Source organism: Coenobita brevimanus, chromosome 94 (genome assembly GCF_032717465.1).
Source record: "Coenobita brevimanus isolate Jiangsu-jjx chromosome 94, ASM3271746v2, whole genome shotgun sequence".
Classification (NCBI taxonomy): Eukaryota; Metazoa; Arthropoda; class Malacostraca; order Decapoda; family Coenobitidae; genus Coenobita; species Coenobita brevimanus.
The window spans coordinates 23,080,741-23,195,918 of record NC_137047.1 but is presented as its reverse complement, the minus strand read 5'-3'; the positions used below and the strand labels follow the sequence as shown (position 1 = coordinate 23,195,918).

Genomic DNA, 115,178 nt, shown 5'->3' with positions numbered 1-115,178 from the left:
AACATGATACTTTCAACAACGGAGGTCAGTAGTACAAAGGTAAAGTATGCTAATTGCAGCTAAAGGGTGGTGGTACTGATAGACAATACCAGCTGGAACATCCTTGCCCGCGTTTATTCAAAATTAACTCGAATCGCAAACGCGACATTCCGCCGTTATGTCCTTTTTGGCGAGCGTCGCAAACGTGACAACCCGCGCTTCAGGGGTTAAGGCATCTGGTGACTCAAACCCAGTATTGTTAGCCAGTGTGAACATCTTCATAATCCTCTTATGCCAGTATTGAAGCAATGTTTAACCAAATAAACGAAATGCAGTTTGATATACTATCACAAAAGTTTGACTTATCACACAACAACCTTCTGATTTGCAATTGCTGGTACATGACTGGTACATATTCATGTAATAAAGCAAAAACAAACAAATAACTATTACAGAGAAATGGAAATATTTCAGTTTCAGATTTTCTTATATTTTTGTATAACTACAAATTAATAACTTTCCTACTTGAGTTTCATAATATTATAGTCAGATTATTATATTAAGTAATACAGTGCTCTATGTTTCCATGTAATGAACATGTACACAACTATAGAAATGACGACATATATTGTACTGTACTCTGTTGGTCATGAGTTAAGATTAGTAAGCTTAAAAGAGGAAAATCAGAAGAATTTCATGAAATGCGTGAACCTTACTATACAATCTACAGTATGGATGTGTCTTAATCTTGTGGGGTATCTCTGTACTGATTAAATTGCTGGGGGTAGCTGGAACATATTGTTTCATGCAAAATAATTGAAATATTATTTACTATCACATAAAGTTATGTAAGTGTACTGGCAATTAAAATGATTGTAAGGATTTTGTTGTACGGCTCATAGATAATTAAGACATTTTGCGTAAGTCACTGGCTGGGAAACCATCACATTATTACAAAAGGGTCATCTCATTCTAGAATTAGATGTCCAATCCCATATACAGTTAGTTCATTTGTAATCCTTATTTTATTATTTTATGGTTGGTAGGGGCACTCACCATCCACTCACTTGATGTAGTGCTGCTCTCAGGTGTCTGCCCTTTCCTTTCCTCCATACTTCATTCCTTCCATCCTCCTCTGCCGTTCTTTCCTTCATTCTTTCCTCATCCTTCTGCCTACGGGTGATTTTACTCTCCCTATTTTGTCTTTCTTTCCTTCATTCTTTCCTCCTCCTTCTACCTGTGGGTGACTCTACAATGAGTGACAAACCAAATGGTTTCCTGTACACCAGGAAACCATTTACTACACTGGGTGGTAACCATATAACTAAGTTTTGGCACCTGGTGGTTAAGTGGGTAATTACTGCACTCCAGTCGGATTGAGCTGGTGAAGGTTTATATCCAAGGGGTGGTTGGGGTTTATTGCTCATATAATGACACTCAGGGATGCATGAGGCTGGTCACTCTTATCTTAAAAATCAGGACAAACTTGCCTAGCTCCAGGCTCTTATGCTCCTCATGGGGCAAGGTAGGATTGGCTGATGAATGAATGTATGAATTATTACTATTATTATCAAGCTCATGGCACCGTACAGTACAGGAGCGAAATGTGTGCAAGTTTCATTACTGCCCAAAGAGATGATTTTCCAGTTTTCACCAATTTACAGTAGCATTTGAGCTAAAAATAAGTGATATTTTGGAAGACATCCCAGACTTACAGAAAGACCCGCCTGTATTATGTTTGTTTCTTTTTTCATAGCAGTATAAGATTAGGTGGGTTCTCTGAGCAGTTCAGTATTACCACTTTTGAAAGTTGCAGTCAGCCAGTCATGAAGATAAGGGTCTTGTAAATGTTCTGTTGAGTGCTATGGAATATGTTTAGCATTTCTTAATGATATTATTATTCAGTAATGTAAATACAGTACAATAACAGGTTCATGTAGATATTATTATCATTATTGTTGTTGTTATTCTCAGTTGCATTTTACCCCATATTATCAAACTAGCAGGTATGCATGTTTCATAATTTTACATAATACTGAATCTGATCATAATATTCCACAATGCCTCTAAGTGTGAAAAGTGATATTAGAAAAGTCTTGTACAGGAATACATAACTATGCTTGAGATAAATATCCATATATATAATTTTTTTATCCTTACCTCAGTATAATTAACCATTATTAATATGGTTTGTTATTCATTGCATTATTTAAGAAAAAAAATAAAAAAGCTTAGAACTTGCATCTGCAGTGTTGCCATCCTTCATGGATAATACTGCATCAAGTGAAGGCTTAATATACTTTTAGATAAGTTAAATTTATAAGTACTGAAATTCCTTCTGTAACCCATAACTGCCATGATTATAGAGCTGCAGTAGCAGCAGTTGAACACTGTAATAGTTTAGTTTTATGTACTGTTTGATATATAAACACTGTATGTGCCAAATGTGAAGGAGAAATATATATATACAGGTAAGCCCTTAATTCACGCGAGGGTTACGTTCCCAGACCCTTCGCGTATGTGGTAAATTCGCGTATACATTCTGCCCTTGTGTGCACATAATTACGCATGTCTACTAAGTATATTACATCTGAATAATACTGTTTATGCACTACATACACCTTATAAACTAGCATAAAGTATGAAAAACAACAAAAATGTAAGAAATTTAACACTGAAACCTGACAAGCACAAGCGTAGGTGGAGACACTTCAGCAGTCTGGTGAACAAACCCTCACTGCCTCCCATATGCCACATTCTGCCTTCTTTATTGTCCAAACAGTTGATTCATTCACACCAAACATACGGTTCCAAGCCAGTTCACAGGCGTAGGTGGAGACACTTTAGCACAGTCTGGTGCACTAACCCTCACTGACTCCCGTATGCTACGTTCTGCCTTCTTTATTGTAAGAACAGTTGACTCACCCCAAACACACGGTTCAGAGACAATTCACCATGAAATCAATTCACCATCAAAACATGGACGATTCCCTGTCATTCTATAATTATACTTATTATTGATTAATTAATACTTTAATAACTTATTTTCATGGAGATTTTGTAACTCATATAAGTAAAAAACTAGTGTACTGTACTTGCTAAATAAACTGGTATGTAAATAAATGACGGAGAATCGTCCTGACGGAGAATTGTCGCTGACATTCCTCCCTTAAGTTTGTCCAACACTTTAACTTTCTCTGTCAGCAACATCACTTTACGAGTCCGTTTTGGTGTGTTTCCACATGCATCACTAGCATGTTGGCAGACAAGGCAAGCAATCACTGGAAGGCAGAAAAATAAGCCACAAATAACGATTCGCGAGTCATGCATGGTTCGACCGTCGGATTCAAACTGACTGTGTGATGCGTGGTAGATTGACCTCACACACACACACACACACACACACACACACACATACATATATGTATGCAGACGGGCAGCAGGTAGGCATTTTTATATTTTATTTATTTCTCTTGTATATTAAATTTATTTATTTGAATACTATAATTTTGTTTTAATTATTGTACGAAAAATTCATGGATAACCGAAATTGCGTGAAAAAAGTTCGCGTGAATTAAGGGCTTACCTGTATATATATATATATTCCAGTATATATATGTATCAGGATATTTTGTTTACCAGTTAAAAGCTGTCAGATGTACCATGAGGCTGCTTTTTATAAATTTAAAAATATTTAAGTATGCTTATATGTAGCCCTAATACCATTTAAGCACTTCATCAAGAATCTGTACTTAATTTACAATATTGTAATTTATTCAGAATTAAGTATTGTTGTTATTTCTCTTTATTATCTTCAGCACAGCAGCCTCTTGGATACTTGGATTGATAAATACAGAAATGCACAGCCAAAGTGCATTATTGGGTTGTTACAGCATCTTGCCTCATATTTGTGAGTTGATACTGAAGTTCTTTGTAATTTACTTTAATACCTTGAGTACAAGATGCACCTCCTAAGCTGGAATAAAGTTGTATGTTAATAACCAAATAGTGTATGAAAATATCATCTCGTACTCAAAGGGTTATGGTAAAGCATTGTACTTGGTGTACAGTGAACTTTATGCTGTCATTCTTATGACAGCCCCATCATAACAGCACTTGTCAAAACAGGTGAGTTAAGCCCTTTGTAACTGATGCTTCAGTTGCTAGCTGAGGTTACAAATTGTAACCAAGTGTATCAACAAACTACAGTACTGGACTGTACTCTACTGACATCTGCATACAGTACTGTAAACTGTGTGCATATTTATATATTGTAACAGCATTGGATGTACGTTGTAATTTTTAAGCTACTTAGATCTGAATAAGCACACTTCCTTATTCATACTTATAATGCAGTCATGTCTAACACATTAATCCCCAGAATCTGGGTAACATCTGTTTTTGTCCATTTTTGCTGCTGCCAGTTATATTCACCGGGGGAAGGCCTTATGTACTGAAGGGGTATATAAAGGCAGTATCTAATCCTTCCAGAAGAATCCATCCTGAGATGAATAAAATTGTCAGAAGATGGCAAGACCATAACAAGGAAACATATCCCAGACTCAGTAGGTTAAACTTGAGATCACAAAAGTAAAGGCAGATGCCCAGTTGTGAAGTCATTGCCAAAACACATGATAGAAAGCGACATGCTTGCATGCGCCAGCCTTGGTCACCTAATGGCGGCTGTCCATGCTGCTCGATCTCTGGCAGCCTCCCTTTTCAGCCCCTTATCCCTGAGGTCACACTCTATAACTTTGTCCCAGGTCTTTTTTGATTTGCCAATCACAGCCCTACCCCCATTGTTCACACTTGTCACTTTTAGCACCCAGTTGTCATCCCATATCCTCTCCACGTGCCCAAAGCACCTCAATTTACCTCTCCTCACCAAAACACTAATACATTCCAGTCCCATCCTTCCTCTTAATTCTTTCATTGTAAACCAAGCCCTCCTCCCCCCCAGGCCTCGCATTCAAGGAGACATTGCACATCCACCTAATCACTGTCATTTCTGTACATTTGAGTCTGTGAATATCCTCTTCCTTTACTGCCAAGGTCTCACTACCGTACAGTATTACACTCCTAACACATGCCACATACAAAGATCCCTTAGCATGGAGGGAGAGCCCTCTCAATATCAGGAGAGGCAACAGCTCCCTGAACTTCCAACCACTCCTCACTCTAGCCACAGAGCTAGCTCCAGCCCCACCTCCAACTAATAACATGTCTCCCAGGTAACAAAACTTCCACAGTCAAGAGACTCATCAGCTTGATCAATCCTTTCATGCCTGATAGTCTCCACATCTCTCCCTGACACACCCCACAGATGAAATCAGCATTATCTCGCAGGCTACCTCAAATACCACTGCATCTCTTATGCACCTCCATGTCACAAACACGGCACAAGATGGAATCGTTTCCTTCACCCTTGTGCCAGAAACATATGAGAAAGATTATGTTCCTACCTCACTGATTATTGTTACACAGAATGGAGCACAATCTATTTCCTATCCTCTTAGGTATTTTTAAAAATGACATTCACAAATTTGGGGTGTGTCAGCACCTGTGTATACTCAGTCTTAAGTAATAGAAGCCCCCACAAACTGGAAAAAGATGCCACCACTCGCCAGATTACTTAAAGTGCAAAAATGGGGTCAACTTGAATTACCCTGTTATACAGTTTTTGTGTTAACTGAAAATAGGATATTTATTGATTTATCTGCATATAATACTGGAGAAAAAATGGCTTCATTTTCAAAATATAATAGAAACGGCAGGTTGCGTCCATCTCAGTTTAGGGACAGTCTACATGTGAGTATTATGTTGCCTGAGTATTGATCACTGTCATGTTTTTAGGTGGTGAATGTACATCTTCAAGGAAAAAATGGTAAATGAATATAACGATACTGTATCTTACATAACAAATGAGGAAATATGGTACTTAAACAATTGAAGATCGTATGAACTCACTGAGGTCATAATTATGGAGGCGTGTAGTTTGTGTGCCTGCCGCCAGGGGCCTAAGGCGGCGCTGATGATATGTATACACCACTCCTGACGCCTGCGCCTTTTGAAATCAGCCGATAAATCCGGAAAATATAGTGTCATGGTCGATTGTGCAGCTAAAATTTATGTGGAAAAATAGACTGTAGCAGAACTGAGGCATTTTCTCAAAGCAAGAGGAATACTGTGCCTTTTAAAACTCGGGTCGCTGATCTTGGCCTCGTAAGATTTTGGCTGTACAATTCTTACTACAGTACAATCCCAGTTAACCGGGTGGCTTGGGGAATTTACCTTCCCGGTTACAGATTTTTCCCGTATTTCTGATTTTCAAGTCAAATCTATACAAAGGCTATCACAGCAGTAAATACAGTTCAGGTACTCACCAGTCACATTAGGGGTTACACTAAGAGATTCCGCCTGAAAAACTGCCTTGTAAACACACACCATGGTCATAACGCACGTGTGCAATGTCTAGCAATTTGCAGTACTGCAAATTGCACCAGTCCATTGTTTACCGAATTACTGTATTCATTATATGTACTGTACTCATAAAAATTGAAAAATAAAATAAAAAAATAAAAGCTTGAACATTTATTAGTGAACTGATGATGTGTTAAGACTGCACTGTAGAATTGTCACGACACCTGTTCCCCCATGTGAGTTTGTTTACGTTTCTGACTGTTCTCCTTCTTCCCCACTTGACCTCCATCACTCCACCCCTCACCCGCCACTCAGCTGTTTTGCAGAAAATAAAATAAATGATGTATGTATGAAATGCAGGCATATTATTTATTTATTTTTCTTCCAACAAAGTAAACTTTCATTCTTATTAACATTTATGTTCAGCCATTAGTGTTTTATAATGTTCGCCTTTTTCAAGTCCGTAGCATATGTCCAGCTTCTGTTTCAAGGTAAGCACGATACGCTTACGTTTAGTTTGCACTTTAGGCATTTTGGAGTGTACAAATTACCGTCTATCAGTGGAACACAATAGCAAGCGAGCTTGTTTACTGTTTGGTGGCAAAACGCAGACTGGTGATTTTTGGAGGGTGTGGAGGATGACTGAATTCAAGTAGGGGAAAGAGGGGGAGAGGAGGGGTGGTTAAGAGGATTTGCTAGGGATTTACATTAGCCGGAAATGCTTTCACCTCGCTTTGTCTGACTTCACCCAGCCTCGCGTGACACGATCAAACGGTGGTTTGGCGGTCCATTCAAACTGGTGCACAGTTATAACTTACTGACATTTTTACCAGCCCTTGAATTTTCCCGTTGTTCTGAGTATCCTGTTTGTCTGGATACCGGATAGCTGGGATTGTACTGTATTAAGTGTATAATGGATAGAATCATGTCAGGATTTGCCAAATGAAAGATTACGGTCTTTGGAAACTGTATGATAAATTTTTCAAACATCTGAGATTCATAACACGGTAAAAATGTGCGGAATGCGATAACACACAATAAGCTTTCATGGCTTTTAATAAACTCTATGGAGAACTTTTTGGCATAAATCTCATTTAGAGCATCAGTAAAATATCTAAGACGATTATAATACTGGTATAATGCTTTATGCATGAGTAATAATCCCGATAGGAATTTTTTAAAGGAAGGTACGCCAACTCTGAGCGGGTAGTGACCCCACGCTGTTTAGTGATCCGGCGAACACTGGCAACCTTCAAGAGTTTTTTGGGGGGCTCTAATTAATCTACTTCTGTTTTCATGTTCTCCAAGAGTGAATGGAGGAAACATAGAATTTGATTTAGCCCAGTTCATAAAATTACATCAGTAGTAAATCTGCTTATCCGGTATGTACTTGTTAACCCCTTCAGCCCAAGTATGTCACTGATTACAGTCTTCCTATTGTATCTCCAAATTATTGTCAGAGAGATCAATATGGTTTAGATATAGCCTTCATTAACCCCATCATTATGTGGTCTTTTGTAAGTCATCAGGAGGCAGTATGAATAAAATGTCATCAGAGTTAAGTAGTTAAAATAAGAGAAGACCCAGAACCTATATTGTCTGAGTAAATCTCACCTGATGAGAATATGCTGAAATTCAATACTGTTATACTGTTTATAAAGCTTCATGGTAGATTTACATTTTCTACCAAAAACTCAAAAATTTCAATCTGAAAGCAACAAATGTGTACATTCCGAAAAACCATGCTGGTATTTTTAATATTCTTCATCACCATAATGACAGCAGTTTTAAAATTAAAGGCAAAAGTCATTCACAAGATTGGAATTACTGAACAGGATAATTTATGCAGTTAATATGACTTAATTTTGCATTTCTTTAATTTTGGAAAATACTTTTTTCTTCATCCAGAAGAAAGAAAGGCTAACTGCATCACACTTAAATTATTGATCTATAAAACTATTTCTGTAAGCAATACTTTTTCAGTAAATAAAAAAAAAAAAAAATATTTTGTACTTGTCCTTAGTGTCTTCTCGAAGTATGTGTGAAGTAGATTGTAGTTTAAATTGCTATATTGTATTATACTTTCACTGAATTATGCACTGATAGGTTTTTATGCTCTTGGGAGGTGTTAGGTTTGCTGGTAGTAAACCCAAGAGTGTGGCTGCTAGCAAGTGGGGCCAGAGTTTTCATACTGTTGCTAGAGATCTGAAGTTTTGTAACCTTTCACTTTTATACTGTAAATATAACTAATAAAGAAAAACATGATGGCTGTTGGGAAGTCCTTGCAGTGTAACTGTAGCAGAGATATATATATTTATATTTTTTTACAATTAAGAAATCAGGCACTGTCAGCAGCATTAACTCTTATAAGTAAGATCTTTACATGTGCCTATTTCTTTGTTTAAATAATTAGGAATCTAGCTTCAATTCTATGAAGTAAAAATCATAATACTGTACATGCCCTTGCATTAACTGAAACTGAATTATTTATTGTAATTTAAAATGAAAGTAGAGTAAGCATTTTCTGGTCAAATATCCAAGTCCAGTGAAGTTAATTGTGTTCACTGAAAAGCATACCATTACTACATAACTAGCAATATTTAGATAATGTACATTTTACACAATGCATTCCTGTAAAATGTACCATGCATTTCATTTTTGTAAAAATATAGCAAAAATAAAAGTTGTTGATACTGTGAAGTGTATTTTTACCCCTACTAGTAACTTAATTTTAAAATAATAGTACTATTATTCCATTAAATTTAGCTGCCTACTGTTAATACTACTACTGCTGCTATTACTTATATAGAAATCAGTTTCCTTGTGGATTAAAAAATAACATGGTAATTGTCTTTCTTTAATCAAACTACTCAGCTGGCTGCATTATCTCCTCCATCTGAAACAAATACAAATAAATGAGTATACCGATTGCTTTCTCTAATGTTAACAACATGGTTATTACTGTACAGTATAATGCATTATAAACATCAGTACACCCAATTCATCTACATTTGACCAAGCAACTCCTCTGTATCAGGTTGGCCATAAACCTTTTAAACTACTGCATCACATCAACACATCTCACTCTCACACACCTCCCCCAAATTTCTTTACATACCCTTCCTAGTTACCTGTAATTAGAACTAGATTATCATCATCATCATTATCTAATCCTGTGTTGCCCCATGAGGAGCGTAGGAAACTGGGGCTAGGCAATTGGTCCCGACATTTAAGATGAGAGTGGCCAGCCTCACTCATCCCTGAGTGGCATCACGTAAGCAATAAGCCCCAACCAGCCCTTGGATATAAACCTGCACAGGCTCATAATCCGATAGGCGCACCTTAACCCTTGGACCACGCAGTTACCTTTTCTAATCCCACTCTATGGTGTGCAAATTTTTTTTTTTTTTTTTAATTATAAAATTGAAGATAAACATCCAGGGCATCATCTGGTGAAAAACTCTCTCTCTCTCCGTCTTTGCTTAGTGCCATGTGATTTTGATTAGGGGTGTAATGAAAAAAAAATATATATATATTTTTCTTTATTATAAACTTGAAGATAAACATCCAGGGCATCATCTCGTGAAAAAAAAATACTCTCTCTTCCTATCCGTCTTTGCCTAGCGCCATGCGTAAGTTTGCATTGGGATGGAGTAGTTAGCGGAGATGCAGGGCAACTGGAAGGTTAGCACAGCCTGAGCTGTGGCTCGCAATGCGATGCTTCCCAGCCAGAGCTGTGGCTCGCAACCCAACGCTTCCCAGCCTGAGCTGTAGCTCGCAATGCAATGCTTCCCAGCCTGAGCTGTGGCTCGCAATCCACAGGTTAATACCCACTAAACCACCAGGTGCCATAATTTGGTTACAGTATATGGTTACCAACCAGCATAGTAAATGGTTTCCTGATGTACAGGAAACCATCTGGCTTGTTAGTCAGTGTAGAGTCACCCATAGACAGAAAGAAGAGAAAAGAATGATGGAAGGAAAGAAGGAAGGAAGAGAGGAAGGGGCAGTCAACCACGGCATCACTACATCGAGTGAGTGGGTGGTGAGTACCCCCACCTACCACCAAACTAGATTAAGCATACAGTAAATTCCATGACAACCCTGTTCTAAAATCTCATCGCAGTGCGTGAAGTATAGTAATAAACAGGAAGCTAAAGAACGTAAATTTCTCACTCAACACACCCACTTCAACACAGGTTTTTGAGCTAAATACATTTTTTTCCACACAAACCAGTCACTCATGAATTACAATACAGATGTACCGATGTACTGGCATCGGTGGTATCAGCCCATTTTTTGAGTATCAGTATCGGAATCAGTATTGGCTGATTTTCTGCCGATACTACTGACACATAAAAGGAATTTAATGCGTAGCATATCACTCACTGGAAGTTATTTTGTAAAATAAAATTTGGATGTTTTATAGGGATGAAAAATAAATTAATGGTAATATCCAATTATTTAGTATCATTATTTTCGGTATATGGTGTGTAGTAAAACTGTACAGTACATTCTTTGGTAATGAGCCACATCTGCCACCATGGACATGTACGAGACAGGTTGGTAGCCTCGCATCAGCGGCTCAGGGCCCTGCCACAGCCCTCAGATAGCAGGCACCACCCTCCCTCACTATCCACAGTCTTCTGATACGTCCACTGGTATCGGTATCGATATCGGTCCAATTTTGTGGTATCGGTATTGGTATTGGTATCAGTCAAAATTTAGGCATCGGTACATCTCTAAATTACAAGCCTTCCTATTGTGCATTCTAACACCTTTTGGAGAACCTATAAAAAGTACAGAATACAGTATTAAAATCCCAAACTGTGATTAGAATGTGTCAATAGTAGTAAGGAGAGGTAAAAAGTGCAGATATAGCTGGTTACATACCGACAAGAGAGATGCTGCCATAATGCAGAGAAATTAGGTAATAAACACTAGTATAAATGAGATCCCAATAGCCATCTTTGGCTTGGAGCAAGTACAGTATAGACCTGGATACAGCAAAGAACAACACTCTGTAGCTAGAAATAACGGCTATGAAATGAATTATGAAGAACAAAGGAGAGGTAAATGGAAGTTAGGGGAAATTCTGAAAGAAAACTATACATATTCTGTATACTTGTGGTAGGTGGGGGCGCTCACCATCCACTCACTTAATGTAGTGCTGCTTTTGGGTGTCTGCCCTTTCCTCTCCTCCATCATTCTTTCCTTCCATTCTCTTCTGTCTTTCTTTCCTTCATTTTTCCTTGTCCTTCAGCCTACGGATGACTTTACATTCCCTCTTCTGTGTTTTTTTCCTTCATTCTTTCCTCTTCCTTCTGTCTGTGGGTGACTACACTGAATAACAAGCCAAATGGTTTCCTGTACACCAGGAAACCATTTACTATGCTACATGATAACCATATAACCAAATTTTGGCACCTGGTGGTTCAGTGGGTAATTATTGCACTCCAATCGGAATGAGCTGGTGAAGGTTGGGGTTGACTGCTCATGTAATGCCACTCAGGGATGAGTGAGGCTGGTCATTCTCATCTTAAATGCTGGGACCAACTGCCTAGCCCCGGGCTCCTACGCTCCTCATGGGGCAATGTAGGATTGGATGACGGATGGATGGTAAATATACTCTGTACCGTATGTACAGTATATATATATATACATATTAATATTAATAATTTCCTCCACAAACTAGAGTATGGTGGCAAATCACTGTCATTTCGTTTATAAAGGCTCCAACATGCTTGCATGCATCAGCCTTGGTCACCTAATGGCACCTCTCCATGCTGGTCAGTCTCTGGCAGCTTCCCTGTTCAGTGCTGTATCCCTGAGGTCACACTGTATAACCTCATCCCAGGTATTTTTTGGTTTGCCTCTCACAACCCTACCCCCAATATTCACACTTCTCACTTTTTGCACCCAAATACCAGCCCCCATCCTCGCCATATGCCCAAACCATCTCAATCTACCTCTCTTCATCACAACACCACTACACTCTATATTCCATTTCACCAAGTTTGGCACCATCAATGTTGTCCTCAATCCCTGTGGTGTTGATGTAAATCCTCTGCACTAGGTAAACCTCTATTTATTACCTTGAGAACCAATATAAAAAGGCAATACAAATAGGTATATCCAGTAATGAGGACCTTTATCGGTGCTACAGGTGTTAAGGACATCACTGTGGTGCCAGACTCGGTGAAATGGAGTATAGTCCCACCCTTCCTCTTAACTATTCCACTAAAATCCTAGTCGCTCCAGGCCTCACATTTGAGGATGCACCGCACATCCATCTAATCATTGTCGTTGCTGGACTTTTAAGCTTTCAAATATCCTCTTCCTTTACTAGCCACATCTCACTACCATACAGCATTACACCCGTAACACATGCCACATACAAAGATCCCTTAGAATAGAAGGAGTGCCCTTTCAATGTCAGGTGAGGCAACAGCTCCCTGAACTTCTTCCAACCACTCCTCATTCTAGCCACAGAGCTAGTACCAGCCCTACCTCCAGCACATAACATGTCTCCCAAGTAAATGAACTCTTCCACACACTCAAGAGACTTGCCAGCAAGATCAATCCTATCACGCCTGCCAATTTCCACATGCTCTCCCCGACACACCGCATACATGAAATCATTACCTTGCAGTCTACCTCTAGTACTGCTACATCTCTTATGCACTCACTTATAGCAAACACTGCACAAGATGGAATTAATTCCCACGCTCTTGTGGCATGCCATACATCGACACTTTCCCTCTTCTTTGACAGTACTGCCACCAGCCCTAGATACCATCACTTTTGCTTTATCTGCATTTACTCTCAAGCTCTTGTACCCCATACCATCTCTCCACTTTCTAAATCTTTGCTCTGCCTCCCTTTCATTCTCTGCAATCAACATCAAATCATCAGTGTACAACATCTCCCATGGGAATCCATTTCTGAAGTCATGTGAGAAGGTTTTAAGCACCATGGTAGACAATAAGGAACTCAAGACCGATCCCTGATGCACACCAATATTCACGTAATATTCATCGCTCATATCTCCATTCACTCTCACCTGGGTGCAAGCACCCACAAACATACAGTAGCTATAACCACCCTAACCAGCCACTCCTTGATCCCATGTTTTCTCACTGCCAACTTCACCATCTCCCTAATGTCAAATGCCTTCTCCAAATCAACAAAAACAAAGTACAGATCCCTTTTCTTTCCTATATATTTTTCTTGAAGCTGTCGAACAATGAATATGGCATCAGAGGTCCCTTTGTCTTGCATAAAATCAATCTTCATCACATCAATATTCACCCTTCTCTAATCATAGCTTCTAGAGCTCTCTCCATTACCTTCATTATCTGGTCCAAAAGTTTTATGCCTCTATTATTTCCACTTTCCTGGGCATCACCCTTCATCTTGTACACACTTACAATCATATTCTTTAGCCAATCATCTGGAACAACACATTCATATATAATCATATATATCAAATCAGTAATTAACCCCAATCCTGTATCTCCTGAGGTCTTCAGTATTTCAGCGGTCAACCCAGACACACCTGTCACCTTCCCCACCTGCATCCTACCTATTGCCCTCCTCACAACACCAGCATCAATCAAAGGCCAAGGGCCAAACACTGGATCCACTGAATCCAAACTTTCCTTGTTCCAGTCAAACTCCTCATTCAGCAAGTGGTTATAATGCTCTCTCCAGGAATCTTTAATATCCCCACTGTTCACCACTACCTTTCCTTCATTTTTCATCATACACTGCTCAACTTTAATATCCCCGTTTTCCCTCTTTATCTGATTTATCACCTTAAATATCACATTTTTCCCCTCAACATTATTTAGGCTATCCAGTGAAGTCTTGGAGACTCAGATTTTGCCCTGTATACCTCTTTTCTAGCTCTATGCTTGGTGGCCAAGTATTTCTTTTTGTTACCACCCCTTTCCCATTTCCAGAAGAGCTTTCTTTTCTCCTTAACTGCACCCTCATCCCACCATCATGTTACTTTATGTCTTGGGAAGGCAACTTGTCCATCCACACACTGAATCAGTAACTCTCAGGAGATTGTTCTTGTGAGCCCTGTTCTGTTCATTAACACTTTCGAAAACAGCTCCCTCTTCTGCCACTACTCTACTCATCTCACTATAGAAGGCATCCCTTACTAGTTGGTTTTTCACTGAGTAAGAGGGGGGTGGATATGGGATGTGTACAAGAAGTCTGGTACAGGGGTGGATCAGCCATAAAGATTGCTGGGAGGGATTGTTATTGTAAGTTGTTTTGGCAGGGTAGGACAGCCAGATATGGTGGTGTTGGTGTGTTGGTTAGGGAGAAATGAGTGGAATATGTCATGAATGTTATAAGAGTAAGTGATAGGTTAATAGTAGTGAAAAAATTTTTCAGTGGGAAAATCATTGCATTTAATTGGAATATGCTCCACAGGCAAGTCTGGATGAGGTGGAGAAGAATAAATTTTGGGAAGACTTAATATGTGTAGTAAGTGGTGTGGGGGATGGTAAGATTGTGGTTTGGGGGACTTAATGATCATGTAGAAGCAGCTCAAGGATATGAAGGAGTACAAGGGGGATGTGCATATGGTACAAGAAATGATGGAAGGGGAAAGGATACTCCAGTTTGGAGAGGCAATGAACATGATTGTGTGTAACACACATTTTAGGAAGAGAGTGAATAGGTTGATCACATACGAGTCAGGGGGAAATAGCAGCCAGATAGTCTAATTCCTGGTCAGGCAGACTGGCAGGAAGCTGGTGAGAGATGCTAAAGTTATACGGAGCGAGGAGTGTGCGCAGCAACACAAGTTATTGATATGTGATAAGGTGCTGAAGGAGAAGGTGATGAAAAAGAGGACCTATGCATCTTTGAGGGAATTATGGAAGATGAAAAACCAAGCAGTAATGGATGCCTTCTATAGCGAGATGAGGAGAGGGGTGGCAGAACAAGATGTTGACAGAAGTGTTAATGAACTGTAGAGAAACCTCAAGTGCAACAAGAGGCTCACCACGACATAAAGTAACTTGGTGGTGGGATGAAGGTGTAGAAGCTGCAGTTAAGGAGTACACAAGGCTTTTCTGGGAATGGAAGAAGGGTGGTACCAGAGAGGAATACTTGGCTGCCAAGTGTAGGGCTAGAAAAGAGGTTTACAGGGCGAAGCCTGAGTCACAAAGACTTTTACTTGATAACCAAAATCATGTGGAAAGGAAGAATACATTTAAGGTGGCAAATCAGATGGAAAGGGAGAATAGGGATATCATAGGTAAGCATTGTGTGAAGAATGCTGAAGGATGGGTAGTGGTGAACAGCGATGATACTAACCCCCGCTGCGCTAATTATCACCCCAATTACTTTCCCTGGGTCATTTTTTTGGACTTTTTAATATTAAACTGACTTTTTTAGTCATCAGACCAAATGTTTTTGTGCTCGAACTCTTCACCACCCTCATGGCGAAGCCTGAGTCACAAAGACTTTTACTTGATAACCAAAATTGTGTGGAAAAGAGGAATATGATATTTAAGGTGGCAAATCAGATGGAGAAGGAGAATAGTGATATCACAGGTGAGCAGTGTGTGAAGAATATTGAAGAAAGGGTAGTAGTGAACAGCAAGGATATTAACCCCCACTGCCCTAATTCTTATCAACCCAATTACTTTCCCTGGGTCATTTTTTTGGCCTTTTTAATATTAAATTGACTTTTTTTGGCATCAGACCAAGTGTTTTTGTGCTCGAACTCTTCATCACCCTCATCTTTTTGTAATTTATGCCTCTTGGATGGGTGTGAGGGCAGCAAATAAGGTGGCAGCACCGTGGGAGGTAGACGGGTGTGAATTTGCCACTCCTAAGCTACAAACGAAAATTGAATTACTAAATAAGCAGTATTTGGCAACTGCCAGATGGCAGGGTTTGGCAACAGCTCTGACAACTGACGCTTCCTCGTGCTTGAAATTATGGTGTGGAGATTCATCGCTTCACATGAGGTGAGCAGCGTGGCCAAGGAAGGCCTACATATTTCAGCTGCTAAATATGCAATTTCTGGCAACTGCAGTGTGGCAGGGTTTGGCAACAACTCTGATGGTGTAGAGTGAAACTCAACACTCCCATGGAAAACACTGACGCTTCCTCATGCTTGAAATTGTGACACCGAGACCCATCACTTCATATAAGGTGATCAGCACGGCCAGAGGTGGCCTCCATATCGCCTCATGTGAGGCGATGAACGCGGTGGGGGTTAGAGACGCATGGAGAGAGCATTACAGCTAGCTGTTGAATGAGGAGTTTGACTGGGACAGGGAAGGTTTGGGGCCTGCAGATCCAGTGTCTGGCCCTTGGCCTTTGATTGACACTGCTACTGTAAGCGAGGCAATAGGATGCAGGATGCAGGTGGGGAAGGCAGCAGGTGTATCTGTGGTAACTTACTCCTGAAATGTTGAAAGACTCAGGAGATATGAGAATGAGGTTAGTCACCGACCTGACAAATATGAACATAAATGAGTGTGTTGTCCCAGACGACTGGCTGAAAAGTGTAATTGTAAATGTGTACAAGGGAAAGGGTGATGCCCTGGAAAGAGGAAATTATAGAGGCATATAACTTTTAAGCCAGATAATGAAGCTAAAGGAGAGAGTTCTGGAAGGTATGATCATAGAAAGAGTGAATACTGATGAGATGCAGTTTGGGTTTATGCCAGGCAAAGGGACCAATGACGCCATATTCACTGTTCGACAGCTTCAGGAAAAACATATAGGAAAGAAAAGGGAACTGAACTTTATTTCTGTCGATTTGGAGAAGGCCTTTGACAAAGTCCCTAGAAAGGTGGTGAAGTAGACAATGAGAAAGTTTGGGATCAAGGAGTAGCTGGTTAGGGTGGTTATGGCCATGTATGTGGGTGCTCGCACCCAGGTATGGGTGAAGGGAGATTTGAGTGATGAGTTTTTCATGAAAGCTGGTGTGTACCAGGGGTCGGTTCTGAGCCCCTTGTTATCATGGCACTTAAAGCCCTCTCATGTGACTTTAGAACTGGACTCCCATGGGAGATGTTGTATGCTGATGATTTGGTGTTGACTGCATGGAATGAAAGGGAGGCGGAGGAAAGATTTAGGAAGCGGAGAGATGGTATGGAGGAAAAGGGCTTAAAAGTAAATCCAGACAAAACAAAAGTGATGGTATCTAGGGCTGGTGGAGGTACTGTCAAGAAGAGGGAAAGTGGCCATGTGCGATTTGCCACAAGGGTGTGGGAAGTAAATCCATCTTGTGCAGTGTCTGTGATAAGTGGGTGCATATGAGATGCAGTGGTATTAGCGGTAGACTGCGAGAAAATGCTGATTTCACAAGTCCATGTGCTGGGGAGAGCAGGTGGAGATTTTCAGGCGTGAACTGAACTTGTTGGTGAGTCTCTTGAGTGTGGAGAAGAGTTCATTTACTTGGGAGACATGTTATGTGCTAAAGGTGGGGCTGGAGCTCTGTGGCTACAACCAAGAGTGGTTGGAAGAAGTTCAAGGAGCTGTTTTGCCTCTCCTGACATAGAGAGGGCTCTCTCTCCATGCTCAGAGATCTTTGTATGCAGCATGTGTTAGGAGTATAATGCAGTATGGTAGTGATACCTGGGCAGTAAAGGAAGGATATTCACAGGCTCAAATGTACAGAAATGACAATGATTTGGTGGATGTGCACTGCATCTGAGTGTGGGGTCTTGGGGGCTAGGTTTACAATGGAAGGGTTGAGGGCTAGGATGGGACTGGAGTGTAGAGAATTGATGATGTGATGAGTAAAGGTAGACTGAGATGGTTTGGGCATGTGGAGAGGATGGGGGATGATAATTCTGTGCAGAAAGTGAGAAGTGCTAATGTTGGGGGTAGGGTTGTGGAAGGCAGACCGAAAAAGATCTGAGATGAGGTCACTGAGTGTGACCTCAGGGATAAGGGACTGAACAGGGGAGCAGCATGGACAGCTGCCATTAGGCGACCAAGGCCAACGCATGGACATGTGTTGGAGCCTTCAAAAACAAAACAAAACGATATTTCCTCCTAGGTGCATAGGTCCTCTTCTTCACCACCTGCTCCTTAAGTACCTGCAAATTCCTCAACCAGCAGACACTGATTTTCACTTTAAATTAAGGCCAAGAACTTACAGCTTGATTATCTTGTCCTTGCCGCCACTAACGACCCTCTGCCCATCTGGTGACCAGTCCACTGCATATACCTCATCTGCATGACCAGGCAAATCTACCTCCATCTTCTTGGTTGACATGTCCCAGACTGGTTCAAGGATTTTATAATATAGATAATATATACTGTACAATATATAGGTATGTAATAAATCTAACTTCACTTACCAGTATGTTAAAAACAACTTTTTTTTTTTTTTTGACATGAAAATCCAGACATACACAAAACTTAATATCCTAACACCAATTCCTTTAAATGAAGATCATTAATACTGACTTAGGTGCTTAACAAATCAGACACATCAGATGCAAAACAATGATGCTGATGTCTCAGACCCTCCCCTGATAATTATCAGTATGGCACTTGCTACAGAATATGTACGGTATGTATGAATATATAGTATATATACTGTATGTATATACTGTGTGTGTATATATATATATATATATATATATATATATATATATATATATATATATATATATATATATATATCCTAACCCATGGAGATGAGGTAAGGACCAGATGGAAAGAATATTTTGAAAGCCTGATGAATGGGAATAAAGAGAGCAGAGCGCCTGTAAACATGACTGGTTTTGGGGGTGTGCAGAGAAAGAATGCAGTGCCTGGAGACATGACACTCGCACAAGTGAAGAGTACTGTGGAACGGCTGAAAAATGGGAAAGCAGCTGAGGCTGATGAAGTGTATGCAGAGACGCTTAAGTGTAGTGGAGAGAGTGGAATGAAGTGCTTGTTGGAGATATGTAAGAAGGCATGGATGAGTGAAACTGTGCCTGAAGAGTGAAAAAAGGCTGTGATTGTACCCCTGTACAAAAATAAAGGTGAGTGAAGTGAGTGCAAGAATTATTGTGGCATAAGTTTATTGAGTGAGGTAGGGAAGGTATATGGAAGAATTATTATAGAGAAAGTAAGAGAGATATCAGAAGTCCTAGTGAGTGATGAACAGGGTGGCTTTAAGAGTGGCAGAGGATGTGTGGATCAAGTATTTGCAGTGAGACAGGTAGCAGAGAAGGCTTGTGAGAAGGACGATAAGGTGTTTATGGCATTCATGGATCTGGAAAAGGCATACGAGAAAGTGGACAGAGAGGGATTGTGGAAAGTTTTGCGCATGTATGGTGCAGATGGTAAGCTGTTAGGTGCTGTCAAGAGTTTTTACGATGGTAGCGAAGCATGTGTTAGGGTTTAAGGGCATCTAAGTGAGTGGTTCACGTTCAGTGTGGGCATGCGACAAGGTTGTGTGATGTCCCCATGGTTGTTCAATATATATATGGATGGGGTGATGAGAGAAGTAAAAACACAAGTAATGGAGAGAGGGATGGTGCTGAAAATGATTGGTGATGGAGATGGAATATTGCAAGTTTGTTGTATGCTGATGATGCAGTACTGCTTGCAAGTACCGGATAGTGCAGAGTTTTGCTGATGTCTGTGAGCACCGTGCCTTAGTAAAGTGATGGTTACTGAGAGAGAAGGTGACTCCCAGTGTGATGTCACAGTGAATGGAGAGAGACTGGAAATGGTGAGAGAGTTCAAATACCTGGGTACAGTCATAGAAAAGAGAGGAAAATGTGCAAAAGAAGTTGAAAGTAGAGTGACACAAGGAAGAAAAGTGGCTGGTGCAATGAAGGCCTTGATAAGAAACAGAGGCTTGAGTGTTGCGGCTGCACGAGGCTTACACGAGGGAGTGTTAATGCGAACTCTAACATATGGGTGTGAGATTATGGTGTGGTATGACAATGAAAAGTCAAGAGTAAAAGCAGTGGAGATGGGACTGCTGAGGAATGTATGTGGAGTACAGAGGGTGGATAGGATACGAAATAATGTGATTCATGAAAGGTGTGGAGTAAGGAAGTCGGTGGACACCAGAATCGAAGAGAGTGTCCTGGGATGGTATAGTCATGTGGAAAGAATGGATAACAATAGAGTGGTAAAAAAGGTATACCTGAGCGAATTTGAAGCAGGGAGGAGGCAAGGTAGCCCTAAGAGAAGGTGGAAAGATATGGTGGAGGAGTGTGTGAGGAAGAGAGGTTTGGAAGTCGGTGAGGCTAGGGAACTGACAAGAGATCAAGCTGGATGGATGAATTTTGTGAGGAGTGCGTGATCAGCGATTTTGGCACCCCTTGTGAGCATGGCAGCATCCAGATTGACTCAATCGGATACGCTGTGTGAAGCTGCAGAATGTGGTGAATGTTTTTGGCGTATCTGGTGGAGCAAGGAGTCCGGGGGCTTGAATGATGAGTGAATGGAAGCGTGGCCTATTTGGACTGGGCAAGTTTGTGCTGTCTGGACACTGCTACTCCTCACCCTGCCCTTGGGTGGGAAAGGAGGTCCGGATGATGACGAATGATATATATATATATATATATATATATATATATATATATATATATATATATATATATATATATATATATATATATATATATATACATATATATATATATATACAGTATATATACCAGGTATAATTATATACAAGTGCTCTTCGGCCCTTCAGGCCTATCGCACTTGCTCCTGCGGAGGGTTCTCGCATTTATGTGCTGTTCTAGTGTAACGCTGTCACTTGGATTTTTTGCAGCTAACCAATTGATCGTGTTATCTGCAGCTTCGTGAATGGAACCTAAGTTGTCCGAAAGTAAGTCCGAAATACTTTACTGTAGTTCTACATCTGGGCAAAAAATTCTACGGAGATCCAATGCAGGGCGCCAGGAGCGGCATTTTTTGGTCAAAATGTGATCACTCATTAAATACAGTAAAAGATTTTCAATCATGATGGGACCAAGTTTTTTCACATCAGCGATTTTTTTGCGATTTCCGTGCCAATTTTGGTGTGATTTGAATGTGTAGTTTCGGCTGCCCAAAATACACACACACACACACAGACACATGGCTACTGCTATAGTATATTATATATATATACTGTATATATATCTTCCGATGGGGGATATGAACGGAAGAGTAGGCACTGATCCTGAGGATGACATAATGGGTTGCTATGGAGTACCAGGAGAAAATGATAATGGGAAGAGACTGAAGGATGTGTGTCGGGAGAGGAGGTTGTGCATTTGTAACTCGTATTTCAAACACAGAGAGCCACATAAATAAACATGGTACAGAGGGAACGGGGATCGTGTTGAAAGAAGCCTGATTAATTACCTGCTTGTAGAGAGGTCGATGATGGGAATGGTTGCTGATACGAGGGCTGTGAGAGGATGATGTGGAGGTCTGTCAGATCATATGACTCTGATATGCAAGATTAAGCTGAGAGGAGTGCAGTGGATCAGGAGAGAGAGGAGCAGTCAGGGAAAAAGACTGAAAGTTGAGAAGCTGAAGATCAAAGAAATGGCAGATGAATACAGGACCAAAGTAGAGGACGAGTTAGAATTACTGAATTGGAATGAAATGGATCTGGACAGACTGTGGAATGCATATAGGGATTGCTTAGTTAGGAATGCTAAAGCGGTGTGTGGTGTGGCAAGAGTAACAACAAAGAAGAAAGGTACGGCATGGTGGGATGAGGAGGTAAAGAGAGCTGTGGAGGAAAAGAGGAAGAAGTGGCTAAAGTGGTTACAAGATAGGGGTTCAGTTGAAATAAGAACTGAATGTGTTGAGAGCAAGAAGCATATAAAGAGACTAGTGAAGAGGAAAATGGAGGAGGTAAATGAGGATCTAGGAAGAAAAATGAATGTGAAGTACTCTGGAAATAGAAAGTTATTCTGGAAAGAGGTGCAGAAATGTAGAAGTGAAGGCAGAAAGAAATGGGATGGTGAGAAGGATGCAGGTGGTAAATTATTAACCCATGGAGATGAAGTAAGGACCAGATAGAAAGAATATTTTGAAACCCTGATGAACTGGGATAGAGAAAGTAGAGCAGCTGTAAACATGATTGGTTTTGGGGGTGTGCAGAGAAGGAATGCAGTGCCAGGAGACGTGACACTCGCACAGGTGAAGAGTGCTGTGCAGCGGCTGAAAAATGGGAAAGCTGCTGGGGCTGATGAAGTGTATGCAGAGACGCTTAAATGTAGTGGAGAGAATTGAATGAAGTGCTTGTTGGAGATATGTAAGAAGGCATGGATGAGTGAAACTGTGCCTGAAGAGTGGAAAAAGGCTGTGATTGTACCCCGGTACAAGAATAAAGGTGAGCGAAGTGAGTGCAAGAATTATCGTGGCATAAGTTTATTGAGTGTGGTAGGGAAGGTATATGGAAGAATTATTATAAAGTAAGAGAGATATCAGAAATCCTAGTGAGTGATGAACAGGGTGGCTTTAAGAGTGGCAGAGGATGTGTGGACAAAATATTTGCAGTGAGACAGATAGTATAGAAGGCTTGTGAGAAGGACCATAAGGTGTTTATGGCATTCATGGATCTGGAAAAAGCATATGACAAAGTGGACAGAGAAGGATTGCGCATGTACGGTGTAGAAGGTAAGCTGCTAGGTGCCGTCAAGAGTTTTCATGATGGTAGTGAAGCATGTGTCAGGGTTAATGGGCATCTAAGTGAATGGTTTACGATCAGTGTGGGCGTGTGACAAGGTTGTATGATGTCCCCATGGTTGTTCAATGTATATATGGATGGGGTAATGTGAGAAGTGAAAACACGAGTAATGGAGAGAGGGATGGCATTGGTAATGAATGGTGATGGATGGAATATCTCAAATTTGTTGTATGCTGATGATGCAGTACTGCTTGCAAGTACCGGACAAGCACTTGGTAGGCTAGTGCAGAGTTTTGCTGATGTCTGTAAGTGTCGTTCCTTGAGAGTAAATGTAGAAAAGAGTAAAGTGATGGTTATTGAGAGAGAAAGTGGCTCCCAGTGCAATGTAACAGCGAATGGAGAGAGACTGGAACTGGTGAGAGAGTTCAAATACAGTGATAGAAAAGAGAGGAAAATGTGCAAAAGAAGTTGAAAGTAGAGTGACACAAGGAAGAAAAGTAGCTGGTGCAATGAAGGCCTTGGTAAGAAACAGAGGCTCGAGTGTTGCAGCTGCACGAGGCTTACATGAAGGAGTGTTAGTGCCGACTTTAACATACGGATGTAAGACTATGGTGTGGCATGAAAATGAAAAGTCAAGAGTAAGAGCAGTGGAGATGGGACTGCTGAGGAATGTATGTGGAGTACAGAGGGTGGATAGGATACGAAATAATGTGATTCATGAAAGATGCGGAGTGAGGAAGTCGGTGGACACCAGAATTGAAGAGAGTGTACTGAGATGGTATGGTCATGTGGAGAGAATGGATAACAATAGAGTGGTGAAGAAGGTATATCTGAGCGAATTCGAAGGAGAGAGGAGGCGAGGTATGCCAAGGAGAAAGTGGAGAGATATGGTGGATGAATGTGTGAGGAAGAGAGGTTTGGAAGTCAGAGAGGCTAGGGAACTGACAGGAGATCAAGCTGGCTGGATGAATTTTGTGAGGAGAAGTGCATGATCAGGGATTTTTGGCACCCCTTTTTGTGGCAGCGTCTGGATTGACTCTGTCGGATATGATTATGTGAAGCTACAGAACGTGGTGAATGTTTTTGGTGTATCCGATAGATCTAGGATTCCGGGGGCTTGAATGAAGAGTGAATGGAAGCGTGGCCCATTGGACTGGGCAAGTTTGTGCTGTCTGGACATTGCTACTCCTCACCCTGCCCTTGGGTGGGAAAGGAGGTCCGTATGATAATGATGATGATGAATATATATATATATATATATACTGTATATATATATACACATATGGAGCCTCTGTGGTACAGTGGTAAAGTGTGCGTGTTCGTACACTGAAGAACGAGGGTTCACGCCCCGCCAGGGTAATAAACTTTGGGAGCGTTCTTCTGGCCACGTACTGCATTGGCGGACACAAAGGGTGCTGTGGCTGAACCAGTGTCGCATACTATAAAGTATGCTTGCACCCAGTCAGCTTGCGCGGGCCGATTACACTTGGTTCACAGATTACACACACATCCAAAGCCACTCCAACACTACAATTACACTTACAAGCACTTCTCACCCTACATACGATCTCTACTAGACAGCCTAAGCCACTTGGTAGAGATATATTGGCTGTATCGTCCCCACTTCGGTAGGGATAGGCCGGTCCTACAGTGGACACTCAATTGGCTGATGAGATGAGATGAGATATATGTATGTATGTGTATATATATATATATATATATATATACAGTATATATGTGTGTACATATTTACACACACACACACACACACACACACACACACATCATCATCCTCTGGACCTCCTTTCCCACCCTACGGCTGGGTGAGGAGTAGCAACGTCCAGACAGCCCAAATTTGCCCAATCCAATGGGCCACACTTCCATTCGCTCACCATTCCAGCCCCTGGAATCCTGGCTCTATCTGATACGCCAAAAACATTCACCACATTCTGTAGCTTCACATAAACGTATCTGATAGAGTCAATCCGGGCGCTGTCATGTTAAAAATGGGTGCCAAATCCCTGATCATGAGTTCTCACAATATTCATCCAGCCACCTCAATCTCTTGTCAGTCCCCTAGCTTCATTGGCTTCCGAACCTCTCTTCCTCACACACTCATCCACCATAACCCTCCACCTTCTCCTGGCCTACCTCGCCTCCTCCCTCCTTCAGATTCACTCAGATATACCTTTTTCACAGCTCCATTATTATTCATTCTCTCCCCATGACCATACAATCTCAGGACACTCGCTTCGATTCTGGTGTTCACAGACTTCCTCATTCCACATCTTTCATGAATCACATTACAGTATTATATGTCCACTCTCTGTACTCCACATACATTCCTCAGCAGTCCCATGTCCTCTGCTCTCACGCTTGACTTTTCATTTTCATGCCACACCATAGACTCACATCCATATGTTAAAGCTGGCACTAACACTCCTTCATGTATGCCTCGTGCAGCTGCAACAATCAAGCCTCCGTTTCTTATCAAGGCCTTCTTTGCACCAGCTACTTTCCAACCTAGTGTTACTCTACTTTCCACTTCTTTTACACATTTTCCTTTCTTTTCTATCACTTTACCCAGATATTTGAACTCTCTCACCAATTCCAGTCACTCTCCATTCACTGTAACATCACACTGGGAGTCACCTTCTCTCTCAATAAACATCACTTTACTCTTTTCTACATATACTCTCAAGGCACAATGCTCACAGACATCAGCAAAACTCTGCACTAGTCTACCAAGTTCTTGTCCAGTAGTTGCAAGTACAGTAGTACCATACTGCATCATCAGCATACAACAAATCTAAGAAACTCCATCCATCGCCAATCATTTCCAACGTCATTCCTCTCTCCATTACTCGTGTTTTTACTTCCCTCATCACCCCATTCATATATACTGTATATTGAACAACCATGGGGACATCACACAACCTTGCTGTGCGCCCATGCTGATTGAGAACCATTCACTTAGATGTCCATTTAATCTTACACATGCATTGCTACCACCATAAAAACTCTTGACGGCACTTAGCAGCTTACCATCTACACTGTACATGAGCAAAACCTTCCACAATCCTTCTCTGTCTACTTTGTCATATGCTTTTTCCAGATCCATGAATGCCATAAACATCTTACAGTCCTTCTCACAAGCCTTCTCCACTATCCATCTCACTGTAAATATTTGATACATCCTCTGGCATTCTGAAAGCCACCCTGTTCATCACTCACTAGGACTTCTGATATCTCTCTTACTTTACAATAATTCTTCCATGTACCTGTGTATATAGTGTGTGTGTGTGTGTGTGTGTGTGTGTGTAATATATACGAGGTGTGACAATACAGAAACGAGACTGTGGCAGCCATGCCTATGAGTGTGTGTGTGTATGTGTATAATCGTTTCGTTCGTTCGTTTTTAAAGGCTCCAACATGCTTGCATGTGTCGGCCTTGGTCACCTAATGGCGGCTCTCCATGCTGCACGATCCATTGCAGCCTCCCTGTTCAGTCCCTTAACCTTAAGGTCACACTTAATGACCTCGTCCCATGTCTTTCTCGGTCTACCCTCATAACCCCACCCCCATTATTAACACTTCTCACCTTCCTCACCCAAATATCATCCCCCATCCTCTCCACATGTCCAAACCACCTCAATCTACCTCTCCTCATCACAACACCAATACACTCCAGTCCCATCCTACCTCTCAACTCTTCCATTGTAAACCCAGCCCCTCCAGGCCTTGGACGCAGGGACGCACTGCACATCCACCTAATCATTGTCATTTCTGTACGTCTGAGCCGGCGAATGTCTTCCTCCTTCACTGCCCAGGTCTCACTGCCATACAGCATTACACTCCTAACACACGCTGCATACAAAGACCCCTTAGCACGTAGGGAGAGCCCCCTCAATGTCAGGAGAGGCAAGAGCTCCCTGAACTTCTTCCAACCACTTCTCACCCTAGCCACAGAGCTAGCTCCAGCCCCACCTCCAGCACACAACATGTCTCCTAAATAACAAAACTCTTCCACACACTCAAGAGATTCACCAGCAAGTTCAATTCTTTCACGTCTGACGATCTCCACCTGCTCACCCCGGCACGCCGTACACATAAAATCAGCATTATCTCGCAGTCTACCTCTGATACCACTACATCTCTTATGCACCCATTTATCACACACACCGCACAAGATGGAATTACTTCCCACGCCCTTGTGGCAAACTGCACATGGCCACTCTCCCTCGTCTTTGACAGTAAAAGTCCATTAATCCAAATGGCAGTGGATCGAGAATCAATTGGATTATCAGATTTTTTGGATTTTTGGGTGGGACCCCTAAGACACTTAATTTCATGTTTAAACTGAAATTCTACCGAATGGATCACTTTTCATTCATTCATAATACAATATGCCACATATTCATTCATTCATTCATTCATTGCCAGACGCCATGTATCCCAAATGGGGTGGCCAAGGGCTTAGAGTTAATTGTTTTACAGGGAGGGGCACTAATCCTCCACCAACCCCACTTGACACGTAGGGATGCCAACAGCATCTGGTGTTCCCAGGCGGTCACCCATCCAAGTACTAACCAGACCCAACGTTGCTTAACTTCGCTGATTGGACGGGAAGCGGTGTACTTAACGTGGTATGGCCATTTACACAAATTTTTTACTTAACAATGTGCTAAGGCTGCAGTGTGTGTGGATGGTGAACTAAGTGAATTTATCTCTTTGGAGGTTGGGTTGAAACAGGGATGTGTCATGTCTCCATGGTTGTTCAATCTGTTCATGGATGGGGTAATAAAAGAGGTACAAGGTAGGGTAGTGGATGTTGGAGTGGCCCTGGTGAGAGAGGATAATGTTTGGAAACTCCCTGTACTGTTGTTTGCAGATGACACTGTGTTGTTGAGTGAAGACGAAGGGGAGCTGCAAGGCTTGGTGGATGAGTTTGGGAGAGTGTGTAAGAAACAGAATCTACAGGTGAATGTAGGGAAGAGTAAAGTGATGGTCTTTGAGACAGCTGAAGTCAGTGAATGTACAGCGAGGTTGGATGGTGAGGAATTGGAAAATGTGAGTACGTTTAAGTACTTGGGTAGTGAGATGAGTAAGGATGGAGGTTTGGAGGGTGAAGTGCTTGAAAGGGTACAGCAGGGAAGAAAGCTTGCTGGTTCTTTGAAAGCAGTGATAAGAAACAGGGAAGTGAGCATGGAAGTGAAAAAGTTACTACATGACAGTATTGTGATACCAACTCTAACGTATGGAAGTGAAGCTTGGACGTTGTTGGAAGGACACAAGTCAAGAGTGAGAGCAGTGGAAATGAGTTATTTAAAAGGAGCCTGTGGAGTCACATGGAGAGACAGGCTGATGAATGAGGATATAAAGGAGTGTTGTGGTGTGGATGTGATAGGAAGAGTTATGAGGAACACGCTAAGGTGGTTTGGCCATGTGGAGAGGATGGAGGGTGAAAGACTGACAAAGAGAGTGTATGTGAGTGAGGTGGAGGGGGGAAGAGGGAGGGGGAGGCCGAGGATGAGATGGAGGGTTGGGGTGGAGAGGTATATGCGAGAGGGGGGTTTGAGTTGGGAGCAGGGCAGTGAAATGGCGGGGGACAGGACAACGTGGAGGCAATTTGTTTGTGGCCACCCCAATCGGGATTGAGGTGTCTGGCAATAGATAGATAGATAGATAGTATTACTGAAGACACGAACTGTAACTGGTAAATTAAGAGATGTTATGGGCTATTTAATTGGTTCCGAGACAATTTGCCGTCAAAATATGGACGATTCCCCGTCAGGACAAATCCCCGTCATTTATTTACATATCAGTAACTAGTGGTAGGTGGTGGCGACCATCATCCACTCACTTGATGTAGTGCTGCCTACTTCTTCTTTAGCCTTTATCATTCTTTCTGTGCCCACCCTCCTCTCTTCCTATTTCTCCCATCTTTCCTGTCACTTCTTATTGCTTTTGTTTCCTTTACAGGTGGCTTTACATTGAGTGACAAGTCAAATGGTTTCCTGTAAGCCAAGAAACCATTTACAACGCTGGGTGGTAACCATATAACCAAACCATACGTGCTCCCTATGTGTCAACAAGTGGGCTGGTGAAGGGTTAGTGTTCCTCCCCGTAAAACAAATAACTCAAAGTCAAATGGCCACCCTTTGCGGGATTATGGCGTCTGGCAATAGATAGACAGATAGGATGTTTATTTAGTAAGTACTCTAGTTTTTAAACACTGTAACTGTACCTCTTCAAAGTCATTTTAAAATATACCCAGGATGTTGCTGTACCAATGGAAATTAAATAAGACAGCTATGAGTGATGCTAGAATATAATTCAAAGTAACTACAGCAAGGTAAAAACAGTTAATTATTGTCTAAAGGTGCAACTTACAAATGATATCCAAAGCCTATGCTACTGAATGAACACAGACTTTGATGGATCCCCCTGAAAATTAGTCATTAAAGTATCAATTACTCAATAATAAGTAAATTAACAGAATGACGGGGAATCACCCAGAGTGCAAATTGTCCTGACAGCGAATTGTCTTGTTATTGTTGTGAGGGTGAATTGACTTGATGGTGAATTGTCCCAAAACAGTTTAACTCACCAGTAATGTGTAGTGTTGAAAACTGCAGTTGTAGGCAGGTAAATCCAGTTAGAGAGAGTCAGTCCAGGGTTAATAATAATATGCACGTATTGTAAAAGGTCAAAAACTTCGAGTGTATTACTGTGGAAAATTCCTTAAACCTACAGTACAGATCCAAAAGTGGTCGGTTGTTTACGAGGAGTTGCCAATCCATGCATTATCTGATCCATGACCACACTGCTCAGCACTTTGGTGCATTTGTCACCCAGTTTGAATTTTTTTATTTTTTATTTTTTTTTTACTTTTGGAGTTTTTGTCAGCCTTCTTCAAAAATTCAGATTATTGGGATTTTCGGATTAACAGTGTTCCGATTATTGGACTTTTACAGTATATACATATATATATATATATATATATATATATATATATATATATGTACCGTATGTACTATATGTACACACACACACACACACACACACACACATTTCTGTTCACCTGATGAAAAGCTTTTAGGCTTTAAAGTTCATGAAAGCAATAGAGAACGTTTATCATTTATCATTTTTAATTATTATTTATTCTTGCTATAACAATAAGTTTATAATTTTTTTTCTTTAATAGAGTGGGCCTACAATATTTCTGAAGTGAGATATGAAAGACTCTATGAAAAGACTACAATCTATGGATTAATTAGTACTGACAAGAAATGATATGAAATTTAATTATGAGGTCATCTTGTCTTTTTCAAAACCCAAACCTTACCTTTTAAAGTTGAGTCCTTACTGCCACTGACCAAGAGCCTTGAATCAGCAGACCATGCTATCTGGTACACACCATTCACATGGCCCCGTAGCACAGCAATAAACCTTGAAGAGGATTATATAAAAACACATCAGGGAACAGGGTAAAACTATTTCATATATACTTATCCCTAGATATGAATGTCTTACAGCTTACTTCAAATAGGACTTCCAAGTACCTGTATCATGTTTACCATCATTATATTTACAAGAAAGAATATCCACAATATCCCTTCAGGAAATATACATATCAAAGTATCCACAAACATTCTAGCAACCAGCTCTTAAAATCACCAGGCATTCTGTTCTCCATAATACTTCCTCTGCAACATTAAGCAAACTTACTCCCAGATAATTTCTGCACTCATTTCAGTCACCTTTACTTTTACAAGGGTACATTCACAGCTTTTTTTCCATTCCCCACATCTAACTCCATTCACTTACACTTTCTCCCATACTTCCCATAGGCAATTCATTGCATTCTCTCACTTACAGTATGTCATCACATTCTTTGGTATATTCCAACTTTTCTGCCATTAACATATTTTTCGGCACTGCAATTCTTCCTTGTGGACTACCAAACCCCAATACTGTATGTTAACCAAGACTGGATTTATATCATAAACATCCTGATCCTTTTTTCCCACTCAAAGATGGAGTGAGGAAGGATCCAGAAAGAAGGGATGAGAGTATGGAAATGAAAGAACTATCAACAGCATGCTCAATGATATGCCCACACATTCATTCACACATCATTCAAGCCCTGGGAATCAAGGGTGGCTTTATCTAAATATCCAGCCCCAGGGACAGGGGACAAAAAATACTCCTCCCATATTCCCTGTGTACTGAATAGGAAAAATGGAAGGTGGCAAAGACTTGGAATCCCACACCCTCAACAGCTATTCCCCTCAAAAACATCTAAATGTAAACTGGAATCCCTAAATTTTTACTGGAACTACATATCAAAAATAATAAACCACCTTACTTTCCATTCAGTCCACTCCAAAGTCTGATGCTCTTGTCAAATGAGGCTGAGGCAATGATGCGAGTATCTGGTGAAAACTTGACATCATTGACCAACTGCTGGTGACCTGTCATACGCTCTGATGACAAAAAGAATCTCTCATTGACACGAATGTGATAAAGATCATAACCATCATAATTTTAGGTTTGGATGACAGGCCAAATTATAAAACTAAGATTAGTAAAGTGACTCACTGAGAACTAAGTTACTGTGCCTTCACCTTTAAATGAATGTGCCCTTTCTATTATAAATATTAAGTACAACAGCAAATGTTGTTTGCTAGACTTCCAGAGGGAACTCACTGCCTCTGTGGATGTCAGTGAAATGACTGATGAACCTTCAGTGAAGCAGTATGAAGTTCCAAATCAGCAAAATATATAAGATAATACTTAAAACTGAAACTTAACACACCTATAGGTTTCCTGTCCCTTGAAGGCTCCCACAAAAAAATAGTGAAATCATCCGATCCTGATGCCAGCCGCTCAACACCACCCGCCAATGCAAGTGCCGTCTTATATCGCTTCTCAGCAGCACTCTGCCTCTTCCCACCTGCAAGCATTAAGCAGGAATTCTTCTTATGGTCATTACATGAACTGGGTAGATTCAAAACTAGAAAATGAAAATGGAATAGCAATAAAAATGCCACTCATATGGGTCACACATCCATTTACTTTGTTCAGGCTTCTGAAATTCCCAGCACCATTCCGTAAGATACCACCACAGCTTTTGTTTCATGAACAGCTTATGAGACAAAGCCATCCCTGAGAAACACAAGAAGCACTAATTAATCCTCTGCTGAATGAATGAATGAATGAACTACGGTGCACAAATAATATCAGTATTATACTAACCTAATTTCATATGATCAAATAGGGTGGGAATATCTTGAGTAAGGTAATTAGATCCCCTTAGTGATACTAGAAATCAGAGGAGAAAAAATTTTTTGTAATAATCTCCACCACTAGTACCGTACTGTGTTTTTGGAGGTACAAGACTGCTTGTAACTGATGTGAAGGGCAGTGGGGCCACCTCATCCCCATACCAATATAAAGAGGGAAAGTTTGCAGTCCATACCTCTCATCCATTTTTAATTACCACCACTATTAAATAACTCAACTTACTTTCTGTTACTATTGGTCTGGACTGCATCAGATCCTCCGGCTCAAAAGCACCAGTTCTTAGCACATAGTCTGTGTTGAGAGCCAGTGTGTTGACCCAGTGGCCGTGGCCTTGCAGTGTCCGGCACATCACACCCTGCAACAGTACAGTGTTAAGCACATAATACTATCAACACCATAACCCGTATTTCAGATAAAGTGTAATAACATTTTCTTCTATCTATCTATCTATTGCCTGATGCCTCAATCCAGTACGGGTTGGCCACAAACAACTTGCCTCCATGTCGCCCTATCCATTGCCACTTCGATGTCTTGCTCCAAGCTCACACGCCCCTCTCTCCTGTACCTCTCCACTCCATCCCTACATCTTACCCTCAGCCTTTCCCTCCCTCTCCTCCCCTCCCCTTCAATCACTTACACTCTTCTCGTTAGTCTCTTGCTCTCCATACTCCCCACGTGGCCAAACCACCTCAATGTATTTCTCCTAACTCTTTCTGTCACATCCACATCCATGCCACAGCACTCCTTCACTTCCTCATTTGTCAGTCTGTCTCTCCACGTAACTCCACATGCTCCTCTCAAATAACTCATTTCCACTGCTCTCACTCTTGACTTGTGTCCTTCCAACAAGGTCCGAGCTCCACTTCCATACGTTAGAGTTGGTATCACAATACTGTCATGCAATGACTTATTAATTTCCATGCTCACATCCCTGTTACTTATCACTGCTTTCAAAGAACCAGCAACATTTCTTCCCTACTGTACCCTTTTAAGCACTTCAACCCGTAAACTTCCATCCTTACTCACCACACTACCCAAATACTTAATCACATTCACATTCTTCATTTCCTACTCATCCAACCTCAATGTACATTTAATGACTTCAATTCTCTCAAAGACAATAACTTTACTCTTCCCTACATTCACCTTTAGATTCCACTTCTTACACACACTCCCAGACTAATTCACCAAGCCTTGCAGTCCCCTTTCATCTTTATTAACAATACAGTACCATGTGCAAACAACAGTACAGGGAGTTTCCAAACACTGCCCTCTCTTATTAAGGTAGCTCCAAAATCCACTGCCCTACCTTGTACCTCTCTTATAACCCCATCCATATACAGACTGTACAGCCATCGGGACATGACACATCCCTGTTTCAATCCAAAATTCAGGCAGAAAAATTCACTCAGATCACTATCTACACACACTGCAGCCTTAGCACCCTCATGCATACTCTTCATGGCATTCAGCAATGTCCCATTTACTCCAAGTATCCTTAATACAGTACAGTAAAACCTCAATATAATGGACTTCAATAGACCGGAATACATTTTTATCGGACTCGAGGAGCTACCGGACTTAATTCCTATATATTGGAAACGGTCCGATAAAGCCAGAAGCAGTCTGGGCTGCCTGACTACTTCAGGTACGTTCACCACGATAGGGTAAATAAAAGCAATGTTTGTCGGTGTACAGTACAGTATTATTATATATAATATACCATTTGATGACTGTAGTGAAGTTATAACACAGTACAGTACCGCAATGGTAGTCAAAACAGTTTAAAAACCGTTCATGCGATCCGGACTAATGTCTGATATATCGGAAATAGTCTGGATTACCAGGGGGAAGTCAGGATGTCATTTTTATCGGAATTTCATGTTTTTCGGAATGATCGGCCCCAATTCCCACCGTCACTAACTCAAGAGTTGCCACTGATCGCCGGCTAGTTCAATATGGAAGTCGGGCTACTGATGCAGAGACCACATAAGTCGAATATCTTTAAAAATCTCTCCCGTGATAGTTATTGATATACTGTACGTAAGCTCTTCATGATATTATTCTTTAGTTGTTATATTGATTTCCTTGATATGCTTCAATGCAATAAATGCAGGAAAACGTTACTACAGAACCCATGAAAGCAAACCTGGTGTGACAGCATTCATCACATATTTACAAGTCTCTAGCTGCACCTTTTGTTTGAACCTATATAATTTAGTTTTCTAGAAGAACAATGCTTCATCTCCAAAATGCTGAAGAAAATCTACAAAGTTTTTCATATGAAAATCATACCATGTTTAAGGCCTTAAACGTGCAGAGACGTGACCGCCAAAATACCGTACAAAAAGTCAAAACATCATGCTGGTGGTGTACCCTGAACAGGGTATTCCTCTAGACTTCAGGAAAAACTTCAGTCTAGGCACTGTCCATTATTCTGTGCAACGGTTTTCCATGATCTTTGTACAGCAGGTCCACCAGGGCCGTAGACACACGTGAGTTTGTTATTGTTTGTGATCGTAACATACGATCTTCAACCGTGTCGAGCTAATAATTCTTAACGGAAAATCGTTACATGTTTCTCAGAACATATTTATTTTTGTTTTGATGGACAAATACATGAAACGGATGCGAAATAAAGCTCATTGATATTTAAGGAAGGAAAAAATAGTAACTGTCCCAAAACCGAGATGGTAACTCAGCCCACCAATTTTTAAATCTATTTGACTATATTACAGCCTCTCTTCCCTGTAGCAGTGAGTAAAATAATGTTATAATTTCTCCCTTCCTTTTCTTGTCACAGAGGGCACACAAAATGAACGGAGTTTAGTTGAACGACTTTGATGTCGAAAATTAAACAAGCTCATGAAGAGTGGCAGCTTTTCCTTGGTTAGTGACATCGGGAATTAGTCCGTTATAGTGAGGTCTTACTGTACTTTCCACATTCCATGTCTATCCACCTTGTCATACGCCTTCTCCAAGTCCATGAAGGCCGCATACAACTTCTTTCCCTTCTCTAGAAACTTTTCCACTAGAGACCTAAGAATGAATATCTGATCTACACAACCTCTTCCCTTCCTGAAACCTCCCTGTTCTTCTCCAACCAATTCCTCCCTTATTTTCCTAACTCGGTCAATAAGTATGCTACCATATGCTTTTACTATTACACTAAGAAGGCAAATGCCCCTGTGATTACCACACACTTCTTTTTCCCCTTTTCCTCTGTACAGGGGAATAATTATACCTGACTTCTAATCCTCCAGCACTCTACCTTCCTCCCAGGGCAATCTGCATACCTTCCATATCCATTCTACTACAGTGCTATCTCTCCCCCCCCCCCATCCATCAATTCCCGGGGCTTTCCCCATTTTGACTTTCTTCATTGTTTCCACTACTTCCATCCAACTGATTCCCTCCTCTCTTCTCACCTCCCTCCTCCTCCTAGCCATTTCCCAGCCATTTATACTTGCATTACTTTCATTCTCTATCTTCAACAATTCCTTAAAGTGTTCTTTCCATCTGCTCACTTTTTCTTCCATCTCCACTAGCAATATACCATTTTTATCTTCCACTCTCCAACTAACTCTCTTTACCTTTTCCCAGAAAATTTTCTTACATTCCCTCCACTTTACACTCAAATTTCTTCCAAACTCCTCATCCACTCTCTTCTTACTCTCTCTTACTAATCTTTTCACCTCTCTCTTCCTCTCTACATATAACTCTCTTCTGTCTCTGAACTTCCTCCATGCCCCTGTTTCTCATCCACTCACTATATGCTTTCTTCTTTTGCGCCACAGCCTGTCTCACCTCTTCACTCAACCATGCTATTCCTTGCACTCCCTGTAGTCTTCTCTTCACCCCATACACTACCTCACATGCTGTGCAGATTTCTTCTGTGAATATCTTGCACACACTTTCCACCTCCCTCATTTGCTCGAAACCATATTCACCCAATCGTTCCTCCACTTCTCTTTTATAGTCTGCCTTTTTTCCATTCTCTTGCAACCTTTCTACCCTCCTTGTATGGACTACATCCTCCTGTCCTTCCCTTCTCCATTTCATTTAAACCTTGACTCTTGCCACCACCAAGTGGTGGTCAGAAAGACCACTCCCCCAAACGCAGTATGCTCTTGCACCCATTACACACCTTCTCATTCAATCATCCACACACACATAATCAATCGCTGCCTTCCATTCTTTCTGTTCACCACCCTCCCTTCTCATCACTTGCCACGTATACCTGTGGATCATTTTGTGTCTAAACAGGGTATTGGCTATCACCAACCCCCTCTCTTACAAATGTCCACTAGAACACTGCCATTCTCATCCACTTCTGCAGGCACACCCGACTCACCAACTACTCCATCTACTTTCACATTCCCCACTTTTCCATTCGCATCTCCAATCAAAAACACTCTCTCATTCCTTTCGAACACTTCCATGCACGCTTCCACATTTGTCCAGAACTCTTCTTTCACTCTACTTGCACGATCTTGCGTTGGCACATACACAGACAGAATCGCCCACATTAGCAGTCCCACTTTCAATCTTACCCACACAATCCTTCGGATGACGGATCCGTACACTCTTATGTTCCCCTTCCATCTACTGCACACAACAATACAAACTCCTTTTGTTCTCTCATTCTCACCTACTCCTGCACATATACCCCATCCATACTCCCATTCTCTCACAGTCTCACCTCGCCATTTTCTCTCAGTTATTCCACATACATCCACTTTTACATCCTCAAGCACCTGGACAGTCCCTCTCTCTTTCACTTCATCATTCGCACTCCTTGCATTCCATGTCACCATCCGTACCATGTCCTCTGCTTGGTTCTTAGTCGTCACCTGTTGGTCAGTCCTGGTCTGAGGCTTCTTGTTCGTATTTTTAGTTGGTTGTTTTCTGGGGAGGGGCACTAACCCTCCGCCAACCCACCTGCTGTCACGTAGGGAACATATGTTGGTTGGTTATAAGCGTATTATCCAGCGGTGTAAATGATCTCCTGGTTTACAGGAAATCATTAGGCTTGCCCCTCATTGTTGAGGTACCCTAAAATAAGAGTACCACAACATTCAGTGGGTGGATGATGGGCATCTCAACTTACCAGCAACATTTTTGTGACAGCATATATTTCTGAAAATAGTTCATTATCAGAAAAAAAAAAAAAAAAATTCTACCTTACTTCTAACAAACAATTCACTGTATTGACTACTTACGTCTGATGCTCTCCACACTTTGATGGTCCTGTCTTGTGATGCTGAATAGATAAGTCCCTCTCCCCCCCACCTGAGTGCAGTCACACTCTGCAGGTGGTTTGACAGCACCTGAGGAAAAACAAAAAAATCACCATGTTCCTACAATTATAACATAAAATAAACCATGGGGATGGGGAGAAAGAATGTGGTCCTCATATTTTTACACAACGACCTGAACATATTTGTACACAATAATATGCTGTATTTCTCATTTTGATCAGGCTATCACCAGACAATTTTGTTTAACTTAAAAGAGACCCATCATAGTCAAGGAGTTAATGAAGACTATATCCAATTCCTTCAGCCTTAAAAATCTCTTGAGTTGAATTAAAACATCTGAGGCCAGCAAGAACTGAATGAAAACTACATAATCAGTGAAGTAAATAATGATAAGAGGGGTCTATCTGAATTGGTCACATCTTTGGAACCATACTATACTACAACCAAATGGGCCTTTTGAAATTATTATTCCTCTAACAAAAGTCAGTAAATGCCAACTCTTAGTAAATCTGGAGAAATTTAAGTATGATAGTATGCATCTGACATGGAAGAACCTACCAGTGATGAAAAAGGATAAGGAATTAGGACAGAAAACTCACTCCTAACTTTCCAATTACTGTGCTAAGGATACTGTCAACTTTCTCCAACTGGAGTTGTAGGACTAAGTCTAACCCAAATTTCTGGTACACCAAGCCCTCGTTTTTCAACCAATCGTTATTCGATAATTCATTGTTTCAACATTTATAAATCTATACCCATTTTCGTTGTTTGGCATGGTTATCCCTGCCATTTTGACAATTCAAACCATGCGCAGCCAGATAGACTGGCCGAGCTGCTCAGTCTCCTGCTCTCTGCCCTGCTGATCAGTTGGCTCTTCATCCATCTGCACTTCTATTTGGCCTCATGGAATACTGCAGCACCACCATGGCTCCACCCAAGATCCCTACTACTGTATTACCCCTGTCAAGAGCAGTCATGTGCTCACCAACCTGAGTGAGTGTTTCGACATCGTATGGTCAGGTGACGATTGTGCCAATGATTAACGAATGCTATTAACGCACGATACTGTTTTGGTGCCAGTTTTACATGATGTACATCTTAGTTTGCACTAGGTTAAGAAGGTTATAATCACTGGGGGGTCCAGGGGCAAGTCCCCCTCTCTAGGTTTCAGTGCTTCCAGTTAGGCTTCTACTGCTATTTATGGTTTTAAACTGAATACATCTGAGTTTGTTTGGTGTGGTGACGTCATATCCAGTTGGCGGGATCAGAAATAAACATGCTATCAAAGGAGTTCAGGTGGCTTTCTTTTATATTGTTAAGTAGGTATACAGTACTGTATTTCGTTTGTTCTCCAATATTTTTTAAACTGAAAATCAAATGTCAATCATCTGAGATATATGTAGTACTAAAATAATTTTCCTTGAGAACGTAGGTCTATAAGAAAACAGTTCAAATCCCTGTGTCACTTTCGTTCATATTTACCAGTATTTTGTCCACCTTTATTGAACATTTTTTGAATGATGAAGGTGGTCAGGAACCTAACCCCCCTATTTCTTAACAATCTTATGGGAAAAATAGGTTCGTTATTCGACCAATTCGTTATTCAACCGCTTTTTATGGTACGCATTCCTCTTGAATAGTGGAGGAGAGTTGTTTAAGTATTTTCCGAATACTTTTGGTATACATATATTCATAGCTTCTACAATACAAGAATGAGATGATGAAACTGAAATTGCCTTCTCTTATAATTCATATTCTATGGGATATTCTCCACCTCAGGTGACAACAGGAGACAAGCGAGAGATGAGGAAGATGAATAATTCATTAAACCCTCAATGTACTCACAACTCTTCCTCATTCCATATTCAAATCAGTTCTGGAAGCAAGTTCTGGAAGCAATGACGAAAGTCAAAATGGGGAAAGCCCCAGGAATTGATGGAGTGTGTTGTCAAATGCTGAAGCATGGGGGAGAGATAGTAGTACAATGGATGTGGAAGATGTGCAGATTGGCCTGGGAGGAAGGTAGAGCCCCGGAGGATTGGAAGTCAGGTGTATTATTATTCCTCTGTACAAAGGAAAAGGGGAAAAAGATGTGCGTGGTAATCATAGGGAAATTTGTCTTCTTAGTGTAACAGGAAAAGTATATGGTACGATACTTACTGACAGAGTTAGGGAAATAACAGAAGAATTAGTTGGAGAAGAACAGGGAGGCTTTAGGAAGGGAAGAGGTTGTGTAGATCAGATATTCATTCTTAGATCTTTAGTGGAAACAAGTTGTATGTGGCCTTCACTGATTTGGAGAAAGCGTATGAAAGGGTGCAAAGACAAGGAAAATGGAAAGTATTAAGAATATTATGGAGTAGATGGGAAGTTGAATGCCATGAAGAGTATGTATGAAGGTGCTAAGGTTGCAGTCCATGTGGATAGTGAACTGAGTAAATTTCTCCACCTGAAGGTTGGATCAAAACAGAGATGTGTCACGTCTCTATGGTTGTTCAATCTGTACATGGATGGGGTTACAAAACAGATACAAGGTAGGGTAGTGGATGTTGGAGTGGCCCTAATGAGAGAGGGCAGTGTTTTGGAAACTTCCTGTACTGCTGTTTGCAGATGATACTGTGTTGTTAAGTGATGTTGAAGGGGAGCTGCAAGGCTTGGTGGATGAGTTTGGGAAAGTGTATAAGCAACGGAATCTGAAGGGAAATGTAGGGATGAGTAAAATTATGGTCTTTGAGAAAAATGAAGTCAGTGAAAGCACAGTGAGACTGGAAGAGGAGGAAATGGAGAAAGTGAATGCGTTTAAGTACTTGGGAAGTCTGATGGAAGTTTAGAGGGTGAAGTGCTCAAAAGAGTACAACAAAGAAGAAAGGTTGCTGGTTCCTTGAAAGCAGTGATGAAACAGAGAAGTGAGTATGGAAATGAAAAAGTCACCCTGTGACAGAATTATGATAACAACTTTAACCAAGAGAGGTGAAACTTGGATGCTGCTGGAGGGACAGAAGTCAAGAGTGAGAGCAGCGGAAATGAGCTATTTAACAGGAGCCTGTGAAGTCACATAGAGAGACAAACTGATAAATGAGGATGTGAAGGAGCGTTGTGGTGTGGATGTGGATGTGATAAGAAACGTTAGGAGAAACATATTGTGCTGGTTTGGCCATGTGGAGAGGATGGAGAGTGAGAGACTGATGAGGAGAGTGTATGTGAGTGAGGTGGAGCGGAGGAGAGGGAGGGGGAGGCCAAGGATGAGATGGAGGGATGAAGTGGGGAGGTATATAAGAGACGGGGGTTTGAGCTGGGAGCAGAGCAGTGAAATGGCAGGGGACAGGGCGACACGGAGGCGATTTGTTTGTGGCCACCCCTTATGGGATTAAGGCGTCTGGTAATACATAGATAGATATTCAAGCTAGCTACTGTTTTTGCTACAGTACTAGGTTTTTAGATAATTTCTTCATAGGCCTCCTTACTTATAAAGAATATGATATAAAAATAAAAATAACAGTAAAATTTAATACTTCAGAATTTTACCAGGTCTGCAACAGTTCTGGAAGGAAAAAGAGAGTTGCATCCAAATCACCAAACAAACCTTTTCACATGCCCCTGAACTTGTGTTCCATATTCTCACGTCTCCATCTTTTCCAGCTGAAGCCAGCCTCACACATTTACCATCTGGTGTCAAGTGCAACGGCTCCCAGCATAATGATGTGATCCACTGCTTGTGACCAGAATATGTTCGACCCATCTGAAATGTACAATCTCTCATGTGCTACTGCATTATACAGCATCAGTGTACTGAAGTGTAGTGTTCCAAACAAATCAAACATTTAAAAAAATCATCAGTTGTTTTGATACTGGATACAAGATTAGTATTAAATAACTTCTGAGTAATATAAATTAACTAACTTGCTTTCCTGTTCTAGGATCCCAAATCATTATCTCTCCAGCTTTACAGGCTGATGCAAGGCGCTCCCCATCTGTGGACCAGGCTGTGACCAATACCCAATGACGGTGACCTGAAAATCATAAACAGATTGTTCGAAAACTTCACATGAAACTCAGACATCATCATCACCATCATCATCATCACCACCATCATCACCTTCACCTTTTTTCTCACCTATGGACAGGGTAAGGTAGAATCCTGGTTCCATCTGAAAAACTTAACCATCTGCACAATTTTTTTTAGATCTACTTCAAATACATATCTCTTAGTCATTTCTTGCACTAATAAGTTTAAAAAGGATTCAAACCCTTGTCATGTGCTCTTCTGTAGCTACATACATCATATAAAATACATGCACAATTGTCAGACTGACTCAGTAACCAACCAATGCTCAAAGTCTAACCATTACAAGTGAAGTGAGGTGTCTCAGTGCTGACATCCCAGAAGCGAACTGTCGTGTCGCCAGAGCCAGAGGCCAGGCTGCGGCAGTCTGGGCTGAAGGAGGCTGAGAGAACTGCCTCAGCATGACCAGGCAAAGAAGACGTACACCTGACGAATTGATTTAGCTCTAGGTCAATTAGACTTTTCTAAGCACAAGACAAAAGTAGTTCAAAGATTAAACACAAAGTACAGGTATCTTACACAGTGCAAACTGGAAGCTAATAAACAGTATTAAATTATTCTGAATAGCTACGTGCCTGATCAATGTTATGCACTTTATGGACATTGAGTGACAAACATTAGTTACAATAAATACTGACACTTTACAGAAATTAACAGTAGTTTCACAATAGTTTCACAGTGCCACATAACTTATGGAATACTATATATAAATGGTTACATACAAAATTCATTTCAGAAGTGAATACTGAAAAACAAGTCTAATCCCTGCCTTGCCACAGCTCGCACTCTGAACACTGCCTGTGGTTGATAGAGGATGGTCATCACTTTCTCCTCACTGGTTGATGCATCCACCACTCCATTCAGGGACTTCGTTATCTCCTTTTCATTCACAAAGAAGCTGTATGGTGTTTCATTCTCCTGAAATTCAGGTCATAGAATGAAGTTATGAATTGTTAACATCTAGATTCCAGTGACAGTATTCTTAGGTTACTGTTGCCACTGCCAGACAATTTTACTCAGCTTTGCAAAAGTCCCCTTGTAAAAAAGGGATTACTGGTCGCATTATATAATCCCTCTGTACTGAAATGACTCTTAAGCCAATGAAAATAATTTGTACATAGTATGAATACAATAGGAAAAAATATCATCATGCTGAATGTGGTACTGTAAGGGTATCCCTTAATATACATATGATTGAGATCTGATCACAGTTCATCTGCATCACTTATTTATAAGGTACTTCCTTGATATTAATCGAGGTTGGGTACAAGAGAATGGAGAATGAAAGACTGACTAAGAGGGTGTATGTAGGTGAGGTGGAGGGAGGGAGAGGGAGGGGTAGACCGAGGATGAGGTGGAGGGATGGAGTTGAGAGGTATATGAGGGAGGGGGGGGGGTGAGTTGGGGGCAGGGTAGTCAAATGGTGGGTGACAGAGTGACTTGGAGGCATTTTGTCTGCAGCCACCCTTTGCGGGATTAGGGCGTCGGGCTATAGATAGATAGACAGATAGGGTACAAGAAACTGTTGCAAGTCTACTAAACCATAAATACTGCAGCTATCTCTTGCAGATATGCAATTTTTTCCCCTATGTTGAGAAAACTGTACATAAATCACCCCTAAGTCTTATTTTACAAACAATAACAAAGAAAGTAGACTCTATCTATCTATCTATCTATTGCCAGACGCCTCGATCCCATTTGGGGTGGCCACAAACAAATCGCCTCCAAGTCGCCCTGTCCCCTGCCATTTCACTCCCCTGCTCCCAACTCACACCCCCCTCTCTCATATACCTCTCCACCCCATCTCTCCATCTCATCCTCGGCCTCCCCCTCCCTCTTTCCCCCTCCACCTCACTCACATACACTCTCTTCGTCAGTCTTTCACCCTCCATCCTCTCCACATGGCCAAACCACCTCAGTGTATTCCTCATAACGCTTCCTATCACATCCACATCCACACCACAACGCTCCTTTATATCCTCATTCGTCAGCCTGTCTCTCCATGTGACTCCACAGGCTCCTCTTAAATAACTCATTTCCACTGCTCTCACTCTTGACTTGTGTCCTTCCAACAACGTCCAAGCTTCACTTCCGTACGTTAGAGTTGGTATCACAATACTATCATGTAGTAACTTTTTCACTTCCATGCTCACTTCCCTGTTTCTTATCACTGCTTTCAAAGAACCAGCAACCTTTCTTCCCTGCTGTACCCTCTCAAGCACTTCACCCTCCAAACCTCCATCCTTACTCACCACACTACCCAAGTACTTAAACGTACTCACATTTTCCAATTCCTCACCATCCAACCTCGCTGTACATTCACTGACTTCACCTCTCTCAAAGACCATCACTTTACTCTTCCCTACATTCACCTTTAGATTCCGTTTCTTACACACTCTCTCAAACTCATCCACCAAGCCTTGCAGCTCCCCTTCGTCTTCACTCGACAACACAGTATCATCTGCAAACAACAGTACTGGGAGTTTCCAAACACTATCCTCTCTCACCAGGGCCACTCCAACATCCACTACCCTACCTTGTACCTCTTTTATTACCCCATCCATGTACAGATTGAACAACCATGGAGACATGACACATCCCTGTTTCAACCCAACTTTCAAAGAGAAAAATTCACTTAGTTCACCATCCACACACACTGCAGCTTCACACCACCGTACATATTCTTCACAGCATTCAACAACTTCCCATCTACTCCATATATTCTTAACGCTTTCCATAATCCTAGTCTATCCACCCTGTTATATGCCTTCTCCAAATCCATGAAAGCCGCATACAACTTCTTTCCCTTCTCTAGAAACTTTTCCACTAAAGATCTGAGAATGAATATCTGATCTACACAACCTCTTCCCTTCCTAAAGCCTCCCTGTTCTTCTCCAACTAATTTCTCTGTTCTTTCTCTAACTCTGTCAATAAGTATCCTACCATACACTTTTCCTATTATACTAAGAAGACAAATGCCCCTATGATTACCACACACTTCTTTTTCCCCTTTTCCTTTGTCTATCTATCTATCTATAGCCCGACGCCCTAATCCCGCAAAGGGTGGCCGCAGACAAAACGCCTCCAAGTCACTCTGTCACCCACCATTTGACTCCCCTCCCCCCAACTCACCCCCCCCTCCCTCATATACCTCTCAACTCCATCCCTCCACCTCATCCTCGGTCTACCTCTCCCTCTCCCTCCCTCCACCTCACCTACATACACCCTCTTAGTCAGTCTTTCATTCTCCATTCTCTCCACATGTCCAAACCACCTCAGTGTATTTCTCCTAATCTTTTCAACCACATCCACATCTACCCCACAACGTTCCTTCACTTCTTCATTCGTCAACCTGTCCCTCCACGTCACTCCACATGCTCCTCTCAAGTAACTCATTTCCACTGCTCTCACTCTTGACTTGTTCCCCTCTTGCAAGGTCCACGCCTCGCTTCCATACGTCAGGGTAGGGATCACAATACCATCATGCAGTGACTTCTTAACTTCCATACTCACCTCCCTATTTCTCATCACTACAAGGGAATAATTATACCTGACTTCCAATCCTCCGGGACTCTACCTTCCTCCCAGGCCAATCTGCACATCTTCCACATCCATTCTACTACTATCTCTCCCCCATGCTTCAGCATTTCACCACACACTCCATCAATTTCTGGGGCTTTCCCTGATTTAACTTTCTTCATTGCTTCCACAACTTCTATCCTACTGATTTCTTCCTGTCTTCTCACCTCCCTTCTTCTCCCAGCCATTCCCCAGCCACTTATACTCGCATTACTTCCATCCTCCACGTTCAACAATTCCTTAAAGTGTTCTCTCCATCTGCTTACTTTTTCTCCCTTCTCCACTAGTAATCTACTATTTTTATCTTTCACTCCCCTGCTAACTTCACTTCCACCCTGTCTTACTCTCTTCACCTCTCTCCGGAACATTTTCTTACAGTCCTTCCACTTTACACTCAAATTCCTTCCAAATTCCTCATCCACTCTCTTCTTACTCTCTATTACTATTCTTTTCACCTCTCTCTTTCTTTCTACATATAACTCTCTCTTCCGCCTCTCAACCTCTTCCACGCCCCTATTTCTCATCCATTCATTGTATGCTTTCTTCTTTTGTGCCACAGCCTGTTTCACCTCTTCAGTCCACCAAGCTGTTCCTTGCACCCCCCTCCGTCTTCTCTTCCTTCCACACACCACATCACATGCTGCACATATTTCTTCTGTAAATATTCTACACACACCTTCCACGTCCCCCATCTGCTCCAATTCATATTTGCCCAATCGTTCCTCCACTTCTCTCTTATACTCTGCCTTTTTCTCATCCTCTTGTAACCTTTCCACTCTCCTTGCAACTACTCCTTCCTCTCGTCTTTCCTTTCTTCTATTCCTCCATCTTACTTCAACTTTAATTCTGGCCACCACCAAGTAGTGGTCAGAAAGTCCACTCCCCCAACCTCTATAAACTCTTGCATCCAATATACATCTTCGCATCCTTTCATCCACACACACATAATCAATCATTGCCTTCCTTTCATTCAGTTCACCACCCACCCTTCTCATCACTCGCCATGTATACCTGTGGATCATTTTATGCCTGAAGAGGGTATTGGACTATCACCAACCCCCTCCCAGCACAAATGTCCACTAACGCACTCCCATTCTCATCTATCTCAGCAGGCACACCCCACTCACCAACTATTCCATCCACCTTCACATTCCCAACTTTACCATTCATATCACCAATCAAAAGCACTCTCTCATTCCTTCCAAACTTTTCCATGCACACTTCTACATTTGTCCAGAACTCTTCTCTCACGCTTCTAGCACGATCTTGCGTTGGCGCATACACACACACAATCGCCCACATTTGTATTCCAACTTTCAACTTTACCCACACAATCCTTGATCCAACTGATCCATACTGTCTTATGCTAATTATCTTACATGTATTTTTTTTTTTTTTTTTTTTTTTTTAATAACAGAACGGAGGAAGGAAAAACAAATGGGGAAAAAAAAATAATCCATACACCAGATTACTGGTGTCCTCTGTTCATAAAATATCTGTAACAGTTAGACTTGAACAGTTGTAGGTTGAAATTTGGAGGAAAACAACTCTGGGGAAGCGAGTTCCTGAAATACAGATTAGAATACCTCCAGAGCAAGACATTAGACATAACAAACAAATGATGGCATAACATAACAAACAAATGAAACTGGAAGGCTCATTAAACTAATTCTGTCCATCAAAACTTATTACCTTTTTTCTCCTGGGAAGTCTAGGTGCATTAGGTAAATGATCAGGCAGTAACCAGCAATGATCATTATCCTGACCTTTGTTTCCCACCTAAGTATGGAGTGGGGTAGGTTCAAGAAAGGAAAGAGAATGCATGAAAGAGTGAGAGCTGACATGGTAATCAGTACAAAAATAACACTTCATCATTCCAGACAGGCAGTTCATAAAACTCAAGACAGGGTGTGAATGGGAATAGGAAAGCTGAGATATTCTTCATATCAAAGCAGCAAAAAACAGAAATCAAATAACAAAGAGTTGCTACATACCTGCTGCAGCAAAGCATTAAGAATCTGTTGAAGCTTGGCTCTTTCAAGAGCCAGAGGCAGTTCTATGGGCGGCCCAGCAATATCCCCTGACTCTGACTGGAACTGAGCTAATACATTCACCCTCCCCTCTACACTGGAAGGTAAAATACAATACAGTAAGTTTTTAATTTCCTGTAAACCAGGAAATCACTGACAACACTGGGTGGTAGCCTTATCACCAACCAACACTTCTTCCTTACATAACAACAAGTGGGTTGGCAGAAGGTTAGTGCCCCTCCCTGGAAAACCATCATCATCATCATCATCATCCAGACCTCCAATCCCACCTTAGGGCAGGGTGAGGAGTAGCAATGTTCAAACAGCCCAAATTTGCCCAATCCAATGGGCTACACTTCCATTCACTCACCATTCAAGCCCCTGGAATTCTGGCTCTATCTGATATGCCAAAAACATTCACCACACACTGTAACTTCACATAAATGTATCCGATAGCCAATTCAGGTGCTGTCACATTGAAAAGGGGTGCCAAATTCCTGATCATGCATTTCTCCTCAATATTCATCCAGCCAGCTTGATCTCTTCTCAGTCCCCTAGCCTCACCGATTTCCAAACCTCTCTTCCTCACATACTCATCCACCATATCCCTCCACCTTCTCCTTGGCCTACCTCGCCTCCTCCCTCCTTCAAATTCACTCAGATATACCTTTCTCACCATTCTGTTGTCATCCACTCTCTCCATATGACCATACAATATCAGTACGGTACACTCTTTTCAATTATGGTGTCCACAGACTTCCTCACTCCACATCACAAATCACATTATTTCGTATCCTATCCAGTCTCTGTACTCCACGTACATTCCTCAGCAGTCCCACCTCCACTGCTCTCACTCTGGACTTTTCATTTTCATGCCACACCATAATCTCACATCCATATGTTACAGTTGGCATTCACCCGAGGCATCCCATCGACGTATGGGTATGTCGCAACATTCTGTCACAGCTAGACCCGTCAATGTACTGGTATGTCATGCAATTGCAAGGTTCATAATTTGCACAATTTTCAATTTTCGAACGTGATTTTTGGTACGTATACATGGGACACCTTCCCCTATTCCTTTACAAGATGCCAGGCAGGGACAATGCCTTATCCGGCATGACCTCCCCCCCCCCCACGCCATTGTCTCGGCAATTCACCTGTTACCAGTGACCTGGCCAATAATGACATTCAGGGCCAGAGTGACTCCCCAATCGATGACAATGTGGAGGACAAAGTTTACATAGCATTAGAGGAAGAAACAGTCAGAAATGATGATCAGGTAATGTCATCAAAAAAGGTCAAGTATGTTGATGTGTTAGTGAGTGAAACAATGCTTTTACTTCCTATATTACTGTTTGAAAACCAATATACTCTCATATTACATATAAATTCGTACCAAATAGATAAATAAATACCGTTTATGAGTGGTGTGGAATAGTTACCCTCCCATAGAACTCATTTTCTTTGGAGCCAGCCTGATAGAAAACACAGTAAGGTAAGGAGGTACTGCTACCTGTATTGAGTATTTTAAACCTCAGGTAAGCGATTTTCTCTATGAGTTTTCGATGTTTCTCACCAAAAGCGGAGGTCTGAGCCAAAACATTTTTTTTTTTTTTCCAAAATTGGTCGGGACTGGGGAGAGTCAGTGGTGGAAAATCGATTGGGACGTGACAGGTTAACACTCCTTCATGTAAGCCTCATGCAGACACAACACTGAAGCCTCTGTTTCTTACCAAGAGCTTCGTTGCATCTGCTACTTTCCTTCCTTGTATCACTCTACTTTCCACTTCTTCGCACATTTTCCTCTCTTTTCTATCACTGTACCCAGATATTTGAACTCTTTCACCAAATCCAGTCTCTCCATTCACTGTAACATCACACTGAGAGTCACCTTCTCTCTCAATAACCATTACTTTACCCTTCTCCACATTTACTCTCAAGACACGATGCTCACAGACATCAGCAAAACTCTGCACTAGTCTACCAAGTTCTAGTCCGGTATTTGCAAGTGGCACAGCATCATTAGCATACAACAAATTTGCAAAATCCCATCCATCACTATTCATTACCAGCGCCATCCCCTTCGCCATTACTCGTGTTTTTACTTCTCTCATCACCCCATCCATATATATATTGAACAACCACAGGGACATCACACACCCTTGTCGAATGCCCACACCGATCATGAACCATTCACTTAGATGCCCATTTACCCTTACACATGCTTCACCATCTATCCATCCATCATCCAATCCAACATTGCCCCATGAGGTGCATAGGAGCCCAGGGCTTGGCATTGGTCTCGACATTTAAGATGAGAGTGACTTGCCTCACTCATCCCTGAGTGGCATTACATGAGCAATCAACCCCAACCACCCCTTGGATATAAACCTTCACCGGCTCATTACCATTATAAAATCTCTTGATAGCACCTAGCAATTTACCATCTACACAGTACATGCGCAAAACTTTCCACAACCCATCTCTGTCTACACTGTAATATGCTTTTTCCAGATCCATGAATACCATAAACACCTTATAGTCCTTCTCACAAGCTTTCTCCACTATCTGTCTCACTGCAAATATTTGATTCACACATCCTCTGCCACTCCTAAAGCCGTCCTGTTCGTCACTCACCAAGACTTCTGATCTCTCTCTTATTTTCTCTATAACAACAACTAACTAAAAATACGGACAAGAAGCCTCAGACCAGGACTGACCAACAGGTGATGACTAAGGACTGCACAAAGGACATGGTATGGGTTGTGACTTGGAATGTAAGGGGTGCAAATGATGAGGTGAAAAAGATTAAGATTGTCCAGGTGCTTGAGAGTGCAAAAGTGGATGTATGTGGAATAACCGAGACTAAATGGATAGGTGAGAGTGTGAGAATGGGAGTATGGATGGGGTACACGCGTGGGAGCAAGTGGGAATGAGAGGGCAAATGATGGAGTGTGTATTGTATGTATGAGATTGAAAAAGAATATACGAGAGTATGGATCAGTTGGCTCAAGGATTGTGTGGGTATGATCGAAAGTTGGACTACAAATGTGGGTAGTTGTGTGTATACAGTATATGCGCGTGCAAGTAGAGTGAAAGAAGAGTTCTGCACAAAGGTGGAAGTGTGCATGGAAAAGTTTGAAAGAAATGAGGGAGTTTTCGATTGGAGATATGAATGGAAAAGTAGGGAATGCGAAGGTGGATGGAGTAGCTGATGCATAGGGTGTCCCTGCAGAAGACGATGAGAATGGCAGTGCTCTACGGGACATTTGTGCAAGGAGGGAGTTGGTGATAGCCAATACCCTCTTAAGACACAAAATGATCCAAAGGTATACATGGCGTGAGATGAGAAGGGAGGGTGGTGAACTGAATGAATGGAAGACAATGAATAAGTGTGTGTGTGTGTGTGTGTGTGTAATTCACTGGGTCGGTCAGGATCACTTGATGGTCGTGATCGTCAGCTTTTTACCCTCCCGGAAGGGAGCTGAGAGCCCATATAGTCTGATCTAAGGGCAAGGCTGTGACCTTCACACATGCACACACCCGTCCCCTTGCTCCAGGGGGACAGTAACCACCCACTTCGTCAGTGAAACTTTTCGCAACCTGAGCGAGGCGCGAACTCCCGTCCACCAGTTGGCAAGCGAGAACGTTACCACTGCACCAGCGAGCGGTGTGTGTGTGTGTGTGTGTGTGTGTGTGTGTGTGTGTGTGTGTGTTAGAGTGAAAGGTTGGGAGCATGGATTTTCTGACCACCGCTTCGTGATGATGAATGTCAAGGCTCAAATGAAATGGAGGAAGTAGTTCATACAAGGCGGTTAGAAAGGTTGCAAGAGGATGGAAAAATGGCAGAATATATGAGAGAAGTGGAGAAGCAATTGGGTAAATATGATTTTGAGCAAATGGGGGAGGTGGAATATGTGCACAAGATATTCACAGAAGAAATCTGTGCAGCATGTGCAGTGGTGTGTGGAGTGAAGAGAAGATGAAATGGGATGCAAGGAACAGCATGGTGGAATGAAGTGGCGTGACAGGCTGTGGCACAAAAGAAGAAAGCACATAGTGAGTGGATGAGAAACAGGTGTGGAGGAAGTTGAGAAACTGAATAGAGAATTATATGTAGAGAGGGAGAGAGAGGTGAAAAGATTAGTAAGAGACCATAAGAAGAGAGTGGATGAGGAATTTGGAAGGAATTTGAGTGTAAAGTGGAGGGAATAAAAATGTTCTGGAGAGAGATAAGGAGAGTTAGACAGGGTGATAAAGAAGTTAGTCGGGGAGTGAAAGCTAAAAATGCTAGATTACTTGTGGAGATGGGAGAAAAAGTGAGCAGATGGAGAGAACACTTTATGGAATTGTTGAACTTAGGGAGTGAAAGTAATGAGACTATAGGTGGCTGGGGAATGGCTGGGAGAAGGAGGGATGTGAGACAAGAGGAAGAAATCAGTAGGATGGAAGTAGTGGAAGCAATGAAGATAGTCAAAATACGGAAAGCCCCAGAAATTGATGGAGTGTGTGGTGAAATGCTGAAGCATGGGGGAGAGATAACAGTAGAATGGATGTGGAAGATGTGCAGATTGGCCTGTGAGGAAGGTAGAGACCTACTGGACTGGAAGTCAGGTATAATCCTGTACGTAGAAAAAGGTGAAACAGAAGTGTGTCAAAATCACAGGGGCATTTGCCTTCTTAGTGTAAGAAGAAAAGTATATGGTAGGATTGTTATTGGCAGAGATAGGGAAATAACAGAGGAATTAGTTGGAGAAGAACAGGGACGTTTTAGGAAGGGAAGAGGTTGTGCAGATCAGATATTCATTCTTAGCTTTTTAGTGGAAGAGTTTCTAGAGAAGGGAATGAAATTGTATGTGGCCTTCACGGATTTGGAGAAAGCATATGAAAGAGTGCATAGACAAGGAATGTGGAAATTAATAAGAGTATATGGAGTAAATGGGAAACCGCTGAATGCCGTGAGGAGTATGTATGAGGGTGCTAAGATTGCAGTCCGTGTGGATAGTGAACTGGGTGAATTTTTCTATCTGATGCTTGGATTGATACAGGGATGTGTCATGTCTCCATGGCTGTTCAATCTGTATATGGATGCGGTTACAAAGGAGATACAAGGTAGGGGAGTGGATGCTGGAGCAGCCCTAATGAGAGAGGTCAGTGTTTGGAAACTACCTGTACTGTTGTTTGCAAGATGATACTGTGTTGTTAAATGAAGCTGAAGGGGAGCTGCAAGGCTTGGTGAATGAGTTTGGTAGAGTGTGTAAGAAACGGAATCGATGAGGAGGAAATGGAAAATGTGAATGCATTTAAGTAGCTGGGTACTGTGATAAGAGAGGATGGAAGTTTAGAGGGTGAAGTGTTTAAATGAGTACAACAAAGATGAAAGATTGCTGGTCCTTTGAAAGCAGTGATAAGAATCTGTGAAGTGAACAAAGAAGTAAAAAAGTTGCTGCATGACAGTATTGTGATACCAACTCTAGCGTATCGAAGTGAAACTTGGACCTTGTTCGCGGGGAACAAGTCAAGAGTGAGATCAGTGGAAATAGGTTATGTGAGACGAACATGTGGAGTCATATGGAGAGAGAGACTGACAAACGAGGAAGTAAAGGAGCATTGTGGTGAGGATGTGGATGTGACAGAATGCATTAGGAGAAATACAATGAGGTGGTTTGACCATATGGAGAGGATGGAGAGTGAGAGACTAATAAGGAGAGAGTATGTGAGTGAGGTGGAGGGGGGAGGGGGGAGGGGAAGGGGAAGGGGAAGGGGAAGGGGGAGGGGGAAGGGGAGAGGGAGGGGCAGGGGGAGGCCAAGGACGAGATGGAGGAATGGAGTGGAGAGGTGTATGTGTGAGGAGGGCATGAGCTGGGAGCAGGGCAGTGAAATGGCAGGGGACAGGACGACACGGAGGCGATTTGATTGTGACCACTCCTTATGGGATTAGGGTGTCTGGCAATAGACAGTTATAAGTTTTTGTTTTAAGTAACCTTTTTTGACATTTAGTTGCCAACAGAAGATAACAGTAAAATACCCTAATGACTGGAACTGAACCCACTCACTGACTGTCCTATCTACACTGCAACATGAAGTAAAGTATGGTAAGTCCTTGTTACATGTCACATCGTTGGACATTCATCTGTACTATTAACATCTTCATTTCAATGAAATTGTTCATTCCAAACAAACTACCACTAGATGCTACCATTCACTTACAGGAAATCTTATGTAGTGAAAATGCATATGAAGGTCTTATATAACTTCTCCAGTCTGATAAGTCTCTCTAAAGCTGAAAAAATTGTGTGGTGATGTGAAGAATGAAAAATCCTCCATAGGACCAAGAGAGTTGAGGAACCCCCATACTTGGACTGACAATGGTACAGATGATGGCTTTATATGGACCGGAAACTTAACCTCTTCGGCCTAAGGATGTGTAGTCTTAGTTTATTCTTCCTGCTACCAAACCATTTCATTCTGATTAGACTCTTAGGAGGACAACTTGTGGTGAAGGGGTTCATGGAAGCAAAATACCTAACCACCACATACAGGAAAGTACTAAGTTGAGGAGCAGTAATAAAAATAGATCAGCTGTCTGAATATGTGAACTAGGCATTAATATCAGTCAATCACTCCTCAACAGTGGCTGAAAATAGCCAGCAAAAAAGAAAACAAGAATGTATACCAGTAATAGGACTTGGGTATTTATTAGATTTGGTTTCAACAAGCAATGGTTCTATAGACAACAGTGTGGTATTGTATACCGATAACAAAACATCAATATGAATTCTGTTGAATTCTGGACACTTATGGCAAATGAACTCCATCACAGTACAATACAATCAGGGGCATACCTAGAGACTTGGAGGCCCCGGGGGCTAGGTTCTTTGCAAGGCCCCAAGAACCTACAGTAACCCCCCCATTCTCAAAACTTATCTAATACCTCAGCCAGGATTGTCAGGATGATAAATTTATATATTTTTAAATATTAATAAACAAGCTTATAAATTTTTAAGGCTTTAGGGGACCCCCCCCAATTGGGGGCCTGGGGGGCAGTTTTAAACAGCCCCCCCTGTCCCCCCCCTCAGGTACGCCACTGAATACAATATTCCCTTCTGACATAAAATTTAAAAAATCCATACCTCTTTTATTATATCAGTACCACTACTCTAAATACCGGTAATCAGTTTTGTTATTCTGATACTACCTGTCCACACTGTGTGGTGTTTTATCCACTTTCATGACTTTATCAGGTACACTGGAATCCTCATCTTCACAATCACGTTTAGCTCCTCCCCTGTAAAGAGTAAATAAATAAATTAATTAATTAATAAATACATAAATACACAAACAAATATAACAGAAATCCATCCATCATCCAATGCTATGTTGCCCATGAGGAGCGTAAGAGCCCGAGACTAGGCAAATTGGTCTTGACATTTAAGATGAGAGTGACCAGCCTCACTCATCCCTGAGTGGCATTATGTTAGCAATAAACCCAAACCACCCTCTGGATATAACCCTACATAGGCTCAATCCCATTGGAGCGCCTTCATTACCCACTAAACTAAAAGGTGCCATAATTTGGTTACATGGTAACTACCCAGCATAATAAATGGTTTTCTGGTGTACAGGAAACCATCTGGCTTGTCACTCAGTGTTCAGTCACCCATAGGCAGAAGGAAGAGGAAAGAATGAAGGAAAGAAAGACAAAAGAGGGAGAGCAAAGTCACCCATAGGCTGAAGGAAGAGGAAAGAACAAAGGAATGAAAGAAAGAAAAGGAAGAAAAGAAGAGAGGAAAGGGCAGACACCCAAAGCAGCACTACATCGAGTGAGTGGATGGTGAGCACCCCCACCTACCACCCTATAACAGAATCTATCTATCTATTGCCAGACGCCATAATCCTGTAAGGGGTGGCCATTTGACTCTGAGTTATTTGTTTTACGGGGAGGGACACTAACCCTCCAACAACCCACTTGCTGACATGTAGGGAGCACGTATGGTTTGGTTATATGGTTACCACCCAGCGTTGTAAATAGTTTCTTGGCTTACAGGAAACCATTTGGCTTGTCACTCAATGTAAAGGCACCTGTAAAGGAAAGAAAAGCAATAAGAAGTGAAAGGAAAGATGGGAGAAATAGAAAGAGGGGAAAGCAGGCACAGAAAAAGAATGATAAACGCTAAGGAAGAAGTAGGCAGCACTACATCAAGTGAGTAGATGATGGTTGCCACCACCTACCACTACTATAACAGAAATACTGGTAAATAAAAAGTTGTAGGAGGTATCACATGGCAGTATATCTGTGTTAACTATGCTTTTTTAAAAATATACTGTATATTAAAAACTATCTATCTACAGGTATAGCCAGATGCCATGTTAAGGTACCATACATAGCAGCACTACATTAAACTGTGCATACTACTACATGAAACAATGTAGAAATATATTATTCTAATGCAGTACAGTACTTGATTAAATCTAATTAGAATATGTAAGGATACTGAAGAGTACATCTAACGCTTGACAGCGATTTCTGTTGGAAACATTAAGCAAAACCATATAAATAAAAAAGGGAATGTCAACAAACTTCACCCTTACCACTGCCAATACTGTATGTGAGAACTAGACCTGGAGAAAATGAACAGCTAAAAAAAAAAAAAAAAAAAAAAAAAAAAAAGGTTAAATAGCTATCTCCCAACATCTCTGCCTACTGCATTCATTTCTAGGTGATAAATGGCAAAGAACTGAACAGACATCAATACAGCATGTAATTCCTATGCAGCCCTTTCTGAATACAGTAATAATACATCCAAGTACTAGCCTTCCTCTGATGAAACAGAGCCTGTGAGAAATGTAAATTATGGCTATACAGCTTCCACCACCAAAAACCAACCTACCATACAGACCAAGACAAATACAGTACAGCTAACAAAATTTTAAGTACGTACAACCATAGAATCATATGAATTTTGGACATGCAGATTGTAGCGTCTGGCTGTAGATATATAGATAGCTGACAGATTTCACTAGTTTGGGGAAAATTTCTTCAATACATTTCCACCATAATGAATTAGTAGAGTCTGTATTTAATATTTTATGGTAACAAGGGTCATTTAATCCAACTGTAACTTGCAGTGGTTAGGATTCAACCAAAGCGCATGGCACAAATGACTGAATGTACCCTAGGTGGGGTTTAGTTATGGTACCAGTACCAATATGCCACAAAACTGCAGCAGACTGAAATTTTATTTTTCAATGTACAGTACAGGTACTACAGATTGCTTCAACCTAAATCAACTGCAAGATACACGAGTATTGGATGGTGGGCCGTCGAATGTGATTTCCAGACATGAATGTTTTTTTTTTTTTTTTTTTTTTTTTTTTTTTCCTGTCATCAAAATTGTCACCATAACGGCTGTGGATGTATAGAAGCAGCAATTTAACAGTGACTATACAAAAAACAAAAAAAATGGACACCTGAATGAGGCATTTCAAAATAATGCATGGAGTAACTTTAGGCCTACACTTTGATATAAATGGATGTGAAATCATTAATTTTATGATAGGCAACAAGTGGGATGTAAGAGGGAATATCTAGAAAATGAAGTAAAAGGAATTTCTAGAAAATGCTACAGGGAAAATCCAAGACCAGTGGTGCTTAAACTGAATGGGTTACCTGAGTGGGTCACAATATTCTATAGGGGACATTGGCCTATCATCCACTGAGAAGGAGACAGACCTTGGTGTACTAAACACTATCTATCTATCTATCTACTGCCAGACGTCATAATCCCGTAAAAGGTGGCCATTTGACTTTGAGTTATTTGTTTTACGGAGAGGGGCACTAACCCTCCACCAACCCACTTGTTGACACGTAGGGAGCACATATGGTTTAGTTATATGGTTACCACCCAGCATTGTAAAGGGTTTCTTGGCTTACAGGAAACCATCTGGCTTGTCACCCAATGTAAAGCCACCTTTAAAGGAAAGAAAAGCAATAAGAAGTGACAGGAAAGATAGGAGAAATAGGAAGAGAGGAGGGCAGATACAGAAAAAGAATGATAAAGGCTAAGAAAGAAGCAGGCAGCACTACATCAAGTAAGTGGTGACACATCCAGTCTAAAACCAAGTGTACACATCACAAAAATTGCTGCAAAGGCAAACTCATTGCTGGGTATAATAAGAAACACATTTAGCTACATGGACCCAGAAATGTTCTTGGCACTGCAACGGGATTTAGTAAGGCCACTGATCGAGTACGCCATAGCATGGTCTCCACAGACCAAGAGACACTAACAAGCTGGAGAAGATGCAAATGGGCTAAGTAGCTGGTACAAGAGCTCAAAGACTTGCCCTATGTGAGAAGAATTTTCAGGCTGGGGCTCACAACCTTGGAAGAAACAGGGACAAAAGGAGATCTGACTGAAATTTTTAAGATCCTCATGGGTTTTGATGGCACCAACTTAAACCAATTTTTCCAGCTAGCTCCAAATAGATCACAAATGGATATGGGGCCACAGTTTCAAACTAGTCATACCAATGCACAGACTACCAAGCGCAACAATTTTTTTGATGCAAGAACTGTCAACAGATGGAATAGTTTGCCTGAACATGTAGGGCCATTTCCACAGTCGTCCCTAACCTTTTGGGCCCGAACGTGAGTCGGGCCTGAACCAAAAGCACCTTTGGATTTCGCAGTAGCTCTGAATGGTTTTTGGGAGCTTACTAACATGGGGACATCTGCCTGTGTTGATGCGGTAGGGCTGGTAGCTCTGGGTGGCGAAAGCACTTTCCACATGTAGAGAATATTTAGAAATTGGAATGTAATGAATATGATGAATAACATGGCTGGAACATCCACTTCACATAATTCTTACTAATATATTCAGGAGTGAAGATATTCGCAAGAATGCAGAAAAAATTATGAACAGGAAACATCATCGGATTGAAGAGCTAACTAATGGCAACCTCACCACACTCCTACTTGAAATCGGAATTAAGCTGAATGCTGATGAATGTTAAGTACTGTAATAAAGGGCTTAAGTAAAAATAACCATGAAATAACATGTATAACATCTAATGAGTGACGGTGTGGTTTATTAACGGATATACTATTAATACATGAACATTTTCTTTTCTAAACGGGGTGTTAGCTATATTAACTTTTACATCAGGCATCGGATATTTGAATTTTCATGAAGATATGCATTAGACAATGATTCTTGTATTTCTTTCAGGTCCGTTTGTTGTTGACCCTCCACCAGTCTGCGAAAGGCTAGTATTCAGATACATATGAGAAAGTCTCATAAAAATACACAAACATATATATATTTTTTCAGTACCGGGTGTGTTTTTTACCCCAGAAATATTACATTGGGTATATAATACTGAAATATTTATGAAAATATGTTACACGTAATTATTCTCTTACTTTATTACTTTCGGATCCATCTGTTGGGGAGGCTGCAGGCCCCCCAAGAATATTCCAGTAATATGTTTGGGCTGTCCTGAATGCCATCCCCAAGAGAGGCCTCAGAATGCTGGTTGGGGGTGACTGTGAAAATGAAAACGTGTGTTTCGAGGCGAGTAGGCTGTTGGGGAGTTGGGGACTGCATTGAGGACAACTGTGAAAATGGCCCGTAGTGAACAGCACGTGTTAATGTATTCAAGAATAGATATAACCATTACATGAAACCCTGAGAAGATGCAATTCCTATGAGTTATAGCTCCCTAGACTCTTGACCATCAATCACTAAGGTAAGCAATCACTATGATACCGGTATGCATAAAATGCATTTGCGACTATGCTCCATTACACTGAGTCTGGCACTATCAGTGATGTCCTCAACACCTGTAGCATTGATAATGGTCCTCAGAACTGGATATACCTTTTTGTATTGCTTCTCAAGGTAAAACACTCAGGTTTACCTAGAGCTGAGGACTTGCATCAACACTACAGGCATTGACATCAATGATTGTGCCAAACTTGGTGAAACGGAGTATAGATTATCTACTGAACCTCGGCTGAATCTGCCAGTGTTCACATAAACCAGTAACATAACGTATACTTACTCCATATTTTGACGACTGTTTCCCACTGACCAATATAAACTATTTTTTCTTATTCAATTTGCAACGACTCCACGTGCGTTGAACGTGTTTACATACATTTCTCATTTCATATGGCTTTCTATGAATGCTTACTGTATGAATACTGCCCAATAGGACATCACATGCTGCTAGCATTGCTCACTCGTCGCTATGGGTTTGGGAAAACATGTGTGGATGGCAATTTTTTACATTATCTTTGTGGAAGGGTACTGTTACCATTTAAGTTTCATTTTCTCTTCGAAAGATCGAAATGACGGAACATATTGATATGTTGAGGTAAAGGGTAGGTCCCACATTTTCGGTGAACGAGTGCGAAATACAAGTTCAGCGCGAAATAATAACGGATAACAATACCAACAAATAGTTGTACTGTTTTCTTTATGCAATAGCTGATTTTTTTTTTCTTTTTTACAAAGTCTAACGGAACGTGTCGATGTTGCACCCAAAGTATTTGATTGCACCGCCCTCCCTTTGCTCAGAGCAGCAGCAGCAGCAGAGATGTCCTATTGGGCAGGGTTATTTTGAAGAACTGGTCCGAAATTCTGAGTAGCCTACATGCCTCATTGCCTGGTGGAGTTTAGCAGGCCTGTGGTACCGCATGTGTGGGTTGTGAGTGTACAGTGACTGAGAGGGAAGAAAGTAGTGTTTACGCCAGTATGCTGTTATCAGAGAAAATAACGGCAGATGCGAGGTTGAAAACCCTAATAGACGACAGAGCGAAACTTAGACAGCGTGTATTGCTGGCCGTTTTAGGCGACAGTATTAAGGAACAGGTGCGAACAAGTTTTAACATTTAATAATAGAAGATTTGTCAGAGTTTTGAAAATACGGATACAAGTAAAAGAATTGGTATGTTGCAGTTCCAGGGCCATGCTTCTTGGTTAAGTTACAGTGGAGTAGGCTGTGTTGTTTTAGTGAAAAATTATCAGGGCTATGTTAAAAAGGGGAGGAGGGAACAGGTTTAAAACCCTGCAAACTTGTATGATAGTTACTTGACAGCACATCCTGTTGACACATTTCCACGTGTTCTTTTTCCTCTGTAGGTAATGATCATCCACCATTTGATCAGCAAGTCTCAGAGTGAGCGTCCATCGATTCTCTGGTGTCACAAGAGGGACTCGGAAGTTCCAAGGTAAGGATCGTTGTTTGGCAAACATTCAGGTTCAGCTAGGTTAATTGGTAATTATTCCAGAACAATTAATGTTCTATCTCTCTGTCTAATTTTAGCCAGATGCCTTACAGCTGAAAAGAGTGGCCACAAATAAATCTCCATGGTATCCTGTCTCCTGCCATTTTGCTATAGCCAGACACCTTAACTTTGTAAGGGATGGCCACAAACAAATTGCCTCCATGTTTCCCAGTCCCCTGCCATTTGCTTCCCTCCCTCCAGCTCACATCTTTCTATCATATATACCTCTCCACGTCATCCTTGATCTCTCTCACTCTCCACCTCACTTACATACACTTTTCTCGTTAGCCTCTTGCTTTCCATCCTCTCCACATGGCCAAACCACCTCAGTGTACGGTATTTTCCCTATTTCCCCTAATGCTTTTTATCACATCCACATCTTAATATTGGTCGTATATAAAACATGACATTTGTACTAATGAACATTAAAATTTTCAATGCTTTACGGTACTCTGTTGCACAAATGATGTTTGCTTGGGTAAAAAGGTATTTAAGGCACATTCTTGTAGTCGTGTCAGAATTGTGGTAGCGCTTTTTATTTCCCGTATTTATTAAGTGTTTGTGTACTTGATTAATCTCTCATAACTACTGGTGTATAACATTCATGATTTCTTTAAAAACATTGTGTAATAGAATACAGTACATGCATTGCCTGACTACCGTACCTGCTCTTTAGATGAGAACTGGAACTGGTTTTGCATGATGTAAGCTTAGTTAATCCAGGAAATTGATTTTTTTTTTTTTTGCAGGATTGTCAGCTGTGATTCACCTTATATGTCTCAAATGTCATCATGGTTTTGTTATTCTTCATGGGCAAGGGATTCCTTTTTATGATGTATTTGCTTTATAATCACAGATTCATAATTGTTACCTGTACACTTTGTGTACGGTACCTTATATGGTCGGTATAGCAGGTATAGTGATGTAAACTGATGAAATAAAAGTTGTGTGAAATATTATGTACAGTACCTGGTATTACTGCATGTTTGTTAACTATATGCTTGTTTCTTCTCCAGACAGAGTAGAAAGAACCTGAAGAAGTTTGAGAAAAAACTCAAGTCTGGGAAGTGTGATATTTCCAAAGAAAATGCTTTTGATGTGTTCTTATTGTCGACTGCCATAAAATACTGCTCCTTCACAGATTCACAGTCTGTTTTGGGAAGCACATACGGGATGTGTGTAATACAGGTACAGTATGGTGTTTTTATAGTTACCAGTGTAACTGCAGTAATTATTTTTCTGTAACTGACATGTCCAGAGACGATGAGCCACATTGCTTTTTGGTCATCATATTTGTGTAGAATCATTGTTAATTATATTTTTTATTTGATTTACTTATTATTTTTTAATGTAACTTTGAAGTAACGCTGCCTGATAACACAGCCCATACTTTCCAAAATCTGGTGTCGTCACCTTGTAACCCTTACCACATTCTTGCAGTAATTTGGGGGCATGGCAGCTCAGTAGTAGAGTGCCTGACTTGAGACCGAAGGGTTGTGAGTTCGCGCTGCACCCGGGTAAGCTGCCTTGTCATGAGAGGTAGCGCTCTCCTGTCACCTAGCTGCTTGTAGCAGCCATGACTCATTGAGTTAGTGCTCTGACAGAAGGGTCAGAGGTTCGAGTCCACCCAAGGGTCATTGGTAGACATCAGGAAGGGCATCCGGTCATAAAGTGCTACACGGTCCAAAACCAAAAGTCTTCTACCCAGGGGCAACTCCTTAGCCCATATATAAAAAACACGGGATAGAACTCAAAAAGAAGAAAAAAAGTGTAACCTAGTCATTTGCCTCATTTATGTAGCTACAGTATTTCCCAGCATTTTACCATGCTTTGCTTAGGCTACTGACATATGGTACTGGGTATCATTTACTTTATGTTTACTTGCTTATCACAGTGGAAGGTTGTAGCTGTGAACGTAGCATGGGAACTTAAAAGAGGATAGCTTTAACCAAAGATGGGTGGTTTATCTTCAACAGTGGTGCATGTATATGATGAGATTTTAGTAAGCCATTCTCTTGGTTTTTGTTTAATACTGTACTTGAGATACCATAGAACATGACAGTAGCTGTACGTGGGTAGCTGGATTGGGGTGGTTGATTGATAAGTATAGCACAACATATGGAATTATATTAGATAAACTGTTAAATGGAGTGCAGTACAGGAAATGTGTTACATTTTAGTACATTTATATTTATGAAGACAATGTTTTTTTCTCAAATGAAAACTAGCTTATGTATCAGGCAAGATTTTCCACTGTATTGCTTAGTATTACAGTTAATCCCAGCAGTATTGTTTGTCTTGATTTTTTTTTTTTTTTTTTTTTTTTTTTTAAGGACTTTGAAGGCATAACTCCAAACTCATTGTGCCGTATAGTCGAGACGGTGGGTGGAGGAGGGGTGGTGGTGTTTTTGCTGTCAGGAATGAAATCACTACGCTGCTTATCATCATTCACTATGGATGTCCATTCCAGGCTCAAGACACACTCACATCCCAAGGTCACTCCACTTTTTAATGAAAGGTTAGTTATTAGGTGTACAGTATTTTGTCATCTTGCTTATTATTGTTCAATTCTGCCTTATATCAGTATCTTTTCAATTACTGTTAGAACTATAATAATAGAGTTTACAGTAATGTTAAATATGCTACATTTCATCCATCCATCATCCAATCCCATGTTGCCCCATGAGGGGTGTATTAGCCCCGGGGTAGGCAAGTTGGTCCTGAAATTGAAGGTGAGAGTGACCAGCCTCACTCATCCCTGAGTGGCATTACATGAGCAGTAAGCCCCAACCACCCCTTAGTTATAAACATACACAGGCTCAATCCGATTGGAGTGCCTTAACCCTTTAACCGTGGGCTTGAGTTGCTTTTTCTTGCGGCACCTGCGGGCATATTCGCGCTCCAACAGACTCTCTAAAAGTATTTGCCAAAAATCAGTTATTAGTCCTATAGTAGCCGCAGCGAGAAATGAACGCTGTGGTGGGGCAGACGGGATGACCGGGGATTCCCCCACTGTAGCCATATCCACATGTCACCGACCATCGGCCACCGATGCAGCCTCGCTCCATGATCCTTACCCTGTGTCTCTGGCTTTCTCTTTCTCTCTCGGTTTCTATATAAACTTGTGTATTTCCGAAACTAATTATGAAATTATTATGACTTTTGTTCCACACCACCACTGAGGTAAAAATCAAGGAGAGTTTTCTGTATAAAGGTTTCCCCCCCCTCCTAAATGTGGCATATGAGCGGGGGAGTGCGGCCTTGCCGATACCTCCGCCTGACCTATAATTATACACTCGCCAGAACTGACCTGCCCTCAGACAAGGGGGGGGAAACCTTTATACAGAAAACTCTCCTTGATTTTTACCTCAGTGGTGGTGTGGAACAAAAGTCATAATAATTTCATAATTAGTTTCGGAAATACACCAGTTTATATAGAAACCGAGAGAGAAAGAGAAAGCCAGAGACACAGGGTAAGGATCATGGAGTGGGGCTGCAGCGGTGGCCGATGGTCGGTGACATCCTACCTCTATGGTCGGTGACATGTGGATATGGCTACAGTGGGGGAATCCCAGGTCATCCCGTCTGCCCCACCACAGGGTTCATTTCTCGCTGCGGCTACTATAGAATATTAAAATCACATATGCTTATGGCACATACCTTCAGCTTTCTCTTGGGGTGTTTGTTGAGCCTTCGTTGAGTACCGTAGGACTTGTGGAGACCTCTGAAGTTGGGTAACGAAGTCTCCACTTTACACTTCCTGACAACCCGTAATATGATTACCACAGCCTGATATTATCACTAGAAACACTATTCTGTGATTCTCAAATAGTTTGGAATCCATATTCCAAAAAAAAAAAAAAACACTGAAAGCAATGAAAATTACGAGGGTGTATGACCTTCCCACTTGCGCTAGTTCGCCGCTGGTGTTGTCATTTATTATTCATAAAAACACTCACAGTTTATATTTCTGTTACTATATAACACATATATATCTACAGTCTTTATCCATAAGTTTCCTTCAGTAATAGTAGTTTATTGTCACTGTAGGCATTCAATTTCTTTCAGTAAACTACGTAGCATTCACTTTCTTGTCCTGTATACTAGCATTGAGAGTGAATGTCACTTTCACCTTCACTCTCATAACTCATAGTATTCATACATGCTAGAGTGAAACTTTCACTTTCATTACTCCTAGTATATATACTCGTATTCTTATAATACAGTACTACTCATTTACATTTCTATTTACATTCTCTATTTTATTTACAATATTTACATTTCTATTTTATTTACACTGTGTTATGCACTGTCACTTGAAGTAACTTATAAAACTATTTTCCACTGTTCACATATATTTACATTCATTGCATTCACCTGCTGTTTACACATTATTTACAATTCCACTTGCACTGTTTTACTCAACAGAAAGATCGTAGTCACTCTTTTTCAATTGTCAGCCCTTTACCTCTTTCCACACGAGGTTTAGTAGGGGGTAAAGGTCACAGGGCCCTTTGCATGGGGGTAAAAAGGGGCGGAAGTTAGCAGGAGCAAACAGACGTACCTTCACCTTGGAAGATGACAGTGAACTGATAGGGGTGGGCCGGGGTGGCCTACCTAAGGAAATGCATTACTGCCAATGTCAGCCTTTTGACAGCTGCTAATACATAGCAGTGAAATGATTGGCAGGAAATCTAGACAATACATTATAAATTAGGTAGTTCCAGGTGAATGTAAATATCACTTAGGCTTCTCCCTTCCCTCCTTATATATATTTTTAGTACGAGAATAGATTATATGGCATATTTCAAGGGGAAATAAACAGTGAAAATTAGCGAACAAGTGCACGTGAGGTGTTGTCAGGTGATAATTAGCCAATTCCAGGTGTATGGCAATCTCACTTACCTTAATTTCTTTTTGGTATATATTATTTGGTATAAGAATAGGGCATAGGGCTTATTTCAATGGATGAAATCAGTGGAAAATTCCAGGGAAGATTTACTTAGCGTAGCACGGCCGGGCAGGCGAGAGGAGAGGGTAATGGAGGGAAGGTAGGGAGGGGAGTCAAGAATGGGGAGAAATGGCTAAATTGTCAACAATGGATGGGAGTACAGATGAGATTAGGAGTGCTGACTATTGTTGGACATTGGCAGTACTGATAGATGATACAAGCTACCACTTGAAAGCCTGGGCGAATTCAAAATAACACAGAATTGCAAGAGTGACGCCCCGCGGTATGATCTCTTGCTCCCAAGCGTCACGAAAGTGACACCCCGCGGTTAAGGGGTTAATTACCCACTAAACCACCAGGCGCCATAATTCGGTTATATGGTCACCACCCAGCATAGTAAATGGTTTCCTGCTGTACAGGAAACCAGTGGCTTGTCACTCAATGTAGAGTCACCTATAGGCAGAAAAAAGAGGAAAGAGTGAAGGATAGAAAAATAGAAATGGGAGTGTAAAGTCACCCATAGGCAGAAGGAAGAGGAAAGAAAGAAGGAAAGAAAAGCAGAAGAGGAAGGAAGGAAGGAAGAGAGGAAAGGACAAACACCTAAAGCAGCACTACATTGAGTGAGTGGATGGTGAGCACTCCCACCTACCACAAACATTTCATTCACCAGGAAATATAATTACTGCCAATGAAGGGCATCTTGAACATGGGCAATACTTTGATTGTTGCCTCATCATGGTATGGCTTGATTTGTAGAGGACAAAGAAGAAAATGGATAAATATAATGGTGAATGTGTGAGACAGCAAGATAGAGTCATTAAAGAAATACCATATAAAATTGATGGAGGATTGATATAGACAGGTTTTGCTCCTAAAAGGGACCGTGAAAAGTACTGCCAAAGTTGGGACACTGACCTTGAGGGAAATAAGCAAATAGGGACTGGGCCCATAAGAAAACTCATCCCACAGGTGTATTTCCTACTTTAAAAACATCCTAAAGTTACCTGAAATGTTGCTGTTAACCTGCCTTTGAACCTCTGTAGCCAACCCCATGAAGCAGTGAACTCTGGGGGTGACGCAGTGTTATATTTCTTTGCAACCGCATCATAAAATATGTGGGCCTAGTCTTGAATTTCAGGCCTTTATACACTAATGCTTTCCCTGGTCCATCTATTCAGCCGCTGTAACAAATAATGTTCAACCACTAGCATAACTGAGCTGCATTTGGTCACAGTTTTCACTTGTCCGCCTCTGGTTCTTGGTTCAAAGTACTTCTTCGCAAGGGCTATATTGGCAGTTAATATTTGGATGTCCTGTACCGATCTGCCAATTCAGATGTATTCTTCCTAAAGTTATATTAGTCCAGTTTCTTCGTGCAATTTATATTTTTTATATTTATCTATCTCTATCTATCTATTGCCAGACGCCTCAATCCTGTTCGGGGTGGCCACAAACAAATCGCCTCCACGTTGCCCTGTCCCCCGCCATTTCACTGCCCTGCTCCCAACTCACACCCCCCTCTCTCAAATACCTCTCCACCCCATCCCTCCATCTCATCCTTGGCCACCCCCTCCCTCTTCCCCCCTCCAGCTCACTCACATACACTCTCTTTGTCAGTCTTTCACCCTCCATCCTCTCCACATGGCCAAACCACCTCAGTGTATTCCTCCAGACGCTTCCTATCACATCCACATCCACACCACAACGCTCCTTTATATCCTGATTTGTCAGCCTATCTCTTCATGTGACTCCACAGGCTCCTCTTAAATAACTCATTTCCACTGCTCTCACTCTTGACTTGTGTCCTTCCTGCAACGTCCAAGCTTCACTTCCATACGTTAGAGTTGGTATCACAATACTGTCATGCAGTAACTTTTTCACTTCCATGCTCACTTCCCTGCTTCTTATCATTGCTTTCAAGGAACTAGCAACCTTTCTTCCCTGCTGTACCCTTTCAAGCACTTCACCCTCCAAACCTCCATCCTTACTCATCACACTACCCAAGTACTTAAACGTACTCACATTTTCCAATTCCTCACCATCCAACCTCGCTGTACATTCACTGACTTCACCTCTCTCAAAGACCATCACTTTACTCTTCCCTACATTCACCTTTAGATTCCGTTTCTTACACACTCGCCCAAACTCATCCACCAAGAATTGCAGCTCTCCTTCGTCTTCACTCGACAACACAGTATCATCTGCAAACAGCAGTACAGGGAGTTTCCAAACACTACCCTCTCTCACCAGGGCCACTCCAACATCCATTACCCTACCATGTACCTCTTTTATTACCCCATCCATGTACAGATTGAACAACCATGGAGACATGACACATCCCTGTTTCAACCCAACCTTCAAAGAGAAAAATTCGCTCAGTTCACCATCCACACGCCTTCAGCCTTAGCACCATCATACATACTCTTCACAGCATTCAGCAACTTCCCATCTACTCCATATATTCTTAATACTTTCCACAATCCTTGTCTATCCACCCTGTCATATGCTTTCTCCAAATCCATGAAAGCCGCATACAACTTCTTTCCCTTCTCTAGAAACTTTTCCACTAAAGATCTAAGAATGAATATCTGATCTACACAACCTCTTCCCTTCCTAAAGCCTCCCTGTTCTTCTCCAACTAATTCCTCTGTTCTTTCTCTAACTCTGTCAATAAGTATCCTACCATACACTTTTCCTATTATACTAAGAAGACAGATGCCCCTATGATTACCACACACTTCTTTTTCACCTTTTCCTTTGTACAAGGGAATAATTATACAGTACCTGACTTCCAATCCTCCGGGACTCTACCTTCATCCCAGGCCAATCTGCACATTTTCCACATCCATTCTACAACTATCTCTCCCCCATACTTCAGCATTTCACCACACACTCCATCAATTCCTGGGGCTTTCCCCAATTTAACTTTCTTCATTGCTTCCACAACTTCTATCCTACTGATTTCTTCCTGTCTTCTCACCTCCCTCCTCCTCCTAGCCATTCCCCAACCACTTATACTCGCATTACTTCCATCCTCTATGTTCAACAATTCCTTGAAGTGTTCTCTCCATCTGCTCACTTTTTCTCCCTTCTTCACTAGTAATCTACCATTTTGATCTTTCAGTCCCCTGCTAACTTCATTTCCACCCTGTCTTACTCTCTTCACCTCTTTCCAGAACATTTTCTTACAGTCTCTCCACATTACACTCAAGTTCCTTCCAAATTCCTCATCCACTCTCTTCTTACTCTCTCTTACTAATATTTTCACCTCTCTCTTTATTTCTACATATAACTCTCACTTCCATCTCTCAGCTTCTTCCACGCCCCTATTTCTCATCCATTCATTGTATGCTTTCTTTTGTGCCACAGCCTGTCTCGCCTCTTTATTCCACCACGCTGTTCCTTGCACCTCCCTCCGTCTTCTCTTCATCCCACACACCACATCACACGCTGCACACACTTCTACTGTAAATATCCTGCACACACCTTCCACATCCCCCATCTGCTCCATTTCATGTTTGCCCAATCATTCCTCCACTTCTCTCTTATACTCTTCCTTTTTCTCATCCTCTTGTAACCTTTCCACTCTCCTTACAAATACTCCTTCTTCCCGTCCTTCCCTTCTCCTATTTCTCCATCCTAGTTGGACCTTGATTCTGGCCACCACGAAGTAGTGGTCAGAAAGTCCACTCCCCCAACCTCTATAAGCTCTTACATTCATTACACATTTTCATATTTATACTGAATAATATTTCTTGTCAAAATTTCTGGGGTGGTAATCACAGAGCTACCACCCTGCAAATTTTGACAAGAAATAAAATTTGGTTTAAATATCTATCTATCTATCTATTGCCAGATGCCTCAATCCTGTTCGGGGTGGCCACAAACAAATCGCCTCCAAGTCGCCTTGTCCTCCGCCATTTCACTGCCCTGCTTCCAACTCACACCCCCCTCTCTCATATACCTCTCCACCCCATCCCTCCATCTCATCCTCGGCCTCCCCCTCCCTCTTCCCCCCTCCACCTCACTCACATACACTCTCTTCGTCAGTCTTTCACCCTCCATCCTCTCCACATGGCCAAACCACCTCAGTGTGTTCCTCATAACGCTTCCTATCACATCCACATCAACACCACAACGCTGCTTTATATCCTCATTCGTCAGCCTGTCTCTCCACGTGACTCCACAGGCTCCTCTTAAATAACTCATTTCCACTGCTCTCACTCTTGACTTGTGTCCTTCCAATAATGTCCAAGCTTCACTTCCGTACATCAGAGTTGGTATCACAGTACTGTCATGTAGTAACTTCTTCACTTCCATGCTCACTTCCCTGCTTCTTATCATTGCTTTCAAGGAACTAGCAACCTTTCTTCCCTGCTGTACCCTTTCAAGCACTTCACCCTCCAAACCTCCATCCTTACTCATCACACTACCCAAGTACTTAAACGTACTCACATTTTCCAATTCCTCACCATCCAACCTCGCTGTACATTCACTGACTTCACCTCTCTCAAAGACCATCACTTTACTCTTCCCTACATTCACCTTTAGATTCCGTTTCTTACACACTCGCCCAAACTCATCCACCAAGAATTGCAGCTCTCCTTCGTCTTCACTCGACAACACAGTATCATCTGCAAACAGCAGTACAGGGAGTTTCCAAACACTACCCTCTCTCACCAGGGCCACTCCAACATCCATTACCCTACCTTGTACCTCTTTTATTACCCCATCCATGTACAGATTGAACAACCATGGAGACATGACACATCCCTGTTTCAAACCAGCTTCCAAAGAGAAAAATTCACTTAGTTCACCATCCACACGCACTGCAGCCTTCGCACCATCATACATACTCTTCGCAGCATTCAACAACTTCCCATCTACTCCATATATTCTTAACACTTTCCACAATCCTTGTCTATCCACCCTGTCATATGCTTTCTCCAAATCCATGAAAGCCGCATACAACTTCTTTCCCTTCTCTAGAAACTTTTCCACTAAAGATCTAAGAATGAATATCTGATCTACACAACCTCTTCCCTTCCTAAAGCCTCCCTGTTCTTCTCCAACTAATTTCTCTGTTCTTTCTCTAACTCTGTCTATAAGTATCCTACCATACACTTTTCCTATTATACTAAGAAGACAAATGCCCCTATGATTACCACACACTTCTTTTTCCCCTTTTCCTTTGTACAGGGGAATAATTATACCTGACTTCCAATCCCCCGGGACTCTGCCTTCCTCCCAGGCCAATCTGCACATCTTCCACATCCATTCTACTACTATCTCTCCCCCATGCTTCAGCATTTCACCACACACTCCTTCAATTCCTGGGGCTTTCCCTGATTTAACTTTCTTCATTGCTTCCACAACTTCTATCCTACTGATTTCTTCCTGTCTTCTCACCTCCCTCCTTCTCCCAGCCATTCCCCAGCCACTTATACTCGCATTACTTCCATCCTCCACATTCAACAATTCCTTAAAGTGTTCTCTCCATCTGCTCACTTTTTCTCCCTTCTCCACTAGTAATCTACCATTTTTATCTTTCACTCCCCTGCTAACTTCACTTCCACCCTGTCTTACTCTTTTCACTTCTCTCCAGAACATTTTCTTACAGTCCCTCCACTTTACACTCAAATTCCTTCCAAATTCCTCATCCACTCTCTTCTTACTCTCTCTTACTAATCTTTTCACCTCTCTCTTTCTTTCCACATATAACTCTCTCTTCCGCCTCTCAACTTCTTCCACGCCCCTATTTCTCATCCATTCATTGTATGCTTTCTTCTTTTGTGCCACAGCCTGTTTCACCTCTTCAGTCCACCACGTTGTTCCTTGCACCCCCCTCCGTCTTCTCTTCCTTCCACACACCACATCACATGCTGCACGTATTTCTTCTGTAAATATCTTACACACACCTTCCACGTCTCCCATCTGCTCCAATTCATATTTGCCCAATTGTTCCTCCACTTCTCTCTTATACTCTGCCTTTTTCTCATCCTCTTGTAGCCTTTCCACTCTCCTTGCAACTACTCCTTCCTCTCGTCTTTCCCTTCTTCTATTCCTCCATCTTACTTGCATTCTAATTCTGGCCACCACCAAGTAGTGGTCAGAAAGTCCACTCCCCCAACCTCTATACACTCTTGCATCCTTTACACATCTTCACATCCTTTCATCCACACACAGATAATCAATCATTGCCTTCCTTTCATTCAGTTCACCACCCACCCTTCTCATCACTCGCCATGTATACCTGTGGATCATTTTATGCCTGAAGAGGGTATTGGCTATCACCAACCCCCTCCCAGCACAAATGTCCACTAATGCACTCCCATTCTCATCTATCTCAGCAGGCACACCCCACTCACCAACTATTCCATCCACCTTCACATTCCCAACTTTACCATTCATATCACCAATCAAAAACACTCTCTCATTCCTTCCAAACTTTTCCATGCACACTTCCACATTTGTCCAGAACTCTTCTCTCTCTCTTCTAGCACGATCTTGCGTTGGTGCATACACACACACAATTGCCCACATTTGTATTCCAACTTTCAACTTTACCCACAGAATCCTTGACCCAACTGATCCATACTGTCTTATGCTCCTCTTCCATCTTTTGCTCACAACTATGCATACTCCTTCCTTTGCCCTCTCATTCTCACCTACTCCTGCACATATACCCCATCCATACTCCCATTCTCTCACACTTTCTCCTCTCCATTTTGTTTCAGTTATTCCACATACATCCACTTTCGCACCCTCAAGCACCTGGACAATCTCTCTCTCTTTCATCTCATCATTCGCTCCTCTTACATTCCATGTACTCATTACCAAGTCCTTTGTCCGGTCCTGGGTCGTCATCGTTTGGTCAGTCCTTGTCCGAGGCTTCTTGTTGGTTTTTTTAGTTAGCTGTTTTCCGGGGAGGGGCACTAACCCTCCGCCAACCCTTTTAGTCGCCTTTTACGACAAGCAGGGATACTGGGGGAGTATTTAAATATAAAAAATATAAATTGCACAAGAAAGTTATATTTTTTTCTTGATCACTGGACCAATATAACGTTAGGAAAAATACATTTAAATTGGCAGATCAAAATACAGGACATCCAAATATTGAATGGCTTTAAGTTCACGCAGCTGTTTTCTCATACTACCAACAGTCGACTCTGGCATATTATAGATTTTGCACATTTCAGAGTTACAAGCACCTGTCTCCATTTCCGCCATAATTGTATATTTTTAACTCATCATACTTCCACCCCCCCCCACCCCCACCCCCTTGCAGTGGTAGTCGCATAGCCTTCAATTTACCACCTGCTGTTCCAGGTTCACCCCCTCTTACACCATTTCCACTATCATCCGGTCCACCTCCAGCTCCATTTGAAGCACAGGATGACATATTCTTATCAGTTACTAATCAAGGATTCGAGAATGTAACACTTAACTTGCGGACACACTGAACACATGCGGGAAAACAGGCCGAAACTGAGTGTTGGCCCTGGCATCACTATGGAGAGAATTTAAAGCTTATGGTGCCAGGAGACATGAAAATGTATTTTTTTGTCACGAATGCTCAATCACAGGAATATTTGATTGCTGACGCGAAAGTGTGTTTCACCAAACTGGGTGCTGCAAAATTTGGTGACCTACTGTAGATTCTCACGGCAAAGATTGCCCCTCCCCCCCCCTTTTTTTTTTTTTTAACGGATCTGCTCCACAAGCATGCATTGTATAAATACCATTAATATTTTTGTTTTCAGGTTTGTGATCTCTCTAGGTTGGTGTGAATCATGCTTAGTATTGGACTCCAAGTTACAAGTGATGACAGAACTTCCCAGTCTGTCTGGTCCTGTGAGGACCATGGAGTCTTGGCGCCTGGCTGAGCTGGAGAAGTCAGAGGGAGAACTGAGTGACTTAAGATCCTCATTACAAGATGCTGAAAAACCACTGCCACAGCTTATTGACTGTTGCAGAACTCTTGATCAGGTTTGCTAGTTCAACTTTTTTTTCTAGTTGTTTGTTTTTCACATACTGTATGTGGCTTTGCCACAGATAATCTATCTATCTATTGCCAGACGCCTTAATCCCATAATGGGTGGCCACAAACAAATCGCTCCATGGTGCCCTGTCCCCTGCCATTGCACTGCCCTGCTCCCAGCTCACATCCCTCTCTCTCATATATCTCTCCACTCCATCCCTTCATCTCATCCTTGGCCTCCCCCTCCCTTTCTCCCCCTCCACCTCACTCACATACACTCTCCTCATCAGTCTCTCGCTTTCCATCCTCTCCACATGGCCAAACCACCTCAGTGTGTTTCTCCTAATGCTTCCTATCACTTCCACATCCACACCACAGTGCTCCTTCACCTCCTCGTTTGTCAGTCTGTCTCTCCATGTGACTCCACAGATAATAAGTTCTTATAACCTAGCTAATTTGGGGTTTTTAAAATGTTTTTGTTATCCTCTAGCACACCAGACTATATATTGCAGCATGTTTAACTTATGTGATATCCTAAATACAGGCTTACTGTCTTCAGTACTTGTATCTGTTATGACATTAGATCTTCAGTAGCTGGACGACCAGTCGGTTTACCTTACTGTATATGAATTAAGTAAAATGCAGCAGAGCAAATTATTTTTGTAACTACCACTACCATTACTTCCCTGCAGGCCAAGGCAGTGCTTAAAATGATTGATGTCCTTACTGAGAAAGGTGGGCGAGGGACGGTGTCGCTGACGTCTGGCAGAGGTCGTGGAAAATCTGCTGCCCTGGGCTTGGCTGTTGCTGCTGCTGTACACTTCTCTCTTAACAACATATTTGTCACCAGCCCAGCACCAGACAATCTTGGAACCTTCTTTGAGTTTGTATTTAAAGGTATAACATAAAAATGCCCTAGCATAGTTTACTGCAAAAATGGTATTCGATAGAAATCAAACCCCATGGAACTTATCCTGGGTCACTTTTCTAGTAGGGAAAACGGTCCTGCCTATAACAGTAGAATAGTGACCCCTCTTGTATATATTTCAGACCTGAAGTTTGCTTAGGTCAGGATAGGCAGGTCACTTTTCCAAGGGGGTCATTATTTTTTCTGACACTGGTGCTGTATTTAATGCTATGCTGGTAGGGTACTCAGCAAACAGCCCAGTTTTATTGGTGCCACCACATTAACCCCTAAAGACTGCAGTTCTTCCAGCGTGTCTGGACCCAGAACCGCATTTAGGGTCTGATTTTTCATCTTTCAATGAGGTAAATTTTGGTCATATAGATTTCAAGAGCTTGATTTTACACACCAGAAAATGTATATTTCACGCTCATATGTCTGATGGTTACTGCACTATTGACTGTCAAAGAACATCAGAAATAAAAATTGTTACCCCTAGCATATAAAGAGAAAAAAAATTGAACCAAAGTAAATTTTGGTCTTACAGATTTGAAGTGCTTGATTTTCCACACCAGAAAATGTATATTTCATTCTCATACGTCTACTGGTTACCACACTGTTGACCATCAAAAAATTAAAAAATCACCCCTTGCAATGGGCAAGAATGGGACGTCACTGAGAAATGAAGGGAAATAGGGAGATGGAGGGAGTGTGAAGGGGCATCAGGAGGAGAGGAAAGGGATGGAATATGCTGGCTACACACTGCCAATATGGTCTTGAGGAGGTATGAAGGGTAGTTTGGGTGGGAGGGGACACAGAGGGCAGGCTACATTCGGGCAGAAGGAAGTGGAGAGATGGCGGTGGGAGGGGGGACCCTCCCCCATTGCATCTAGAGGGACCAATCAGGCCAGACACCTCCAGCTATTGTACTCTTCATCGGCTAGGCCCCATATATATCATCAAAGAGGCAGGTATACCCCGCGCCAGTTTTTGGTAGCTTGTGTGTGATCAGTGATATTAGGACTTCATGTACCAAGGCCTGAACACATTGATAGATGACTGTGAGATTTTAGGGGTTAAGGCATCCCTTTCCAACACCAGCTGAGTGAGTAATATAGTACTTCAGCCTTACTAATCTCAAAATGACCCTAAAGTAAACTCCTGCTTGATTCTGTATAATCACATCACCCAAAAGAGGTAACTGAAATGTGGCTCTATAATTATGTCTCATCTGGCTTTCCTTTGCTTCAGGATTTGATGCACTAGAATATGAAGAACAGAGAGATTATGAAATCATTCAGTCTACCAATGCAGAGTTTTGTGGTGCTGTTGTTCGTGTCAATGTCTTCAGAGAATACCGCCAAACCATACAGGTAACTGATAGTTTTGTGTTTGATAAAAATATTACCGTACTAAAAATCCTTGGTGATTTTGCTCTATCCATGTTACTGATTACCAAATAGTTACGGTTTCAGCTGACCCAGGTTTTACTCCTTCACTTTTTTCTTCTTTTTTTTATACCATACTTTAGCCTTACCGTACTCTCCCCAGGTTATTTTATTTAGCTTGAGAGAGACATTTTGTACAGGAAGGGTTAGATAAAGCCTTCATTGGCTCTTTCACTACAAGAAATGTCTAGGCTAAATAAAATTACTTGAGGTAACTAGAAAAAATGTACAGTAAGTAACATCCTCTGGTTCCAGGGACTATAATAATTTTCTTTGGTAATGTGTCCCCACCCCCCAGTATGTGGAGCCAACAGATCATGGAAAATTAAGCCAAGCAGAGTTATTGGTTATTGATGAAGCTGCAGCCATCCCTCTTCCACATGTCAAGGCACTCATTGGTTCATATAACATCATTATGGCTTCCACAGTGACTGGGTGAGTACTGTAACATTAATTTCCTTTGCTTAACTTCACTTGTGTTTATGGGTGGCCACTCACTGTCCTCTGTTCTTCAGAACTCTGCTAGCATCTGGTCTCCATAAGAGCTGGCATGGAACAACACTTTAGTCACACTCACTCACCCCCACTCCATCTTGTTTTCTATTGCAAGATTTAATTGGCATTCTCAGTCTTTCATTTATAAAATTAGCCAGCTCTGGAACTGTCCTCCTTGGTCTTCCAGATGCAGTATATACTCTTTATCCAAATATCTCAAAACAAGCTGATTTTGACTTTGACTTTCTTTTTTTTCAGCTTTGTGTAGGAATGTCATGTGTGCATTAAAAACTGAATAAATAATACTGGGGTGGTAGGTGGGGGCATTCACCATCCACTCACTCGATGTAATGCTGCTCTCAGGTGCCTGCCCTTTCCTCTCTTCCATCATTCTTTTCTCTTCTGGCTTTCTTTCATTCATTCTTTCCTCTTCCTTCTGTCTATGGGTGGCTCCGCACTGAGTGACCAGTCAAATTGTTTCCTGTACACCAGGAAGCCATTTACTACGCTGGGTGTTAACTACATAGCCAAATTATGTCGCCTGGTGGTTTAGTGGGTAATTAAGGCGCTCCAGACGGATTGAGCCAGTGCAGGTTTATATCCAAGAGGTGGTTGGGGTCTGTTGCTCACATAATGCCACTCAGGGATGAGTGAGGCTGGTCACTTTCATCTCAAATGTCAGGACCAACATGCCTAGCCCTGGGCTTCTTTGCCCCTCATGGGGCAACACTGAATTAGATGATGAGTGAATGAGTAAAATAATGGTGGACTTTATTGACTACTCTGTCCTTTTTTTTTTTTTTTTTTTTTTTTTAAATGTTGCTACATTAGGATAATTCTCCTTAATATTGAGCAGGTACAGAATTCATAGTCTTCCCTGTTTTTTTACTTAACAGTTACATTGACTCTATTGGATAAGTATATATGAAGCCATATGAAGGGCGTGGGAAGTAATTCCATCTTGTGCAGTGTTTGTGATGAGTGGTTGCATAAGAGATGCAGTGGTATTAGAGGTAGACTGTGAGATAATGCTGATTTCATATGTGTGATGTGGGGAGAGCATGTGGAGAATGCCAGGCGTGAAGGGACTGAAATTGCGGTGAGTTCCCTGAGTGTGTGGAAGAGTTTTGTTATTTGGGAGACATGTTATGTGCTGGAGGTGGGGCTACTAACTCTGTGGCTAGAGTGAGTGAGGAGTGGATGGAAGAAGTTCAGGGAGCTGTTGCCTCTCCTGACATTGAGAGGGCTCTTCCTCTGTGCTAAGGGATCTTTGTATGCAGCATGTGTTAGGAGTGTAATGCAGTATGGTAGTGAGACCTGGGCAGTAAAGGAAGAGGATATTCGCATACTCAGACGTATAGAAATGGCAATGATTAGGCGGATGTGCAGTGTGTCCCTGAGTGCAAGGCCTGGGGGGATTAGGTTTATGACAGAAGCATTGAGAAGTAGGATGGGACTGGAGTGTATCGGTGTTGTGATGAGGAGAGGTAGATTAAGAGGTTTGGGCAAATGGAGAGGATGGGGGATGATAATTGGGTGCAGAAAGTGAGAAGTGTTAATATTAGGGGTAGGGTAGCGAGAGGTAGACCGAAAAAGACCTGGAACAAGGTCATTGAGTGTGACCTCAGGGATAGGGGAAGAAATGGGGAAGCTGCCAGAGATCGAGCAGCATGGAGAATTGCCATTAGGTGGCCAAGGCCAATGCATTCAAGCATGTTGGAGCCTTAAAAATTGAAAACAAAAATGGAGCTACAGTACATGGCGAACCATTTGGCCTATCAGATGGAGCCAGGATTCCGTGGGCGTGAGTGATGAATGAATGGAACCATGGCCCGTTAAACTGGGCAGACTTGCTACTCCTCATCCCGTCCTAGGGTGGGAAAGGAGGTCCGAATGATGATGATGATGTTACCGTTACATAAATGCAAACAAGTCTAAGATAGTAAATCCATTCTGTTATAATGGGATTTTGGGCCAGGATAATTATGATGGTCATAGTGAAAATAAAAAAACTGTATTCTATAATGTCATGCAGGTATGAGGGCACTGGCCGATCACTGTCCTTGAAACTTCTGCAGCAACTGAGAGAGCAGACTTGTGCCTCAGGAGCTGTTGCTGTTGCCACCAGTGCCACTCAGACTTCAGCACTGTCAAGTGAGGGGTTGGTCTCAGTAATAGTAGATATTAATTCTGCTGTGACCCATCATTGTGTAGGAAAAGGGGTCAGAATAATGACGATGATTATGATATCTTCACTGCATAGCGAAGATGTGAATAGTGTTGTTTTTAAATGCTTAATGTGTATGTGAGGTTTACATGTATGTATATTTTAAAAAAAGGTTATGCTGTACTGATGCTTGTGTCTTAGGTAATGTGTGAATGAAATGTGTGACCCATTTTACTGGGCATGCCATTGGTAGTTCTCCCACTTTTGTGGTGTCAGGGCTGCAACTACTGCTGTTACTTGGGTTGCAACTACTACTACTACTACTACAATATAGTAAACTCTCAATTATCCTTTGTCACAGTGTCTGTCCCAAAGCAATACCTGTCCCTCCAGCTCAGTTTTGTTAAAGCATTATCCAGGAAATTATACAATATCCAACACAAACGGGGCATAACTGTCAGTTTTATGCAATGTCTGGCATTGAGGTATATCAGTCGGTTTGTAAACAGTAGCCAACCAGCCCCGTATCACTGTATTACTATATTGTATCGTTACTTTATTGTATTTTATACTTAATTTTCTTCATTTATTCTTGGGAAAGTTTCTAGGATAGAGTTTTGAGTCAGATAGTAACACAGTATTTGGCATGACGCTGAATATTGAGCCGATGGGGGGTAATATGTAGTATCCAGCATTTTACTTTAACTGGTATAGGGCTTGGCTGAATTATGCTGGATATTTGAGAATTTACTGTGCTCTCGTTTTTGTCCTTCTTCTTTATTATTTGTAAGTAAAATCATGATGATAGCATATGGAAATCAGGGTCATATAATCTAATCAGCTGACTACAGTACTGTCTTACATTTCTCATTCTCCTTGTAGATCGCACACTACATGAGGTGACGCTGGATGAGAGTGTACGTTATGGCCTTGGTGATCCTGTGGAGGCCTGGCTGCACCGAGTGTTGTGTCTGGTTCCTCCCAGTTCATCACTTCATGCTCCATCTTGTCCTCCTCCACAGCATTGCTCCCTCTACCAAGTCAACAGGTATATTAATCACTACGTTTTAACATTTACCCAATACTTCATCCTACTTTACAGAATACAGGAGAGGGGTTATAGGTAGGCTGGGTTTAATTACAAGTGCTGGTAGTTGTACAGTAGGAAACAATTTCATGTACTGTACTGAAGAACGTGCGTAACATCTTTAGTTCAGCATGCTTGGGGGCCTGGCTCTTTACAATACTGCATATTGTGGTTCAAAATATCCTTCATCATGTTGTCATGGTTCCAAAATGGAGAGAGTATATGTGAAAACTGTTAACAGAATTCTTGTATCACTGCTTTTCAAGTGATTTGGTGTAATTAATGTATATAATAGGAAACAAATGTAACTAAACCTGCAGCATGGAGTTGCACAATTCATAAGCATTAATATTCATTCTTTGTATAATTTATCCCTGAAGGGCAGAGTGATATCTTTTTGTGGTTAAGTATAGAGGAAATATTCAAGATATCCATTTTATTGCTTTAAATTTTTTACTGAAAAGCATATGTGAATGTAGAGTACTCATACTATATTCCAGTAGTTTCAGTTATAGAGGTATTGTATGATATATAAAGATATTATGTTACTGTATAGCAGGATGTGATTACAAGACTTTACAACAAGCATGTTCATAACTAGGAATTGTACACCTTTGTTTTCTTTGTGCAGAAGTGTGTTGTTCAGTGGCCACAGTGAGAGTGAGGCTTTGCTGGGTGAGGTGATGTGGCTTTTGGCTGCGTCCCATTACCGAAACTCACCAGACGACCTACAGGTGCTAAGTGATGCCCCAGCTCACCGCCTTTATGTTCTTCTGCCACCTGTTCTTCCTGGCATGTCCTCGTTACCTCAAGTTTTGGCTGTTGTTCAGGTCAGATGCTCAAAAAATTTTTGCATTGAGAATTTTATATATGTATAGCTAATAAATATTGTTTTGCATTATCATTATCATAGATGATACAGTGTATTGTTTATCATAATCCATCCTGAATTCTTTTTGTAGCCTTTGTGTTACACAAAAGGGAAAGTACAGTAGTGTGAAAAGGAGTGACAGGTGAATAAATTAATAGGTAAACTGAAAGTTTGTGTGGTAGAATTGTAGCGCTGTTGTAATTATCATTTTGTAGGTGGGGGTGCCCACCATCCACTCACTCAATGTGGTGCTGCTCTCGGGTGCCTGCCTTTTCCTCTCTTCCTTCCTTCCTCTCTGCCTTTCTTACCTTAATTCTTTCCTTCCTTCCTCTTCTGCCTTTCTTACCTACATTCCTATCTCTTCCTTCTGTCAATGGGTGACTCTACACTGAGTGACAAGCCAAGTGGTTTTCTGTGTACTGGGAAACCATTTACTGTGTTGGGTGGTGACCATATAACCAAATTGTGGCGCCTAGTGGTTTAGTGGGTAATTAAGGCACTCCATTCGGATTGAGCCAGTGCAGGTTTTTATCCAAGGGACGGTTGGGGTTTATTGCTCATGTGATGCCAGTCAGCGATGAGTGAAGCTGGTGACTTTCATCTTAAATGTTAGGACCAACTTGCCTAGCTGCAGGCTTCTACGCTCCTTATGAGGCAACACTGGATGAATGAATGAATTATCATCCTTAGGTGGGAAAAAAAATATGGATGGTGATGATGTAAAGCTAAAACATCCTTTTCCTTGCTTCATGCAGGTATGTGTAGAAGGTGGAATACCTGTGGAAGTATCTGAGGCCATCAGGCGACGTGGTGAACGTCCTGCCGGGGACCTGGTTCCCTGGACTCTAGCCTCACAGTTCCTTGACTCGTCCCTCACTCAGCACACAGGACTCAGAGTTATCAGAGTTGCCACACACCCAGACTATCAGGTAAAAGTTAGAAAGAATAGAAGATTGTGTGTGTGTGGTCATTAGATAATGCCATCCATTTCATTCTCAAAATTTGTAAATGCAGAAGTATGTTATCATGTTTTTGTATATCTTCATACAGTTGCTTTCCAAAATAGACACAGCTCATCTGTTCGAGTAATTTTGTGTGTGTCATCTTCTGCTGTCTTTCTTTCATTCTCTCATCTTCCTTCGGTCTACAGGTGCCTCTACAGTGGGTGACAAGCCACATGGTTTTCTGTACACCAGGAAGCCATTTATTACACTGGGTGGTAACCAAATAACCAGATTATGGCACTTGGTGGTTTAGTGGGTAATTAAGGTGTTCCAATCGGATTGAACCTGTGCAGGTTTATATCCAAGGGGTGGTTGGGGTTTATTGCTCATGTACTGCCACTCAGAGATGAGTGAGGCTGGTCACTCTTATCTTAAATGTCAGGACCGACTTGCTTATCCCCGGGCTTCGACGCTCCTTATGGGGCAGCACAGGATTAGATGTTGAATGAATGAATGTTTAGTTACAGTACAGTATACCTTACTACCATACCATATTTGAGATCATGTTTTCCAGCCAATAGAAAACTAACAGGTGCACCATGCCAGACCCAGTATAGTCATTCCTGAAGAAAACACATGCTATCTTCAAGTAGCATTTTGTCATTACAGCTGTAAATATAAACCATGTACATTAAATGTTTTTTTTTAAATTATCTTCCCGTTATCTCCTCCAAACTAACTTGAGCTTAGACTTGCTGTTTTTGTTTCAGTCAATGGGTTATGGATCTCGAGCAATTACCCTCGTGAGGGAACACTACACAGGGCAACATGTTGACCTGGATGATGTAAAGAAACCAGACACCACTCCCAAGGAGCCTGACCCAGCCACTGACTCAGATATCATTGGTAGTTTACTGTGTGACTTTTAGTTGCTGCACATAGTTCACCGTCAGACATTTTCACTGTTGTATAGGAAAAGGAATGTACCAATTAGAATTTTACTGTATGGATATCAGCTACCAGTGCATAATTTTAGTATGGATGGATAAATGGATAGATTGTACAGTAGTTATCACTTATTGTTTCACAATGAAAAACTTCCTGATAAATTAACACCTTTTTCACTAAAGTTGCTCTTGATCAACTTAAATTTTTTCAAGCATTCCTCACATTAATGTGTTTTCTTTATTGTAGCACATCAGCAGCATGCATCCTGGACTGAAGTAAAGACTGGCTATTCACATACTGAAATCATTATAACAGGAACTTAATCTCATAATAACACATCATATCCTGAAAGGTCCCCCAGATCTTCACCCCAAATTTCATCATCAACAGTTCCACGTAAGAGCAGTGACCCATTGTTGCTGAAGCTGAGTGAAGCAGCCCATGAGAATGTGGACTACCTGAGTGTGTCATATGGCCTAACACTCCCTCTCCTCAAGTTCTGGTCACGGGCTGGCTACATCCCTTTGTACATCAGGTGAAAAGACTTAGACATAGCTTAGTCAGTAGAGTGTAAATGTAGCTGTCTGTTTATCTGACAGTCAGTCTGTCTGTCCATTGTCTCTGGCATTCTTTTTTTTTTTTTTTTTTTTTTTTTTTTTTTAAATAAAAATAAATATAAATAATAATAAAAATGTATCCAAAAAAATATATCCAAGCTTGTGAGAAACATAGGGGCTGGTAAAAAAAAAAAAAAAAAAAAAAAAAAAAAAAAAAAACAAGCTTGTGAGGTGGAACCAGGATTCTAAGGACTCTAATGATATGAGCATACAGTAATTGTATTGCTAGTGTTGATAGTTCTTTTATATACAGTACAGTACTTTTGTATGGTAATGTACTTGATTTTGGATCCTACCTCACCCTATCTTTACATGGGAGTAAGGATCAGGTTGGTGATGGTGATGATTTTCCAGCTACAGTACATAATTGTGTTTTGGATGAGTTTCTTCAATACTGAAGTAGACAATATTTTAACAGATCACAATTTACCTCAACAGTCAAGTGCGCAACAAAGTGACAGGTGAGCACAGTTGTGTGATGGTGCATCCTCTCAAAGACAGTGAGAGGAGTGTTGGGAAAGGCAGTGCATGGATTGATGGACCTTCTCAAGAATTCATCAAGAGGTTCCTGTCTTTGTTAGGGGGCCCTCTTAGTGACCTAGACCCAATACTTGCACTGGAGGTGATAAAGGCTCATGACACTACACTCCCTAATAAAGGTAAGCACCACTGATACTAGTACAGTACCGGTATATACCCGGTACTTTAATACAGTAGGTCCTCCACATTCTTGGAATCAACTTTCATGGGCTTCAAAGATTCGTGGATTGCCCCTCTGTGGAGCCAAGACTGAATTTAATGGGTATGATTGCAGGAAGCTGGGGTATATATGTAGTTGGAGGCATATATGTAGCTGATGACTTGCCCACAGGTCATCAGCTATTAGTGATATTTTATGCTGCTTTTAGGTCCCAGATATGGTTTATTAGGTACAGGATGTGTGCACTTGCTCACAGGGGGTGATTTGTGGCTATAGAGGCATTTATGGGAGGGTGCACCAAACATTCGTGGAAGTTTCACATTCGCGGGGGTCTGTGTCCCCTAACCCCTGCGAATGTGGAGGGCCTACTGTAGTGTACTGATGTAAATATAGGATTTGTGTCTCACTGGCATGTTTTAAATCACAAGAATAAGTAAAACCTCATTGTAACGGACTAATTGGGGCCCAAACCATTCTGAAATCAAGCGAATTTCCAATAAAAGCGAATTCCGATAAAAGCGAGATCCAGACTTCCTCCTGCTAACTCGGGCTTTTTCCGAGATATCAGACATTAGTCCGGATTGCACCAATGGGTTTTAAACTGTTTTAACATAACATTGCAGCACTGTACTGTATTATACATTCACTACAATAATCACATGGCACAAAATGAATAATAATACTGTATTGCACACTGATAAAGATGTCTGTTATTTACCTTATTGTGGTGAACGTAGCTGAAGTGGTCAGGCAGTCCGGACAGTTCATTGGACTGCTTCTGGCCTTATTGGACTTTTTCCAACATATAAGAATTCAGTCTGGTAGTTCCTCGATTCCAATAAAAGTGAATTCCAGTCTATTGAAGTCCGTTATATCGAGGTTTTACTGTAGCTTAAAATAGAACATTAGGTTGTACTATGATCAAGGAGGGGAGATTATAATTCATTCACCAGAAAGTGGCTTATTTTGCAAAATTTTTGGGCAGAAGAGGAGAGTACTGTGGGTGTACATTCTTCCCGTGTTCCATGACTAGCATCGTATTCTAATGATAATCTCATGTTACAACTCAGCATTCAAGTTGGAAAGATGGCAGTTTTAGGCCAAGTTTAAAGTAAAAAAGTATGGAAAGGCTACTGACCTGATAGGAATATAGGCCCTGTAGTAATGTTTTATCCCTGTACTCAAACAGAGGTAGAGTGGCGTGATGTCCGAGGGGTGGTGTCTGGTCACGACTTACAGCGTCTGGATCGATACTCTAAAAATCTGGCTGACCGACACCTCATCACCGACCTCTTGCCCAGCCTGGCCATTTTGTTCTTCTCACATAGGCTCCCCTCTGTCCACCTCTCAGCCCTGCAGTCTGTAAGATCATGGCTATAAGCTTCTAGGCCTTCTAGCATATTCCAGCTAACATTGAAAATAATCATCATCATCATCATCATCACTAACAACCTTGTCTTTATATACCACCTAAATTTTCAGTTTAGAAATCAGAATAGATTGCTTGAAACAGTGTACAGGATAACAAAAAATTAGAGACTAAAGTACTTATGGTCAATGACTTCTGTAACTAAGTTCTTTAGCTCATTTTGTGAGTTTATGTCTGGTATTATGTATTTAGCCCTTTCAGGTCTCCTGGCCACAATCGCGGCTTTATCGATATGGGTCTCCTGGCTTACCTATTTGAGTGCGTCGGAAAACTGTGGCGGGAATCTGGTGAATGTTATCAGAATTTCTCCCAATGTTATCTCATTTCCTGGGTATTGGACGATCCATTTGAGAAGATATAACTTGAATTTATGATTTTAGATTAGTAGGAGAGTTTCTCTATCATTTTGTGTACAGAAATGCATTTACCGGTATTTGTGACATCACACACCACTTGCTATGCAACTTCCCATCATTATTACGGCTCTTGTATGGTCAGTAGAGCCCTTATATTTTGTAGACAGATGTGTATTAGTTCCTTATGCGTGAATATTATTATTTTTCTTTTTAATTTATAAACTTTGATTTTTTTGCTAAAAAATGCGATTTTTCAGACTGGGTGTACGGACCTGTTTGCGACCCGAAAGGATTATATATATTTTTCAGAGCAGTAGAACCTGTTATTATGATCAGACTTTAATATTGTGTTACTATCTTTAATGTTTAGTGATTTTTGTTTTTTGGCAAATAGCACTTCATTATTGTATTATCTTCATTTTATGCTGATTTTACATTTCATTACACAGCTGTACATCTGACGTTACCTTTAACTTTTATCCAGAGCCTGTTGTTGGGTATGGGACTTCAGATGAAGAGTCTGGATGAAGTAATAAAGTCTCTGGACCTGCCTGTGGAGTCAGCTCTTGGTCAGTTTAACCGAGCCATTCGTCGTTTATTGAAGACATTATCAGGCATTCAGGAGGCTGCTCTAGCCAAACCCCTTCTGCAGTCTACAGCTGCACTTAATGACTTTGTTCCAGTGTCCATTTCACTTGACCAGGATCTTGAAGAAGCAGCAGAGGTGAGAGTTGCTAATTGGTTTTGCAACATCAAGATAATAATTGCAGCATCTTGACCTGAGAGGTAATTCTGGGGGCTGAATCAATTTTATATTCTGCCACAAGAAGAATTGTAAATGTCATGGAACTTTTTTCCTGTCTGTAGAAGATATTTTGAATGACAATTTTTTGTTAGTGGAAAAATTTACAGAAAGCTTCTACTGACCTTTGAAGTGTGTTATGATCATGTGCTTCCTCCAAGTAAATGGGATGGATAGATTAGGAAATAGAAAGAGGAAACACAAATGTAAGAAAATTGTCAACAGTGCTCAGTGAATCGTGCTGTACATCATATAAGTCTTCAGAATTCATACCTCCACCCCACAGGCCCATAGGCAAAAGCCAGTTGTACATACTGGTAAGTGCTTCCTCCATTTGCAATATGTAACACCTATTTGTACTATGTTTTGTTCTCATGTGCATTCTTGTTTGCAAGCTGATGAGCACCAGGATGCTAAAAAGTGAACTGATCAAGTTTTATTGCAGTGTATTTAGTCTCATATGTATTCTTCTTCTCCATTGCTCTGAGTCTAAACAGTAAGCTTAGTATGTTTAGTGTCATCAGCTGTTTAATCTTGTATGGTATTCATTCTTGGTCTCAGGACTATGAGCATCAGGAGTCTAAAAAGCGAGCTAATGAGGACTTTGTGAGCACCAGCATGTTGGGAGACATCAGGAAGTTTGCCATCCAGGGTGATGAGGCAGCATGGCAGATGGCACTAAAAGAGGGTGGTAGCAGCACTGTCAGCATCAAGAGGTGAGTCACACTTGTTATGGTCCCAGTCTCTTCTTAATAAGAACCTGGTGAACTGCAAGCTGAAGTTGTCATTTTCCTGCAGACCACCATGATCCATTCTAGGAATGAGTTAAGGAATATTTGTGTAACCTGGTAGCAGTCCTTCAGCATTGGGCTGTGATGGTATTATTAAAAATAAAAAAATAACAAAAAATAAGTAAATAAATATTCATCGATTCGTCCATCATCCAGTCCTTCATTGTCCCTTTTTATCAGGAACTATAGGCTCAGGGCTAGAATGCACATTTCCGACACTTAAAGCCATAGTGCTGTCACCCTTCCCTGGGCAGCATTATGTGAGTAATTACCTAAACCCACTAAACCAATTTGTTATTTTTCAGCATTGTAAGTGGTTACAGCCATTTCTGTATTATTACCCTTGAGGTGCAGGGCCCTAGGGAAGGCTAGCGTAGTCCAGTACATTTGAGGGTAGGTGATGAACCCCCTCCCTTGGTGGCATTACTTAAATTGAAACTCCACTAGTCAGCACTACAAAGTGTGTGTGTGTGTGTGTGTTTGTGTGTGTGTGGGGGGGGGGAGAGAGAGAGAGAGAAGCCCCAACTAACTCGAACATTCTGACTCACGCACTAGCAAGCTCTTCAGGTTGTAATTCTGATATTGTTTAACTGATGTTATGGTCCCACGCTCATCTGGACATGAACCCAGTGGACTGTAGGGAACTACCACCGGGCAGGTGGTCTTAGAGAGATTTTGTTGAGGTGATGTTAGATTGTTTGTGCAATGGAGTGAGGTGCAGGATGTTAGTGTGTTGTGGTGTGATAGGCTGCATTACAATGAAGGCATAATAAATAGTTCATGAATAGGGTTGGCATGATGATGATGATGATGTTACTTTCTCTTCAGTAACAAGAGGCCAGCAAAGATGACTGAGGAGGAACTTGAACGGGAGCTACAGCCACCATCAAACAAGAATGATAAGAAGAAAGGCAAAAAGGAAAAGAAAAGAAAATTACTGAAGGTTAGTAGGAATTTTGAGCACAGTTGTTCCAGTAGTATCTCTGGGTCAGATCCTTCCAGCATCATAGATAGTATGAAATTATTGCATGTCCTGAATACTACCCAAAGGACTTGGTCAGTGTTACTACTGTGCTGCTATACTCTGCCTTTGTGCTGTAGGATTTTATTGCAAAATAAATGACATATCCTTCAGGCAGATATTAGCATGTGGATTTATTCTACAGTGTTAAGCCTTATTAATATGAAGAGCAGATAATTGCACATTCAAACTTATGGTCATTCTATTGCAAAAATGGCCTTGGTGTGGTTGCCTCCTTCATAAAACAGATAACTGATAGACAGTTAGGTTAACAGAACTGCATCCAAAAGCTGGAATAAGAGGAAAAGATTGACAAAATAAGATGGAGCTGAAAACTGCAGACATACTGGTCTGGGATGGAACAGACAAACTGCCATATTAAACAGAAAATGGAAAACTGAGTGAAGCTTTTGTTATACAGTGAACTAATACAGTGAGATGATGATATAAACACCGAGAATTGCTTAAAAGCGTTTTCCCTATGTAATTTTTTCCTCTTTGTACGGCACACATCACAGATGTAGGCTTAATGTAAATAGATGTGTTTCATTCAGGTGATTGTTTATCATCTTTTTCTTTACAGGATTGCTGAGCTGCAGGTCTCATCCAGGTGTTAGACTGGCCTCTGAAAGTGGCCAGTCAGTTGACAGTTGTCCTTTGTTGCAGTCTCCATGCAAAACAGAACTTCTGTTAATATCATTATAAGTTATTATTGAAAGTAAAGGCTAAGAACATAAGACTTCTGAATATGATATTCCTTATGAAACATGAAGTGAAGAAAGGAAAAAGCTGGCAACAGGATCTCAGTTGTCACTTGATGGTTCTGTTCTTTTGTATGTTGTGTTCTGTATGCCTGAGCTGTCTTCACCTTGTCTGGATAGGTGTCTAGAGAGTAAGGAGATTCCCAGCCCACCCAACCCCTCCCTTTTAGTCGCCTTCTATGACCTGCAGGGAATACAGAGGTAGTATTCTCTCTCCCCATCCCCAGTTGAGCCTAAGGATTTCCAGGGGAGTTCCCCCTATCCCAGGGATAATATGTTAGTCTGAGACTGGACAGAGGCATAAGCAAGCCAAGAAAAGGCTGGGTCGCTAGTGGTATTACACACATTGTGTGTGAGAAAGCGAAGTATGAAAGTTCATGAAGGAAAAGAATTGATAGAGAATAAAAATGGATTGCATTCTTGATATTGTAGTTGCTGAAACAGATTTGTACCACAATCACGATTGTTTTGCCTGAGTCTTAGAACTGCAACTTTAGACTGGAATGATGTTTGAATTGTTGTTTGGCTTATATCATTGGGAACATTGTAAACAACTTGGCTAGTTTTATGCCTTACTGCATCTATTACTGGATCCTTCCCATCCCATTTATATATCAGCAGAAAGGAGAATCAGATTGATTGTAATGACTTTATACCTGAGAATGTTTGTTGACCTTTGAAGCTTAGCATCATTACAGACACACTACAGCTCCACCAGTTCACTAGTAGAGAAGACAGATTATATATATATACTTGGCATATCATTTTTTATATACTGTATCAGCAAGTCTATGGTCACCAGACTCAAAGAGAGTGTACTGAGATGGTATGGTCATGTGGAGAGAATGAATACTGATAGAGTGATGAAAAAGGTATATTTGAGCGAATCTGAAGGAGGAAGGAGGCGAGGTAGGCCAGGGAGAAGGTGGAGGGATATGGTGGATGAGTGTGTGAGGAAGATGTATGGAAGTTCAGTGAGGCTAGGGGACTGAGAAGAAATCGAGCTTGCCAAATGAAAATTGCGAGGAGAAGGGTGAGAAAGGAGGTCCAGATGATGATGATGATCAGCAAGACACCCAGGTAAAAGGCTGCCAGCCGGCAGCTGTTTTTCCATTTATATTAATTTACAAAGACACCAGCAGAAATACAACTGTATTATATCACAGAATCACTGGACTTCAAAGAACAGTGGAGGGAGAGGATCATCTTCATAATGGCTAGAGAGGTACTTTTGCCTTGGTAAGCAGGAAAAATATTAAGAAACTGCTCTTGACACCCGAGGACAGTTTAGCCAAGACTATTGTCTCTTGCTGTTGAGCCAGCAAGGGTGATCCCCTTCTCATCTGTGAGCTTCTGGCTTATGTGGTTGGCAGAGTGGGTTGGAATGTTCCTTTGGGTGTGTCAGCTAGTCAGGTGTCTCCGTAACTTACTTCCCTTCTGAATATACTTTGGCATCTGAAGAAATCTACCCGTTTGTGAGCCAGCCGCCATTAGATACCAAACCGTGTAATGAGCACTGCAAGGGAGGCATCCATCCCCATCAGTGGGTTTAAAGAAACTCCTGGATTAGTGGGATGACAATACAGTTATTTGTCTGCTACTGGATTGAAGGGATATAGGGGCATTGGAGAGGTAGCAGTCTATGGTAAGCAGATATAGTACCACTTGTGCCATAGTGGAGAGTCTGTCAACTACATAACTGTTCTCAGTATCTAAATGATATTTCTGTGACTGCTGTAGATCTCACTGATGCCCTGGTAATACTGAGGACAGCTTTACAGATATAGATTTAACATTGGTTGCAGTGTCCTGTCAGTTAACAGAAGCACCACAGTGGAATTTGTCTAACCTGTATTTACTATATGGGATGTAGTGGGCAGTGTGTCCTGAACTGTGCAGTCTTCTCCTTTATTTGAGGGTAGTGAAGATACTCACCATGCAGCCTTGGCAACTAGAGGTGAGGGACTAGCATTTTATGGGTAGATTGCTTTCCTCACTCAGTAATTAGTTGAAAGTTTGCATGAATGAATTTCCAGTGGCTAACCAGTGGGTCTATTGGTGCTTTATGAATCTGCTTATTTTGAAATGCCTTGTAATTGTTTTCCTGCATCAACCTTGCTCAATTGATGGTGGCTGTCCATGCTGCATGAAGTTCCAGCCAGCCTGACATATGTATTTCTACCATTTTGCAGCAGCAGCATTCACAAAGCATAACATATTGTAGGACATCAGGGCATGTCTTTATTTGTCTATCTCATGGTGCTCTACTCTTAACATTGAATCTCATAGAGCTGTTTACCCATCCTATCTCTGCATATTTGAACAATCTCAGTCTGTCCATGTGTTTTACATCACTAGTGCATTCAGTTCCAGCCAGCCTGACATATGTATTTCTACCATTTGCAGCAGCGTCATTCACAAAGCATGACATTTTTATTTAACCACCCTCATTTATGTATGCTCAAGCTTTTGCCATAGTGGCTGAGTGGTTAGCATTACAGTACTAACTGTGAAGCTGCCGGCACATTAATGCCAGGGTTTGAATCCAGATGAGGGCAGCTGGTGCCACTCGACTCAGGTGTCCATCCACCTCTTGTGGGATGGTAGGTAAAATGAGTACCTAGGGGAAGTAATTGTGGTAACCTGGATGATGCAGTAGCCTTGTATCCATGGATGTAGGGTGAAAAACCTTCACAGACTCAAAGGCCTATTTTACAGATGAGCACTGTGGCTGAAAGCCTCATGGGATCTGCCCCCACCTTCACATTTACTCCTTTATTTCCCCTGGTTCCATTACCATACAGCATTATTCTTCTCACACCTGCAGCATACAGTTTTCCCATGGTGTGAAGGAAAATTCTCTTCAGTGTCAATTAAAATAACACTTCCCTAAATTTACTTCATCCATTCCTTCTTGGCACATATCATAATTATTACTCATACTGTAGCTTTCCTCTACACACCCCAAAAACATGTCTGTCAAGCCTGTCCAAACAATTCTAGCCCTCTCTCCATGTTCATCTCATCTCTACACTGACCGTCAACCACATCCTGCACCTCTTTAATACCCTTCTGATGCACAGCACACAGTCATGCGCTATTTTACCATTACAATACTGCCATCCACTTAGTGATCACTTTTGTTTTATCCACATATGTTCTCAGTCCCCACTGACTCCATGCTATCTCTGCAGCTCCTAATGTGTGTATGGCATCCCTTTCATCCTGCGCAGTCAGCGCACACTGATTAAGTTTACGAGCATAATCAGTGGTCATTTCCTCACCACAGTTCCCCGCTGAGGAGGGTCACCTTGACATGGTGGCGAAGCTTGAAACGTGGCTTGCAGTGCCACCTACTCTGGTGGCATGCCTACCTTTGTAGGGTTTAGCATTTGTCAGCTTTTTAGACTAAGCACCCCCCCTACATCACAGGTAGAGGAGGCCTGCTGGTAATGTTGCTCATCCCTACCCATTTTCCATCTTGGGTGGGGTTTTTATCTCTCCACGTGTGTGACGTGCATGGTGTCCCATCATGCCGGGAGACAGGAGTTCTAGAGGTTGGGCGATGCTGCACTCTGCACCCTGCAGCTAGCAATATACCTATTTGGTTCCTTATTCTGGCTAGACGGGCGATCTGATTGGGCCCGACCAGATCAATTGGCTGGCCATGCGTTAGCTCGCCTACGGTCAAGCGGGCACTGGGGGTCCTAGTGGCTCCTATCGTCTTAGGAGTACACTCATTCCCTACCTCTGGGTCACCAGTGGTATTATCCCTAGCATCTGACCTCCCCTTGTTGGACTTTGTGGTGGGGGGAGGGGGGAGTGAGTGAAGTTTTATCACACTGACGAGGTGCACTCCAGAAGTTTTAAGACGTTTTTGGGAGAGGCACTTCTAACTGTCCTAGATTATTGTCATTTTAATATATCATTACTATACCGGTATGTCTAATATGCTAACATGCCAAATTTTGTTTTTCTAGGTTGAAGGAGATGGCTGTTACAGCACTTTAAACACACCCTACTATACACCGCTTGTCACAGCTGACTAGTTTGCAGAATGCAGTCAGGACGTGAAGACAATTTAGAAGCTTGCTACGCAATAAAGTTTTGTGTTAAACTGGACCAAAACACTACAGAAACTTATGAAATGATCCAGACTGCTTATGGATATGAGCAGAGCATTTGTTTTTCGCTGGCAAAAGAGATTCCAGGACAGCAGAGAAGAGGTGAGAGACGATGAGAGGTGCGGGAGGGAGAGGGATGTCAGAACACCAGAGTTGGTTGAGAAAATTCGCAATTTATGAACAAGGACCGTCGTGTACCTATTCAGACAATAAGTACACAGTTTGGAGTCGGTGTGGCAATTGTACACAGAATTCTTCATCAAGATCTGAACATACGCAAAATTTGTGCAAAGTTTCTTCCCAGGATGCTCAGTGACTAACAGAAGGAAAGACGTGTTGGTGACAGCAGGGAGATAATTGAGCTCATTACCTCGAATCCGAGTGCTCTTGGGTCTCTGGTGACCTGTGACAAAAGCTGGATCAACTGTTATGATCCAGAGACCAAGAGACAGAGTTCCCAATGGAAGCATTTTGACTCCACCAGACCCAAGAAGGCCAGATGGAGCAAGTCCACTGGGAAGCTCAAGATGATCCCCTTCTTTGACAGCAAGGTCATTATCTACATCCACTGGGTTCCCTCAGGCCAGATGGTCAACAAAGAATATTATATGGAGGTTTTGAGGGAGTTCAGGAGGAGATTCCATCGCAACAGGCCTGAGCTCTTCAAATCAGGTCATTGGCACCTGCACCAGGACAATGCAGCAGTTCACAATTCCATCCTGGTGACCAATTACTTGACAGAGATGGACATCAAGACTGTCCTTCACCCTCCCTACAGTCCAGACCTTGCCCCCTGTGACTTCTGGTTATTCCCCAAGCTGAAGGATAACCTCAGGGGCAGTTGTTTTGAAGACGTTGAGGAGATGAAGGAGGCTGTGACAAGGGTCCTAGACACCTTCACTTTGGAGGACAACAAGGGGGCCTTCAAGAAGTGGCTGGACTGCTACAACAAGTGCATTGAAGTTGGAGGGTCCTATTCTGAAGGAGATTAGAGTTTTGTACTTTTTTTAAATAAATAAATATCTCTCCTAAGAAAGTTTCAAAACTTCTGGAATGCAACTCATATATGGCTCCCTTTTCTGTGATAACCAGTACCTCTGCTTCCCATACCATCCCAGTGTCTTCCTCTTCTTGCCCACATCCCTGTATTGTTACCTTAAGTGACCTCTGTAGTCTGCCTACCTGGACAAAATCTTTTAAAGTTACTGCCTCTGCTCCTATTGTGGGTGATGACCTGAAATTTCAGATACGCTTGCTCTATCATGTAGGCCAGGATGTGTCTTTCCACTCCTGGTCTGATTGCCACCAACTGGTTATTGTTCAATCTGAGGGTCAGGTTGCTCTCATGGTGAGTCACATGGATTCTCTGGGGCTTCTATCCCTGCAGAGAGGGATATCCACCTCAATTCCAGCTGTGGTTCAGTCTTGGTCCCTCACGAAATGAAGTTTTGCAACTGTCCATTTGTTCTGGTGGCGGACATCGTTTCCACGATGAGTTCTAGTCTCAAACTATATTTTCATATTACATACAAAGGTGTTTAAACATAATTAACACGTGTGTAATATATTGTGATGATAATCAACCAAACACCATCTTACTATAAGTATGGTGTGGGAATGAGATGAGCATTAGACTTGCAGAGCCCAGCATTTTCTATAATAAACAACGAGGGTAAAGGGAAGGCAATAGAGAAATAGGAATTGTATATATGTTTAAAGTCGTGGGGGAAATATTTACCCTGTTGGTATACTTTAATGTAATCAATACTATTTTATTGAGGTGTATAATGTGCATGATAAAGTTGTGATGCTTCTATTCATTTATAAATCCAAGTTGTCTGTGGGGTTTGGCACCTCTGTATTTATGCTGACTTCAGCGCCACTCCCAGCGGGGGAAGCCGGCCAGCTAGAGAACGCACTTATCATTCAAACGAGAGGGACGTATAACACTCTGGGCTCTCTCTGTGTCACAGCTGTATCTTTCTGTGGCCAATAAAGAGAGATAAATCTGCTCAGTTTTCAGTTCACCTGCACACGCTATCTCTACCATTCCCTCAGCAAGATGTACATTGATTTCGCACCATCTCCAGTGTGTGAGAAGACTCTTTGGTGGAGTGTGTCAGCCGGAAATGACTTCGACCAGGCGGAACATCATATCTTGATAACCTTGCTTGGAACAGTGCAGTCACTTCTAAGCTGATATATATATTGGTGATCAGCTGTGGGGTTCCAATAAGCTGATATATTGGTGGTCAGTTGAGGGATTCACACAAGCTGACACACATTTTCTGAGTGTAACACTGATACTCAAACCATCCTGGAGCTCCAACAGCATTCTATCATCTTTTTTTCATGCTTCGTGCTCCCTGTGACTGCTCGTTGTAAACAGTCAGCGAACGTAGCCCATAGGGCCTATACTCTGACAGTTGCACGCTCCCCACTCGTTATCACTGGTGGTACCGGGTATCTGTCTTCCTGTGCAAGAACATTTTCCTTCTTCGCGCCAGTGTCAGTCATATTAGCATTTTGGGCGCCCTGCATAATTTTGCAAGTCTGCTCTCACCTGCCCCCTGTGTGGTCAGGTTGGTCATGCCAGGGATGTGTGTTCCACTATTACCCAGTTCTGTCCTAATTACCATGAACCGCACTTGGCTTTGTACAGGGGATGCCCAGCCATCCATTTTGAATTCATGGTGCTAAACTGCAAGCTCAGCTGGGACTTCCCATATGTAAAGCCCATCAGGAAGTTCGTCTTCGCGGTTTTTCCATCTCCAACTCTTATTCGCAGTGTCTACCAATCTCGCCCCGTCGCTCAGGAGTCCAGCCCTCTCCCTCTTGAGACATCCGCTCCACTTCTTCTTCATGTCTCCCACTCTCCACCTACTTTACCATCCAAGACTCTTCTGTCCCTTCCTCTTTCTCCTCCTTCAGGCCTTCCTGGTCTCCGTCCTCTGTCCCGTCTCATGTCTCGGCCTCTGTCCCTGTCTCTAATTCTTTCTCTGCTCTTGTTTCTCTTCCTGATTCTTCCTCTTCCCTCGCTTGTTCCTCCCCCCCCCCACCTCCTTGTGTAGGCTCTCAGTCCTCTCCTCCATCCCCTTCTCTTCCTGCAGACATCCATGTGTTCACACTTCCTCCTCATCTCACATCCCTGGTCTCTTCCCCCCAGCTTCTGTCCAACCTTCCAAACGTCTCTCGTGCTCAACTTCCCCACCCTCTACCCCGTCCTCCTCTTTGTCCACCTGTCAGCGCCCTCAGGTCATGTCGATAGTCTCCATCCATTCTATCTCTTCTCCCTCGGACACACAGACCATTCATGATATCGTCTCCTACATTCGCTGCACTTCCTCAATGTCCTCCCATATGTTTCTGTGGACGTAAATCCACCTCCCTCCCCCCTACTTCCCTTCCTCCTTCACCACCAGTACCTCCCACTCCCTCCAACTCTGTCTGTCCCCCCCTTCTATGACTTCTGTTTCTTCTTACTCTTCTTCTATTCCTTCGGTCCTCGATCTCCCTATGCCTCCTGGATATTCTCGTCCTGATTGCCACGCGCACCTGCCTCTTTCTTCCCGGTCTTAATTCTTGTTTCTCCTCATGCTTCTACAATGAATATACGGGGTTTTGAGTCCCATCGTCTTTTCTTTACGATACTTCATCTCTGTTCGTGATCCTTTAATTATATCTCTCCAGGAAACTTTTTTTCATGTTTCCCCAGTTCCTATTCCAGGTTATACTTTTCTTGGTTCTCCTCCTCCCTGCTTTGCTTCCCTTCTCATTTGCAACACTGTTTCTTTTGAACCCCTTTCTGTTTCTTCCTCTACCCCTCACGCTTTTGCCCATCTTTTTCTTCGTCGCTGGGTCACTGTCTGCTCTCTCTACTTCTCTCCTTATATTCCTTTTGATTTTTCTGCCTTTTCCTCCTTCCTTCATTCCCTTCCTCCTCCGATTCTCCTCCATGGAGACTTCAGTTGCTGTCGTACTCTTTGGAGGGACTCAATGGTCACCCTCAGGAGTCCCACCTTTGAACAGTTTCTTGCTGCATCCAATCTCCACGCAATACTGGTTCTCCTACCGGTACTTTCTTTGACCTTCGTACTCGTTTCTTTTCTTCCATCGATCTGTCTCTGTTCTTCTTCTGTTTTCCTTCTATTTCCATTGGTCTGTTCTTGATGACTCTTTCCAGTGATCACCTTCCTATTAAGCTTTCTCTTACTTCTTTCCGTCTGGTTCCTCATCTTCCCTGTTGGCAGTGTTGTGCTGCTGACTAGAGCTTATTATCCTCTCTTACGGTCCCCTCTTCTTTCCTCCTTTTTGTCTCCCCACAAGTTGCTTTCTTTTTTCTTGGTCCTGGTTTTAGGAGCTGTCCTTACTGCTATCTCTAGAAATACCAGACCTCCTACAGTCAAAATTGTGCTGTAGTAGACCCCTGAATGCAGGCGTGCTGTCTGTTAACGTGCTGCCTGGAAAAGCTTCCATCATCGACGATCTACATCAGACTGTACCTGTAGTCTCTTACTATTTCAACGCTCATCTGCTGGCTTCTGCTGCACTAACTGTTGAGCCAAACGCTGCAGTTGGATGTGTTTTGTTTTTAGCATCTTGGTGGACACTCCCGTTGCAGCACTTTGGTCTCGTATCCGTAGAATCACTGGTAAGCACATCCCGCCTTGGGCTCCTGTTTTTCCTTTAGATGGTCATTTTGTAGCTGATGCTTCTTTGGTTACCAAAGCTTTAGGCAGTTATTTTGGTCGTATACAGGGTCCACCTCTCTCCAGATTTTCACTGCCTCAAATCTCTTTCCGAATTAATCTGTTCCAATTTCTTTTGTTAGCCAACGGGGCTATTAATGCTCCTTTCACTCTGTGTGAGTTGTCATCCACACTTCAGTTGTGTAAAGATTCCCGCGAGGGTGTCGATGGTGTTCATTATAGTATGCTGAAACATCTCTCTCCCAGTGCCATGTCTTGGCTCTTTACGACAGGATATGGCCCGAGGGTTTCTTTCCTCCTGCTTGGCATGTGGCAGTCATCCTGCCTTTTCGTAAGCCTGGTATTACAGGTCGTCTTCCTCAAGACTACCGTCCCATTGCTCTGACCAGTTGTCTATGTAAGCTGCTTGAACATATGATCAGTCGTCTACTTACGTGGCACCTTGAATCCCGTTGTCTTCATTCCCCCTTACAGTTCAGATATTGCAAAGCTTGTAGCACTTTAGATCCACTCCTTCGTCTGGAGTATTTTATCCATTCTGCCTTTTTCCTTCACCGGTCTGTCATTACTATGTACAGTAATCCCTTAATTCACGCGATGGTTACGTTCCCAGACCGTTCGCTTGTGGTAAATTCGAGTATACGTTCTGCCCATGTGTGCACGTAATTACGCATGTGTATTAAGTGTATTACATCTGAATAATACTGTTTATGCACTACATACACATAAACCAGCATAAGGTATGAAAAACAACAGAAATTTAACACTGAAAACTGACAAACACAGGCATAGGTGGAGACAATCTAGCAGTCTGGTGCACTAGCCCTCACTGCCTCCCGTATACTACATTCTGCCTTCTTTAGTGTACGAACAGTTAGACTCATTCACCCCAAACATATGGTTCCGAGACAATTCACAGGCGTAGGTGGAGACATTTTAGCACAGTCTGGTGCACTAGCCCTCACTGCCTCCCGTATGCCACATTCTGCCTTTTTTATTGTACGAACACTTGACTCATTCACCCCAAACATACAATTTCGAGACAATTCACCGTCAAAACATGGACGATTCCCCGTCAGGACAATTCGTACCCTGGACGATTCCCAGTCATGCTATAAATATACTTATTAATACTTTAATAACTAATTTTCAGGGGGATTTTATAACTCATATAAGTAAAAAACTAGTGTACTGTACTTGCTAAATAAACTGGTATGTAAATAAATGACGGGGAATCGTCCTGACGGCAAATTGTCGCCGACATTCCTTCCCTAAGTTTGTCCAACACTTTATCTTTCTCCGTCAGGGACATCACTTTATGAGTCCGTTTTGGTGTGTTACCACATGCATCACTAGCACTACGCTTAGACCCCATGTTGGCAAACAAGGCAAGCATTCACTAGAAGGCAGAAAAATCAGCCACAAATAACGATTTGCAGATCACGCACGACTCGACCGTCGGATACTCACTGACTACTGTGGACTGTGGTGCTTGGTAGACCGACCTCCTCCCTCCCCCCCACACACACATATGTATGCACACGGGCAGCAGGTAGGCATTTTTTTATTTATTTCTCTCGTATATTAAAATCATTTATTTGAATACTATAATCGTTTAATTATTGTACGAAAAATTCGTTAACCAAAATCGCGTTAAAAAAAGTTCGCGTGTATTAACGGTATTCTCTCTTCCCAGCCTCCCGCTGTTTCTGCCTCTCTATATATCGATAATTTTGCTATTTATGCAGCGGATTTGGATCTCCCTCGTCTCCAATCTCTTACTCAGTTTGCCATTATTGCAGCCTCCACTTGGGCCACCACTTGTGTTTTCATTTCTCTCCCTCCAAGTCTTATGCAGTGTTGTTTACCCTTTCCCGTACTATACCTCAATCACCTCTTTACCTGCATGACACCCCTCTTCCTTATCGACCTTCTGCAACCATTCTTGGTCTTGTCTTTGACTCTTGGTTAAACTGGAATGCGCATGTTTCTTTCCTTTATTCTTCCACTCTTCCTCATCTTGACGTACAACAAGCTCTGTCTTGTCTTTTATAGGGCGCTGATCACACCACGCTTCTTTGTCTCCACTCCGTCCTTATTCTTCCCAAACTCAATTACGGGTGTCAAGTCTATTCATCTGCCTCTGCCCATGCTCTTTCGAAACTTAACTTCTTTCATCATACTGGTCTTTGTTCAGCCATAGGTGCCTTTTGGTCAACCCTGTGTCAAATCAGGCATCCCCCCCCCCCTTCGCTTGTCGTTCTCTCCTTGCTGTTAAGTCTTATGCACATCTGCTTCAGTTTCCTTCTAACGAATACCCCCTCTCTCCATCATTCGTTTCAGTCTGCTTCTCATCTTCCTTTCTCCCTCTGTGTCCTTGCTCTTCTTCAGTCTATTGGTTTTACCTTTCCACCCATTCATCCCTTTTGTCCTGTTTCTTTCCCCCCTTGGCTTTTACCTCCTCCAGTGGTATATTCTTCTTTTCTTCCTTGTTCTCGCTCTTTTCTTTCTCCTGTCGCTCTCTGCTCCCTTTTTCATGAACATGTCTCCTCATTCTTCTGTCACTCCTATCTTCACCAATAGTTCCAAATCCCTTCTCAGTGTTGGTCTTGCTGTTGCTTCCCGAGTCTTCTTTTTCCATTTCCCTTCCTTCTGTTGTGGGTGTTCACACAGCGAAACTTTATGCTATTCTTTTCACACTGAAGTCTCTGTTTTGTTCCTCTTCCTCCTCTTTTGTTATCTTCTCCAATTTCCATGGTGCACTTTCTTCTCTATGTGCTTCTTCTTCTCATCCCATTGTCACCCAAATTCAAGAGTGGCTCCTCCGTTTTTCTGTGCAGAAGAGGCCGATTTAAGTTTGCTGGGTTCCTGGTCATGTTGGGATTGCCGGTAATGAACATGTAGATACACTGGCTCGTATTGCTGCACTCTCTTTCACGTCTTCTCGTCGGCCCATTCCTGCTCTTGATTGTTTTCCTATTCTTACTCGCCTCTTCTGTGATCAACGGCAAACTTCCTGGGACTCCCTGGTCACCAACAAGCTTCATCTCGTTAAACCTTCCGTTCTTCCTTGGTCTACATCCACTCATCCCAATCATCGAAGGGAGACTGTCCTTTCTCGTCTTCGCATGGGTCACACCTGCCTCACTCATGGTCACTTAATGAGTGGTGACCCCCCACCACTTTGTTCATGCTGTAACTGCTCTTTGACTATCAGACTCCTTTTTCTTGACTGCCTGTTTATACTTCATGACCATCGCTCTGCTTTTCCCGTCTTTTCATTATTACCTCGCCCCTCATTGCTTACCGATTTCCTTGGTGATCCTCCTTTTTCTAATATTATTACTTTTCTTTCTGCTCTGAGTATTTTGCATCTAATTTAATTATCCTCCATTCCTTGCTGCCTCAGTACCACACAGCAGGTTTGGTGCTAGTTTTTCTCACCATTCATTCCCCACCACAGTTATGTGCATACTTTCTCCCCACCTGCTGTTGGCCGTTGTGCAGTCTCTAAATTTTCCAGTGAAGAAATGAAATACTTTTCCACTCTACACCAAGGGGTGGCTGGAGTTAATTGTCCACATAATGCCACTAAAGAGCAAACGAATTGGGAACTGGTAGCCAAGCCCTGAGTTCCTTATGCTCCTCATTAAAATGAGCAATACAAAATTGAATGATGGATGTATGAAGGAAATTTCTTAAGACTTGCTGTTGAGTAACTCTGGCTGTGCAGACCCATCAACAACAGGCAAGCAACCACCCCTTCAGGGCCATCCCATGCAAATACAAATGATTTTCCTTTCTTGCAGACAACATGTTGTCACAGTGAGGTATGGTAGAGTGTGGAGGTCTGGTTTGTGGATGAACATTGCCTTTGTGTCTCCCCACCCAGTTACAGGACCACCATAATAGGTTCCACATCACTCCATTATTTGGTTATATGATTACCACCTAGCGTTTCCTGGGTTACAGGAAACTATTTGGCTTGTCACTCAGTGTAGTGCCATCTTAAGTGGAAAGAGGAATAATAATGTGAGAGAAATAGGAAGAAAGGAGAGCAGACACAGAAAAAGAATGATAAAGGTGAAGAAAAAATTAGGCAGCACGACATCAAGTGAGTGGATGAGGGTCGCCACCACCTACCACTAAGACTTGTACTGTAATACATTGTATTACAGTAACTTAAAATGGCATGTGAATTGTTTTGCTTTATTTCATTATGAATACAAAATCATTTGCTTATTTTAGAAACTTACAAAAATTTGTCATCAGACCACTTAAGAGATCTATGATGTACAGGTACATATACAATATTTACAAAAATATATTTAACATCCGTGAGCATCAAATATAAACAATTTTCATGATAGATATTTCACTTACAGTAAATATTATAGTCACTGTGTGCCTATTCTGTAGAAAGATGATACTAGCAGCATAATTATGAAGAAGTGTGACAATCAGACAGTTATAAGCAAAACTCAAACCTAATACAGTATTTTATGTATGCAAGCTAAAATGTATTGCACAGGGATTTTTTGGAATGTCAGATGTTAATATAAGAATTCTATAAAAGCTATAAATATGTCTGAGCTTTTAAGACTCTCTGCGAACAGGAGCAAGCATAAAGAAATACTAAGCACTAAAGGAGCAGCAGTTTTAATGAATTATTTTGAAAGCCATCAAAATGTCCTCCATCAAAAGCCCCCTACTGGTCACCTAGTTGAAATCTGGATTAGTGGGTTTTCTTGGATTACATCTGCTAGGTGACACAATTTACTGTTGGTGTGTTGGGCCCTTCTGATGGGGAATGCCTTTTATTTCCTTGTACTGCGGGACAACATGGTCAATGGAGGTGGTGATAATGCAGTGGTCTGATGGTAACTGGCTGATGGATTGTAGGTGCAAGTTACTCCAATTCATACATAAAGCACTTGGTCATGAGATGAAAATCTCTTGGCTCCTGTAATATGATAACCTCCATCCATCAAAATACTATGAGTTTCATATTGTTCTTGCTGATGCCAGATTTTTTTTTTTTTTTCCCTTGTCAAAGAAATAGTAATGAAGGGTTAATCAGGTCTGCCTCAAACTCCTCTCATGAGGTGAATAAAATCTAAAAATAGCTAGAAAAAATTTTTTAAATACATAATTGGAGTGGGGTTATTAATAACTGTCAACTGTATTAATAAGTGAACTTAGTAATCTACCAAGCTTTGTCAAATCCCCATTAAAATACCTGGATTAAAGACACTCCTCACCTACACTGACGATGCATTGTTGAAAAGCTATCACTAAGCAGATCATTGATACAGAACACAGTATAACACAGGTTCAAAAGAGATAATAGTTTTTGAGGTCTGAAAAAGTCCACCCAGTATTTTTTAAGGTTTGGAATAGCCAACCTAAGTAATTCCCTTGCATTCTGGGAGGAAAAAGAAACATTACTATTCCTATGAAATACAGTACTTTATAGGCAGAAATGTACTGTATTTTTGCTCTAGAACATGAAGAAATAATGTAGTATGGGGCTTGCCAACCTTTTTAGTGTGATTTTACAAGAAAAAAAAAATTGTAAATTAAGACGGCAGTCACTGAGGTGAACAGTTCATCAGTAACCTTTTTGTTTCAAAATATTAATTTTGGAAAAGAGCTGGGAGATTTATAGTTAAATCTAACTGATGCTAAGGGAATTCAGCTCAGAGAAACCTGCTACACAGTCAAAGAGTTAAAAGAAACATGCTTAGTAGTTATGACTGTGAAACTGGTGCAATGCACCTTGATCAAATGTTAGGAGAAGAATGCCAGTGTTTTAGACATTATAATTTGTCTGTTTGTTGTTTGCTGCACCTCAGGCATTTGATTCACATAAAATTGTCCCTTCTATTGTACAAAGTGTTAAAAAAAAAAGAAGTTAAAACTGCCATCCCAGTTAGTCACCTTGCTTCCAAGTCATATTAAAAGACATAATACAGAAAATAAATCTCTGCATTACTTTATGGCAACTAAAATATGGGGCTTGGAAGCACAAATAAACCTACAAGCCTCTCCGTATCACAACTATATCTTTTTGCAGGAAGAACTCGGGATGATTTTGCACCCTCCTTCCTTTATCCTTCCTGGAAAAAATGTTATGGTTTCAAAAAGGACTTGAGTGCAAGTGTATAAGTGTTCTGGCCCCAGAACTGCAATGATCACTCCTGTGGACAGTACCATTACATCGGTGGTTTATGGCAGTGCTGAGTCAGTTACACATAGTTGTTGTATGTACAGATAATTAATATACTCATCAAAAGTACCATGGCTCACAAAGCATCACTGACACGCTGAACACATAGCCAACTATTTCTGAAGAAATGTGTGTGCAGTAAACCCCCCTTTATAACATGCTCAGGCTACTCAATTTTAGCATCTGCCAACTCTTTGAGCCAACTGAACAACCTCTCATACATCAAATAAGGTTCATTACATACAGTACATGTATCCAGCTAGCGAACCAACCACATGATAGCTTGACGAGTTGTACAGTACTGTAGTGATCCCAAAGAAAAATAAAACACAATGCATGCATACTCAGGGAACTGTAATGTATAAAATTAATAAGGGTAACAAACCTGGATTTGTATACTGTATTAACAGATTTAAAACCAGTCCCCACCAAAATGTTTCATTATATAGAGGGTTTACTGCATATTTATCACTTTTAATTGGATTCATACTAAAATGTCCAAATACAAGCCTTCTATTGCATTACTCAGTATTATCTGTTGTTCTTTCAAAGCCATTCATTACAGGTCATGTGGTATATTTAACTTTTTGCTGCAATTGCACATCCAATTATGGCCTTCAGTGTAAAATATGGTATTGAGGTAATGATAATTACGACTGACTCTGCTCATATCCAGCACCGACAGTATACTAACATCTATACTAGGTTATGTACAAAGAAACTGGTTAGAAAAAGACTCATCTCCATGGTGAACTCATCCAAAATTAAATGTCCAAAACCATAGTACTAAGTTGACCCCTTCAGCCAAAGGACATCTTTTTCATGTTATTTATGCTACCACCTATGTGATTCTATTTACGATACATCAGGAGAGTTGCATTTTAGTGAAGGGATGAATGAACCTCTTTTCAAATCCCTTCATTACGAGACCCTTCCTGAGATTAATAAAGTCACTTGGTGGCTGCATTTTTTTTATTTAATTCTTGCTATCTCCAGATGGTTTCATTTAGCTTAGGAGAGACATTCTGAAATGGAGAGGTCAAACACTATATTCACTAACCTCTTCAAAACTAGGACGCTCTCCTAAGCTTAATAAAGTAGTCTGGTGCCAGCAAGAACAAAAACAAAAAGCTATCATAGAGAAGTGGTTAACAAGGCAATGGTAGAGGCACAGATGAGCTCCAGTGGTGTTAAAGTAAGCCTGATGGTTGAAAGTATTAATTTAGGTAAAATTGCTATGACCTCTTCTGACTACAAGATACTGTATAAAAGTTACAGCTATTAAGCATGTTGTCTTGAAATTTCAATATGAAATATGTATGAACATACTGTACTCCATTAGATGAGAAAAACAGAAAGAAAAGAGTATGTACTCCATTAGATGAGAAAAACAGAAAGAAAAGAAAGTATTACCATGAACATTCTCATAAGATGCAGTTTTTACAGGTGGCATAATAAGTTACAATGATTTATAACTTAGCAAGGCAACAAGTATTTACAGAAATTTTTCTATAAAATACAGCACTGTAGTTGCACATAGATTAGCACTTGCAATATTGGAGCAATGCCCAACATTAAATATTTTTCTTGCCATAAAGGACAATTGAGATTTCACAAGCCTTATCTGTCTTTGCTCCTGTCAACTAAAATATTCTATACAATGGAAGACTCACTGAATATTTAAATGAGGAATACGTTAAGCCAATGACCAGAGGTAAAGAGCTTTTGAAGATATTGCACTTCCTCTCTGTCCGGATAAAAGCATTGAAACATGTATGATACAACAAAAACCTTTCAGTTGGTAAAAATATATGGGTAAATGCCAGTACTACTCTGAGATGCAGGGTTACACAATTCACATTTTTTACCAAGTAATATGAAACTTCATGATTCATATTAATCACTCAGTAGCCCTCTAATATGCTGTTTCAAAATAGTTTAAGTACTGAGAATAGTAGTTTTTACATTTATCATGCCCTTGATTTACACTGAACAACAAAATATTGGTAATTTGATATTTTCATTATTAGACAAGTACAGTATTCTTAAATTATTGTAAATAAACTCTCAATTATCCATCGTCGCAATATCCAGCGCCCAAATGGGACGTAACCGGCAGTTCTATGCAATATCCAGTGTTGAGATATATTGACTGGCATGTAATCACTAGCCAACCGGCACTGTATTACTGTACTGTATCATTATTTTATTGTATTTGATGCTTAATTTTCATCATTTACTCATGGGAAAGTTTTTAGGATATAGGTTCGGCCCAACGCCGAATTCTGAGCCAATGGGGGGTACTATGCAATATCTGGCATTTTGCTTTAACCGGCATAGGGCTTGGCTGAATTATGCCAGATAACTGAGAGTTGAATGTATCAATTTAACCTCTGCGTGTATATTAGTTATAAATGACATTCAGTATTATCAAGTGAGGGGCCAAGCCAAGCCCATTTTCATTGAGATCACAAAGCCTGTCACAAGTGATTCTATCAAATATGTGATACCAGCAGCAACAACTACCACTGCTTGCACAGTCAGGTGGGTTGTCTTATGGTAGCTATATCCAGTATCCTGAAAATCTAGAAAATCCATCTACAAACTAAAGTAAGTAACATTCAGCTGCTAAGAGTAAGAGCAGATAATGGAGCATGCTGTTCTGGTTGCTCTCATTAAATGACTTCATTGTCAGGATATAATATGATTAAACAAACTGTCCTACCCTCTGGTTAGCATGCCACCACCAGTGCTCTCCTCATCAGCATGCCAGGTTTGAGCTGCCACTTGTGTGATGTGGTCGACACGGCAGCCACTATCACAGTCAGTTTCAGGCTATGTTTCTAAAATTTTCATGGTGTTGTGCTAACAGACACATGCCCTTTGTGACCAGGCTTCAGCTAACAGTAAACGCCCACATTTTGTGCTACATGTGTCCTGCACTAGAGCCTTATTTCTAGAGCTCATATATACAGAAGTCTCTGTGAGCTGCAAATAATTGTCTTATGATTCATCTCGCTAAAGCACAAAGCCAACGCCTTAGTTCTTCACATTGCCACATGCACATCACTCTTCACCTTGTCCTCAGCGAGTCAGACTAGACTTGAGCAGGGGGCGGTTGTAGAATTTTGTCTTTTCAAAGCCAGTCTTCGTCAATGGCTTGAGGTGAGAGAAGAGGAGAGGGAGCAGAAAATACAAGCCGCCCCGGCCTGGTGAGTCATGGCAGGACCTTCTAACTTCCTCTCTGTGCCGGCAGAGTTTGTGGTTCCAGTCTCAAGTAAAAGAGTCTCAACAGAAGCAAGCAGGTAGGCTATACAGTACTACATAAAACATTTACTTATGAACAATTTACGAAGAATTACACTCAAGCATGGGTCACAAGGTAAAGGATGAAGCTGTGGACAGTAACTGTCACTTGAGGTTTTATCACCATCGTCATAACAACATTTACAGCAACTTGGTATGAGAGGCTGCAGCCTGTAAGCAAAGCTAATAGGCAACATCCACCTCACTCCTCTACCCTGGGTAAGTGACCTCCTGAGTGCACCTATCACCATCTCAGCCCTGGCAAGGTAAGGTGCAGGCTCAGACGATGATCTCCCTGATGATGCGACGATTACGAGAGTTGGGAGTAGAGTAGCCAGACTCAAGGGACTCATCAAAGCTGATCTGGGGTTTGTTGTCAGGGCTGGCAACCTCTGGGGCAGCTGGATCATAATGATCCAGGTATGGGTCTGGCATGCCACTCACATCACCATCTAAGGGAAACAAGGGCAGAATATTAAACATGGTGTAGGACTGCATACTGTACTATTAGCTACAAATTAACCCTCAAGGATACCAGTATGCAAGAGATGCCTCTCCTGTAAAGCATATGAATTCAGTAAAAAATAATAATAAAAGAAGGAGTTAAATGATCTAGGAAGAAAAATGAATGCAAATTACTATGAAAACTGGAAGTTATTCAGGAAAGTGGTGCAGAAATGTAGAAGTGACAGAGGAAAGAAATGTGAAGGTGTGAAGAAGGTAAGTGGTAGATTATTAACACATGGGGATGAAGTAAGGACCAGATGGAAAGAATATTTTGAATGTCTGATGAATGGGAATGGAGACAGCAAAGCGACTGTTAACATGCCTGGTTTCTGTAGTGTACAGAGAAGAAATGCAGTGTCAGGAAATATATGCTGACAACACTCGCAGAGGCGAAGAATGCTGTGAAGCAGTTGAAAAATGGGAAAGCAGCTGGGGTTGATGAGGTGTATGTAAAGATGATTAAGTGTAGTGGACAGTGTGGAATGAAATGCTTGTTGGAGATATGTAAGAAGGCATGGATGAGTGAAACTGTGCCAGTAGAGTGGAAAATGGCAGTGATTGTACCCTAGTACAGAAATAAAGGTGAACATAGTGACTGCAAGAATTAACGTGGCATAAGTCTACTAAGTCCCCACAACAGGGGGAAGGTATATGGAAGAATTATTACAGAGAAAGTAAGAAAGATATTAGAAGTCCTAGTTAGTGATGAACAGGGTGGCTTTAGGAGTGGCAGAGGATATGTGGATCACATATTTGCGGTAAGGCAGAAGTGGAGAAGGCGTGTGAGATGGACTACAAGGTGTTTATGGCATTTATAGATCTGAAAAAGCATATGACAAAGTAGACACAGAAGGATTGTGGAAGGTTTTGTGCATGTACAGTGCAGATAGTAAGCTGCTAGGTGTCATCAAAGAGTTTTTATGATGGTAGTGAGGCATGTGTAAAAAGGGTAGATGCTAAGCGACTGGTTCACGATTAATGTGGGTGTGCAACAAGGTTGTGTGATATCCCCATGGTTGTTCAAGAGAAGTAAAAAAATGGGTAATGGAGAAAGGGATGGTGCTGATAATGAATGGTGATGGATGGAAATCTCAAATTTGTTGTATGCTGATGATGCAGTGCTACTTGCAAATACTGGACAAGAGCTTTGCAAATGTAACTGGGCATCGTGCCTTGACAGTAAATGTAGAAGATAGTAAAGTGATGGTTACTGAGAGAGAAGGTGACTCCCAGCGTGATGTTACAGTGAATGGAGAGGGACTGGAATTGGTGGGAGTTCAAATATCTGGGTACAGTAATAGAAAAGAGAGGAAAATGTGCAAAAGAAGTGGAAAGCCGAGTGACACAAGGAAGGAAAGTAGCTGGTGCTATGAAGGCCTTGATAAAAAAAAAAAGAGGCGTGTGTTGCTGCTGCATGAGGCTTACATGAAGGAGTGTTAGTGTCAACTTTAAAATATGGATGTGAGACTATGGAGTGGCATGAAAATGAAAAGTCAAGAGTCAGAGCAGTGGAGATGGGATTGCTAAGGAATGTATGTGGAGTACAGAGAGTGGATAGGATATGGAATAATGTGATTCATGAAAGATGCGGAGTGAAGAAGTCTCTGGACACCAAAATCGAAAGAGAATGGTTTGGTCATGTGGAGAGAATGGATGACAAGAGAGTGGTGTAGGTATATCTGAGTGAATTTGAAGGAGGGAGGAGGTGAGGTAGGCCAAAAAGAAGGTGGAGGGATATGGTGGATGAGTGTGTGAGGAAGAGATGTACTGAAGTTGGTGAGGCTAAGGGACTGACAAGAGACCGAGTTGGCTGGATGAATTTTGTGTGGAGAAATGCTTAACCAGGGATTTAGCACCACCTTTCAACATGACAGTGTTTGGACTGACTCTATCAGATAAGTACTGTATATGTCAAGCAACAGAACATGGCAATTTTTTTTTTTTTTTCCCCTATCTGATGAACCCAGGATTCCACAGGCTTGAATGATGAGTGAATGGAAGCATGCCCACTGAATTTGGCAAATTTGGCCTATCTGGACATTGCTTCTCCTCATCTTACCCTAGGGTGGGAAAGAAGGTCCTGATGATGACGATGATAATAGCAAGTATGATAATAAATATGGGCCAGTGGACAACAGGATTAATGTAACTAAACAAACTGAATAAACATATACATACATACAAGACTACAATGAGAATAAAATATACAAGGAGAGCACAAGCTATTAGTAACCAGATTCTGAATATACACTCACCAAGGGGGTCTGTGCGTTTCCTTGGTTTGTGTACTGCAGCATAGGGGTCAGCAGCAGGTGTGTAGTTGTTGCGGTGGTAGTCATCTTGGTAGCCAGCTGGAGGGTAGTGGGCATAGTCATCGTAGCCAGTGATGCCATAGCCGCCATGCACCATCGGGTCATACTGGTGGTAAGGCTGTCCTGGGGGTGGGCTGGAGTGGTGTGGGCCAGCTGGTGGGGCACCCTGGTGGGAGGGGTCACCACTGCCCTGACCCTTCACCTGCCACAGTGAGTCCTGGGAGTTCACTGATCCTCCATTATTAGAGTTGGAGTAGCTGTTATCCAAGTAGCTCACACCTAATGACAAAATATGGTGTTAGTAAGTTTATGTCAGACTGCAAAATATGGTTCCATTTTAATAAATCCAGGTCCACAATCTGATCGATAACAAATGACATCCTACACTCAAAAAATACAAAATAAAAGTACCAGTATATCTCAGTGAATCTCAGGGGCAAGGTGTTTACTGAGAGCTCAATAAAATCTGGCACTAGCTAAAACAGATATACCTGAATATATGCTGACAACATTTGCTATTGCAGCTCCTTGGTATGGGCCAAATAAAGCTACTGCAGTTTTCTCCTTTCATATGTTCTGTTTGTACTAGTCACATAACAGCTGCTGCGGTTAAATTTAAGACTACCAAAATTTAGCTATAGTAGGACTCGCGTACGTTTGCGGCTGTGGTGTGGCCCGCACCTGTGTACAGTGTTGCCACGTTTTCTATACCGTTATCTCTCTCTCTCTCTCTCTCCTGGCGGGAAATGTGAGCCACCCTGAGTACTTTTGATTCTTTTATAAGTTATTTATAATTGTGCTTTCATTTGTTAATTTGGTTTTGTTATATTTAGTGATGCCGACAATGCATTCAATGCATGCCCCTCTCCTGCCTCTCTCTCTCTCTCTCTCTCGCTCTCTCACCGACTGGGTGTGGAAGTGTTGCCGCTCGCGAGTGAATAATGTTTTTTTTTTTTTTTACTTCGGTATTGGCATATGCCTACTATTTTGTCCTACATATTAGCTTATGATTATAAATGTGATTATTCCTCGCCCTTAAAATTATGGTAAAAGCCAGTAAATGTGAGCATTTTTCCCTAGCAACACCTGTACAAGCTATGGTTGGGTCTACGGTACTTTATCTTAGGCCAGATGGGTGTGTAAGCGTTGCCACTCACAAGAATTACATGAATTATTTCTTTTACTTTGGATATTGGCATATTTCTTCTTTTTTCAGGCTCATTATCTTATATCCATAACTGTGATATTATTACCCACCCTAAAACTACGCTAAAAACCATTAAAAGTGACTACAATTTCTTTTAGCAACACTGTACAATATGTATGCCATGTTTCTGTGTTACTGTATAAATATTTTATGCATAATAAGATTACTGTTGATTCATCCATCAAAATACACAAGTGTAAGTTTTATTCATCTGAATTTATCGAATTTGTGATGCCTTGTACATAAATAGCTTCCGTTTCACATCGCAAGTTGGGGAAACGTGGCACCATTGTACACAGGTGCGGGCCACGCCACAGCCGCAAACGTACGCGAGTCCTACTATAACTCAACACATGTATCTTATAACATAAGGCACAGTACCATCCAACACTGGCCAAGACAGTATTTGTCTTATGCATCCCCTGCTACCAGTAATATAAAAATGATCTGTAGTTAAAAACTGAACATGCTGAGTACCCACCATTGTGTGTGTTGTGAGCATTGTTGGGGTGGGGGTTGTGGGGATAGTTGTGATACTGCTGGGAAGTGTAGATAGGTGTTTTGGAGGGATCATCCAGCCCAGTATCCACAGAGCCAGTCAGTCCCTTGTTGTCCAGTCCCACTGTGTAGTAGGGTGGGGGAGGTGCCTGCAAAAGTAAAGTTTAAATTTGTTAGTTTTTTGCCATACACACAAATAACAGTACAAACAGTGACTTGAGAAAAAGAAATTCATCATCATAATAATCATCATATTCTTCTTTGCTGTATTGTGGCCAGATGTCCCAATATGTACATGAAGAAACCTCTCATACTGAAGAGTATACAGCAAAATAAAGACCATAAAATATTTTTAGCTTCTCATTAAAGTTTCGGTCTTTACACAAATTTTTAAATTAGTCTCATTAGGAACAACTGTATAAGCCTGACCTGTTGAGAGACAACACGATGGGACACTTCCATGTCGGCAGTCTTGTTCTTGAGTTTGTTGTTCCTACGGCGACAACAGCAGCAGACAAAGATGAGGGCCACCACTGCCACCACAACGATGCACGCCACGATGATGGCCACAAGATACTGCATTGAGAGTGACTGGGATGGCACCGGTGGCAGAAATTCAACTGTTTCAACAAAAATAGTTAATTAGTTACAATTTTAATATTTTAATGCTTAATGTTGTTTCACTCAAAGCTGTTTCATTATTTAGTTGAAGATGAGATAACACCTTTTCGTTACTTAAATTTGTCTAGTTATCTATGAAATCCATCATAAAACTGCTTTGAAGTAATAAATGAGCGTATGTTGTCCTTTTAAGCCATCAGTCATGAACCAGAACATGCTGAACTTTACAAATAAGTGAGGACTGACTGTACTTCTCTATTTAAACTTCAGAATAAGAAATGCAGTGTCTACCTATCTATTTATCTTCCAATCCTAGATTGCCTCATGAGGAGCGTAGGAACCCAGGGCTAGGCAAGTTGGTCCTGACATTTAAGATGAGAGTGACTAGCCTCACTCATCCCTGAGTGGCATTACGTGAGCAATAGCCCCAACCATCCCTTGGATATAAACCTCCACTGCCTCAATCCAATTGGAGTGCCGCAATTATCCACTAAACAAACCAGGAATCATAACAGAAATGCAGTGAAAGGTGTTATTTAATTTTGGTTAAGACCACTCCAGAAATTTATGCAAAATTTATTATAGGTTCTTTCTTTCCTTCATTCTTTCCACTTCCTTCAGCCTGTGGGTGACTCTGCACTGAGTGACAAGCCAAATGGTTTCCTGTGCACCAGGAAACCATTTACTATGCTGGGTGTTAACCATATAACCAAATTTTGGCGCCTGGTGGTTTAGTGGGTAATTATTGCACTCCAATCGGATTGAGCCAGTGAAAGTTTATATCCAAGGGATGGTTGGGGTTGATTGCTCATGTAATGCCACTCGGGGATGAGTGAGGCTGGTCACTCTCATCTTAAATGTCGGGACCAACTGCCTACCCCCGGGCTCCTACGCTCCTCATGGGGCAATGTAGGATTGGATGATGATGATGATAAAGACTCCACTGATGGATTTTTCTCTAGAATGACTCACCTTTTTTGGCGACACGATATTTGCCACAGCTGGTTTCAACAAAGACTGAACAGAATCTAATCCTGACTGCTTCTATGTCCTGGTCTTTGAGCAGGAACTCGCCCTGGTGGTGTGAGTCTGTGCTGATAGGTACAGGACCATCCATGACTTCCCAGTCCATGCCCTCTTCTGGTTGCACTTCAACTTGGCCCTGAAGCATGAGGTCTGTAGGTACAACTCTGAAACTGAGCTTGTTGCTAGTGAGCTCCCAATATACCTCTTCTGGCTCAGGGATGGTGTCTGTATCCACCAGTGTCATACCTTCCAGAGGTTCAGAAAAGTCACTCTCTCCTTTCATGTTGGCTGCCTTCACCTGCAGTTTAAAGGCTGTCTGCTGGGGAAGTGGCCGGATAATACAAGGGTTATGGGTAAGGCAATCATGACTCATGCTCTCTCCAGCTGCAGTTTCAGCCCTGACATGGAAGGTAGTGTCTGCATAACCTCCATTGAAGCTCTCCTCCCATTCCAGCTTTATGAAGTTGGTTCCCTGGGAGACAATATGCAAGTTAGTGGGATGCTCTGGTCGCCCCTTCTCCTGTAGGGTGATGATGGTCTTGTGGTCACCTCGGCTGTTGATGCCCTTGCAGGTATAGCTCCCATAATCTGCAGCTGTCACACCCCGCACTGTCAGCACTGATGCATATACATCATCTCCAAGTGATGTCTCATTGGTGGCAAAGTGAACACCATCAGGCTCGATAAAGTTCGGTCCTAAAGACCACTGGAACCGTGGCTCAGGGAAAGCAAGCATCCGACACTCCAGTTCAGCATCCTCCCCGAGGTCAAAGGCAACTTTATTGGGCTTGTGAACAGTGATTGGGGAATCTGTATGAGAACACAGGAAAAACAAAAATTAGCTTAAACAATATGCACTAGACTACTGTAATAACAGTGTGAAGATTATTAAGAACATTATGATACTGGCCAGTGAATGCTATACTGTAGTGCAATACACAAAATTTTCAGCTACAGTCTTCTCCAGTAGAGATCACAAAGAACTTTTCAAGTCAACTTACGTTCAACCCTGATAAGCTGGGAGCTGGATACTTCTCTGACATCATTCTTGAAGACACATTCATATCGGCCTCGGTCAGTGGGTAGCAGCTGGTTATCGTTAATTCTGCGAGAACCTTTGAACTGCAATGTGGACTGAACTGTATGTGCAGTGTTCTGTCCCATGGACGACTGCTCCACCAATATGTTGAATAGTCCATCTGCAGGATTGAGTTCCTCTCCATCTTTCAGCCACCTGATGGATGGCTGAGGTTTCCCTTCAGCACGGCAAGTAAGGCTGAGGTCAGTCTTGCCTTGGCGGTAGGTGGCTGTGGGTGGCAGTTCCTCTAGGATACGGGGTGGCTGATGCACTTGAACCCTGACAGAAGCATGGGTGCCCTTGCCAAGACGGTTGGAGGGTTGGCAGTTGTATATGCCCTCATCACCAAGTGAAGCACGAGGGATGGTATAGTTGGCACCCAGTGTGAGGGTGGCATCAGTGTTCTGTCGCCACCAGCGGTATGTGGGCATGGGCCACCCAGGAGGGTCGGCACCACAGGTGAGGGTTGCCTGCTCTCCATACACTGCTATAGGTTCAGCAGGTGTGATAAATGTTTTGCCTGGAGCATGTCGTACTCTTACTGCCACAGTGGCATTACCAAAACGGTCACTGGGCTCTCCACCAGTGGGGTTAAGAATGTTGATTGCCCGGCAGATATAGTTACCTTGGTTGGCAGCAGTTACTCGATTCAGTCGAAGAATGTTTATGCCTGCCTGACGAAAGGAGTCATCATCCTCTTTAAGCCACTCAATT

General features: G+C 41.7%; 3 protein-coding genes and 1 non-coding gene across 4 annotated transcripts in view; 1 reads left to right on the top strand and 3 right to left on the bottom strand.

Moving 5' to 3' along the window:
• Window positions 1-9,169: 9,169 nt before the first annotated feature.
• Nle (notchless protein homolog 1) lies at window positions 9,170-59,434 on the bottom strand. The gene is made up of 14 exons (XM_080282565.1): window positions 59,347-59,434; window positions 54,479-54,568; window positions 47,242-47,374; window positions 42,438-42,586; window positions 41,949-42,094; window positions 41,506-41,615; window positions 41,189-41,344; window positions 37,567-37,674; window positions 32,567-32,699; window positions 31,857-31,994; window positions 31,407-31,524; window positions 30,384-30,487; window positions 18,546-18,672; window positions 9,170-9,295 (listed from the first exon to the last, which is right to left on the bottom strand). The coding sequence occupies exons 1-14, from the start codon at window positions 59,349-59,351 to the stop codon at window positions 9,283-9,285; spliced, it is 1,530 nt and encodes a 509-aa protein (XP_080138691.1). The 5' UTR covers window positions 59,352-59,434; the 3' UTR covers window positions 9,170-9,282.
• On the bottom strand, window positions 27,577-27,695 carry LOC145413074 (5S ribosomal RNA). The gene has a single exon (XR_013899683.1). It is a non-coding gene; the product is annotated as a 5S ribosomal RNA (ribosomal RNA).
• Window positions 59,435-60,041: 607 nt separating the features above from the next.
• LOC145412779 (RNA cytidine acetyltransferase-like) lies at window positions 60,042-88,810 on the top strand. Its single transcript, XM_080282557.1, has 20 exons — window positions 60,042-60,158; window positions 60,429-60,517; window positions 61,591-61,762; window positions 62,908-63,092; window positions 73,289-73,514; window positions 74,199-74,403; window positions 75,662-75,783; window positions 76,157-76,293; window positions 78,389-78,507; window positions 79,403-79,568; window positions 80,239-80,437; window positions 81,234-81,407; window positions 82,193-82,328; window positions 82,761-82,905; window positions 83,426-83,646; window positions 84,877-85,049; window positions 85,957-86,196; window positions 86,836-86,990; window positions 87,894-88,008; window positions 88,670-88,810. The coding sequence occupies exons 1-20, from the start codon at window positions 60,042-60,044 to the stop codon at window positions 88,676-88,678; spliced, it is 3,105 nt and encodes a 1,034-aa protein (XP_080138683.1). The 3' UTR covers window positions 88,679-88,810.
• Window positions 88,811-107,483: 18,673 nt separating this feature from the next.
• ed (hemicentin protein echinoid) overlaps window positions 107,484-115,178 on the bottom strand; it is a 15,745-nt gene continuing 8,050 nt past the window's right edge. Inside the window, exons 4-9 of the mRNA XM_080282625.1 lie at window positions 114,388-115,178; window positions 113,333-114,196; window positions 112,169-112,359; window positions 111,719-111,888; window positions 109,978-110,306; window positions 107,484-107,667 (exon numbers count right to left, since the gene is read on the bottom strand). The exon at window positions 114,388-115,178 is cut by the window's right edge and continues 352 nt beyond it. Coding sequence (XP_080138751.1) covers window positions 107,495-107,667; window positions 109,978-110,306; window positions 111,719-111,888; window positions 112,169-112,359; window positions 113,333-114,196; window positions 114,388-115,178 — 2,518 coding nt within the window. The 3' untranslated portion in view covers window positions 107,484-107,494. The remainder of the gene's footprint in view (window positions 107,668-109,977; window positions 110,307-111,718; window positions 111,889-112,168; window positions 112,360-113,332; window positions 114,197-114,387) is intronic.

Coding starts and splice junctions, on each gene's coding strand:
- Nle (XM_080282565.1), bottom strand. Junction 42,095..42,437: donor AGAGTGCGAGCTGTGGCAAG/GCAGGGATTAGA, acceptor TCAATTCGTCAG/GTGTACGTCTTCTTTGCCTG. Junction 32,700..37,566: donor AAGTGTGGAGAGCATCAGAC/GTAAGTAGTCAA, acceptor GTACTGTTGCAG/GGTGTGATGTGCCGGACACT.
- LOC145412779 (XM_080282557.1), top strand. CDS start 60,042: ATGCTGTTATCAGAGAAAATAACGGCAGATGCGAGGTTGAAAACCCTA. Junction 79,569..80,238: donor TCCCTCTACCAAGTCAACAG/GTATATTAATCA, acceptor TTCTTTGTGCAG/AAGTGTGTTGTTCAGTGGCC. Junction 85,050..85,956: donor ACCTCTCAGCCCTGCAGTCT/GTAAGATCATGG, acceptor ACTTTTATCCAG/AGCCTGTTGTTGGGTATGGG.